Raw genomic sequence first — 144179 nt, forward strand, 5'->3', positions numbered from 1 at the left:
CGTTTTATCCCAAAACAGGCTTAAACCGAGAAAACATGCTAAAACCGAGAGAAAACATTGATTTGAAGCAGTAATCAGCTATGTTACTCTTTCTAAGTTCAAATATGTAACAATCCAATGCATTTGACTAATTACAAGAGTTCGGGTTGAATTTCGAGTGTTTAGCCACCACTTATACCCATTTTGTCCCGAAACAGGCTAAAACCGAGAAAACATTGATTCTAAGCAGTATACAGCTCTGTTACTGTTTCTAGGGTCAGAATGTGTGAAATTCCAATGCATTTGACTAATTGTAAGAGTTCGGATGAATTTGGAGTGTTTAGACAATACTTAAATCCGTTTTATCTTAAAACAGGCTTAAACCAAGAAAACAGGCTAAAACCGAGAGAAATCATTGATTTGAAGCAGTGAACAGCAGTGTTACTCTTTCTAGGGTCAAAATATGTAACAATCCAATGCATTTGAGTAATTACAAGAATTCGGGTTGAATTTGGAGTGTTTAGCCACCACTTATACCCATTTTGTCCCGAAACAGGCTAAAACCGAGAAAACATTGATTCAAAGCAGTAAACAGCTCTGTTACTATTTCTATGGTCATAATGGGTGATATTCCAATGCATTTGACTAATTGTAAGAGTTCGGGATGAATTTGGAGTGTTTAGACAACACTTAAACCCGTTTATCCCAAAACAGACTTAAACCGAGAAAACAGGCTAAAACAAGGAGAAAGCATTGATTTGAAGCAGTAAACAGCTGTGTTACTCTTTCTAGGTTCAAATATGTAATAATCCAATGCATTTGACTAATTACAAGAGTTCGGGTTGAATTTCGAGTGTTTAGCCACCACCTATACCCATTTTGTCCAGAAACAGGCTAAAACCGAGAAAACATTGATTCAAAGCAGTAAACAGCTCTGTTACTATTTCTATGGTCATAATGGGTGAAAGTCCAATGCATTTGACTAATTGTAAGAGTTCGGGATGAATTTGGAGCGTTTAGACAACACTTAAACCCGTTTTATCCCAAAACAGGCTTAAACTGAGAAAACATGCTAAAACCGAGAGAAAACATTGATTTGAAGCAGTAATCAGCTATGTTACTCTTTCAAGGTTCAAATATGTAATAATCCAATGCATTTGACTAATTACAAGAGTTCGGGTTGAATTTCGAGTGTTTAGCCACCACTTATACCCATTTTGTCCCGAAACAGGCTAAAACCGAGAAAACGTTGATTCTAAGCAGTAAACAGCGTTGTTACTGTTTCTAGGGTCAGAATGTGTGACATTCCAATGCATTTGACTAATTGTAAGAGTTCGGATGAATTTGGAGTGTTTAGACAATACTTAAATCCATTTTATCTTAAAACAGGCTTAAACCGAGAAAACAGGCTAAAACCGAGAGAAATCATTGATTTGAAGCAGTGAACAGCAGTGTTACTCTTTCTAGGGTCAAAATATGTAACAATCCAATGCATTTGAGTAATTACAAGAATTCGGGTTGAATTTGGAGTGTTTAGCCACCACTTATACCCATTTTGTCCCGAAAGAGGTTAAAACCGAGAAAACATTGATTCAAAGCAGTATACAGCTCTGTTACTATTTCTAGGGTCAGAATGTGTGACAGTCCAATGCATTTGACTAAATGTAAGAGTTCGGGATGAATTTGGAGTGTTTAAACAACACTTAAACCCGTTTTATCCCAAAACAGGCTTAAACCGAGAAAATATGCTAAAACCGAGAGAAAACATTGATTTGAAGCAGTAATCAGCTATGTTAATCTTTCTAGGTTCAAATATGTAACAATCCAATGCATTTGACTAATTACAAGAGTTCGGGTTGAATTTCGAGTGTTTAGCCATCACTTATACCCATTTTGTCCCGAAACAGGCTAAAACCGAGAAAACATTGATTCAAAGCAGTATACAGCTCTGTTACTATTTCTAGGGTCAGAATGTGTGACATTCCAATGCATTTGACTAATTATAAGAGTTCGGGATGAATTTGGAGTGTTTAGACAACACTTAAACCCGTTTTATCCCAAAACAGGCTTAAACCGAGAAAACATGCTAAAACCGAGAGAAAACATTGATTTGAAGCAGTAATCAGCTATGTTACTCTTTCTAAGTTCAAATATGTAACAATCCAATGCATTTGACTAATTACAAGAGTTCGGGTTGAATTTCGAGTGTTTAGCCACCACTTATACCCATTTTGTCCCGAAACAGGCTAAAACCGAGAAAACATTGATTCTAAGCAGTATACAGCTCTGTTACTGTTTCTAGGGTCAGAATGTGTGAAATTCCAATGCATTTGACTAATTGTAAGAGTTCGGATGAATTTGGAGTGTTTAGACAATACTTAAATCCGTTTTATCTTAAAACAGGCTTAAACCGAGAAAACAGGCTAAAACCGAGAGAAATCATTGATTTGAAGCAGTGAACAGCAGTGTTACTCTTTCTAGGGTCAAAATATGTAACAATCCAATGCATTTGAGTAATTACAAGAATTCGGGTTGAATTTGGAGTGTTTAGCCACCACTTATACCCATTTTGTCCCGAAACAGGCTAAAACCGAGAAAACATTGATTCAAAGCAGTAAACAGCTCTGTTACTATTTCTATGGTCATAATGGGTGATATTCCAATGCATTTGACTAATTGTAAGAGTTCGGGATGAATTTGGAGTGTTTAGACAACACTTAAACCTGTTTATCCCAAAACAGACTTAAACCGAGAAAACAGGCTAAAACAAGGAGAAAGCATTGATTTGAAGCAGTAAACAGCTGTGTTACTCTTTCTAGGTTCAAATATGTAATAATCCAATGCATTTGACTAATTACAAGAGTTCGGGTTGAATTTGGAGTGTTTAGCCACCACCTATACCCATTTTGTCCAGAAATAGGCTAAAACCGAGAAAACATTGATTCAAAGCAGTAAACAGCTCTGTTACTATTTCTATGGTCATAATGGGTGAAAGTCCAATGCATTTGACTAATTGTAAGAGTTCGGGATGAATTTGGAGCGTTTAGACAACACTTAAACCCGTTTTATCCCAAAACAGGCTTAAACTGAGAAAACATGCTAAAACCGAGAGAAAACATTGATTTGAAGCAGTAATCAGCTATGTTACTCTTTCAAGGTTCAAATATGTAACAATCCAATGCATTTGACTAATTACAAGAGTTCGGGTTGAATTTCGAGTGTTTAGCCACCACTTATACCCATTTTGTCCCGAAACAGGCTAAAACCGAGAAAACGTTGATTCTAAGCAGTAAACAGCATTGTTACTGTTTCTAGGGTCAGAATGTGTGACATTCCAATGCATTTGACTAATTGTAAGAGTTCGGATGAATTTGGAGTGTTACGACAACACTTACATCCGTTTTATCTTAAAACAGGCTTAAACCGAGAAAACAGGCTAAAACCGAGAGAAATCATTGATTTGAAGCAGTGAACAGCTGTGTTACTCTTTCTAGGGTCAAAATATGTAACAATCCAATGCATTTGAGTAATTACAAGAATTCGGGTTGAATTTGGAGTGTTTAGCCACCACATATACCCATTTTGTCCCGAAACAGGCTAAAACCGAGAAAACATTGATTCAAAGCAGTATACAGCTCTGTTACAATTTATAGGGTCAGAATGTGTAACATTCCAATGTATTTGACTAATTGTAAGAGTTCGGGATGAATTTGGAGTGTTTAGACAACACTTAAACCCGTTTTATCCCAAAACAGGCTTAAACCGAGAAAACATGCTAAAACAGAGAGAAAACATTGATTTGAAGCAGTAATCAGCTGTGTTACTCTTTCTAGATTCAAATATGTAACAATCCAATGCATTTGGCTAATTACAAGAGTTCGGGTTGAATTTCGAGTGTTTAGCCACCACTTATACCCATTTTGTCCCAAAACAGGCTAAAACCGAGAAAACGTTGATTCTAAGCAGTAAACAGCGTTGTTACTGTTTCTAGGTTCCGAATGTGTGACATTCCCATGCATTTGACTAATTGTAAGAGTTCCGATGAATTTAGAGTGTTTAGACAACACTTAAATCCGTTTTATCTTTAAACAGGCTTAAACTGAGAAAACAGGCTAAAACCGAGAGAAATCATTGATTTGAAGCAGTGAACAGCTGTGTTACTCTTTCTAGGGTCAAAATATGTAACAATCCAATGCATTTGAGTAATTACAAGAATTCGGGTTGAATTTGGAGTTTTTAGCCACCACTTATACCCATTTTGTCCCGAAACAGGCTAAAACCGAGAAAACATTGATTCAAAGCAGTATACAGCTCTGTTACTATTTCTAGGGTCAGAATGTGTGACAGTCTAATGCATTTGGCTAATTGTAAGAGTTCGGGATGAATTTGGAGTGTTTAGACAACACTTAAACCCGTTTTATCCCAAAACAGGCTTAAACAGAGAAAACAGGCTAAAACCGAGAGAAAACATTGATTTGAAGCTGTAATCAGCTGTGTTACTCTTTATAGGGTCAAAATATGTAACAATCCAATGCATTTGACTAATTTCAAGAGTTCGGGTTGAATTTGGAATGTTTAGCCACCACTTATACCCATTTTGTCCCGAAACAGGCTAAAACCGAGAAAACATTGATTCAAAGCAGTATACAGCTCTGTTACTATTTCTAGGGTCAGAATGTGTAACATTCCAATGCATTTGACTAATTGTAAGAGTTCGGGATGAATTTGGAGTGTTTAGACAACACTTAAAACCGTTTTATCCCAAAACAGGCTTAAACCGAGAAAACATGCTAAAACAGAGAGAAAACATTGATTTGAAGCAGTAATCAGCTATGTTACTCTTTCTAGGTTCAAATATGTAACAATCCAATGCATTTGACTAATTACAAGAGTTCGGGTTGAATTTCGAGTGTTTAGCCACCACTTATACCCATTTTGTCCCGAAACAGGCTAAAACCGAGAAAACATTGATTCTAAGCAGTATACAGCTCTGTTACTGTTTCTAGGGTCAGAATGTGTGAAATTCCAATGCATTTGACTAATTGTAAGAGTTCGGATGAATTTGGAGTGTTTAGACAATACTTAAATCCGTTTTATCTTAAAACATGCTTAAACCGAGAAAACAGGCTAAAACCGAGAGAAATCATTGATTTGAAGCAGTGAACAGCAGTGTTACTCTTTCTAGGGTCAAAATATGTAACAATCCAATGCATTTGAGTAATTACAAGAATTCGGGTTGAATTTGGAGTGTTTAGCCACCACTTATACCCATTTTGTCCCGAAACAGGCTAAAACCGAGAAAACATTAATTCTAAGCAGTAAACAGCGTTGTTACTGTTTCTAGGTTCAGAATGTGTGACATTCCCATGCATCTGACTAATTGTAAGAGTTCGGATGAATTTGGAGTGTTTAGACAATACTTAAATCCGTTTTATCTTAAAACAGGCTTAAACCGAGAAAACAGGCTAAAACAAGGAGAAATCATTGATTTGAAGCAGTAAACAGCTGTGTTACTCTTTCTAGGGTCAAAATATGTAACAATCCAATGCATTTGAGTAATTATAAGAATTCGGGTTGAATTTGGAGTGTTTAGCCACCACTTATACCCATTTTGTCCCGAAACAGGCTAAAACCGAGAAAACATTGATTCAAAGCAGTATACAGCTCTGTTACTATTTCTAGGGTCAGAATATGTGACAGTCTAATGCATTAGGCTAATTGTAAGAGTTCGGGATGAATTTGGAGTGTTTAGACAACACTTAAACCCGTTTTATCCCAAAACAGGCTTAAACAGAGAAAACAGGCTAAAACCGAGAGAAAACATTGATTTGAAGCTGTAATCAGCTGTGTTACTCTTTATAGGGTCAAAATATGTAACAATCCAATGCATTTGACTAATTTCAAGAGTTCGGGTTGAATTTGGAATGTTTAGCCACCACTTATACCCATTTTGTCCCGAAACAGGCTAAAACCGAGAAAACATTGATTCAAAGCAGTATACAGCTCTGTTACTATTTCTAGGGTCAGAATGTGTAACATTCTAATGCATTTGACTAATTGTAAGAGTTCGGGATGAATTTGGAGTGTTTAGACAACACTTAAACCCGTTTTATCCCAAAACAGGCTTAAACCGAGAAAACATGCTAAAACAGAGAGAAAACATTGATTTGAAGCAGTAATTGTAAGTTTGAGAGTAGAGTAATCAAGAGATTATGGAAGAGAGTGAAATCGTGTAAAGAGTGAGGAGAGTGAACGATTGAGAGAGAGAGTGTTGGAGAAAGAGAATAAACTCTTTTCTTGCTTTAAATTAGAACATACTTACAAACCATATATAGAGCTATACAAAGAGGATATTCTTTCCTAGGGTTCTATGTGCACATTAATGGGAGATAGCGACATCTCCTTATTCCTACATGTGACTAAACCTTTGACTTCCCACTTGCAAGTTGCCTAACGGCTATAATAGAAGGATCTCGATGAAGGGAGATCGTTGGAAGCTCTCCTTAGTGGATTGGGCTTATGAGATACGAGATGGCTTGGTCAGCCCATAGGTTGTCGATCGTACGGACGTCCGTACGGTTGTACGGACGGTGGTGGCCAAGGTGGTGTGCCAAACTCATACTCCCCCTCAAGCTTGACTTAGATGATCAGGCAAGCTTGACAGTCTAGGCACCCACCTCATTAAAAACCTTAGTATAGAAAACCTCATGGGAAAAACTATACATAAGGGAAAAAGAGTGTAGGTGCCTTGTGAAAGACTCATGGCCGAGTGAGGTCTATAAGGCCGAGCTTCGAGTGAATATATTCGCACACTTGGGGACTTGCAGCTTTGGTGAGGATGTCAGCGAGTTGTTCCTTGCTCTCGGTGTGACATGGTAGGACAACTCCAAGCTTGATTTGCTCTCGCACCTTATGACAGTCCACCTCAATATGTTTGGTCCTCTCATGAAACACTGAATTGGTTGCTATGTGAATGGCAGCTTCATTGTCACAATGCATGGTGATAGGACTTGTGATTTCCACTCCTAAATCCTTGAGGAGTGCTTTGAGCCACATTAGTTCAGTTGTGAGTTTGCGCATGGCCCTATACTCGGATTCGGCACTTGAAAGCGATACGACCTTTTGTTTCTTGCTCTTCCATGTGATCAGGTTGCCTCCAAGGAATGTGCAATAGCCAGTTGTGGAGCGACGGTCTCCACGGTCTCCAGCATAGTCAGCGTCGCAATATCCTACCAACTCGGTGTTCTTGTTGCGACCCATCCAAATGCCTTGTCCCGGTGAGCCCTTGATGTATTTAAGGATTCGGTCGACCATGTTCCAATGATGGACAGTTGGATTGTTCATGTGCTGGCTCACCTGGTTCACAGCAAAGCAAATATCAGGCCGTGTTATAGTTAAATAGATTAACTTACCTACTAGGCGCCGGTAGCGACCAACGTCCTTGTATGGTGCCTGCTCAAGCTCCCCCTGTCCTCCGGCCTTGTAGTTCTCTTCAAGAGGTGATGCCACTGCCTTTGAACCTAATTTTCCTGTCTCATTTAACAAGTCAAGAGCATATTTTCTTTGTGATAGAAATAAACCTTCCTTTGATCTACATATTTCTATCCCAAGAAAATATTTCAACTCTCCAAGGTCCTTAATATCAAAGACTGATTTCAAGAAGGTTTTAGTGTTTTGAATACCTACCGAGTCACTCCCAGTGATGATGATATCATCAACATACACTAGGATGACTACTATACCTTTGGTGCTTGGTGAGGTAAATAGTGTGTGATCAGCCTCGGATTTGCGAAAGCCTTTGTCAAGGAGGATTGTGCTCAGCTTGTGGTACCACGCCCTTGGCGACTGCTTTAGTCCATAGATGGCTTTGTTGAGCTTGAGAACCTTCCCCGGACCAATGGTGTCTTCTAGGCCCGGTGGTGGCCGCATATACACTTCATCTTCGAGCTCGCCTTGTAGGAAGGCGTTCTTCACATCCATTTGCCATAGCTCCCAATCAAGATTTGTGGCAAGAGAGAAAACCACTCGAACAGTGTGAAGTTTGGCCACCGGAGCAAACGTATCAAGATAGTCCTCCCCATACGTTTGCGTGAATCCCCGGGCTACAAGGCGTGCCTTATACCGTTCTATCTCCCCATTGCTCTTATATTTGATTGTGAAGATATACCGAGATGTGACAGCCTTCTTGCCCTTGGGTAAGTCAGCCTCGTCCCATGTGTGATTTTGCACCATGGCCGTATTCTCGGCGTCCACCGCATCTCTCCATACCTTGTGCTGCTTAGCCTCATCATAGGTCTTGGGGATCCAATGCTCATCAATATGGCCAAGAAACACTTGATGCTCTATCGGAAAATGAGCTAAGGTGCACACGGCCTGAATCGGATGAGCAACGGCCATGTTGTTGTAGTACACACGGGTGTTCTTCCAATGACTAGGAGGATACTTGATACGTTGGCTGCGCCTAAGAGGAACTACAGCCCCAGCTTCGGAGTTGGCCCGTCCCGGAGTTATGATTTCCTCAAGCTGTTCGGCCGACTCCTCGGTTGTTTCGGCCGTGATGTCCGCGGGTGACTCCTCATGCTGCTCAGTATGGTCATCGGCATGTATATCAGGATCAGGCTCAGTGAATGGCTCAGATTGTTCTGGTGATGTTGGTCTGGCTGACTCGGTAGAGATCCTATCATTTTCAAGACCTAGCCGCTCAAGAATTACTCGGAGGTTGCGCGTCCGATCAGATGGAGAGTCGGAGAGATTACGGAGCTCATCCCAATTCTTCTCGTCATAAAAACCGTGTGTCTCCATGAACTTGACATCACGAGATACTAGAATTCTCCTTGTTGTAGGTTCATAGCACTTATACCCCTTTTGTGTAGTAGAATAGCCAAGAAACATAGCCTTTGTACTCTTTGCATCAAGCTTGTCTCTTAGCTCACCTGGTCGCAAAACATAGCACACACAACCAAACACTCGTAAGTGATCAAATGTAGGTTTGTCATTAGTTAATACCTCAAATGGAGACACATCCTTTAGAATTTTTGTTGGTGTGCGGTTAATAAGATAACAAGCGGCTAGCACAGCATCTCCCCAAAACCTCTTTGGAACCCTTGTGTGAAACATCATAGACCTTGCTACCTCCATCAGATGCCTATTCTTCCTCTCAGCCACTCCATTTTGTTGTGGTGTGTAAGAACAACTAGTTTGGTGAAGAATTCCATGTTTGGCTAGATATTGCTTAAAGGCATGGCTTGTGTACTCTCCACCATTATCTGATCTCAAAATTTTAATCTTGGCATGAAAGTGGTTAGTGACATAATTTTGAAAATTAGTAAAGGCCTCAAGAACTCTATCCTTAGAGGGAAGCAAAGTTATCCAAGTATATTTTGATTTTTCATCAATAAAAGTCACAAAATATTTTTGATTATCTCTAGATAAGCAAGGAGATGTCCAAACATCAGAATGAATTAAATCAAAACATTTTTCATAAATAGTAATAGATTTAGGAAAAACAGCCTTGCAATGTTTACCAAGAATACAAGCCTCACACTCATCATTTTGAAAAGAAACATTAGGAAATATTAAAGATAAAGCTCTTGTGTGAGGGTGTCCTAGCCTAGCATGTAAAATAGAATCACTAGGTTTCATAATAACCGAATTAAAACAAGATACATTAGAAGATAAGTTCAAGTCCTCAAGCACATAGAGGTCATCCTTGGATCCTCCTTGACCAAGAACCTTACTTGTCTCAATATCCTGAAAATGAACATTGTTAGGACCAAATATAGCATAACAATTTAAATCAGTAGTGGCTCTCTTAACTGATAGCAAGTTAGAAGTAAAGTTTGGCATATAAAATGCCTTAGTCTCCTTATCAAATAGTTTCAAGTTTCCAATGCCTTTAACTGGTACTTTCTCACCATTTGCTATTATCACATTACCATTAGCAGGTTTAATATCACTAATTAGCCTAGAATCACTAATCATGTGATGGGATGCACCAGAATCAACTATGAGGGGTTTAATTTTGTTTGAGGCAAGAAACGCCTTACCGGTGGCCTCTTTGATGGCTTTGATGAGCGCATCAAGGTCGGACCGCCTTACCAGCTCGGACGATGCTGCAGCAAGAGCAGTTCCACTGGTCACTTGTTGAGGTTGCTCAGAGATTGATGACTCCCCCATGGCTACTGCTTGATGAGCTCTCGGTGGTCCTCCGCGGTTTGGTCGTCCACCTCGGATGGTACCCGGCGGTGGTGCTAGATGAGGGTGTAGAATCCAGCAGCGGCTCTTGAAGTGACCAAGCTTCTTACAATGCTCACAAAATGGCGGGTTGTTCTTGTCCTCCGGCTTGTAGTAGCCCTTGTTTGCTGATGCCGTCTCAGCTTTGTTAGCGGTCACAAGTTCTCCCTTGCCGCCAAACAATCCCATGGAGCCATGCTCCTTTTGAATTTGGTTACAGACATCATCAAGGCTAGGGAGCTTGTCCGACCGTAGAATATGCTTGATAAGGTCATTGTAGGAGGGGTTCAAGGTCAAGAGAAGGCCGAACACCTTATCTTGTTCACGCCTCTCATTCAGAATGGCCGGATCTATAGTCGCCGGCCGGAGCATCTCTAGTTCAGCCCAAAGGGACCTAAACTTCCCAAAGTGCTTGGTGAACTCCATGTCTTCTTGGTTGAGGTTGTTGATGGCCCTCTTAATCTCAAAAATTCGGTTTACATTTGTAACATTCCCAAAAACATTCTTGAGAGTGTCCCACAAGTCTTTTGCTGTCTCGCAATAAGAGTAAGCTTCAAGTATAGGTGCATCTAGGGAGTTTTGAATGATAGCTAGGACTCCCTGATCTTCTTGAAACCACTTGTTCTTCTCATCGACAAGATCCTTGCCGTCTTTGGTGGTCTCGCCACTAGGAGCTTCGCTCGTCTCAACATGGGACCAAAGTCCTCGGCCGCATAGGGCTGTCTTTGTGGTTCTAGCCCACAGTAAGTAATTCTCTCCCTTGAGAGTAACTGGAACAATGAGAGTTTTGGTAGTTTCCATGAAAAAAAGATGAAGAGACCGTTGGTTAAAGCTATTGTCCAACGGTTAAAGAAAGAAGATTCAAGAACAAGAAAGAGAATGCGGAAGGGAGTGATGGAGATTTGAGGCAAGAACAGAATCAAATCTGCTCTGATACCATGTAAGTTTGAGAGTAGAGTAATCAAGAGATTATGGAAGAGAGTGAAATCGTGTAAAGAGTGAGGAGAGTGAACGATTGAGAGAGAGAGTGTTGGAGAAAGAGAATAAACTCTTTTCTTGCTTTAAATTAGAACATACTTACAAACCATATATAGAGCTATACAAAGAGGATATTCTTTCCTAGGGTTCTATGTGCACATTAATGGGAGATAGCGACATCTCCTTATTCCTACATGTGACTAAACCTTTGAATTCCCACTTGCAAGTTGCCTAACGGCTATAATAGAAGGATCTCGATGAAGGGAGATCGTTGGAAGCTCTCCTTAGTGGATTGGGCTTATGAGATACGAGATGGCTTGGTCAGCCCATAGGTTGTCGATCGTACGGACGTCCGTACGGTTGTACGGACGGTGGTGGCCAAGGTGGTGTGCCAAACTCATAGTAATCAGCTATGTTACTCTTTCTAGGTTCAAATATGTAACAATCCAATGCATTTGACTAATTACAAGAGTTCGGGTTGAATTTCGAGTGTTTAGCCACCACTTATACCCATTTTGTCCCGAAACAGGCTAAAACCGAGAAAACATTGATTCTAAGCAGTATACAGCTCTGTTACTGTTTCTAGGGTCAGAATGTGTGAAATTCCAATGCATTTGACTAATTGTAAGAGTTCGGATGAATTTGGAGTGTTTAGACAATACTTAAATCCGTTTTATCTTAAAACAGGCTTAAACCGAGAAAACAGGCTAAAACCGAGAGAAATCATTGATTTGAAGCAGTGAACAGCAGTGTTACTCATTCTAGGGTCAAAATATGTAACAATCCAATGCATTTGAGTAATTACAAGAATTCGGGTTGAATTTGGAGTGTTTAGCCACCACTTATACCCATTTTGTCCCGAAACAGGCTAAAACCGAGAAAACATTGATTCAAAGCAGTAAACAGCTCTGTTACTATTTCTATGGTCATAATGGGTGATATTCCAATGCATTTGACTAATTGTAAGAGTTCGGGATGAATTTGGAGTGTTTAGACAACACTTAAACCCGTTTATCCCAAAACAGACTTAAACCGAGAAAACTGTTGGGATTTATGAGACAAAGCTCACAAGAGAGGGTAGACAAACACTTGGTGAATGAATCCCCCTTTACCCACAACAAACTAACTCATTCTCAAGGGGGAGGAGAGAACATCAACTTGTGATGAACTCCCCATAAACAAGCTAGATAGAACCCAAATACTAGAGAGTAAGCGGATCCTAACTAGAAGAAGCACTAGTTTGAGACTTATCCTCTTCTAGTATCACAACACTTAGAGTTTGTGTACTTAGGAGAAGGAGGATTAAGAATCAGTAATCTAGGCTATATGAAAGAGTAAATAAGAAGACTTTAGGTGAGATTTGGGAAGAGAATAGGCTGCCTTAAGGGCAGCCTCTAACCGATTCCCTAAACTATCTACATTGAAGCTAGAACAAGAACACAAGGTAAAAGAGGGGAAATCGGATTCTCTTATTGAATAATGTTGTGATTTGTTACATATGAGATAAATTACACCTTAATATAGAGAATACAATGCTTATGACCGTTAGAGAGAGGAAGAGAGTGTTGATAGGGACATTCTCTCGATTTGGTGAAGGTGATAGTGACATCCTTCCCTTCCTTGCACATGTGATTCTTTTCTTGTGACCGTTAGGTTCTTCCTCCTTGAAAGCGACTTCCTTCCTTCTTCCTTTGGCATCTTCTTGATCACATGGTGGGCCGAGTCTTCCTTCTTCTCATCACTCACACTCGGCCTCATTCCTTCCTTCTTTCCTTTGTGAGACTTCCTCTTGGGCTTCTTCTTCTTATAAGGCCTTTGCCCTTCTCATTGCACTTATGGCCTTCTCTTATTCTTCATTCAGCCCACATGGCCTTACTCATTGTATTCACGGCCTAACCGGCCGTTCTCATGCCATTCATGGCCTCACGGCCACTCTTCTTGGTGCACACGGCCTTACCGGCCGTTCTTCTTGTGTTGGCAGCCTCACCGGCCACTTCTCTTCTTTGTACGGACGGGCCTGTACGGACGGGCCTTCTCTTCATCGTGTTCACGGCCTAACTGGCCGCTCACCGGACATGGGTCCGTTCACGGACACGGTACATGGTACCGGACACGGTACATGGTCGCTCACGGACACGGACATGGCCTTACCGGCCTTTACATGGCCTTTCCGGCCTTTCTTCTCTTCTTCCAAGGCTCGGCCTTACCGGCCTCTCCTCTCTCCTCCTTGGTACATTCTAATACTCCCCCGCACGTTTGATCTGCAGGGCACCATGGGGACCAAAGATCAAGCGTGGACACGTGAGGACTACCTCATTAAAAACCTTAACAAAGAAAACCACTTGGGAGAAAACTTTGTTAAGTAAAAAGAGTGTAGTCTCCACGTTCCTTGATGTCGCAATGATCTTGGTTTGTCAAGAACCAGCTCTCTTCTCTTTAAGCCTTTGAACCGCTACACTTCCTTAGCCCTCCTTGCCTTTAGCACATTCCTTATGATCTCCATCCTTGTTCCTTTAGAATTCCTTTGAGGCTCTCATAGTCTCCTTTACTCTTAAACAAGTGATAAAGAAGAAAAGAATAAGTGTTTGCTATGAGGAATATCAAAGAAAAATTCTAAAAGTGTGACAATTTAAGAAGAATCATATTAAAGACTAAAGACTAGTAATGAAGCTAAGGTAATGAATTTATGAATTAAAATAGAGAAGGGTTTAGAGCACAGCCTTTATGGTGTTTTGATGGATAGGAAGGAGAGAGTTGATCACAGTTGCGGTTTGGAATTCCTCCTTGAGACCGCTCCTCTAACCATGGTTTTAAACCCGGTCAGTTTTATTTGTCAGACTGACATATGCCCACTGAATCGGGCATAACTTTCGAACGGCTGCTCGGATTGGTATGATTCCACTTCCACTGGCAAGATGACTCTGTGGTCTCGAGCTTTAATGAAGAACGCGGAAGCCGAATCGCAGTGGAAGGGTTTCGTCCGAGTCGATCTTTGAGACGCTTCGGCTGAGCTTTAAGTAAAGACTTTTGCTTGTGGCCGAGCAGAATCTGTGAGGTACGGTCTGAAGTCACTTGATCTCCCCCGTAACCTTTACTTGATGATGGGCTGAAACCTCATCACCTCAGTTGAAACCTTGTGCATCACCGTTCTTGTGCACATCCGATCAACAGTTGAAACCTTGTGCATCACCTTTCTTAAAGACCATTGTGCACATCCGATCAACAACTTGGCACTAACACACATGCTCTTGGACTGATTCATCACATTCCACCAGCTTAACAAAGACTTGGTGGCCCTTGGTTCTAACTCCAGGCATTGTGCTGCGCTCTTACATGGCTATCTTGTAGCCTTCAACCTCGCCACTTCTTCTCCTTGAGATAGTGAGCGAGCTCCACACAATCTTCAATGCTGAAACTGAAACCAAAAATCAATGGAACAGATTCTAAACAAGAGATTGTTAGAGATTAGAGTATAGAGAATATTACTGAAATTAAATAGAGAATTTAGAGAATTAATAAGAGTATATATGGAGAATAGAAAGTGAGAGTATAAGGGAGAGTATTGGCGGTAGTATAAGATGAATGGAGAGTAGAATAGAGAATCTGCTCAAGAGTTCTTATGGACAGAGTTATACTCTGTTTTCTTGAGTTTGCAGAAGCTTTGACAGCCAAGAGCATCCAACATTCAACAAGACTTTGGTGCTTTAATGGCTGAAACACATGGACCGTTTGGAAAATTAATTTCTCCAACGGTTTGGGACACTTCTCATGGTAGAATCACTTAAACAGGTGTTCTCCAAGAGTCTAATGCCTTCAAGGATCACGAAAGAGCATATAGAAGATGCTTTCCATGTTCAAAATTCAAATAAAAGAAGAAACACCTTTGGAACAACCTTTTGTCCATTGGTTAAAAGAATGCATCTTGGACCAACTTGAATCTATTTGACCAAGCGGGCCATACATGCTAAAAACAAGAACTCTCTCTTCCCCAAACTCGAATCTGGACACACCATATGGCCAGAAACAAAGCTTTCTCAACCAAGAGAAGAAGAAGAAGCGATTTAGCATCTAAAGCAAAATTAAACCTTTACAAGGAACTAAGCTTTAGCATCTAAAGCCAAATCCAAAGAGGATCCTGTGGCACATATAAGCACACAAGAACCGTGAATCCTCACCCTGAACAACATAATTTGTTCATCGGTTCATCACTTCCCCATTTAGACAAAACTATTACCAAATCGGTAAAGCATAAGGATGAGGCTTTTAAACTCGATTTCTCTTCACTCACTTGGTCTACAAATTCTAACAAGATAAGAGACCAAGCTTACTCAACATTGAGCTGTAAGAGAATCGTTTTTAACAACAAAAGCAAAGTTAAAGCTTTAAAGAACTAAGCTAAGCGAATTAACACCTAAGCTAAGTTTAAAACTTTAACTAAGCTAACTCCTAAGAAAACGACTTTGAGAATGAGTTTAAAACACCAAGAACAGAACCTGCTCTGATACCATGTTGGGATTTATGAGACAAAGCTCACAAGAGAGGGTAGACAAACACTTGGTGAATGAATCCCCCTTTACCCACAACAAACTAACTCATTCTCAAGGGGGAGGAGAGAACATCAACTTGTGATGAACTCCCCATAAACAAGCTAGATAGAACCCAAATACTAGAGAGTAAGCGGATCCTAACTAGAAGAAGCACTAGTTTGAGACTTATCCTCTTCTAGTATCACAACACTTAGAGTTTGTGTACTTAGGAGAAGGAGGATTAAGAATCAGTAATCTAGGCTATATGAAAGAGTAAATAAGAAGACTTTAGGTGAGATTTGGGAAGAGAATAGGCTGCCTTAAGGGCAGCCTCTAACCGATTCCCTAAACTATCTACATTGAAGCTAGAACAAGAACACAAGGTAAAAGAGGGGAAATCGGATTCTCTTATTGAATAATGTTGTGATTTGTTACATATGAGATAAATTACACCTTAATATAGAGAATACAATGCTTATGACCGTTAGAGAGAGGAAGAGAGTGTTGATAGGGACATTCTCTCGATTTGGTGAAGGTGATAGTGACATCCTTCCCTTCCTTGCACATGTGATTCTTTTCTTGTGACCGTTAGGTTCTTCCTCCTTGAAAGCGACTTCCTTCCTTCTTCCTTTGGCATCTTCTTGATCACATGGTGGGCCGAGTCTTCCTTCTTCTCATCACTCACACTCGGCCTCATTCCTTCCTTCTTTCCTTTGTGAGACTTCCTCTTGGGCTTCTTCTTCTTATAAGGCCTTTGCCCTTCTCATTGCACTTATGGCCTTCTCTTATTCTTCATTCAGCCCACATGGCCTTACTCATTGTATTCACGGCCTAACCGGCCGTTCTCATGCCATTCATGGCCTCACGGCCACTCTTCTTGGTGCACACGGCCTTACCGGCCGTTCTTCTTGTGTTGGCAGCCTCACCGGCCACTTCTCTTCTTTGTACGGACGGGCCTGTACGGACGGGCCTTCTCTTCATCGTGTTCACGGCCTAACTGGCCGCTCACCGGACATGGGTCCGTTCACGGACACGGTACATGGTACCGGACACGGTACATGGTCGCTCACGGACACGGACATGGCCTTACCGGCCTTTACATGGCCTTTCCGGCCTTTCTTCTCTTCTTCCAAGGCTCGGCCTTACCGGCCTCTCCTCTCTCCTCCTTGGTACATTCTAATAAAAACAGGCTAAAACAAGGAGAAAGCATTGATTTGAAGCAGTAAACAGCTGTGTTACTCTTTCTAGGTTCAAATATGTAATAATCCAATGCATTTGACTAATTACAAGAGTTCGGGTTGAATTTCGAGTGTTTAGCGACCACCTATACCCAATTTGTCCAGAAACAGGCTAAAACCGAGAAAACATTGATTCAAAGCAGTAAACAGCTCTGTTACTATTTCTATGGTCATAATGGGTGAAAGTCCAATGCATTTGATTAATTGTAAGAGTTCGGGATGAATTTGGAGCGTTTAGACAACACTTAAACCCGTTTTATCCCAAAACAGGCTTAAACTGAGAAAACATGCTAAAACCGAGAGAAAACATTGATTTGAAGCAGTAATCAGCTATGTTACTCTTTCTAGGTTCAAATATGTAACAATCCAATGCATTTGACTAATTACAAGAGTTCGGGTTGAATTTCGAGTGTTTAGCGACCACTTATACCCATTTTGTCCCGAAACAGGCTAAAACCGAGAAAACGTTGATTCTAAGCAGTAAACAACGTTGTTACTGTTTCTAGGGTCAGAATGTGTGACATTCCAATGCATTTGACTAATTGTAAGAGTTCGGATGAATTTGGAGTGTTTAGACAACACTTACATCCGTTTTATCTTAAAACAGGCTTAAACCGAGAAAACAGGCTAAAACCGAGAGAAATCATTGATTTGAAGCAGTGAACAGATGTGTTACTCTTTCTAGGGTCAAAATATGTAACAATCCAATGCATTTGAGTAATTACAAGAATTCGGGTTGAATTTGGAGTGTTTAGCCACCACTTATACCCATTTTGTCCCGAAACAGGCTAAAACCGAGAAAACATTGATTCAAAGCAGTATACAGCTCTGTTACTATTTCTAGGGTCAGAATGTGTAACATTCCAATGTATTTGACTAATTGTAAGAGTTCGGGATGAATTTGGAGTGTTTAGACAACACTTAAACCCGTTTTATCCCAAAACAGGCTTAAACCGAGAAAACATGCTAAGACAGAGAGAAAACATTGATTTGAAGCAGTAATCAGCTGTGTTACTCTTTCTAGGTTCAAATATGTAACAATCCAATGCATTTGACTAATTACAAGAGTTCGGGTTGAATTTCGAGTGTTTAGCCACCACTTATACCCATTTTGTCCCAAAACAGGCTAAAACCGAGAAAACGTTGATTCTAAGCAGTAAACAGCGTTGTTACTGTTTCTAGGTTCCGAATGTGTGACATTCCCATGCATTTGACTAATTGTAAGAGTTCGGATGAATTTAGAGTGTTTAGACAACACTTAAATCCGTTTTATCTTAAAACAGGCTTAAACTGAGAAAACAGGCTAAAACCGAGAGAAATCATTGATTTGAAGCAGTGAACAGCTGTGTTACTCTTTCTAGGGTCAAAATATGTAACAATCCAATGCATTTGAGTAATTACAAGAATTCGGGTTGAATTTGGAGTGTTTAGCCACCACTTATACCCATTTTGTCCCGAAACAGGCTAAAACCGAGAAAACATTGATTCAAAGCAGTATACAGCTCTGTTACTATATCTAGGGTCAGAATGTGTGACAGTCTAATACATTAGACTAATTGTAAGAGTTCGGGATGAATTTGGAGTGTTTAGACAACACTTAAACCCGTTTTATCCCAAAACAGGCTTAAACAGAGAAAACAGGCTAAAACCGAGAGAAAACATTGATTTGAAGCAGTAATTAGCTGTGTTACTCTTTCTAGGGTCAAAATATGTAACAATCCAATGCATTTGACTAATTTCAAGAGTTCGGGTTGAATTTGGAATGTTTAGCCACCACTTATACCCATTTTGTCCCGAAACAGGCTAAAACCGAGAAAACATTGATTCAAAGCAGTATACAGCTCTGTTACTATTTCTAGGGTCAGAATGTGTAACATTCCAATGCATTTGACTAATTGTAAGAGTTCGGGATGAATTTGGAGTGTTTAGACAACACTTAAACCCGTTTTATCCCAAAACAGGCTTAAACAAAGAAAACATGCTAAAACAGAGAGAAAACATTGATTTGAAGCAGTAAGCAGCTATGTTACTCTTTCTAGGTTCAAATATGTAACAATCCAATGCATTTGACTAATTACAAGAGTTCGGGTTGAATTTCGAGTGTTTAGCCACTACTTATACCCATTTTGTCCCGAAACAGGCTAAAACCGAGAAAACATTAATTCTAAGCAGTAAACAGCGTTGTTACTGTTTCTAGGTTCAGAATGTGTGACATTCCCATGCATCTGACTAATTGTAAGAGTTCGGATGAATTTAGAGTGTTTAGACAACACTTAAATCCGTTTTATCTTAAAACAGGCTTAAACTGAGAAAACAGGCTTAAACTGAGAAAACAGGCTAAAACCGAGAGAAATCATTGATTTGAAGCAGTGAACAGCTGTGTTACTCTTTCTAGGGTCAAAATATGTAACAATCCAATGCATTTGAGTAATTACAAGAATTCGGGTTGAATTTGGAGTGTTTAGCCACCACTTATACCCATTTTGTCCCGAAACAGGCTAAAACCGAGAAAACATTGATTCAAAGCAGTATACAGCTCTGTTACTATTTCTAGGGTCAGAATGTGTGACAGTCTAATGTATTTGACTAATTGTAAGAGTTCGGGATGAATTTGGAGTGTTTAGACAACACTTAAGCCCGTTTTATCCCAAAACAGGCTTAAACAAAGAAAACATGCTAAAACAGAGAGAAAACATTGATTTGAAGCAGTAATCAGCTATGTTACTCTTTCTAGGTTCAAATATGTAACAATCCAATGCATTTGACTAATTACAAGAGTTCGGGTTGAATTTCGAGTGTTTAGCCACCACTTATACCCATTTTGTCCCAAAACAGGCTAAAACCGAGAAAACATTAATTCTAAGCAGTAAACAGCGTTGTTACTGTTTCTAGGTTCAGAATGTGTGACATTCCCATGCATCTGACTAATTGTAAGAGTTCGGATGAATTTGGAGTGTTTAGACAATACTTAAATCCGTTTTATCTTAAAACATGCTTAAACCGAGAAAACAGGCTAAAACCGAGAGAAATCATTGATTTGAAGCAGTGAACAGCAGTGTTACTCTTTCTAGGGTCAAAATATGTAACAATCCAATGCATTTGAGTAATTACAAGAATTCGGGTTGAATTTGGAGTGTTTAGCCACCACTTATACCCATTTTGTCCCGAAACAGGCTAAAACCGAGAAAACATTGATTCAAAGCAGTATACAGCTCTGTTACTATTTCTAGGGTCAGAATGTGTGACAGTCTAATGCATTTGGCTAATTGTAAGAGTTCGGGATGAATTTAGAGTGTTTAGACAACACTTAAACCCGTTTTATCCCAAAACAGGCTTAAACAGAGAAAACAGGCTAAAACCGAGAGAAAACATTGATTTGAAGCTGTAATCAGCTGTGTTACTCTTTATAGGGTCAAAATATGTAACAATCCAATGCATTTGACTAATTTCAAGAGTTCGGGTTGAATTTGGAATGTTTAGCCACCACTTATACCCATTTTGTCCCGAAACAGGCTAAAACCGAGAAAACATTGATTCAAAGCAGTATACAGCTCTGTTACTATTTCTAGGGTCAGAATGTGTAACATTCCAATGCATTTGACTAATTGTAAGAGTTCGGGATGAATTTGGAGTGTTTAGACAACACTTAAACCCGTTTTATCCCAAAACAGGCTTAAACCGAGAAAACATGCTAAAACAGAGAGAAAACATTGATTTGAAGCAGTAATCAGCTATGTTACTCTTTCTAGGTTCAAATATGTAACAATTCAATGCATTTGACTAATTACAAGAGTTCGGGTTGAATTTCGAGTGTTTAGCCACCACTTATACCCATTTTGTCCCGAAACAGGCTAAAACCGAGAAAACATTGATTCTAAGCAGTATACAGCTCTGTTACTGTTTCTAGGGTCAGAATGTGTGAAATTCCAATGCATTTGACTAATTGTAAGAGTTCGGATGAATTTGGAGTGTTTAGACAATACTTAAATCCGTTTTATCTTAAAACAGGCTTAAACCGAGAAAGCAGGCTAAAACCGAGAGAAATCATTGATTTGAAGCAGTGAACAGCAGTGTTACTCTTTCTAGGGTCAAAATATGTAACAATCCAATGCATTTGAGTAATTACAAGAATTCGGGTTGAATTTGGAGTGTTTAGCCACCACTTATACCCATTTTGTCCCGAAACAGGCTAAAACCGAGAAAACATTGATTCAAAGCAGTAAACAGCTCTGTTACTATTTCTATGGTCATAATGGGTGATATTCCAATGCATTTGACTAATTGTAAGAGTTCGGGATGAATTTGGAGTGTTTAGACAACACTTAAACCCGTTTATCCCAAAACAGACTTAAACCGAGAAAACAGGCTAAAACAAGGAGAAAGCATTGATTTGAAGCAGTAAACAGCTGTGTTACTCTTTCTAGGTTCAAATATGTAATAATCCAATGCATTTGACTAATTACAAGAGTTCGGGTTGAATTTCGAGTGTTTAGCGACCACCTATACCCAATTTGTCCAGAAACAGGCTAAAACCGAGAAAACATTGATTCAAAGCAGTAAACAGCTCTGTTACTATTTCTATGGTCATAATGGGTGAAAGTCCAATGCATTTGATTAATTGTAAGAGTTCGGGATGAATTTGGAGCGTTTAGACAACACTTAAACCCGTTTTATCCCAAAACAGGCTTAAACTGAGAAAACATGCTAAAACCGAGAGAAAACATTGATTTGAAGCAGTAATCAGCTATGTTACTCTTTCTAGGTTCAAATATGTAACAATCCAATGCATTTGACTAATTACAAGAGTTCGGGTTGAATTTCGAGTGTTTAGCGACCACTTATACCCATTTTGTCCCGAAACAGGCTAAAACCGAGAAAACGTTGATTCTAAGCAGTAAACAGCGTTGTTACTGTTTCTAGGGTCAGAATGTGTGACATTCCAATGCATTTGACTAATTGTAAGAGTTCGGATGAATTTGGAGTGTTTAGACAACACTTACATCCGTTTTATCTTAAAACAGGCTTAAACCGAGAAAACAGGCTAAAACCGAGAGAAATCATTGATTTGAAGCAGTGAACAGATGTGCTACTCTTTCTAGGGTCAAAATATGTAACAATCCAATGCATTTGAGTAATTACAAGAATTCGGGTTGAATTTGGAGTGTTTAGCCACCACTTATACCCATTTTGTCCCGAAACAGGCTAAAACCGAGAAAACATTGATTCAAAGCAGTATACAGCTCTGTTACTATTTCTAGGGTCAGAATGTGTAACATTCCAATGTATTTGACTAATTGTAAGAGTTCGGGATGAATTTGGAGTGTTTAGACAACACTTAAACCCGTTTTATCCCAAAACAGGCTTAAACCGAGAAAACATGCTAAGACAGAGAGAAAACATTGATTTGAAGCAGTAATCAGCTGTGTTACTCTTTCTAGGTTCAAATATGTAACAATCCAATGCATTTGACTAATTACAAGAGTTCGGGTTGAATTTCGAGTGTTTAGCCACCACTTATACCCATTTTGTCCCAAAACAGGCTAAAACCGAGAAAACGTTGATTCTAAGCAGTAAACAGCGTTGTTACTGTTTCTAGGTTCCGAATGTGTGACATTCCCATGCATTTGACTAATTGTAAGAGTTCGGATGAATTTAGAGTGTTTAGACAACACTTAAATCCGTTTTATCTTTAAGCAGGCTTAAACTGAGAAAACAGGCTAAAACCGAAAGAAATCATTGATTTGAAGCAGTGAACAGCTGTGTTACTCTTTCTAGGGTCAAAATATGTAACAATCCAATGCATTTGAGTAATTACAAGAATTCGGGTTGAATTTGGAGTGTTTAGCCACCACTTATACCCATTTTGTCCCGAAACAGGCTAAAACCGAGAAAACATTGATTCAAAGCAGTATACAGCTCTGTTACTATTTCTAGGGTCAGAATGTGTGACAGTCTAATGCATTTGACTAATTGTAAGAGTTCGGGATGAATTTGGAGTGTTTAGACAACACTTAAACCCGTTTTATCCCAAAACAGGCTTAAACAGAGAAAACAGGCTAAAACCGAGAGAAAACATTGATTTGAAGCAGTAATCAGCTGTGTTACTCTTTATAGGGTCAAAATATGTAACAATCCAATGCATTTGACTAATTTCAAGAGTTCGGGTTGAATTTGGAATGTTTAGCCACCACTTATACCCATTTTGTCCCGAAACAGGCTAAAACCGAGAAAACATTGATTCAAAGCAGTATACAGCTCTGTTACTATTTCTAGGGTCAGAATGTGTAACATTCCAATGCATTTGACTAATTGTAAGAGTTCGGGATGAATTTGGAGTGTTTAGACAACACTTAAACCCGTTTTATCCCAAAACAGGCTTAAACCGAGAAAACATGCTAAAACAGAGAGAAAACATTGATTTGAAGCAGTAATCAGCTGTGTTACTCTTTCTAGGTTCAAATATGTAACAATCCAATGCATTTGACTAATTACAAGAGTTCGGGTTGAATTTCGAGTGTTTAGCCACCACTTATACCCATTTTGTCCCGAAACAGGCTAAAACCGAGAAAACATTGATTCTAAGCAGTAAACAGCGTTGTTACTGTTTCTAGGTTCAGAATGTGTGACATTCCCATGCATTTGACTAATTGTAAGAGTTCGGATGAATTTAGAGTGTTTAGACAACACTTAAATCCGTTTTATCTTAAAACAGGCTTAAACTGAGAAAACAGGCTAAAACCGAGAGAAATCATTGATTTGAAGCAGTGAACAGCAGTGTTACTCTTTCTAGGGTCAAAATATGTAACAATCCAATGCATTTGAGTAATTACAAGAATTCGGGTTGAATTTGGAGTGTTTAGCCACCACTTATACCCATTTTGTCCCGAAACAGGCTAAAACCGAGAAAACATTGATTCAAAGCAGTATACAGCTCTGTTACTATTTCTAGGGTCAGAATGTGTGACAGTCTAATACATTAGACTAATTGTAAGAGTTCGGGATGAATTTGGAGTGTTTAGACAACACTTAAACCCGTTTTATCCCAAAACAGGCTTAAACAGAGAAAACACGCTAAAACCGAGAGAAAACATTGATTTGAAGCAGTAATTAGCTGTGTTACTCTTTCTAGGGTCAAAATATGTAACAATCCAATGCATTTGACTAATTTCAAGAGTTCGGGTTGAATTTGGAATGTTTAGCCACCACTTATACCCATTTTGTCCCGAAACAGGCTAAAACCGAGAAAACATTGATTCAAAGCAGTATACAGCTCTGTTACTATTTCTAGGGTCAGAATGTGTAACATTCCAATGCATTTGACTAATTGTAAGAGTTCGGGATGAATTTGGAGTGTTTAGACAACACTTAAACCCGTTTTATCCCAAAACAGGCTTAAACAAAGAAAACATGCTAAAACAGAGAGAAAACATTGATTTGAAGCAGTAATCAGCTATGTTACTCTTTCTAGGTTCAAATATGTAACAATCCAATGCATTTGACTAATTACAAGAGTTCGGGTTGAATTTCGAGTGTTTAGCCACTACTTATACCCATTTTGTCCCGAAACAGGCTAAAACCGAGAAAACATTAATTCTAAGCAGTAAACAGCGTTGTTACTGTTTCTAGGTTCAGAATGTGTGACATTCCCATGCATCTGACTAATTGTAAGAGTTCGGATGAATTTAGAGTGTTTAGACAACACTTAAATCCGTTTTATCTTAAAACAGGCTTAAACTGAGAAAACAGGCTAAAACCGAGAGAAATCATTGATTTGAAGCAGTGAACAGCTGTGTTACTCTTTCTAGGGTCAAAATATGTAACAATCCAATGCATTTGAGTAATTACAAGAATTCGGGTTGAATTTGGAGTGTTTAGCCACCACTTATACCCATTTTGTCCCGAAACAGGCTAAAACCGAGAAAACATTGATTCAAAGCAGTATACAGCTCTGTTACTATTTCTAGGGTCAGAATGTGTGACAGTCTAATGTATTTGACTAATTGTAAGAGTTCGGGATGAATTTGGAGTGTTTAGACAACACTTAAACCCGTTTTATCCCAAAACAGGCTTAAACAAAGAAAACATGCTAAAACAGAGAGAAAACATTGATTTGAAGCAGTAATCAGCTATGTTACTCTTTCTAGGTTCAAATATGTAACAATCCAATGCATTTGACTAATTACAAGAGTTCGGGTTGAATTTCGAGTGTTTAGCCACCACTTATACCCATTTTGTCCCGAAACAGGCTAAAACCGAGAAAACATTAATTCTAAGCAGTAAACAGCGTTGTTACTGTTTCTAGGTTCAGAATGTGTGACATTCCCATGCATCTGACTAATTGTAAGAGTTCGGATGAATTTGGAGTGTTTAGACAATACTTAAATCCGTTTTATCTTAAAACATGCTTAAACCGAGAAAACAGGCTAAAACCGAGAGAAATCATTGATTTGAAGCAGTGAACAGCAGTGTTACTCTTTCTAGGGTCAAAATATGTAACAATCCAATGCATTTGAGTAATTACAAGAATTCGGGTTGAATTTGGAGTGTTTAGCCACCACTTATACCCATTTTGTCCCGAAACAGGCTAAAACCGAGAAAACATTGATTCAAAGCAGTATACAGCTCTGTTACTATTTCTAGGGTCAGAATGTGTGACAGTCTAATGCATTTGGCTAATTGTAAGAGTTCGGGATGAATTTAGAGTGTTTAGACAACACTTAAACCCGTTTTATCCCAAAACAGGCTTAAACAGAGAAAACAGGCTAAAACCGAGAGAAAACATTGATTTGAAGCTGTAATCAGCTGTGTTACTCTTTATAGGGTCAAAATATGTAACAATCCAATGCATTTGACTAATTTCAAGAGTTCGGGTTGAATTTGGAATGTTTAGCCACCACTTATATCCATTTTGTCCCGAAACAGGCTAAAACCGAGAAAACATTGATTCAAAGCAGTATACGGCTCTGTTACTATTTTTAGGGTCAGAATGTGTAACATTCCAATGCATTTGACTAATTGTAAGAGTTCGGGATGAATTTGGAGTGTTTAGACAACACTTAAACCCGTTTTATCCCAAAACAGGCTTAAACCGAGAAAACATGCTAAAACAGAGAGAAAACATTGATTTGAAGCAGTAATCAGCTATGTTACTCTTTCTAGGTTCAAATATGTAACAATCCAATGCATTTGACTAATTACAAGAGTTCGGGTTGAATTTCGAGTGTTTAGCCACCACTTATACCCATTTTGTCCCGAAACAGGCTAAAACCGAGAAAACGTTGATTCTAAGCTGTAAATAGCGTTGTTACTGTTTCTAGGGTCAGAATGTGTGACATTCCCATGCATTTGACTAATTGTAAGAGTTCGGATGAATTTAGAGTGTTTAGACAACACTTAAATCCTTTTTATCTTAAAACAGGCTTAAACTGAGAAAACAGGCTAAAACCGAGAGAAATCATTGATTTGAAGCAGTGAACAGCTGTGTTACTCTTTCTAGGGTCAAAATATGTAACAATCCAATGCATTTGAGTAATTACAAGAATTCGGGTTGAATATGGAGTGTTTAGCCACCACTTATACCCATTTTGTCCCGAAACAGGCTAAAACCGAGAAAACATTGATTCAAAGCAGTATACAGCTCTGTTACTATTTCTAGGGTCAGAATGTGTGACAGTCTAATACATTTGACTAATTGTAAGAGTTCGGGATGAATTTAGAGTGTTTAGACAACACTTATACCCATTTTGTCCCGAAACATGCTAAAACCGAGAAAACGTTGATTCTAAGCAGTAAACAGCGTTGTTACTGTTTCTAGGGTCAGAATGTGTGACATTCCAATGCGTTTGACTAATTTCAAGAGTTCGGGTTGAATTTGGAATGTTTAGCCACCACTTATACCCATTTTGTCCCGAAACAGGCTAAAACCGAGAAAACGTTGATTCTAAGCAGTAAACAGCTCTGTTACTATTTATAGGGTCAGAATGTGTGACAGTGCAATGAATTTGACTAATTTTAAGAGTTCGGGATGAATTTCGAGCGTTTAGACAACACTTAAACCCGTTTTATCCCAAAACAGGCTTAAAAAGAGAAAACCGGCTAAAACCGAGAGAAAACATTGATTTGAAGCAGTAAACAGTTGTGTTACTCTTTCTAGGGTCAAAATATGTAACAATCCAATGCATTTGAGTAATTACAAGAATTCGGGTTGAATTTGGAGTGTTTAGCCACCACATATACCCATTTTGTCCCGAAACAGGCTAAAACCGAGAAAACATTTATTCTAAGCAGTATACAGCTCTGTTACTGTTTCTAGGGTCAGAATGTGTGACATTCCAATGCATTTGACTAATTGTAAGAGTTCGGATGAATTTGGAGTGCTTAGACAACACTTAAATCCGTTTTATCTTAAAACAGGCTTAAACCGAGAAAACAGGCTAAAACCGAGAGAAATCATTGATTTGAAGCAGTGAACAGTTGTGTTACTCTTTGTAGGGTCAAAATATGTAACAATCCAATGCATTTGACTAATTTCAAGAGTTCGGGTTGAATTTGGAATGTTTAGCCACCACTTATACCCATTTTGTCCTGAAACAGGCTAAAACCGAGAAAACGTTGATTCGAAGCAGTAAACAGCTCTGTTACTCTTTCTAGGGTCAGAATGTGTGACATTCCAATGCATTTGACTAATTGTAAGAGTTTGGGATGAATTTAGAGTGTTTAGACAACACTTATACCCATTTTGTCCCGAAACATGCTAAAACCGAGAAAACATGCTAAAACAGAGAGAAAACATTGATTTGAAGCAGTAATCAGCTATGTTACTCTTTCTAGGTTCAAATATGTAACAATCCAATGCATTTGACTAATTACAAGAGTTCGGGTTGAATTTCGAGTGTTTAGCCACCACTTTTACCCATTTTGTCCCGAAACAGGCTAAAACCGAGAAAACGTTGATTCTAAGCAGTAAACAGCGTTGTTACTGTTTCTAGGGTCAGAATGTGTGACATTCCAATGCATTTGACTAATTGTAAGAGTTCGGATGAATTTAGAGTGTTTAGACAACACTTAAATCCGTTTTATCTTAAAATAGGCTTAACCTGAGAAAACAGGCTAAACCCGAGAGAAATCATTGATTTGAAGCAGTGAACAGCTGTGTTACTCTTTCTAGGGTCAAAATATGTAACAATCCAATGCATTTGAGTAATTACAAGAATTCGGGTTGAATTTGGAGTGTTTAGCCACCACATATACCCTTTTTGTCCCGAAACAGGCTAAAACCGAGAAAACATTGATTCAAAGCAGTATACAGCTCTGGTACTATTTCTAGGGTCAGAATGTGTGACAGTCCAATGCATTTGACTAATTGTAAGAGTTCGGGATGAATTTGAAGTGTTTAGACAACACTTAAACCCGTTTTATCCTAAAACAGGCTTAAACCAAGAAAACATGCTAAAACCGAGAGAAAACATTAATTTGAAGCAGTAATCAGCTATGTCACTCTTTCTAGGTTCAAATAGGTAACAATCCAATGCATTTGACTAATTACAAGAGTTCGGGTTGAATTTCGAGTGTTTAGCCACCACTTATACCCATTTTGTCCCGAAACAGGCTAAAACCGAGAAAACATTGATTCAAAGCAGTATAAAGCTCTGTTACTATTTCTAGGGTCAGAATGTGTGACATTCCAATGCATTTGACTAATTATAAGAGTTCGGGATGAATTTGGAGTGTTTAGACAACACTTAAACCCGTTTTATCCCAAAACAGGCTTAAACCGAGAAAACATGCTAAAACCGAGAGAAAACATTGATTTGAAGCAGTAATCAGCTATGTTACTCTTTCTAGGTTCAAATATGTAACAATCCAATGCATTTGACTAATTACAAGAGTTCGGGTTGAATTTCGAGTGTTTAGCCACCACTTATACCCATTTTGTCCCGAAACAGGCTAAAACCGAGAAAACATTGATTCTAAGCAGTATACAGCTCTGTTACTGTTTCTAGGGTCAGATTGTGTGACATTCCAATGCATTTGACTAATTGTAAGAGTTCGGATGAATTTGGAGTGCTTAGACAACACTTAAATCCGTTTTATCTTAAAACAGGCTTAAACCGAGAAAACAGGCTAAAACCGAGAGAAATCATTGATTTGAAGCAGTGCAAAGCTGTGTTACTCTTTCTAGGGTCAAAATATGTAACAATCCAATGCATTTGACTAATTTCAAGAGTTCAGGTTGAATTTGGAATGTTTAGCCACCACTTATACCCATTTTGTCCTGAAACAGGCTAAAACCGAGAAAACGTTGATTCGAAGCAGTAAACAGCTCTGTTACTATTTCTAGGGTCAGAATGTGTGACATTCCAATGCATTTGACTAATTGTAAGAGTTCGGGATGAATTTAGAGTGTTTAGACAACACTTATACCCATTTTGTCCCGAAACATGCTAAAACCGAGAAAACGTTGATTCTAAGCAGTAAACAGCGTTGTTACTGTTTCTAGGGTCAGAATGTGTGACATTCCAATGCGTTTGACTAATTTCAAGAGTTCGGGTTGAATTTGGAATGTTTAGCCACCACTTATACCCATTTTGTCCCGAAACAGGCTAAAACCGAGAAAACGTTGATTCTAAGCAGTAAACAGCTCTGTTACTATTTATAGGGTCAGAATGTGTGACAGTGCAATGAATTTCACTAATTTTAAGAGTTCGGGATGAAGTTGGAGCGTTTAGACAACACTTAAACCCGTTTTATCCCAAAACAGGCTTAAAAAGAGAAAACCGGCTAAAACCGAGAGAAAACATTGATATGAAGCAGTAAACAGTTGTGTTACTCTTTCTAGGGTCAAAATATGTAACAATCCAATGCATTTGAGTAATTACAAGAATTCGGGTTGAATTTGGAGTGTTTAGCCACCACTTATACCCATTTTGTCCCGAAACATGCTAAAACCGAGAAAACATGCTAAAACAGAGAGAAAACATTGATTTGAAGCAGTAATCAGCTATGTTACTCTTTCTAGGTTCAAATATGTAACAATCCAATGCATTTGACTAATTACAAGAGTTCGGGTTGAATTTCGAGTGTTTAGCCACCACTTATACCCATTTTGTCCCGAAACAGGCTAAAACCGAGAAAACGTTGATTCTAAGCAGTAAACAGCGTTGTTACTGTTTCTAGGGTCAGAATGTGTGACATTCCAATGCATTTGACTAATTGTAAGAGTTCTGATGAATTTAGAGTGTTTAGACAATACTTAAATCCGTTTTATCTTAAAATAGGCTTAACATGAGAAAACAGGCTAAACCCGAGAGAAATCATTGATTTGAAGCAGTGAACAGCTGTGTTACTCTTTCTAGGGTCAAAATATGTAACAATCCAATGCATTTGAGTAATTACAAGAATTCGGGTTGAATTTGGAGTGTTTAGCCACCACATATACCCTTTTTGTCCCGAAACAGGCTAAAACCGAGAAAACATTGATTCAAAGCAGTATACAGCTCTGGTACTATTTCTAGGGTCAGAATGTGTGACAGTCCAATGCATTTGACTAATTGTAAGAGTTCGGGATGAATTTGGAGTGTTTAGACAACACTTAAACCCGTTTTATCCCAAAACAGGCTTAAACCGAGAAAACATGCTAAAACCGAGAGAAAACATTAATTTGAAGCAGTAATCAGCTATGTTACTCTTTCTAGGTTCAAATAGGTAACAATCCAATGCATTTGACTAATTACAAGAGTTCGGGTTGAATTTCGAGTGTTTAGCCACCACTTATACCCATTTTGTCCCGAAACAGGCTAAAACCGAGAAAACATTGATTCTAAGCAGTATACAGCTCTGTTACTGTTTCTAGGGTCAGAATGTGTGACATTCCAATGCATTTGACTAATTGTAAGAGTTCGGATGAATTTGGAGTGCTTAGACAACACTTAAATCCGTTTTATCTTAAAACAGGCTTAAACCGAGAAAACAGGCTAAAACCGAGAGAAATCATTGATTTAAAGCAGTGAAAAGCTGTGTTACTCTTTCTAGGGTCAAAATATGTATCAATCCAATGCATTTGACTAATTTCAAGAGTTCAGGTTGAATTTGGAATATTTAGCCACCACTTATACCCATTTTGTCCTGAAACAGGCTAAAACCGAGAAAACGTTGATTCGAAGCAGTAAACAGCTCTGTTACTATTTCTAGGGTCAGAATGTGTGACATTCCAATGCATTTGACTAATTGTAAGAGTTCGGGATGAATTTAGAGTGTTTAGACAACACTTATACCCATTTTGTCCCGAAACATGCTAAAACCGAGAAAACGTTGATTCTAAGCAGTAAACAGCGTTGTTACTGTTTCTAGGGTCAGAATGTGTGACATTCCAATGCGTTTGACTAATTTCAAGAGTTCGGGTTGAATTTGGAATGTTTAGCCACCACTTATACCCATTTTGTCCCGAAACAGGCTAAAACCGAGAAAACGTTGATTCTAAGCAGTAAACAGCTCTGTTACTATTTATAGGGTCAGAATGTGTGACAGTGCAATGAATTTGACTAATTTTAAGAGTTCGGGATGAAGTTGGAGCGTTTAGACAACACTTAAACCCGTTTTATCCCAAAACAGGCTTAAAAAGAGAAAACCGGCTAAAACCGAGAGAAAACATTGATATGAAGCAGTAAACAGTTGTGTTACTCTTTCTAGGGTCAAAATATGTAACAATCCAATGCATTTGAGTAATTACAAGAATTCGGGTTGAATTTGGAGTGTTTAGCCACCACTTATACCCATTTTGTCCCGAAACAGGCTAAAACCGAGAAAACGTTGATTCTAAGCAGTAAACAGCGTTGTTACTGTTTCTAGGGTCAGAATGTGTGACATTCCAATGCATTTGACTAATTGTAAGAGTTCGGATGAATTTAGAGTGTTTAGACAACACTTAAATCCGTTTTATCTTAAAATAGGCTTAACCTGAGAAAACAGGCTAAAACCGAGAGAAATCATTGATTTGAAGCAGTGAACAGCTGTGTTACTCTTTCTAGGGTCAAAATATGTAACAATCCAATGCATTTGAGTAATTACAAGAATTCGGGTTGAATTTGGAGTGTTTAGCCACCACATATACCCTTTTTGTCCCGAAACAGGCTAAAACCAAGAAAACATTGATTCAAAGCAGTATACAGCTCTGGTACTATTTCTAGGGTCAGAATGTGTGACAGTCCAATGCATTTAACTAATTGTAAGAGTTCGGGATGAATTTGGAGTGTTTAGACAACACTTAAACCTGTTTTATCCCAAAACAGGCTTAAACCGAGAAAACATGCTAAAACCGAGAGAAAACATTGATTTCAAGCAGTAATCAGCTATGTTACTCTTTCTAGGTTCAAATAGGTAACAATCCAATGCATTTGACTAATTACAAGAGTTCGGGTTGAATTTCGAGTGTTTAGCCACCACTTATACCCATTTTGTCCCGAAACAGGCTAAAATCGAGAAAACATTGATTCAAAGCAGTATACAGCTCTGTTACTATTTCTAGGGTCAGAATATTTAACATTCCAATGCATTTGACTAATTGTAAGAGTTCGGGATGAATTTGGAGTGTTTAGACAACACTTAAACCCGTTTTATCCCAAAACAGGCTTAAACTGAGAAAACATGCTAAAACAGAGAGGAAACATTGATTTGAGGCAGTAATCAGCTATGTTACTCTTTCTAGGTTCAAATATGTAACAATCCAATGCATTTGACTAATTACAAGAGTTCGGGTTGAATTTCGAGTGTTTAGCCACCACTTATACCCATTTTGTCGAAACAGGCTAAAACCGAGAAAACGTTGATTCTAAGCTGTAAACAGTGTTGTTACTGTTTCTAGGGTCAGAATGTGTGACATTCCAATGCATTTGACTAATTGTAAGAGTTCGGATGAATTTAGAGTGTTTAGACAACACTTAAATCCGTTTTATCTTAAAATAGGCTTAACCTGAGAAAACAGGCTAAAACCGAGAGAAATCATTGATTTGAAGCAGTGAACAGCTGTGTTACTCTTTCTAGGGTCAAAATATGTAACAATCCAATGCATTTGAGTAATTACAAGAATTCGGGTTGAATTTGGAGTGTTTAGCCACCACATATACCCTTTTTGTCCCGAAACAGGCTAAAACCGAGAAAACATTGATTCAAAGCAGTATACAGCTCTGGTACGATTTCTAGGGTCAGAATGTGTGACAGTCCAATGCATTTGACTAATTGTAAGAGTTCGGGATGAATTTGGAGTGTTTAGACAACACTTAAACCCGTTTTATCCCAAAACAGGCTTAAACCGAGAAAACATGCTAAAACCGAGAGAAAACATTGATTTGAAGCAGTAATCAGCTATGTTACTCTTTCTAGGTTCAAATAGGTAACAATCCAATGCATTTGATTAATTACAAGAGTTTGGGTTGAATTTCGAGTGTTTAGCCACCACTTATACCCATTTTGTCCCGAAACAGGCTAAAACCGAGAAAACATTGATTCAAAGCAGTATACAGCTCTGTTACTATTTCTAGGGTCAGAATGTGTGACATTCCAATGCATTTGACTAATTATAAGAGTTCGGGATGAATTTGGAGTGTTTAGACAACACTTAAACCCGTTTTATCCCAAAACAGGCTTAAACCGAGAAAACATGCTAAAACCGAGAGAAAACATTGATATGAAGCAGTAATCAGCTATGTTACTCTTTCTAGGTTCAAATATGTAACAATCCAATGCATTTGACTAATTACAAGAGTTCGGGTTGAATTTCGAGTGTTTAGCCACCACTTATACCCATTTTGTCCCGAAACAGGCTAAAACCGAGAAAACATTTATTCTAAGCAGTATACAGCTCTGTTACTGTTTCTAGGGTCAGAATGTGTGACATTCCAATGCATTTGACTAATTGTAAGAGTTCGGATGAATTTGGAGTGCTTAGACAACACTTAAATCCGTTTTATCTTAAAACAGGCTTAAACCGAGAAAACAGGCTAAAACCGAGAGAAATCATTGATTTGAAGCAGTGAACAGCTGTGTTACTCTTTCTAGGGTCAAAATATGTAACAATCCAATGCATTTGACTAATTTCAAGAGTTCGGGTTGAATTTGGAATGTTTAGCCACCACTTATACCCATTTTGTCCTGAAACAGGCTAAAACCGAGAAAACGTTGATTCGAAGCAGTAAACAGCTCTGTTACTATTTCTAGGGTCAGAATGTGTGACATTCCAATGCATTTGACTAATTGTAAGAGTTCGGGATGAATTTAGAGTGTTTAGACAACACTTATACCCATTTTGTCCCGAAACATGCTAAAACCGAGAAAACGTTGATTCTAAGCAGTAAACAGCGTTGTTACTGTTTCTAGGGTCAGAATGTGTGACATTCCAATGCGTTTGACTAATTTCAAGAGTTCGGGTTGAATTTGGAATGTTCACCACTTATACCCATTTTGTCCCGAAACAGGCTAAAACCGAGAAAACGTTGATTCTAAGCAGTAAACAGCTCTGTTACTATTTATAGGGTCAGAATGTGTGACAGTGCAATGAATTTGACTAATTTTAAGAGTTCGGGATGAATTTGGAGCGTTTAGACAACACTTAAACCCGTTTTATCCCAAAACAGGCTTAAAAAGAGAAAACCGGCTAAAACCGAGAGAAAACATTGATTTGAAGCAGTAAACAGTTGTGTTACTCTTTCTAGGGTCAAAATATGTAACAATCCAATGCATTTGAGTAATTACAAGAATTCGGGTTGAATTTGGAGTGTTTAGCCACCACTTATACCCATTTTGTCCCGAAACAGGCTAAAACCGAGAAAACGTTGATTCTAAGCAGTAAACAGCGTTGTTACTGTTTCTAGGGTCAGAATGTGTGACATTCCAATGCATTTGACTAATTGTAAGAGTTCGGATGAATTTAGAGTGTTTAGACAACACTTAAATCCGTTTTATCTTAAAATAGGCTTAACCTGAGAAAACAGGCTAAAACCGAGAGAAATCATTGATTTGAAGCAGTGAACAGCTGTGTTGCTCTTTCTAGGGTCAAAATATGTAACAATCCAATGCATTTGAGTAATTACAAGAATTCGGGTTGAATTTGGAGTGTTTAGCCACCACATATACCCTTTTTGTCCCGAAACAGGCTAAAACCGAGAAAACATTGATTCAAAGCAGTATACAGCTCTGTTACTATTTCTAGGGTCAGAATGTGTGACAGTCTAATGCATTTGACTAATTGTAAGAGTTCGGGATGAATTTGGAGTGTTTAGACAACACTTAAACCCGTTTTATCCCAAAACAGGCTTAAACCGAGAAAACATGCTAAAACCGAGAGAAAACATTAATTTGAAGCAGTAATCAGCTATGTTACTCTTTCTAGGTTCAAATAGGTAACAATCCAATGCATTTGACTAATTACAAGAGTTCGGGTTGAATTTCGAGTGTTTAGCCACCACTTATACCCATTTTGTCCCGAAACAGGCTAAAACCGAGAAAACATTGATTCTAAGCAGTATACAGCTCTGTTACTGTTTCTAGGGTCAGAATGTGTGACATTCCAATGCATTTGACTAATTGTAAGAGTTCGGATGAATTTGGAGTGCTTAGACAACACTTAAATCCGTTTTATCTTAAAACAGGCTTAAACCGAGAAAACAGGCTAAAACCGAGAGAAATCATTGATTTAAAGCAGTGAAAAGCTGTGTTACTCTTTCTAGGGTCAAAATATGTATCAATCCAATGCATTTGACTAATTTCAAGAGTTCAGGTTGAATTTGGAATATTTAGCCACCACTTATACCCATTTTGTCCTGAAACAGGCTAAAACCGAGAAAACGTTGATTCGAAGCAGTAAACAGCTCTGTTACTATTTCTAGGGTCAGAATGTGTGACATTCCAATGCATTTGACTAATTGTAAGAGTTCGGGATGAATTTAGAGTGTTTAGACAACACTTATACCCATTTTGTCCCGAAACATGCTAAAACCGAGAAAACGTTGATTCTAAGCAGTAAACAGCGTTGTTACTGTTTCTAGGGTCAGAATGTGTGACATTCCAATGCGTTTGACTAATTTCAAGAGTTCGGGTTGAATTTGGAATGTTTAGCCACCACTTATACCCATTTTGTCCCGAAACAGGCTAAAACCGAGAAAACGTTGATTCTAAGCAGTAAACAGCTCTGTTACTATTTATAGGGTCAGAATGTGTGACAGTGCAATGAATTTGACTAATTTTAAGAGTTCGGGATGAAGTTGGAGCGTTTAGACAACACTTAAACCCGTTTTATCCCAAAACAGGCTTAAAAAGAGAAAACCGGCTAAAACCGAGAGAAAACATTGATATGAAGCAGTAAACAGTTGTGTTACTCTTTCTAGGGTCAAAATATGTAACAATCCAATGCATTTGAGTAATTACAAGAATTCGGGTTGAATTTGGAGTGTTTAGCCACCACTTATACCCATTTTGTCCCGAAACAGGCTAAAACCGAGAAAACGTTGATTCTAAGCAGTAAACAGCGTTGTTACTGTTTCTAGGGTCAGAATGTGTGACATTCCAATGCATTTGACTAATTGTAAGAGTTCGGATGAATTTAGAGTGTTTAGACAACACTTAAATCCGTTTTATCTTAAAATAGGCTTAACCTGAGAAAACAGGCTAAAACCGAGAGAAATCATTGATTTGAAGCAGTGAACAGCTGTGTTACTCTTTCTAGGGTCAAAATATGTAACAATCCAATGCATTTGAGTAATTACAAGAATTCGGGTTGAATTTGGAGTGTTTAGCCACCACATATACCCTTTTTGTCCCGAAACAGGCTAAAACCAAGAAAACATTGATTCAAAGCAGTATACAGCTCTGGTACTATTTCTAGGGTCAGAATGTGTGACAGTCCAATGCATTTAACTAATTGTAAGAGTTCGGGATGAATTTGGAGTGTTTAGACAACACTTAAACCTGTTTTATCCCAAAACAGGCTTAAACCGAGAAAACATGCTAAAACCGAGAGAAAACATTGATTTCAAGCAGTAATCAGCTATGTTACTCTTTCTAGGTTCAAATAGGTAACAATCCAATGCATTTGACTAATTACAAGAGTTCGGGTTGAATTTCGAGTGTTTAGCCACCACTTATACCCATTTTGTCCCGAAACAGGCTAAAATCGAGAAAACATTGATTCAAAGCAGTATACAGCTCTGTTACTATTTCTAGGGTCAGAATATTTAACATTCCAATGCATTTGACTAATTGTAAGAGTTCGGGATGAATTTGGAGTGTTTAGACAACACTTAAACCCGTTTTATCCCAAAACAGGCTTAAACTGAGAAAACATGCTAAAACAGAGAGGAAACATTGATTTGAGGCAGTAATCAGCTATGTTACTCTTTCTAGGTTCAAATATGTAACAATCCAATGCATTTGACTAATTACAAGAGTTCGGGTTGAATTTCGAGTGTTTAGCCACCACTTATACCCATTTTGTCGAAACAGGCTAAAACCGAGAAAACGTTGATTCTAAGCTGTAAACAGTGTTGTTACTGTTTCTAGGGTCAGAATGTGTGACATTCCAATGCATTTGACTAATTGTAAGAGTTCGGATGAATTTAGAGTGTTTAGACAACACTTAAATCCGTTTTATCTTAAAATAGGCTTAACCTGAGAAAACAGGCTAAAACCGAGAGAAATCATTGATTTGAAGCAGTGAACAGCTGTGTTACTCTTTCTAGGGTCAAAATATGTAACAATCCAATGCATTTGAGTAATTACAAGAATTCGGGTTGAATTTGGAGTGTTTAGCCACCACATATACCCTTTTTGTCCCGAAACAGGCTAAAACCGAGAAAACATTGATTCAAAGCAGTATACAGCTCTGGTACGATTTCTAGGGTCAGAATGTGTGACAGTCCAATGCATTTGACTAATTGTAAGAGTTCGGGATGAATTTGGAGTGTTTAGACAACACTTAAACCCGTTTTATCCCAAAACAGGCTTAAACCGAGAAAACATGCTAAAACCGAGAGAAAACATTGATTTGAAGCAGTAATCAGCTATGTTACTCTTTCTAGGTTCAAATAGGTAACAATCCAATGCATTTGATTAATTACAAGAGTTTGGGTTGAATTTCGAGTGTTTAGCCACCACTTATACCCATTTTGTCCCGAAACAGGCTAAAACCGAGAAAACATTGATTCAAAGCAGTATACAGCTCTGTTACTATTTCTAGGGTCAGAATGTGTGACATTCCAATGCATTTGACTAATTATAAGAGTTCGGGATGAATTTGGAGTGTTTAGACAACACTTAAACCCGTTTTATCCCAAAACAGGCTTAAACCGAGAAAACATGCTAAAACCGAGAGAAAACATTGATATGAAGCAGTAATCAGCTATGTTACTCTTTCTAGGTTCAAATATGTAACAATCCAATGCATTTGACTAATTACAAGAGTTCGGGTTGAATTTCGAGTGTTTAGCCACCACTTATACCCATTTTGTCCCGAAACAGGCTAAAACCGAGAAAACATTTATTCTAAGCAGTATACAGCTCTGTTACTGTTTCTAGGGTCAGAATGTGTGACATTCCAATGCATTTGACTAATTGTAAGAGTTCGGATGAATTTGGAGTGCTTAGACAACACTTAAATCCGTTTTATCTTAAAACAGGCTTAAACCGAGAAAACAGGCTAAAACCGAGAGAAATCATTGATTTGAAGCAGTGAACAGCTGTGTTACTCTTTCTAGGGTCAAAATATGTAACAATCCAATGCATTTGACTAATTTCAAGAGTTCGGGTTGAATTTGGAATGTTTAGCCACCACTTATACCCATTTTGTCCTGAAACAGGCTAAAACCGAGAAAACGTTGATTCGAAGCAGTAAACAGCTCTGTTACTATTTCTAGGGTCAGAATGTGTGACATTCCAATGCATTTGACTAATTGTAAGAGTTCGGGATGAATTTAGAGTGTTTAGACAACACTTATACCCATTTTGTCCCGAAACATGCTAAAACCGAGAAAACGTTGATTCTAAGCAGTAAACAGCGTTGTTACTGTTTCTAGGGTCAGAATGTGTGACATTCCAATGCGTTTGACTAATTTCAAGAGTTCGGGTTGAATTTGGAATGTTCACCACTTATACCCATTTTGTCCCGAAACAGGCTAAAACCGAGAAAACGTTGATTCTAAGCAGTAAACAGCTCTGTTACTATTTATAGGGTCAGAATGTGTGACAGTGCAATGAATTTGACTAATTTTAAGAGTTCGGGATGAATTTGGAGCGTTTAGACAACACTTAAACCCGTTTTATCCCAAAACAGGCTTAAAAAGAGAAAACCGGCTAAAACCGAGAGAAAACATTGATTTGAAGCAGTAAACAGTTGTGTTACTCTTTCTAGGGTCAAAATATGTAACAATCCAATGCATTTGAGTAATTACAAGAATTCGGGTTGAATTTGGAGTGTTTAGCCACCACTTATACCCATTTTGTCCCGAAACAGGCTAAAACCGAGAAAACGTTGATTCTAAGCAGTAAACAGCGTTGTTACTGTTTCTAGGGTCAGAATGTGTGACATTCCAATGCATTTGACTAATTGTAAGAGTTCGGATGAATTTAGAGTGTTTAGACAACACTTAAATCCGTTTTATCTTAAAATAGGCTTAACCTGAGAAAACAGGCTAAAACCGAGAGAAATCATTGATTTGAAGCAGTGAACAGCTGTGTTGCTCTTTCTAGGGTCAAAATATGTAACAATCCAATGCATTTGAGTAATTACAAGAATTCGGGTTGAATTTGGAGTGTTTAGCCACCACATATACCCTTTTTGTCCCGAAACAGGCTAAAACCGAGAAAACATTGATTCAAAGCAGTATACAGCTCTGTTACTATTTCTAGGGTCAGAATGTGTGACAGTCTAATGCATTTGACTAATTGTAAGAGTTCGGGATGAATTTGGAGTGTTTAGACAACACTTAAACCCGTTTTATCCCAAAACAGGCTTAAACCGAGAAAACATGCTAAAACCGAGAGAAAACATTGATTTGAAGCAGTAATCAGCTATGTTACTCTTTCTAGGTTCAAATAGGTAACAATCCAATGCATTTAACTAATTACAAGAGTTCGGGTTGAATTTCGAGTGTTTAGCCACCACTTATACCCATTTTGTCCCAAAACAGGCTAAAACCGAGAAAACGTTGATTCTAAGCAGTAAACAGCGTTGTTACTGTTTCTAGGGTCAGAATGTGTGACATTCCAATGCATTTGACTAATTGTAAGAGTTCGGATGAATTTAGAGTGTTTACACAACACTTAAATCCGTTTTATCTTAAAATAGGCTTAACCTGAGAAAACAGGCTAAAACCGAGAGAAATCATTGATTTGAAGCAGTGAACAGCTGTGTTGTTCTTTCTAGGGTCAAAATATGTAACAATCCAATGCATTAGAGTAATTACAAGAATTCGGGTTGAATTTGGAGTGTTTAGCCACCACATATACCCTTTTTGTCCCGAAACAGGCTAAAACCGAGAAAACATTGATTCAAAGGAGTATACAGCTCTGTTACTATTTCTAGGGTCAGAATGTGTGACAGTCTAATGCATTTGACTAATTGTAAGAGTTCGGGATGAATTTGGAGTGTTTAGACAACACTTAAACCCGTTTTATCCCAAAACAGGCTTAAACCGAGAAAACATGCTAAAACCGAGAGAAAACATTGATTTGAAGCAGTAATCAGCTATGTTACTCTTTCTAGGTTCAAATAGGTAACAATCCAATGCATTTGACTAATTACAAGAGTTCGGGTTGAATTTCGAGTGTTTAGCCACCACTTATACCCATTTTGTCCCGAAACAGGCTAAAACCGAGAAAACATTGATTCAAAGCAGTATACAGCTCTGTTACTATTTCTAGGGTCAGAATGTGTGACATTCCAATGCATTTGACTAATTATAAGAGTTCGGGATGAATTTGGAGTGTTTAGACAACACTTAAACCCGTTTTATCCCAAAACTGGCTTAAACCGAGAAAACATGCTAAAACCGAGAGAAAACATTGATTTGAAGCAGTAATCAGCTATGTTACTCTTTCTAGGTTCAAATATGTAACAATCCAATGCATTTGACTAATTACAAGAGTTCGGGTTGAATTTCGAGTGTTTAGCCACCACTTATACCCATTTTGTCCCGAAACAGGCTAAAACCGAGAAAACATTGATTCTAAGCAGTATACAGCTCTGTTACTGTTTCTAGGGTCAGAATGTGTGACATTCCAATGCATTTGACTAATTATAAGAGTTCGGGATGAATTTGGAGTGCTTAGACAACACTTAAATCCGTTTTATCTTAAAACAGGCTTAAACCGAGAAAACAGGCTAAAACCGAGAGAAATCATTGATTTGAAGCAGTGAACAGCTGTGTTACTCTTTCTAGGGTCAAAATATGTAACAATCCAATGCATTTGACTAATTTCAAGAGTTCGGGTTGAATTTGGAATGTTTAACCACCACTTATACCCATTTTGTCCTGAAACAGGCTAAAACCGAGAAAACATTGATTCAAAGCAGTATACAGCTCTGTTACTATTTCTAGGGTCAGAATGTGTGACATTCCAATGCATTTGACTAATTATAAGAGTTCGGGATGAATTTGGAGTGTTTAGACAACACTTAAACCCGTTTTATCCCAAAACAGGCTTAAACCGAGAAAACATGCTAAAACCGAGAGAAAACATTGATTTGAAGCAGTAATCAGCTATGTTACTCTTTCTAGGTTCAAATATGTAACAATCCAATGCATTTGACTAATTACAAGAGTTCGGGTTGAATTTCGAGTGTTTAGCCACCACTTATACCCATTTTGTCCCGAAACAGGCTAAAACCAAGAAAACATTTATTCTAAGCAGTATACAGCTCTGTTACTGTTTCTAGGGTCAGAATGTGTGACATTCCAATGCATTTGACTAATTGTAAGAGTTCGGATGAATTTGGAGTGCTTAGACAACACTTAAATCCGTTTTATCTTAAAACAGGCTTAAACCGAGAAAACAGGCTAAAACCGAGAGAAATCATTGATTTGAAGCAATGAACAGCTGTGTTACTCTTTCTAGGGTCAAAATATGTAACAATCCAATGCATTTGACTAATTTCAAGAGTTCGGGTTGAATTTGGAATGTTTAGCCACCACTTATACCCATTTTGTCCTGAAACAGGCTAAAACCGAGAAAACGTTGATTCGAAGCAGTAAACAGCTCTGTTACTATTTCTAGGGTCAGAATGTGTGACATTCCAATGCATTTGACTAATTGTAAGAGTTCGGGATGAATTTAGAGTGTTTAGACAACACTTATACCCATTTTGTCCCGAAACATGCTAAAACCGAGAAAACGTTGATTCTAAGCAGTAAACAGCGTTGTTACTGTTTCTAGGGTCAGAATGTGTGACATTCCAATGCGTTTGACTAATTTCAAGAGTTCGGGTTGAATTTGGAATGTTTAGCCACCACTTATACCCATTTTGTCCCGAAACAGGCTAAAACCGAGAAAACGTTGATTCTAAGCAGTAAACAGCTCTGTTACTATTTATAGGGTCAGAATGTGTGACAGTGCAATGAATTTGACTAATTTTAAGAGTTCGGGATGAATTTGGAGCGTTTAGACAACACTTAAACCCGTTTTATCCCAAAACAGGCTTAAAAAGAGAAAACCGGCTAAAACCGAGAGAAAACATTGATTTGAAGCAGTAAACAGTTGTGTTACTCTTTCTAGGGTCAAAATATGTAACAATCCAATGCATTTGAGTAATTACAAGAATTCGGGTTGAATTTGGAGTGTTTAGCCACCACTTATACCCATTTTGTCCCGAAACAGGCTAAAACCAAGAAAACGTTGATTCTAAGCAGTAAACAGCGTTGTTACTGTTTCTAGGGTCAGAATGTGTGACATTCCAATGCATTTGACTAATTGTAAGAGTTCGGATGAATTTAGAGTGTTTAGACAACACTTAAATCCGTTTTATCTTAAAATAGGCTTAACCTGAGAAAACAGGCTAAAACCGAGAGAAATCATTGATTTGAAGCAGTGAACAGCTGTGTTGCTCTTTCTAGGGTCAAAATATGTAACAATCCAATGCATTAGAGTAATTACAAGAATTCGGGTTGAATTTGGAGTGTTTAGCCACCACATATACCCTTTTTGTCCCGAAACAGGCTAAAACCGAGAAAACATTGATTCAAAGGAGTATACAGCTCTGTTACAATTTCTAGGGTCAGAATGTGTGACAGTCTAATGCATTTGACTAATTGTAAGAGTTCGGGATGAATTTAGAGTGTTTAGACAACACTTAAACCCGTTTTATCCCAAAACAGGCTTAAACCGAGAAAACATGCTAAAACCGAGAGAAAACATTGATTTGAAGCAGTAATCAGCTATGTTACTCTTTCTAGGTTCAAATAGGTAACAATCCAATGCATTTGACTAATTACAAGAGTTCGGGTTGAATTTCGAGTGTTTAGCCACCACTTATACCCATTTTGTCCCGAAACAGGCTAAAACCGAGAAAACATTGATTCAAAGCAGTATACAGCTCTGTTACTATTTCTAGGGTCAGAATGTGTGACATTCCAATTCATTTGACTAATTATAAGAGTTCGGGATGAATTTGGAGTGTTTAGACAACACTTAAACCCGATTTATCCCAAAACTGGCTTAAACCGAGAAAACATGCTAAAACCGAGAGAAAACATTGATTTGAAGCAGTAATCAGCTATGTTACTCTTTCTAGGTTCAAATAGGTAACAATCCAATGCATTTGACTAATTACAAGAGTTCGGGTTGAATTTCGAGTGTTTAGCCACCACTTATACCCATTTTGTCCCGAAACAGGCTAAAACCGAGAAAACATTGATTCAAAGCAGTATACAGCTCTGTTACTATTTCTAGGGTCAGAATGTGTGACATTCCAATTCATTTGACTAATTATAAGAGTTCGGGATGAATTTGGAGTGTTTAGACAACACTTAAACCCGTTTTATCCCAAAACAGGCTTAAACCGAGAAAACATGCTAAAACCGAGAGAAAACATTGATTTAAAGCAGTAATCAGCTATGTTACTCTTTCTAGGTTCAAATATGTAACAATCCAATGCATTTGACTAATTACAAGAGTTCGGGTTGAATTTCGAGTGTTTAGCCACCACTTATACCCATTTTGTCCCGAAACAGGCTAAAACCGAGAAAACATTTATTCTAAGCAGTATACAGCTCTGTTACTGTTTCTATGGTCAGAATGTGTGACATTCCAATGCATTTGACTAATTGTAAGAGTTCGGATGAATTTGGAGTGCTTAGACAACACTTAAATCCGTTTTATCTTAAAACAGGTTTAAACCGAGAAAACAGGCTAAAACCGAGAGAAATCATTGATTTGAAGCAGTGAACAGCTGTGTTACTCTTTCTAGGGTCAAAATATGTAACAATCCAATGCATTTGACTAATTTCAAGAGTTCGGGTTGAATTTGGAATGTTTAGCCACCACTTATACCCATTTTGTCCTGAAACAGGCTAAAACCGAGAAAACGTTGATTCGAAGCAGTAAACAGCTCTGTTACTATTTCTAGGGTCAGAATGTGTGACATTCCAATGCATTTGACTAATTGTAAGAGTTCGGGATGAATTTAGAGTGTTTAGACAACACTTATACCCATTTTGTCCCGAAACATGCTAAAACCGAGAAAACGTTGATTCTAAGCAGTAAACAGCGTTGTTACTGTTTCTAGGGTCAGAATGTGTGACATTCCAATGCATTTGACTAATTGTAAGAGTTCGGATGAATTTAGAGTGTTTAGACAACACTTAAATCCGTTTTATCTTAAAATAGGCTTAACCTGAGAAAACAGGCTAAAACCGAGAGAAATCATTGATTTGAAGCAGTGAACAGCTGTGTTACTCTTTCTAGGTTCAAAATATGTAACAATCCAATGCATTTGAGTAATTACAAGAATTCGGGTTGAATTTGGAGTGTTTAGCCACCACATATACCCTTTTTGTCCCGAAACAGGCTAAAACCGAGAAAACATTGATTCAAAGCAGTATACAGCTCTGTTACTATTTCTAGGGTCAGAATGTGTGACAGTCTAATGCATTTGACTAATTGTAAGAGTTCAGGATGAATTTGGAGTGTTTAGACAACACTTAAACCCGTTTTATCCCAAAACAGGCTTAAACCGAGAAAACATGCTAAAACCGAGAGAAAACATTGATTTGAAGCAGTAATCAGCTATGTTACTCTTTCTAGGTTCAAATAGGTAACAATCCAATGCATTTAACTAATTACAAGAGTTCGGGTTGAATTTCGAGTGTTTAGCCACCACTTATACCCATTTTGTCCCGAAACAGGCTAAAACCGAGAAAACGTTGATTCTAAGCAGTAAACAGCGTTGTTACTGTTTCTAGGGTCAGAATGTGTGACATTCCAATGCATTTGACTAATTGTAAGAGTTCGGATGAATTTAGAGTGTTTAGACAACACTTAAATCCGTTTTATCTTAAAATAGGCTTAACCTGAGAAAACAGGCTAAAACCGAGAGAAATCATTGATTTGAAGCAGTGAACAGCTGTGTTGCTCTTTCTAGGGTCAAAATATGTAACAATCCAATGCATTAGAGTAATTACAAGAATTCGGGTTGAATTTGGAGTGTTTAGCCACCACATATACCCTTTTTGTCCCGAAACAGGCTAAAACCGAGAAAACATTGATTCAAAGGAGTATACAGCTCTGTTACTATTTCTAGGGTCAGAATGTGTGACAGTCTAATGCATTTGACTAATTGTAAGAGTTCGGGATGAATTTGGAGTGTTTAGACAACACTTAAACCCGTTTTATCCCAAAACAGGCTTAAACCGAGAAAACATGCTAAAACCGAGAGAAAACATTGATTTGAAGCAGTAATCAGCTATGTTACTCTTTCTAGGTTCAAATAGGTAACAATCCAATGCATTTGACTAATTACAAGAGTTCGGGTTGAATTTCGAGTGTTTAGCCACCACTTATACCCATTTTGTCCCGAAACAGGCTAAAACCGAGAAAACATTGATTCAAAGCAGTATACAGCTCTGTTACTATTTCTAGGGTCAGAATGTGTGACATTCCAATTCATTTGACTAATTATAAGATTTCGGGATGAATTTGGAGTGTTTAGACAACACTTAAACCCGTTTTATCCCAAAACTGGCTTAAACCGAGAAAACATGCTAAAACCGAGAGAAAACATTGATTTGAAGCAGTAATCAGCTATGTTACTCTTTCTAGGTTCAAATATGTAACAATCCAATGCATTTGACTAATTACAAGAGTTCGGGTTGAATTTCGAGTGTTTAGCCACCACTTATACCCATTTTGTCCCGAAACAGGCTAAAACCGAGAAAACATTGATTCTAAGCAGTATACAGCTCTGTTACTGTTTCTAGGGTCAGAATGTGTGACATTCCAATGCATTTGACTAATTATAAGAGTTCGGGATGAATTTGGAGTGCTTAGACAACACTTAAATCCGTTTTATCTTAAAACAGGCTTAAACCGAGAAAATAGGCTAAAACCGAGAGAAATCATTGATTTGAAGCAGTGAACAGCTGTGTTACTCTTTCTAGGGTCAAAATATGTAACAATCCAATGCATTTGACTAATTTCAAGAGTTCGGGTTGAATTTGGAATGTTTAGCCACCACTTATACCCATTTTGTCCTGAAACAGGCTAAAACCGAGAAAACATTGATTCAAAGCAGTATACAGCTCTGTTACTATTTCTAGGGTCAGAATGTGTGACATTCCAATGCATTTGACTAATTATAAGAGTTCGGGATGAATTTGGAGTGTTTAGACAACACTTAAACCCGTTTTATCCCAAAACAGGCTTAAACCGAGAAAACATGCTAAAACCGAGAGAAAACATTGATTTGAAGCGGTAATCAGCTATGTTACTCTTTCTAGGTTCAAATATGTAACAATCCAATGCATTTGACTAATTACAAGAGTTCGGGTTGAATTTCGAGTGTTTAGCCACCACTTATACCCATTTTGTCCCGAAACAGGCTAAAACCGAGAAAACATTTATTCTAAGCAGTATACAGCTCTGTTACTGTTTCTAGGGTCAGAATGTGTGACATTCCAATGCATTTGACTAATTGTAAGAGTTCGGATGAATTTGGTGTGCTTAGACAACACTTAAATCCGTTTTATCTTAAAACAGGCTTAAACCGAGAAAACAGGCTAAAACCGAGAGAAATCATTGATTTGAAGCAGTGAACAGCTGTGTTACTCTTTCTAGGGTCAAAATATGTAACAATCCAATGCATTTGACTAATTTCAAGAGTTCGGGTTGAATTTGGAATGTTTAGCCACCACTTATACCCATTTTGTCCTGAAACAGGCTAAAACCGAGAAAACGTTGATTCGAAGCAGTAAACAGCTCTGTTACTATTTCTAGGTTCAGAATGTGTGACATTCCAATGCATTTGACTAATTGTAAGAGTTCGGGATGAATTTGGAGTGTTTAGACAACACTTATACCCATTTTGTCCCGAAACATGCTAAAACCGAGAAAACATGCTAAAACCGAGAGAAAACATTGATTTGAAGCAGTAATCAGCTATGTTACTCTTTCTAGGTTCAAATAGGTAACAATCCAATGCATTTGACTAATTACAAGAGTTCGGGTTGAATTTCGAGTGTTTAGCCACCACTTATACCCATTTTGTCCCGAAACAGGCTAAAACCAAGAAAACATTGATTCTAAGCAGTATACAGCTCTGTTACTGTTTCTAGGGTCAGAATGTGTGACATTCCAATGCATTTGACTAATTATAAGAGTTCGGGATGAATTTGGAGTGCTTAGACAACACTTAAATCCGTGTTATCTTAAAACAGGCTTAAACCGAGAAAACAGGCTAAAACCGAGAGAAAACATTGATTTGAAGCAGTAATCAGCTATGTTACTCTTTCTAGGTTCAAATATGTAACAATCCAATGCATTTGACTAATTACAAGAGTTCGGGTTGAATTTCGAGTGTTTAGCCACCACTTATACCCATTTTGTCCCGAAACAGGCTAAAACCGAGAAAACATTGATTCTAAGCAGTATACAGCTCTGTTACTGTTTCTAGGGTCAGAATGTGTGACATTCCAATGTATTTGACTAATTGTAAGAGTTCGGATGAATTTGGAGTGCTTAGACAACACTTAAATCCGTTTTATCTTAAAACAGGCTTAAACCGAGAAAACAGGCTAAAACTGAGAGAAATCATTGATTTGAAGCAGTGAACAGCTGTGTTACTCTTTCTAGGGTCAAAATATGTAACAATCCAATGCATTTGGCTAATTTCAAGAGTTCGGGTTGAATTTGGAATGTTTAGCCACCACTTATACCCATTTTGTCCTGAAACAGGCTAAAACCGAGAAAACGTTGATTCGAAGCAGTAAACAGCTCTGTTACTATTTCTAGGGTCAGAATGTGTGACATTCCAATGCATTTGACTAATTGTAAGAGTTCGGGATGAATTTAGAGTGTTTAGACAACACTTATACCCATTTTGTCCCGAAACATGCTAAAACCGAGAAAACGTTGATTCTAAGCAGTAAACAGCGTTGTTACTGTTTCTAGGGTCAGAATGTGTGACATTCCAATGCGTTTGACTAATTTCAAGAGTTCGGGTTGAATTTGGAATGTTTAGCCACCACTTATACCCATTTTGTCCCGAAACAGGCTAAAACCGAGAAAACGTTGATTCTAAGCAGTAAACAGCTCTGTTACTATTTATAGGGTCAGAATGTGTGACAGTGCAATGAATTTGACTAATTTTAAGAGTTCGGGATGAATTTGGAGCGTTTAGACAACACTTAAACCCGTTTTATCCCAAAACAGGCTTAAAAAGAGAAAACCGGCTAAAACCGAGAGAAAACATTGATTTGAAGCAGTAAACAGTTGTGTTACTCTTTCTAGGGTCAAAATATGTAACAATCCAATGCATTTGAGTAATTACAAGAATTCGGGTTGAATTTGGAGTGTTTAGCCACCACTTATACCCATTTTGTCCCGAAACAGGCTAAAACCGAGAAAACGTTGATTCTAAGCAGTAAACAGCGTTGTTACTGTTTCTAGGGTCAGAATGTGTGACATTCCAATGCATTTGACTAATTGTAAGAGTTCGGATGAATTTAGAGTGTTTAGACAACACTTAAATCCGTTTTATCTTAAAATAGGCTTAACCTGAGAAAACAGGCTAAAACCGAGAGAAATCATTGATTTGAAGCAGTGAACAGCTGTGTTACTCTTTCTAGGTTCAAAATATGTAACAATCCAATGCATTTGAGTAATTACAAGAATTCGGGTTGAATTTGGAGTGTTTAGCCACCACATTTACCCTTTTTGTCCCGAAACAGGCTAAAACCGAGAAAACATTGATTCAAAGCAGTATACAGCTCTGTTACTATTTCTAGGGTCAGAATGTGTGACAGTCTAATGCATTTGACTAATTGTAAGAGTTCAGGATGAATTTGGAGTGTTTAGACAACACTTAAACCCGTTTTATCCCAAAACAGGCTTAAACCGAGAAAACATGCTAAAACCGAGAGAAAACATTGATTTGAAGCAGTAATCAGCTATGTTACTCTTTCTAGGTTCAAATAGGTAACAATCCAATGCATTTAACTAATTACAAGAGTTCGGGTTGAATTTCGAGTGTTTAGCCACCACTTATACCCATTTTGTCCCGAAACAGGCTAAAACCGAGAAAACGTTGATTCTAAGCAGTAAACAGCGTTGTTACTGTTTCTAGGGTCAGAATGTGTGACATTACAATGCATTTGACTAATTGTAAGAGTTCGGATGAATTTAGAGTGTTTAGACAACACTTAAATCCGTTTTATCTTAAAATAGGCTTAACCTGAGAAAACAGGCTAAAACCGAGAGAAATCATTGATTTGAAGCAGTGAACAGCTGTGTTGCTCTTTCTAGGGTCAAAATATGTAACAATCCAATGCATTAGAGTAATTACAAGAATTCGGGTTGAATTTGGAGTGTTTCGCCACCACATATACCCTTTTTGTCCCGAAACAGGCTAAAACCGAGAAAACATTGATTCAAAGGAGTATACAGCTCTGTTACTATTTCTAGGGTCAGAATGTGTGACAGTCTAATGCATTTGACTAATTGTAAGAGTTCGGGATGAATTTGGAGTGTTTAGACAACACTTAAACCCGTTTTATCCCAAAACAGGCTTAAACCGAGAAAACATGCTAAAACCGAGAGAAAACATTGATTTGAAGCAGTAATCAGCTATGTTACTCTTTCTAGGTTCAAATAGGTAACAATCCAATGCATTTGACTAATTACAAGAGTTCGGGTTGAATTTCGAGTGTTTAGCCACCACTTATACCCATTTTGTCCCGAAACAGGCTAAAACCGAGAAAACATTGATTCAAAGCAGTATACAGCTCTGTTACTATTTCTAGGGTCAGAATGTGTGACATTCCAATTCATTTGACTAATTATAAGATTTCAGGATGAATTTGGAGTGTTTAGACAACACTTAAACCCGTTTTATCCCAAAACTGGCTTAAACCGAGAAAACATGCTAAAACCGAGAGAAAATATTGATTTGAAGCAGTAATCAGCTATGTTACTCTTTCTAGGTTCAAATATGTAACAATCCAATGCATTTGACTAATTACAAGAGTTCGGGTTGAATTTCGAGTGTTTAGCCACCACTTATACCCATTTTGTCCCGAAACAGGCTAAAACCGAGAAAACATTGATTCTAAGCAGTATACAGCTCTGTTACTGTTTCTAGGGTCAGAATGTGTGACATTCCAATGCATTTGACTAATTATAAGAGTTCGGGATGAATTTGGAGTGCTTAGACAACACTTAAATCCGTTTTATCTTAAAACAGGCTTAAACCGAGAAAATAGGCTAAAACCGAGAGAAATCATTGATTTGAAGCAGTGAACAGCTGTGTTACTCTTTCTAGGGTCAAAATATGTAACAATCCAATGCATTTGACTAATTTCAAGAGTTCGGGTTGAATTTGGAATGTTTAGCCACCACTTATACCCATTTTGTCCTAAAACAGGCTAAAACCGAGAAAACATTGATTCAAAGCAGTATACAGCTCTGTTACTATTTCTAGGGTCAGAATGTGTGACATTCCAATGCATTTGACTAATTATAAGAGTTCGGGATGAATTTGGAGTGTTTAGACAACACTTAAACCCGTTTTATCCCAAAACAGGCTTAAACCGAGAAAACATGCTAAAACCGAGAGAAAACATTGATTTGAAGCGGTAATCAGCTATGTTACTCTTTCTAGGTTCAAATATGTAACAATCCAATGCATTTGACTAATTACAAGAGTTCGGGTTGAATTTCGAGTGTTTAGCCACCACTTATACCCATTTTGTCCCGAAACAGGCTAAAACCGAGAAAACGTTGATTCTAAGCAGTAAACAGCGTTGTTACTGTTTCTAGGGTCAGAATGTGTGACATTCCAATGCATTTGACTAATTGTAAGAGTTCGGATGAATTTAGAGTGTTTAGACAACACTTAAATCCGTTTTATCTTAAAATAGGCTTAACCTGAGAAAACAGGCTAAAACCGAGAGAAATCATTGATTTGAAGCAGTGAACAGCTGTGTTGCTCTTTCTAGGGTCAAAATATGTAACAATCCAATGCATTAGAGTAATTACAAGAATTCGGGTTGAATTTGGAGTGTTTAGCCACCACATATACCCTTTTTGTCCCGAAACAGGCTAAAATCGAGAAAACATTGATTCAAAGGAGTATACAGCTCTGTTACTATTTCTAGGGTCAGAATGTGTGACAGTCTAATGCATTTGACTAATTGTAAGAGTTCGGGATGAATTTGGAGTGTTTAGACAACACTTAAACCCGTTTTATCCCAAAACAGGCTTAAACCGAGAAAACATGCTAAAACCGAGAGAAAACATTGATTTGAAGCAGTAATCAGCTATGTTACTCTTTCTAGGTTCAAATAGGTAACAATCCAATGCATTTGACTAATTACAAGAGTTCGGGTTGAATTTCGAGTGTTTAGCCACCACTTATACCCATTTTGTCCCGAAACAGGCTAAAACCGAGAAAACATTGATTCAAAGCAGTATACAGCTCTGTTACTATTTCTAGGGTCAGAATGTGTGACATTCCAATTCATTTGACTAATTATAAGATTTCAGGATGAATTTGGAGTGTTTAGACAACACTTAAACCCGTTTTATCCCAAAACTGGCTTAAACCGAGAAAACATGCTAAAACCGAGAGAAAACATTGATTTGAAGCAGTAATCAGCTATGTTACTCTTTCTAGGTTCAAATATGTAACAATCCAATGCATTTGACTAATTACAAGAGTTCGGGTTGAATTTCGAGTGTTTAGCCACCACTTATACCCATTTTGTCCCGAAACAGGCTAAAACCGAGAAAACATTGATTCTAAGCAGTATACAGCTCTGTTACTGTTTCTAGGGTCAGAATGTGTGACATTCCAATGCATTTGACTAATTATAAGAGTTCGGGATGAATTTGGAGTGCTTAGACAACACTTAAATCCGTTTTATCTTAAAACAGGCTTAAACCGAGAAAATAGGCTAAAACCGAGAGAAATCATTGATTTGAAGCAGTGAACAGCTGTGTTACTCTTTCTAGGGTCAAAATATGTAACAATCCAATGCATTTGACTAATTTCAAGAGTTCGGGTTGAATTTGGAATGTTTAGCCACCACTTATACCCATTTTGTCCTAAAACAGGCTAAAACCGAGAAAACATTGATTCAAAGCAGTATACAGCTCTGTTACTATTTCTAGGGTCAGAATGTGTGACATTCCAATGCATTTGACTAATTATAAGAGTTCGGGATGAATTTGGAGTGTTTAGACAACACTTAAACCCGTTTTATCCCAAAACAGGCTTAAACCGAGAAAACATGCTAAAACCGAGAGAAAACATTGATTTGAAGCGGTAATCAGCTATGTTACTCTTTCTAGGTTCAAATATGTAACAATCCAATGCATTTGACTAATTACAAGAGTTCGGGTTGAATTTCGAGTGTTTAGCCACCACTTATACCCATTTTGTCCCGAAACAGGCTAAAACCGAGAAAACATTTATTCTAAGCAGTATACAGCTCTGTTACTGTTTCTAGGGTCAGAATGTGTGACATTCCAATGCATTTGACTAATTGTAAGAGTTCGGATGAATTTGGTGTGCTTAGACAACACTTAAATCCGTTTTATCTTAAAACAGGCTTAAACCGAGAAAACAGGCTAAAACCGAGAGAAATCATTGATTTGAAGCAGTGAACAGCTGTGTTACTCTTTCTAGGGTCAAAATATGTAACAATCCAATGCATTTGACTAATTTCAAGAGTTCGGGTTGAATTTGGAATGTTTAGCCACCACTTATACCCATTTTGTCCTGAAACAGGCTAAAACCGAGAAAACGTTGATTCGAAGCAGTAAACAGCTCTGTTACTATTTCTAGGTTCAGAATGTGTGACATTCCAATGCATTTGACTAATTGTAAGAGTTCGGGATGAATTTGGAGTGTTTAGACAACACTTATACCCATTTTGTCCCGAAACATGCTAAAACCGAGAAAACATGCTAAAACCGAGAGAAAACATTGATTTGAAGCAGTAATCAGCTATGTTACTCTTTCTAGGTTCAAATAGGTAACAATCCAATGCATTTGACTAATTACAAGAGTTCGGGTTGAATTTCGAGTGTTTAGCCACCACTTATACCCATTTTGTCCCGAAACAGGCTAAAACCAAGAAAACATTGATTCTAAGCAGTATACAGCTCTGTTACTGTTTCTAGGGTCAGAATGTGTGACATTCCAATGCATTTGACTAATTATAAGAGTTCGGGATGAATTTGGAGTGCTTAGACAACACTTAAATCCGTGTTATCTTAAAACAGGCTTAAACCGAGAAAACAGGCTAAAACCGAGAGAAAACATTGATTTGAAGCAGTAATCAGCTATGTTACTCTTTCTAGGTTCAAATATGTAACAATCCAATGCATTTGACTAATTACAAGAGTTCGGGTTGAATTTCGAGTGTTTAGCCACCACTTATACCCATTTTGTCCCGAAACAGGCTAAAACCGAGAAAACATTGATTCTAAGCAGTATACAGCTCTGTTACTGTTTCTAGGGTCAGAATGTGTGACATTCCAATGTATTTGACTAATTGTAAGAGTTCGGATGAATTTGGAGTGCTTAGACAACACTTAAATCCGTTTTATCTTAAAACAGGCTTAAACCGAGAAAACAGGCTAAAACTGAGAGAAATCATTGATTTGAAGCAGTGAACAGCTGTGTTACTCTTTCTAGGGTCAAAATATGTAACAATCCAATGCATTTGGCTAATTTCAAGAGTTCGGGTTGAATTTGGAATGTTTAGCCACCACTTATACCCATTTTGTCCTGAAACAGGCTAAAACCGAGAAAACGTTGATTCGAAGCAGTAAACAGCTCTGTTACTATTTCTAGGGTCAGAATGTGTGACATTCCAATGCATTTGACTAATTGTAAGAGTTCGGGATGAATTTAGAGTGTTTAGACAACACTTATACCCATTTTGTCCCGAAACATGCTAAAACCGAGAAAACGTTGATTCTAAGCAGTAAACAGCGTTGTTACTGTTTCTAGGGTCAGAATGTGTGACATTCCAATGCGTTTGACTAATTTCAAGAGTTCGGGTTGAATTTGGAATGTTTAGCCACCACTTATACCCATTTTGTCCCGAAACAGGCTAAAACCGAAAAAACGTTGATTCTAAGCAGTAAACAGCTCTGTTACTATTTATAGGGTCAGAATGTGTGACAGTGCAATGAATTTGACTAATTTTAAGAGTTCGGGATGAATTTGGAGCGTTTAGACAACACTTAAACCCGTTTTATCCCAAAACAGGCTTAAAAAGAGAAAACCGGCTAAAACCGAGAGAAAACATTGATTTGAAGCAGTAAACAGTTGTGTTACTCTTTCTAGGGTCAAAATATGTAACAATCCAATGCATTTGAGTAATTACAAGAATTCGGGTTGAATTTGGAGTGTTTAGCCACCACTTATACCCATTTTGTCCCGAAACAGGCTAAAACCGAGAAAACGTTGATTCTAAGCAGCAAACAGCGTTGTTACTGTTTCTAGGGTCAGAATGTGTGACATTCCAATGCATTTTACTAATTGTAAGTGTTCGTATGAATTTAGAGTGTTTAGACAACACTTAAATCCGTTTTATCTTAAAATAGGCTTAACCTGAGAAAATAGGCTAAAACCGAGAGAAATCATTGATTTGAAGCAGTGAACAGCTGTGTTACTCTTTCTAGGGTCAAAATTTGTAACAATCCAATGCATTTGAGTAACTACAAGAATTCGGGTTGAATTTGGAGTGTTTAGCCACCACATATACCCTTTTTGTCCCGAAACAGGCTAAAACCGAGAAAACATTGATTCAAAGCAGTATACAGCTCTGGTACTATTTCTAGGGTCAGAATGTGTGACAGTCCAATGCATTTGACTAATTGTAAGAGTTCGGGATGAATTTAGAGTGTTTAGACAACACTTAAACCCGTTTTATCCCAAAACAGGCTTAAACCGAGAAAACATGCTAAAACCGAGAGAAAACATTGATTTGAAGCAGTAATCAGCTATGTTACTCTTTCTAGGTTCAAATAGGTAACAATCCAATGCATTTGACTAATTACAAGAGTTCGGGTTGAATTTCGAGTGTTTAGCCACCACTTATACCCATTTTGTCCCGAAACAGGCTAAAACCGAGAAAACATTGATTCAAAGCAGTATACAGCTCTGTTACTATTTCTAGGGTCAGAATGTGTGACATTCCAATGCATTTGACTAATTATAAGAGTTCGGGATGAATTTGGAGTGTTTAGACAACACTTAAACCCGTTTTATCCCAAAACAGGCTTAAACCGAGAAAACATGCTAAAACCGAGAGAAAACATTGATTTGAAGCAGTAATCAGCTATGTTACTCTTTCTAGGTTCAAATATGTAACAATCCAATGCATTTGACTAATTACAAGAGTTCGGGTTGAATTTCGAGTGTTTAGCCACCACTTATACATATTTTGTCCCGAAACAGGCTAAAACCGAGAAAACATTGATTCTAAGCAGTATACAGCTCTGTTACTGTTTCTAGGGTCAGAATGTGTGACATTCCAATGCATTTGACTAATTGTAAGAGTTCGGGATGAATTTAGAGTGTTTAGACAACACTTATACCCATTTTGTCCCGAAACATGCTAAAACCGAGAAAACATTGATTCGAAGCAGTAAACAGCTCTGGTACTATTTCTAGGGTCAGAATGTGTGACATTCCAATGCATTTGACTAATTGTAAGAGTTCGGGATGAATTTGGAGTGTTTAGACAACACTTAAACCCGTTTTATCCCAAAAGAGGCTTAAACCGAGAAAACGTTGATTCTAATCAGTAAACAGCGTTGTTACTGTTTCTAGGGTCAGAATGTGTGACATTCCAATGCGTTTGACTAATTTCAAGAGTTCGGGTTGAATTTGGAATGTTTAGCCACCACTTATACCCATTTTGTCCCGAAACAGGGTAAAACCGAGAAAACGTTGATTCTAAGCAGTAAACAGCTCTGTTACTATTTATAGGATCAGAATGTGTGACAGTGCAATGAATTTGACTAATTTTAAGAGTTCGGGATGAATTTGGTGCGTTTAGACAACACTTAAACCCGTTTTATCCCAAAACAGGCTTAAAAAGAGAAAACCGGCTAAAACCGAGAGAAAACATTGATTTGAAGCAGTAAACAGTTGTGTTACTCTTTCTAGGATCAAAATATGTAACAATCCAATGCGTATGACTAATTTCAAGAGTTTGGGTTGAATTTGGAATGTTTAGCCACCACTTATACCCATTTTGTCCCGAAACAGGCTAAAACCGAGAAAACGTTGATTCTAAGCAGTAAACAGCGTTGTTACTGTTTCTAGGGTCAGAATGTGTGACATTCCAATGCATTTGACTAATTGTAAGAGTTCGGATGAATTTAGAGTGTTTAGACAACACTTAAACCCGTTTTATCCGAAAATAGGCTTAAACCCAGAAAACATGCTAAAACCGAGAGAAAACATTGATTTGAAGCAGTAATCAGCTATGTTACTCTTTCTAGGTTCAAATATGTAACAATGCAATGCATTTGACTAATTACAAGAGTTCGGGTTGAATTTCGAGTTTTTAGCCACCACTTATACCCATTTTGTCCCGAAACAGGCTAAAACCGAGAAAACGTTGATTCTAAGCAGTAAACAGCGTTGTTACTGTTTCTAGGGTCAGAGTGTGTGACATTCCAATGCGTTTGAATAATTTCAAGAGTGCGGGTTGAATTTGGAATGTTTAGCCACCACTTATACCCATTTTGTCCCGAAACAGGCTAAAACCAAGAAAACGTTGATTCTAAGCAGTAAACAGCTCTGTTACAATTTATAGGGTCAGAATGTGTGACAGTGCAATGAATTTGACTAATTTTAAGAGTTCGGGATGAATTTGGAGCGTTTAGACAACACTTAAACCCATTTTATCCCAAAACAGGCTTAAAAAGAGAAAACCGGCTAAAACCGAGAGAAAACATTGATTTGAAGCAGTAAACAGTTGTGTTACTCTTTCTAGGGTCAAAATATGTAACAATCCAATGCATTTGAGTAATTACAAGAATTCGGGTTGAATTTGGAGTGTTTAGCCACCACTTATACCCATTTTGTCCCGAAACAGGCTAAAACCGAGAAAACGTTGATTCTAAGCAGTAAACAGCGTTGTTACTGTTTCTAGGGTCAGAATGTGTGACATTCCAATGCATTTTACTAATTGTAAGAGTTCGGATGAATTTAGAGTGTTTAGACAACACTTAAATCCGTTTTATCTTAAAATAGGCTTAACCTGAGAAAATAGGCTAAAACCGAGAGAAATCATTGATTTGAAGCAGTGAACAGCTGTGTTACTCTTTCTAGGGTCAAAATTTGTAACAATCCAATGCATTTGAGTAACTACAAGAATTCGGGTTGAATTTGGAGTGTTTAGCCACCACATATACCCTTTTTGTCCCGAAACAGGCTAAAACCGAGAAAACATTGATTCAAAGCAGTATACAGCTCTGGTACTATTTCTAGGGTCAGAATGTGTGACAGTCCAATGCATTTGACTAATTGTAAGAGTTCGGGATGAATTTAGAGTGTTTAGACAACACTTAAACCCGTTTTATCCCAAAACAGGCTTAAACCGAGAACACATGCTAAAACCGAGAGAAAACATTGATTTGAAGCAGTAATCAGCTATGTTACTCTTTCTAGGTTCAAATAGGTAACAATCCAATGCATTTGACTAATTACAAGAGTTCGGGTTGAATTTCGAGTGTTTAGCCACCACTTATACCCATTTTGTCCCGAAACAGGCTAAAACCGAGAAAACATTGATTCAAAGCAGTATACAGCTCTGTTACTATTTCTAGGGTCAGAATGTGTGACATTCCAATGCATTTGACTAATTATAAGAGTTCGGGATGAATTTGGAGTGTTTAGACAACACTTAAACCCGTTTTATCCCAAAACAGGCTTAAACCGAGAAAACATGCTAAAACCGAGAGAAAACATTGATTTGAAGCAGTAATCAGCTATGTTACTCTTTCTAGGTTCAAATATGTAACAATCCAATGCATTTGACTAATTACAAGAGTTCGGGTTGAATTTCGAGTGTTTAGCCACCACTTATACATATTTTGTCCCGAAACAGGCTAAAACCGAGAAAACATTGATTCTAAGCAGTATACAGCTCTGTTACTGTTTCTAGGGTCAGAATGTGTGACATTCCAATGCATTTGACTAATTGTAAGAGTTCGGGATGAATTTAGAGTGTTTAGACAACACTTATACCCATTTTGTCCCGAAACATGCTAAAACCGAGAAAACATTGATTCGAAGCAGTAAACAGCTCTGGTACTATTTCTAGGGTCAGAATGTGTGACATTCCAATGCATTTGACTAATTGTAAGAGTTCGGGATGAATTTGGAGTGTTTAGACAACACTTAAACCCGTTTTATCCCAAAAGAGGCTTAAACCGAGAAAACGTTGATTCTAAGCAGTAAACAGCGTTGTTACTGTTTCTAGGGTCAGAATGTGTGACATTCCAATGCGTTTGACTAATTTCAAGAGTTCGGGTTGAATTTGGAATGTTTAGCCACCACTTATACCCATTTTGTCCCGAAACAGGGTAAAACCGAGAAAACGTTGATTCTAAGCAGTAAACAGCTCTGTTACTATTTATAGGATCAGAATGTGTGACAGTGCAATGAATTTGACTAATTTTAAGAGCTCGGGATGAATTTGGTGCGTTTAGACAACACTTAAACCCGTTTTATCCCAAAACAGGCTTAAAAAGAGAAAACCGGCTAAAACCGAGAGAAAACATTGATTTGAAGCAGTAAACAGTTGTGTTACTCTTTCTAGGATCAAAATATGTAACAATCCAATGCGTATGACTAATTTCAAGAGTTTGGGTTGAATTTGGAATGTTTAGCCACCACTTATACCCATTTTGTCCCGAAACAGGCTAAAACCGAGAAAACGTTGATTCTAAGCAGTAAACAGCGTTGTTACTGTTTCTAGGGTCAGAATGTGTGACATTCCAATGCATTTGACTAATTGTAAGAGTTCGGATGAATTTAGAGTGTTTAGACAACACTTAAACCCGTTTTATCCGAAAATAGGCTTAAACCCAGAAAACATGCTAAAACCGAGAGAAAACATTGATTTGAAGCAGTAATCAGCTATGTTACTCTTTCTAGGTTCAAATATGTAACAATGCAATGCATTTGACTAATTACAAGAGTTCGGGTTGAATTTCGAGTTTTTAGCCACCACTTATACCCATTTTGTCCCGAAACAGGCTAAAACCGAGAAAACGTTGATTCTAAGCAGTAAACAGCGTTGTTACTGTTTCTAGGGTCAGAATGTGTGACATTCCAATGCATTTGACTAATTGTAAGAGTTCGGGATGAATTTGGAGTGTTTAGACAACACTTAAACCCGTTTTATCCCAAAACAGGCTTAAACCAAGAAAACATGCTAAACCGAGAGAAAACATTGATTTGAAGCAGTAATCAGCTATGTTACTCTTTCTTGGAACAAATATGTAACAATCCAATGCATTTGACTAATTACAAGAGTTCGGGTTGAATTTCGAGTGTTTAGCCACCACTTATACCCATTTTGTCCCAAAACAGGCTAAAACCGAGAAAACGTTGATTCAAAGCAGTATACAGCTCTGTTACAATTTCTAGGGTCAGAATGTGTGACATTCCAATGCATTTGACTAATTGTAAGAGTTCGGGATGAATTTGGAGCGTTTAGACAACACTTAACCCCGTTTTATCCCAAAACAGGCTTAAACCGAGAAAACATGCTAAAACCGAGAGAAAACATTGATTTGAAGCACTAATCAACTATGTTACTCTTTCTAGGTTCAAATATGTAACAATCCAATGCATTTGACTAATTTCAAGAGTTCAGGTTGAATTTGGAATGTTTAGCCACCACTTATACCCATTTTGTCCCGAAACAGGCTAAAACCAAGAAAACGTTGATTCTAAGCAGTAAACAGCTCTGTTACAATATCTACGGTCAGAATGTGTGACATTCCAATGCATTTGACTAATTTTAAGAGTTCGGGATGAATTTGGAGTGTTTAGACAACACTTAAACCCGTTTTATCCCAAAACAGGCTTAAACCGAGAAAACATGCTAAAACCGAGAGAAAACATTGATTTGAAGCAGTAATCAGCTATGTTACTCTTTCTTGGAACAAATATGTAACAATCCAATGCATTTGACTAATTACAAGAGTTTGGGTTGAATTTCGAGTGTTTAGCCACCACTTATACCCATTTTGTCCCGAAACAGGCTAAAACCGAGAAAACATTGATTCAAAGCAGTATACAGCTCTGTTACTATTTCTAGGGTCAGAATATGTGACATTCCAATGCATTTGACTAATTATCAGAGTTCGGGATGAATTTGGAGTGTTTAGACAACACTTAAACCCGTTTTATCCCAAAACAGGCTTAAACCGAGAAAACATGCTAAAACAGAGAGAAAACATTTATTTGAAGCAGTAATCAGCTGTGTTACTCTTTCTAGGTTCAAATATGTAACAATCCAATGCATTTGGCTAATTACAAGAGTTCGGGTTGAATTTCGAGTGTTTAGCCACCACTTATACCCATTTTGTCCCGAAACAGGCTAAAACCGAGAAAACATTGATTCTAAGCAGTATACAGGTCTGTTACTATTTCTAGGGTCAGAATGTGTGACATTCCAATGCATTTGACTAATTGTAAGAGTTCGGATGAATTTGGAGTGTTTAGACAACACTTATACCCATTTTGCCCCGAAACATGCTAAAACCGAGAAAACGTTGATTCTAAGCAGTAAACAGCGTTGTTACTGTTTCTAGGGTCAGAATGTGTGACATTCCAATGCGTTTGACTAATTTCAAGAGTTCGGGTTGAATTTGGAATTTTTAGCCACCACTTATACCCATTTTGTCCCGAAACAGGGTAAAACCGAGAAAACGTTGATTCTAAGCAGTAAACAGCTCTGTTACTATTTATAGGATCAGAATGTGTGACAGTGCAATGAATTTGACTAATTTTAAGAGTTCGGGATGAATTTGGTGCGTTTAGACAACACTTAAACCCGTTTTATCCCAAAACAGGCTTAAAAAGAGAAAACCGGCTAAAACCGAGAGAAAACATTGATTTGAAGCAGTACACAGTTGTGTTACTCTTTCTAGGATCAAAATATGTAACAATCCAATGCGTATGACTAATTTCAAGAGTTTGGGTTGAATTTGGAATGTTTAGCCACCACTTATACCCATTTTGTCCCGAAACAGGCTAAAACCGAGAAAACGTTGATTCTAAGCAGTAAACAGCGTTGTTACTGTTTCTAGGGTCAGAATGTGTGACATTCCAATGCATTTGACTAATTGTAAGAGTTCGGATGAATTTAGAGTGTTTAGACAACACTTAAACCCGTTTTATCCGAAAATAGGCTTAAACCCAGAAAACATGCTAAAACCGAGAGAAAACATTGATTTGAAGCAGTAATCAGCTATGTTACTCTTTCTAGGTTCAAATATGTAACAATGCAATGCATTTGACTAATTACAAGAGTTCGGGTTGAATTTCGAGTTTTTAGCCACCACTTATACCCATTTTGTCCCGAAACAGGCTAAAACCGAGAAAACGTTGATTCTAAGCAGTAAACAGCGTTGTTACTGTTTCTAGGGTCAGAATGTGTGACATTCCAATGCATTTGACTAATTGTAAGAGTTCGGGATGAATTTGGAGTGTTTAGACAACACTTAAACCCGTTTTATCCCAAAACAGGCTTAAACCAAGAAAACATGCTAAACCGAGAGAAAACATTGATTTGAAGCAGTAATCAGCTATGTTACTCTTTCTTGGAACAAATATGTAACAATCCAATGCATTTGACTAATTACAAGAGTTCGGGTTGAATTTCGAGTGTTTAGCCACCACTTATACCCATTTTGTCCCAAAACAGGCTAAAACCGAGAAAACGTTGATTCAAAGCAGTATACAGCTCTGTTACAATTTCTAGGGTCAGAATGTGTGACATTCCAATGCATTTGACTAATTGTAAGAGTTCGGGATGAATTTGGAGCGTTTAGACAACACTTAACCCCGTTTTATCCCAAAACAGGCTTAAACCGAGAAAACATGCTAAAACCGAGAGAAAACATTGATTTGAAGCAGTAATCAACTATGTTACTCTTTCTAGGTTCAAATATGTAACAATCCAATGCATTTGACTAATTTCAAGAGTTCAGGTTGAATTTGGAATGTTTAGCCACCACTTATACCCATTTTGTCCCGAAACAGGCTAAAACCAAGAAAACGTTGATTCTAAGCAGTAAACAGCTCTGTTACAATATCTACGGTCAGAATGTGTGACATTCCAATGCATTTGACTAATTTTAAGAGTTCGGGATGAATTTGGAGTGTTTAGACAACACTTAAACCCGTTTTATCCCAAAACAGGCTTAAACCGAGAAAACATGCTAAAACCGAGAGAAAACATTGATTTGAAGCAGTAATCAGCTATGTTACTCTTTCTTGGAACAAATATGTAACAATCCAATGCATTTGACTAATTACAAGAGTTCGGGTTGAATTTCGAGTGTTTAGCCACCACTTATACCCATTTTGTCCCGAAACAGGCTAAAACCGAGAAAACATTGATTCAAAGCAGTATACAGCTCTGTTACTATTTCTAGGGTCAGAATGTGTGACATTCCAATGCATTTGACTAATTATCAGAGTTCGGGATGAATTTGGAGTGTTTAGACAACACTTAAACCCGTTTTATCCCAAAACAGGCTTAAACCGAGAAAACATGCTAAAACAGAGAGAAAACATTTATTTGAAGCAGTAATCAGCTGTGTTACTCTTTCTAGGTTCAAATATGTAACAATCCAATGCATTTGGCTAATTACAAGAGTTCGGGTTGAATTTCGAGTGTTTAGCCACCACTTATACCCATTTTGTCCCGAAACAGGCTAAAACCGAGAAAACATTGATTCTAAGCAGTATACAGGTCTGTTACTATTTCTAGGGTCAGAATGTGTGACATTCCAATGCATTTGACTAATTGTAAGAGTTCGGATGAATTTGGAGTGTTTAGACAACACTTATACCCATTTTGCCCCGAAACATGCTAAAACCGAGAAAACGTTGATTATAAGCAGTAAACAGCGTTGTTACTGTTTCTAGGGTCAGAATGTGTGACATTCCAATGCGTTTGACTAATTTCAAGAGTTCGGGTTGAACTTGGAATGTTTAGCCACCACTTATACCCATTTTGTCCCGAAACAGGCTAAAACCGTGAAAACGTTGATTCTAAGCCGTAAACAGCTCTGTTACTATTTATAGGGTCAGAATGTGTGACAGTGCAATGCATTTGACTAATTTTAAGAGTTCGGGATGAATTTGGAGCGTTTAGACAACACTTAAACCCGTTTTATCCCAAAACAGGCTTAAAAAGAGAAAACCGGCTAAAACCGAGAGAAAACATTGATTTGAAGCAGTAAACAGTTGTGTTACTCTTTCTAGGGTCAAAATATGTAACAATCCAATGCGTATGACTAATTTCAAGAGTTTGGGTTGAATTTGGAATGTTTAGCCACCACTTATACCCATTTTGTCCCGAAACAGGCTAAAACCGAGAAAACGTTGATTCTAAGCAGTAAACAGCGTTGTTACTGTTTCTAGGGTCCGAATGTGTGACATTCCAATGCATTTGACTAATTGTAAGAGTTCTGATGAATTTAGAGTGTTTAGACAACACTTAAATCCGTTTTATCTTAAAATAGGCTTAACGTGAGAAAACAGGCTAAAACCGAGAGAAATCATTGATTTGAAGCAGTGACCAGCTGTGTTACTCTTTCTAGGGTCACAATATGTAACAATCCAATGCATTTGAGTAATTACAAGAATTCGGGTTGAACTTGGAGTGTTTAGCCACCACTTATACCCATTTTGTCCCGAAACAGGCTAAAACCGAGAAAACATTGCTTCAAAGCAGTATACAGCTCTGGTACTATTTCTAGGGTCAGAATGTGTGACAGTCCAATGCATTTGACTAATTGTAAGAGTTCGGGATAAATTTGGAGTGTTTAGACAACACTTAAACCCGTTTTATCCCAAAACAGGCTTAAACCGAGAAAACATGCTAAAACCGAGAGAAAACATTGATTTGAAGCAGTAATCAGCTATGTTACTCTTTCTAGGTTCAAATAGGTAACAATCCAATGCATTTGACTAATTACAAGAGTTCGGGTTGAATTTCGAGTGTTTAGCCACCACTTATACCCATTTTGTCCCGAAACCGGCTAAAACCGAGAAAACATTGATTCAAAGCAGTATACAGCTCTGCTACTATTTCTAGGGTCAGAATGTGTGACATTCTAATGCATTTGACTAATTATAAGAGTTCGGGATGAATTTGGAGTGTTTAGACAACACTTAAACCCGTTTTATCCCAAAACAGGCTTAAACCGAGAAAACATGCTAAAACTGGGAGAAAACATTGATTTGAAGCAGTAACCAGCTATGTTACTCTTTCTAGGTTCAAATATGTAACAATCCAATGCATTTGACTAATTACAAGAGTTCGGGTTGAATTTCGAGTGTTTAGCCACCACTTATACCCATTTTGTCCCGAAACAGGCTAAAACCGAGAAAACATTGATTCTAAACAGTATACAGCTCTGTTACTGTTTCTAGGGTCAGAATGTGTGACATTCCAATGCATTTGACTAATTGTAAGAGTTCGGATGAATTTGGAGTGTTTAGACAACACTTAAATCCGTTTTATCTTAAAACTGGCTTAAACCGAGAAAACAGGCTAAAACCGAGAGAAATCATTGATTTGAAGCAGTGAACAGCTGTGTTACTCTTTCTAGGGTCAAAATATGTAACAATCCAATGCATTTGACTAATTTCAAGAGTTCGGGTTGAATTTGGAATGTTTAGCCACCACTTATACCCATTTTGTCCTGAAACAGGCTAAAACCGAGAAAACGTTGATTCGAAGCAGTAAACAGCTCTGTTACTATTTCTAGGGTCAGAATGTGTGATATTCCAATGCATTTGACTAATTGTAAGAGTTCGGGATGAATTTGGAGTGTTTAGACAACACTTATACCCATTTTGTCCCGAAACATGCTAAAAGTGAGAAAACGTTGATTCTAAGCAGTAAACAGCGTTGTTACTGTTTCTAGGGTCAGAGTGTGTGACATTCCAATGCATTTGAATAATTTCAAGAGTGCGGGTTGAATTTGGAATGTTTAGCCACCACTTATACCCATTTTGTCCCGAAACAGGCTAAAACCAAGAAAACGTTGATTCTAAGCAGTAAACAGCTCTGTTACAATTTATAGGGTCAGAATGTGTGACAGTGCAATGAATTTGACTAATTTTAAGAGTTCGGGATGAATTTGGAGCGTTTAGACAACACTTAAACCCGTTTTATCCCAAAACAGGCTTAAAAAGAGAAAACCGGCTAAAACCGAGAGAAAACATTGATTTGAAGCAGTAAACAGTTGTGTTACTCTTTCTAGGGTCAAAATATGTAACAATCCAATGCATTTGAGTAATTACAAGAATTCGGGTTGAATTTGGAGTGTTTAGCCACCACTTATACCCATTTTGTCCCGAAACAGGCTAAAACCGAGAAAACATTGATTCAAAGCAGTATACAGCTCTGTTACTATTTCTAGGGTCAGAATGTGTAACATTCCAATGCATTTGACTAATTGTAAGAGTTCGGGATGAATTTGGAGTGTTTAGACAACACTTAAACCCGTTTTATCCCAAAACAGGCTTAAACCGAGAAAACATGCTAAAACAGAGAGAAAACATTGATTTGAAGTAGTAATCAGCTGTGTTACTCTCTCTAGGTTCAAATATGTAACAATCCAATGCATTTGACTAATTACAAGAGTTCGGGTTGAATTTCGAGTGTTTAGCCACCACTTATACCCATTTTGTCCCGAAACAGGCTAAAACCGAGAAAACGTTGATTCTAAGCAGTAAACAGCGTTGTTACTGTTTCTAGGTTCAGAATGTGTGACATTCCCATGCATTTGACTAATTGTAAGAGTTTGGATGAATTTAGAGTGTTTAGACAACACTTAAATCCGTTTTATCTTAAAACAGGCTTAAACTGAGAAAACAGGCTAAAACCGAGAGAAATCATTGATTTGAAGCAGTGAACAGCTGTGTTACTCTTTCTAGGGTCAAAATATGTAACAATCCAATGCATTTGAGTAATTACAAGAATTCGGATTGAATTTGGAGTGTTTAGCCATCACTTATACCCATTTTGTCCCGAAACAGGCTAAAACCGAGAAAACATTGATTCTAAGCAGTATACAGATCTGTTACTATTTCTAGGGTCAGAATGTGTGACAGTCTAATGCATTTGACTAATTGTAAGAGTTCGGGATGAATTTGGAGCGTTTAGACAACACTTAAACCCGTTTTATCCCAAAACAGGCTTAAACAGAGAAAACAGGCTAAAACCGAGAGAAAACATTGATTTGAAGCAGTAATCAACTATGTTACTCTTTCTAGGTTCAAATATGTAACAATCCAATGCATTTGACTAATTTCAAGAGTTCGGGTTGAATTTGGAATGTTTAGCCACCACTTATACCCATTTTGTCTCGAAACAGGCTAAAACCGAGAAAACATTGATTCAAAGCAGTATACAGCTCTGTTACTATTTCTAGGGACAGAATGTGTAACATTCCAATGCATTTGACTAATTGTAAGAGTTCGGGATGAATTTGGAGTGTTTAGACAACACTTAAACCCGTTTTATCCCAAAACAGGCTTAAACCGAGAAAACATGCTAAAACAGAGAGAAAACATTGATTTGAAGCAGTAATCAGCTATGTTACTCTTTCTAGGTTCAAATATGTAACAATCCAATGCATTTGACTAATTACAAGAGTTCGGGTTGAATTTCGAGTGTTTAGCCACCACTTATACCCATTTTGTCCCGAAACAGGCTAAAACCGAGAAAACATTGATTCTAAACAGTATACAGCTCTGTTACTGTTTCTAGGGTCAGAATGTGTGACATTCCAATGCATTTGACTAATTGTAAGAGTTCGGATGAATTTGGAGTGTTTAGACAACACTTAAATCCGTTTTATCTTAAAACTGGCTTAAACCGAGAAAACAGGCTAAAACCGAGAGAAATCATTGATTTGAAGCAGTGAACAGCTGTGTTACTCTTTCTAGGGTCAAAATATGTAACAATCCAATGCATTTGAGTAATTACAAGAATTCGGGTTGAATTTGGAGTGTTTAGCCACCACTTATACCCATTTTGTCCCGAAACAGGCTAAAACCGAGAAAACATTGATTCAAAGCAGTATACAGCTCTGTTACTATTTCTAGGGTCAGAATGTGTAACATTCCAATGCATTTGACTAATTGTAAGAGTTCGGGATGAATTTGGAGTGTTTAGACAACACTTAAACCCGTTTTATCCCAAAACAGGCTTAAACCGAGAAAACATGCTAAAACAGAGAGAAAACATTGATTTGAAGTAGTAATCAGCTGTGTTACTCTCTCTAGGTTCAAATATGTAACAATCCAATGCATTTGACTAATTACAAGAGTTCGGGTTGAATTTCGAGTGTTTAGCCACCACTTATACCCATTTTGTCCCGAAACAGGCTAAAACCGAGAAAACGTTGATTCTAAGCAGTAAACAGCGTTGTTACTGTTTCTAGGTTCAGAATGTGTGACATTCCCATGCATTTGACTAATTGTAAGAGTTTGGATGAATTTAGAGTGTTTAGACAACACTTAAATCCGTTTTATCTTAAAACAGGCTTAAACTGAGAAAACAGGCTAAAACCGAGAGAAATCATTGATTTGAAGCAGTGAACAGCTGTGTTACTCTTTCTAGGGTCAAATTATGTAACAATCCAATGCATTTGAGTAATTACAAGAATTCGGATTGAATTTGGAGTGTTTAGCCATCACTTATACCCATTTTGTCCCGAAACAGGCTAAAACCGAGAAAACATTGATTCAAAGCAGTATACAGATCTGTTACTATTTCTAGGGTCAGAATGTGTGACAGTCTAATGCATTTGACTAATTGTAAGAGTTCGGGATGAATTTGGAGCGTTTAGACAACACTTAAACCCGTTTTATCCCAAAACAGGCTTAAACAGAGAAAACAGGCTAAAACCGAGAGAAAACATTGATTTGAAGCAGTAATCAACTATGTTACTCTTTCTAGGTTCAAATATGTAACAATCCAATGCATTTGACTAATTTCAAGAGTTCGGGTTGAATTTGGAATGTTTAGCCACCACTTATACCCATTTTGTCTCGAAACAGGCTAAAACCGAGAAAACATTGATTCAAAGCAGTATACAGCTCTGTTACTATTTCTAGGGACAGAATGTGTAACATTCCAATGCATTTGACTAATTGTAAGAGTTCGGGATGAATTTGGAGTGTTTAGACAACACTTAAACCCGTTTTATCCCAAAACAGGCTTAAACCGAGAAAACATGCTAAAACAGAGAGAAAACATTGATTTGAAGCAGTAATCAGCTATGTTACTCTTTCTAGGTTCAAATATGTAACAATCCAATGCATTTGACTAATTACAAGAGTTCGGGTTGAATTTCGAGTGTTTAGCCACCACTTATACCCATTTTGTCCCGAAACAGGCTAAAACCGAGAAAACATTGATTCTAAACAGTATACAGCTCTGTTACTGTTTCTAGGGTCAGAATGTGTGACATTCCAATGCATTTGACTAATTGTAAGAGTTCGGATGAATTTGGAGTGTTTAGACAACACTTAAATCCGTTTTATCTTAAAACTGGCTTAAACCGAGAAAACAGGCTAAAACCGAGAGAAATCATTGATTTGAAGCAGTGAACAGCTGTGTTACTCTTTCTAGGGTCAAAATATGTAACAATCCAATGCATTTGACTAATTTCAAGAGTTCGGGTTGAATTTGGAATGTTTAGCCACCACTTATACCCATTTTGTCCTGAAACAGGCTAAAACCGAGAAAACGTTGATTCGAAGCAGTAAACAGCTCTGTTACTATTTCTAGGGTCAGAATGTGTGACATTCCAATGCATTTGACTAATTGTAAGAGTTCGGGATGAATTTGGAGTGTTTAGACAACACTTATACCCATTTTGTCCCGAAACATGCTAAAACCGAGAAAACGTTGATTCTAAGCAGTAAACAGCGTTGTTACTGTTTCTAGGGTCAGAATGTGTGACATTCCAATGCGTTTGACTAATTTCAAGAGTTCGGGTTGAATTTGGAATGTTTAGCCACCACTTATACCCATTTTGTCCCGAAACAGGCTAAAACCAAGAAAACGTTGATTCTAAGCAGTAAACAGCTCTGTTACAATTTATAGGGTCAGAATGTGTGACAGTGCAATGAATTTGACTAATTTTAAGAGTTCGGGATGAATTTGGAGCGTTTAGACAACACTTAAACCCGTTTTATCCCAAAACACGCTTAAAAAGAGAAAACCGGCTAAAACCGAGAGAAAACATTGATTTGAAGCAGTAAACAGTTGTGTTACTCTTTCTAGGGTCAAAATATGTAACAATCCAATGCATTTGAGTAATTACAAGAATTCGGGTTGAATTTGGAGTGTTTAGCCACCACTTATACCCATTTTGTCCCGAAACAGGCTAAAACCGAGAAAACATTGATTCAAAGCAGTATACAGCTCTGTTACTATTTCTAGGGTCAGAATGTGTAACATTCCAATGCATTTGACTAATTGTAAGAGTTCGGGATGAATTTGGAGTGTTTAGACAACACTTAAACCCGTTTTATCCCAAAACAGGCTTAAACCGAGAAAACATGCTAAAACAGAGAGAAAACATTGATTTGAAGTAGTAATCAGCTGTGTTACTCTCTCTAGGTTCAAATATGTAACAATCCAATGCATTTGACTAATTACAAGAGTTCGGGTTGAATTTCGAGTGTTTAGCCACCACTTATACCCATTTTGTCCCGAAACAGGCTAAAACCGAGAAAACGTTGATTCTAAGCAGTAAACAGCGTTGTTACTGTTTCTAGGTTCAGAATGTGTGACATTCCCATGCATTTGACTAATTGTAAGAGTTCAGATGAATTTAGAGTGTTTAGACAACACTTAAATCCGTTTTATCTTAAAACAGGCTTAAACTGAGAAAACAGGCTAAAACCGAGAGAAATCATTGATTTGAAGCAGTGAACAGCTGTGTTACTCTTTCTAGGGTCAAAATATGTAACAATCCAATGCATTTGAGTAATTACAAGAATTCGGATTGAATTTGGAGTGTTTAGCCACCACTTATACCCATTTTGTCCCGAAACAGGCTAAAACCGAGAAAACATTGATTCAAAGCAGTATACAGCTCTGTTACTATTTCTAGGGTCAGAATGTGTGACAGTCTAATGCATTTGACTAATTGTAAGAGTTCGGGATGAATTTGGAGCGTTTAGACAACACTTAAACCCGTTTTATCCCAAAACAGGCTTAAACAGAGAAAACAGGCTAAAACCGAGAGAAAACATTGATTTGAAGCAGTAATCAACTATGTTACTCTTTCTAGGTTCAAATATGTAACAATCCAATGCATTTGACTAATTTCAAGAGTTCGGGTTGAATTTGGAATGTTTAGCCACCACTTATACCCATTTTGTCCCGAAACAGGCTAAAACCGAGAAAACATTGATTCAAAGCAGTATACAGCTCTGTTACTATTTCTAGGGACAGAATGTGTAACATTCCAATGCATTTGACTAATTGTAAGAGTTTGGGATGAATTTGGAGTGTTTAGACAACACTTAAACCCGTTTTATCCCAAAACAGGCTTAAACCGAGAAAACATGCTAAAACAGAGAGATAACATTGATTTGAAGCAGTAATCAGCTATGTTACTCTTTCTAGGTTCAAATATGTAACAATCCAATGCATTTGACTAATTACAAGAGTTCGGGTTGAATTTCTAGTGTTTAGCCACCACTTATACCCATTTTGTCCCGAAACAGGCTAAAACTGAGAAAACGTTGATTCTAAGCAGTAAACAGCGTTGTTACTGTTTCTAGGGTCAGAATGTGTGACATTACAATGCATTTGACTAATTGTAAGAGTTCGGATGAATTTAGAGTGTTTAGACAACACTTAAATCCGTTTTGTCCCGAAACATGCTAAAACCGAGAAAACGTTGATTCTAAGCAGTAAACAGCGTTGTTACTGTTTCTAGGGTCAGAATGTGTGACATTCCAATGCGTTTGACTAATTTCAAGAGTTCGGGTTGAATTTGGAATGTTTAGCCACCACTTATACCCATTTTGTCCCGAAACAGGCTAAAACCAAGAAAACGTTGATTCTAAGCAGTAAACAGCTCTGTTACAATTTATAGGGTCAGAATGTGTGACAGTGCAATGAATTTGACTAATTTTAAGAGTTCGGGATGAATTTGGAGCGTTTAGACAACACTTAAACCCGTTTTATCCCAAAACAGGCTTAAAAAGAGAAAACCGGCTAAAACCGAGAGAAAACATTGATTTGAAGCGGTAAACAGTTGTGTTACTCTTTCTAGGGTCAAAATATGTAACAATCCAATGCATTTGAGTAATTACAAGAATTCGGGTTGAATTTGGAGTGTTTAGCCACCACTTATACCCATTTTGTCCCGAAACAGGCTAAAACCGAGAAAACATTGATTCAAAGCAGTATACAGCTCTGTTACTATTTCTAGGGTCAGAATGTGTAACATTCCAATGCATTTGACTAATTGTAAGAGTTCGGGATGAATTTGGAGTGTTTAGACAACACTTAAACCCGTTTTATCCCAAAACAGGCTTAAACCGAGAAAACATGCTAAAACAGAGAGAAAACATTGATTTGAAGTAGTAATCAGCTGTGTTACTCTCTCTAGGTTCAAATATGTAACAATCCAATGCATTTGACTAATTACAAGAGTTCGGGTTGAATTTCGAGTGTTTAGCCACCACTTATACCCATTTTGTCCCGAAACAGACTAAAACCGAGAAAACGTTGATTCTAAGCAGTAAACAGCGTTGTTACTGTTTCTAGGTTCAGAATGTGTGACATTCCCATGCATTTGACTAATTGTAAGAGTTTGGATGAATTTAGAGTGTTTAGACAACACTTAAATCCGTTTTATCTTAAAACAGGCTTAAACTGAGAAAACAGGCTAAAACCGAGAGAAATCATTGATTTGAAGCAGTGAACAGCTGTGTTACTTTTTCTAGGGTCAAAATATGTAACAATCCAATGCATTTGAGTAATTACAAGAATTCGGATTGAATTTGGAGTGTTTAGCCACCACTTATACCCATTTTGTCCCGAAACAGGCTAAAACCGAGAAAACATTGATTCAAAGCAGTATACAGCTCTGTTACTATTTCTAGGGTCAGAATGTGTGACAGTCTAATGCATTTGACTAATTGTAAGAGTTCGGGATGAATTTGGAGCGTTTAGACAACACTTAAACCCGTTTTATCCCAAAACAGGCTTAAACAGAGAAAACAGGCTAAAACCGAGAGAAAACATTGATTTGAAGCAGTAATCAACTATGTTACTCTTTCTAGGTTCAAATATGTAACAATCCAATGCATTTGACTAATTTCAAGAGTTCGGGTTGAATTTGGAATGTTTAGCCACCACTTATACCCATTTTGTCCCGAAACAGGCTAAAACCGAGAAAACATTGATTTAAAGCAGTATACAGCTCTGTTACTATTTCTAGGGACAGAATGTGTAACATTCCAATGCATTTGACTAATTGTAAGAGTTCGGGATGAATTTGGAGTGTTTAGACAACACTTAAACCCGTTTTATCCCAAAACAGGCTTAAACCGAGAAAACATGCTAAAACAGAGAGAAAACATTGATTTGAAGCAGTAATCAGCTATGTTACTCTTTCTAGGTTCAAATATGTAACAATCCAATGCATTTGACTAATTACAAGAGTTCGGGTTGAATTTCTAGTGTTTAGCCACCACTTATACCCATTTTGTCCCGAAACAGGCTAAAACTGAGAAAACGTTGATTCTAAGCAGTAAACAGCGTTGTTACTGTTTCTAGGGTCAGAATGTGTGACATTACAATGCATTTGACTAATTGTAAGAGTTCGGATGAATTTAGAGTGTTTAGACAACACTTAAATCCGTTTTGTCCCGAAACATGCTAAAACCGAGAAAACGTTGATTCTAAGCAGTAAACAGCGTTGTTACTGTTTCTAGGGTCAGAATGTGTGACATTCCAATGCGTTTGACTAATTTCAAGAGTTCGGGTTGAATTTGGAGTGTTTAGCCACCACTTATACCCATTTTGTCCCGAAACAGGCTAAAACCGAGAAAACGTTGATTCTAAGCAGTAAACAGCGTTGTTACTGTTTCTAGGGTCAGAATGTGTGACATTCCAATGCATTTGACTAATTGTAAGAGTTCAGGATGAATTTGGAGTGTTTAGACAACACTTAAACCCGTTTTATCCCAAAACTGGCTTAAACCAAGAAAACATGCTAAAACCGAGAGAAAACATTGATTTGAAGCAGTAATCAGCTATGTTACTCTTTCTTGGAACAAATATGTAACAATCCAATGCATTTGACTAATTACAAGAGTTCGGGTTGAATTTCGAGTGTTTAGCCACCACTTATACCCATTTTGTCCCAAAACAGGCTAAAACCGAGAAAACATTGATTCAAAGCAGTATACAGCTCTGTTACAATTTCTAGGGTCAGAATGTGTGACATTCCAATGCATTTGACTAATTTTAAGAGTTCGGGATGAATTTAGAGTATTTAGACAACACTTAAACCCGTTTTATCCGAAAACAGGCTTAAACCCAGAAAACATGCTAAAACCGAGAGAAAACATTGATTTGAAGCAGTAATCAGCTATGTTACTCTTTCTTGGTTCAAATATGTAACAATGCAATGCATTTGACTAATTACAAGAGTTCGGGTTGAATTTGGAGTGTTTAGCCACCACTTATACCCATTTTGTCCCGAAACAGGCTAAAACCGAGAAAACGTTGATTCTAAGCAGTAAACAGCGTTGTTACTGTTTCTAGGGTCAGAATGTGTGACATTCCAATGCATTTGACTAACTGTAAGAGTTCAGGATGAATTTGGAGTGTTTAGACAACACTTAAACCCGTTTTATCCCAAAACTGGCTTAAACCAAGAAAACATGCTAAAACCGAGAGAAAACATTGATTTGAAGCAGTAATCAGCTATGTTACTCTTTCTTGGAACAAATATGTAACAATCCAATGCATTTGACTAATTACAAGAGTTCGGGTTGAATTTCGAGTGTTTAGCCACCACTTATACCCATTTTGTCCCAAAACAGGCTAAAACCGAGAAAACATTGATTCAAAGCAGTATACAGCTCTGTTACAATTTCTAGGGTCAGAATGTGTGACATTCCGATGTATTTGACTAATTGTAAGAGTTCGGGATGAATTTGGAGCGTTTAGACAACACTTAAACCCGTTTTATCCCAAAACAGGCTTAAACCGAGAAAACATGCTAAAACCGAGAGAAAACATTGATTTGAAGCAGTAATAAACTTTGTTACTCTTTCTAGGTTCAAATATGTAACAATCCAATGCATTTGACTAATTTCTAGAGTTCGGGTTGAATTTGGAATGTTTAGCCACCACTTATACCCATTTTGTCCCGAAACAGGCTAAAACCGAGAAAACATTGATTCTAAGCAGTATACAGCTCTGTTACTGTTTCTAGGGTCAGAATGTGTGACATTCCAATGCATTTGACTAATTTTAAGAGTTCGGGATGAATTTGGAGTGTTTAGACAACACTTAAATCCGTTTTATCTTAAAACAGGCTTAAACCAAGAAAACAGGCTAAAACCAAGAGAAATCATTGATTTGAAGCAGTGAACAGCTGTGTTACTCTTTCTAGGGTCAAAATATGTAACAATCCAATGCATTTGACTAATTTCAAGAGTTCGGGTTGAATTTGGAATGTTTAGCCACCACTTATACCCATTTTGTCCCGAAACAGGCTAAAACCGAGAAAACATTGATTCAAAGCAGTATACAGCTCTGTTACTATTTCTAGGGTCAGAATGTGTAACATTCCAATGCATTTGACTAATTGTAAGAGTTCGGGATGAATTTGGAGTGTTTAGACAACACTTAAACCCGTTTTATCCCAAAACAGGCTTAAACCGAGAAAACATGCTAAAACAGAGAGAAAACATTGATTTGAAGCAGTAATCAGCTGTGTTACTCTTTCTAGGTTCAAATATGTAACAATCCAATGCATTTGACTAATTACAAGAGTTCGGGTTGAATTTCGAGTGTTTAGCCACCACTTATACCCATTTTGTCCCGAAACAGGCTAAAACCGAGAAAACTTTGATTCTAAGCAGTAAACAGCGTTGTTACTGTTTCTAGGGTCAGAATGTGTGACATTCCAATGTGTTTGACTAATTTCAAGAGTTCGGGTTAAATTTGGAATGTTTAGCCACCACTTATACCCATTTTGTCCCGAAACAGGCTAAAACCGAGAAAACGTTGATTCTAAGCAGTAAACAGCTCTGTTACTATTTATAGGGTCAGAATGTGTGACAGTGCAATGAATTTAACTAATTTTAAGAGTTCGGGATGAATTTGGAGCGTTTAGACAACACTTAAACCCGTTTTATCCCAAAACAGGCTTAAACAGAGAAAACAGGCTAAAACCGAGAGAAAACATTGATTTGAAGCAGTAATCAACTATGTTACTCTTTCTAGGTTCAAATATGTAACAATCCAATGCATTTGACTAATTTCAAGAGTTCGGGTTGAATTTGGAATGTTTAGCCACCACTTATACCCATTTTGTCCCGAAACAGGCTAAAACCGAGAAAACATTGATTCAAAGCAGTATACAGCTCTGTTACTATTTCTAGGGTCAGAATGTGTAACATTCCAATGCATTTGACTAATTGTAAGAGTTCGGGATGAATTTGGAGTGTTTAGACAACACTTAAACCCGTTTTATCCCAAAACAGGCTTAAACCGAGAAAACATGCTAAAACAGAGAGAAAACATTGATTTGAAGCAGTAATCAGCTGTGTTACTCTTTCTAGGTTCAAATATGTAACAATCCAATGCATTTGACTAATTACAAGAGTTCGGGTTGAATTTCGAGTGTTTAGCCACCACTTATACCCATTTTGTCCCGAAACAGGCTAAAACCGAGAAAACTTTGATTCTAAGCAGTAAACAGCGTTGTTACTGTTTCTAGGTTCAGAATGTGTGACATTCCCATGCATTTGACTAATTGTAAGAGTTCGGATGAATTTAGAGTGTTTAGACAACACTTAAATCCGTTTTATCTTAAAACAAGCTTAAACTGAGAAAACAGGCTAAAACCGAGAGAAATCATTGATTTGAAGCAGTGAACAGCTGTGTTACTCTTTCTAGGGTCAAAATATGTAACAATCCAATGCATTTGAGTAATTACAAGAATTCGGGTTGAATTTGGAGTGTTTAGACAACACTTAAACCCGTTTTATCCCAAAACAGGCTTAAACCGAGAAAACATGCTAAAACCGAGAGAAAACATTGATTTGAAGCAGTAATCAGCTATGTTACTCTTTCTTGGAACAAATATGTAACAATCCAATGCATTTGACTAATTACAAGAGTTTGGGTTGAATTTCGAGTGTTTAGCCACCACTTATACCCATTTTGTCCCGAAACAGGCTAAAACCGAGAAAACATTGATTCAAGGCAGTATACAGCTCTGTTACTATTTCTAGGGTCAGAATGTGTGACATTCCAATGCATTTGACTAATTTTAAGAGTTCGGGATGAATTTAGAGTGTTTAGACAACACTTAAACCCGTTTTATCCGAAAACAGGCTTAAACCCAGAAAACATGCTAAAACCGAGAGAAAACATTGATTTGAAGCAGTAATCAGCTATGTTACTCTTTCTAGGTTCAAATATGTAACAATGCAATGCATTTGACTAATTACAAGAGTTCGGGTTGAATTTGGAGTGTTTAGCCACCACTTATACCCATTTTGTCCCGAAACAGGCTAAAACCGAGAAAACGTTGATTCTAAGCAGTAAACCGCTCTGTTACTATTTATAGGGTCAGAATGTGTGACATTCCAATGCATTTGACTAATTGTAAGAGTTCGGGATGAATTTGGAGCGTTTAGACAACACTTAAACCCGTTTTATCCCAAAACAGGCTTAAAAAGAGAAAACATGCTAAAACCGAGAGAAAACATTGATTTGAAGCAGTAATCAGCTATGTTACTCTTTCTTGGAACAAATATGTAACAATCCAATGCATTTGACTAATTAAAAGAGTTCGGGTTGAATTTCGAGTGTTTAGCCACCACTTATACCCATTTTGTCCCAAAAGAGGCTAAAACCGAGAAAACATTGATTCAAAGCAGTATACAGCTCTGTTACAATTTCTAGGGTCAGAATGTGTGACATTCCGATGCATTTGACTAATTGTAAGAGTTCGGGATGAATTTGGAGCGTTTAGACAACACTTAAACCCGTTTTATCCCAAAACAGGCTTAAACCGAGAAAACATGCTAAAACCGAGAGAAAACATTGATTTGAAGCAGTAATCAACTATGTTACTCTTTCTAGGTTCAAATATGTAACAATCCAATGCATTTGACTAATTTCAAGAGTTCGGGTTGAATTTGGAATGTTTAGCCACCACTTATACCCATTTTGTCCCGAAACAGGCTAAAACCAAGAAAACGTTGATTCTAAGCAGTAAACAGCTCTGTTACAATATCTATGGTCAGAATGTGTGACATTCCAATGCATTTGACTAATTTTAAGAGTTCGGGATGAATTTGGAGTGTTTAGACAACACTTAAACCCGTTTTATCCCAAAACAGGCTTAAACCGAGAAAACATGCTAAAACCGAGAGAAAACATTGATTTGAAGCAGTAATCAGCTATGTTACTCTTTCTTGGAACAAATATGTAACAATCCAATGCATTTGACTAATTACAAGAGTTCGGGTTGAATTTCGAGTGTTTAGCCACCACTTATACCCATTTTGTCCCGAAACAGGCTAAAACCGAGAAAACATTGATTCAAAGCAGTATACAGCTCTGTTACTATTTCTAGGGTCAGAATGTGTGACATTCCAATGCATTTGACTAATTATAAGAGTTCGGGATGAATTTGGAGTGTTTAGACAACACTTAAACCCGTTTTATCCCAAAACAGGCTTAAACCGAGAAAACATGCTAAAACCGAGAGAAAACATTGATTTGAAGCAGTAATCAGCTATGTTACTCTTTCTAGGTTCAAATATGTAACAATCCAATGCATTTGACTAATTGTAAGAGTTCGGATGAATTTGGAGTGTTTAGACAACACTTATACCCATTTTGTCCCGAAACATGCTAAAACCGAGAAAACGTTGATTCTAAGCAGTAAACAGCATTGTTACTGTTTCTAGGGTCAGAATGTGTGACATTCCAATGCGTTTGAATAATTTCAAGAGTTCGGGTTGAATTTGGAATGTTTAGCCACCACTTATACCTATTTTGTCCCGAAACAGGCTAAAACCGAGAAAACGTTGATTCTAAGCAGTAAACCGCTCTGTTACTATTTATAGGGTCAGAATGTGTGACAGTGCAATGCATTTGACTAATTTTAAGAGTTCAGGATGAATTTGAAGCGTTTAGACAACACTTAAACCCGTTTTATCCCAAAACAGGCTTAAAAAGAGAAAACCGGCTAAAACCGAGAGAAAACATTGATTTGAAGCAGTAAACAGTTGTGTTACTCTTTCTAGGGTCAAAATATGTAACAATCCAATGCGGATGACTAATTTCAAGAGTTTGGGTTGAATTTGGAATGTTTAGCCACCACTTATACCCATTTTGTCCCGAAACAGGCTAAAACCAAGAAAACGTTGATTCTAAGCAGTAAACAGCTCTGTTACAATTTCTAGGGTCAGAATGTGTGACATTCCAATGCATTTGACTAATTTTAAGAGTTCGGGATGAATTTGGAGTGTTTAGACAACACTTAAACCCGTTTTATCCCAAAACAGGCTTAAACCGAGAAAACATGCTAAAACCGAGAGAAAACATTGATTTGAAGCAGTAATCAACTATGTTACTCTTTCTAGGTTCAAATATGTAACAATGCAATGCATTTGACTAATTACAAGAGTTCGGGTTGAATTTGGAGTGTTTAGCCACCACTTATACCCATTTTGTCCCGAAACAGGCTAAAACCGAGAAAACATTGATTCTAAGCTGTAAACAGCGTGGTTACTGTTTCTAGGGTCAGAATGTGTGACAGTCCAATGCATTTGACTAATTGTAAGAGTTCGGGATGAATTTGGACTGTTTAGACAACACTTAAACCCGTTTATCCCAAAACAGGCTTAAACCGAGAAAACAGGCTAAAACCGAGAGAAAACATTGATTTGAAGCAGTAAACAGTTGTGTTACTCTTTCTAGGGTCAAACTATGTAACAATCCAATGCATTTGAGTAATTACAAGAATTCGGGTTGAATTTGGAGTGTTTAGCCACCACTTATACCCATTTTGTCCCGAAACAGGCTAAGACCGAGAAAACGTTGATTCTAAGCAGTAAACAGCGTTGTTACTGTTTCTAGGGTCAGAATGTGTGACATTCCAATGCATTTGACTAATTGTAAGAGTTCAAGATGAATTTGGAGTGTTTAGACAATACTTAAATCCGTTTTATCCCAAAACTGGCTTAAACCAAGAAAACATGCTAAAACCGAGAGAAAACATTGATTTGAAGCAGTAATCAGCTATGTTACTCTTTCTTGGAACAAATATGTAACAATCCAATGCATTTGACTAATTACAAGAGTTCGGGTTGAATTTCGAGTGTTTAGCCACCACTTATACTCATTTTGTCCCGAAACAGGCTAAAACCGAGAAAACATTGATTCAAAGCAGTATACAGCTCTGTTACAATTTCGAGGGTCAGAATGTGTGACATTCAAATGCATTTGACTAAATGTAAGAGTTCGGGATGAATTTGGAGCGTTTAGACAACACTTAAACCCGTTTTATCCCAAAACAGGCTTAAACCGAGAAAACATGCTAAAACCGAGAGAAAACATTGATTTGAGGCAGTAATTAACTATGTTACTCTTTCTAGGTTCAAATATGTAACAATCCAATGCATTTGACTAATTTCAAGAGTTCGGGTTGAATTTGGAATGTTTAGCCACCACTTATACCCATTTTGTCCCGAAACAGGCTAAAACCAAGAAAACGTTGATTCTAAGCAGTAAACAGCTCTGTTACAATATCTATGGTCAGAATGTGTGAAATTCCAATGCATTTGACTAATTTTAAGAGTTCGGGATGAATTTGGAGTGTTTAGACAACACTTAAACCCGTTTTATCCCAAAACAGGCTTAAACCGAGAAAACATGCTAAAACCGAGAGAAAACATTGATTTGAAGCAGTAATCAGCAATGTTACTCTTTCTTGGAACAAATATGTAACAATCCAATGCATTTGACTAATTACAAGAGTTCGGGTTGAATTTCGAGTGTTTAGCCACCACTTATACCCATTTTGTCCCGAAACAGGCTAAAACCGAGAAAACATTAATTCAAAGCAGTATACAGCTCTGTTACTATTTCTAGGGTCAGAATGTGTGACATTCCAATGCATTTGACTAATTATAAGAGTTCGGGATGAATTTGGAGTGTTTAGACAACACTTAAACCCGTTTTATCCCAAAACAGGCTTAAACCGAGAAAACATGCTAAAACCGAGAGAAAACATTGATTTGAAGCAGTAATCAGCTATGTTACTCTTTCTAGGTTCAAATATGTAACAATCCAATGCATTTGGCTAATTACAAGAGTTCGGGTTGAATTTCGAGTGTTTAGCCACCACTTATACCCATTTTGTCCCGAAACAGGCTAAAACCGAGAAAACATTGATTCTAAGCAGTATACAGCTCTGTTACTGTTTCTAGGGTCAGAATGTGTGACATTCCAATGCATTTGACTAATTGTAAGAGTTCGGATGAATTTGGAGTGTTTAGACAACACTTATACCCATTTTGTCCCGAAACATGCTAAAACCGAGAAAACGTTGATTCTAAGCAGTAAACAGCGTTGTTACTGTTTCTAGGGTCAGAATGTGTGACATTCCAATGCGTTTGAATAATTTCAAGAGTTCGGGTTGAATTTGGAATGTTTAGCCACCACTTATACCCATTTTGTCCCGAAACAGGCTAAAACCGAGAAAACGTTGATTCTAAGCAGTAAACCGCTCTGTTACTATTTATAGGGTCAGAATGTGTGACAGTGCAATGCATTTGACTAATTTTAAGAGTTCGGGATGAATTTGGAGCGTTTAGACAACACTTAAACCCGTTTTATCCCAAAACAGGCTTAAAAAGAGAAAACCGGCTAAAACCGAGAGAAAACATTGATTTGAAGCAGTAAACAGTTGTGTTACTCTTTCTAGGGTCAAAATACGTAACAATCCAATGCGGATGACTAATTTCAAGAGTTTGGGTTGAATTTGGAATGTTTAGCCACCACTTATACCCATTTTGTCCCGAAACAGGCTAAAACCAAGAAAACGTTGATTCTAAGCAGTAAACAGCTCTGTTACAATTTCTAGGGTCAGAATGTGTGACATTCCAATGCATTTGACTAATTTTAAGAGTTCGGGATGAATTTGGAGTGTTTAGACAACACTTAAACCCGTTTTATCCCAAAACAGGCTTAAACCGAGAAAACATGCTAAAACCGAGAGAAAACATTGATTTGAAGCAGTAATCAACTATGTTACTCTTTCTAGGTTCAAATATGTAACAATGCAATGCATTTGACTAATTACAAGAGTTCGGGTTGAATTTGGAGTGTTTAGCCACCACTTATACCCATTTTGTCCCGAAACAGGCTAAAACCGAGAAAACGTTGATTCTAAGCAGTAAACAGCGTTGTTACTGTTTCTAGTGTTGGGATTTCAAGAGAGATGGCTCTTGACAAAGGAGAGACAACTCCCAAGGATTGAATCTCCTTATACCCACAACAAACTAGCTCATTCTCAAGGGGGAAGGAGAGGACATCAACTTGTGATGAACTCCCCACAAACAACCTCAATAGACCCCAAATACTAGATATAAATCGGATCTATGAGGAACAAACAGCCTAGTTTGAGACTTATCCTCTTCTAGTATCACAACACTCAAGTTTGTGTACTTAGGAGAAAGAGGATTAAGAATCAGTAATCTAGGCTATAGAAAACAGTAAATAAGGAAGATTTTAGGTGGATTTGAGAAGAGAATAGGCTGCCTTAAGGGCAGCCCCTAAATCGTTTACCCTAATCTCTCTACATTGGTGACATGAACAAGAACACAAGGTAGAGAGAGGAAAAATCGTTTCTCTTCTTTTATTCAATATTATTGTTGTGTTATTACATATGAGAGTGTATACAATGTAATATATGAGTACAAAATGTTATATGACCGTTAGAGAGAGAAGAAGGGAGATAGGGACATAAAGTGGTCTTCTCTTGGGCAAGACAATGGTGAAAGGGACAGCTCCTTCCTTCACCAACCAAAGGCCACGTGATTCTTCCTTCCCTTCCTTCCTTGTGCGCTTTTCCCTTCTTCTTCTTCCCATTGGCCTCTCTTTTCTTCTCTTCTTCCCATGGGCCTCTCTCTCTTGTAAGGCCTTGTTTTCCTTCTCTCAAACTCGGCCTTTCTCTTGTGAGGCCCCTTGGACCAAGCGCAGGCCGTACGGACGTAACAGGCCGAGACCGTACGGACGGGCCTGTACGGACGGGCCTGTACGGACGGGCCTGTACGGACGGACCTGTACGGACGGGCATCTTCATGGGCCTTCTCTTCCTGGTGTTCACGGCCTACCTGGCCGCTCACCGGACATGGGTCCGTTCACGGACACGGTACATGGTACCGGACACGGTACATGGCCTTACCGGCCTTTACATGGCCTTTCCGGCCTTTCTTCTCTTCTTCCAAGGTTCGGCCTTACCGGCCTCTCCTCTCTCCTCCTTGGTACATTCTAATACTCCCCCGCACGCTTGATCGGTGGGACACCATGGGGACCAAAGATCAAGGGTGGACTAGTGTCATCTACCTCATTAAAAACCTCAACAAAGAAAACCTCTTGGGATAAAACTTTGTTAAGGGAAAAAGAGTATAGACTCCACTATCCATGATGTCCCTTGACCTTGGTTTGCAAAGAACTAGCTCCCTTCTCTTCATGATTTGAACCGCTCCTACTCCTTAGCCCACCTTGCCTTTAGCACATTCCTTATGATCTCCATCCTTGCGCCTTTAGAATTTCTTTGAGGCTCTCATAGTCTCCTTTACCCCTTAAACAAGTGATAAAGAAGAAAAGAATAAGGGTTTGCTATGAGGAATATCAAAGAAAATTTCTAAAAGTGTGACCATTTAAGAGAACATATTAAAGACTAAAGACTAGTAATGAAACTAAGGTAATGAATTTATGAATTAAAATAGAGAAGAGTTTAGAGCACAGCCTTTATGGTGTTTTGATGGATAGGAGGGAGAGAGTTGATCACTGTTGCGGTTTGGAATTCCTCCTTGAGACCGCTCCTACTCTAACCATGGTTTTTAAACCTGGTCAGTTTTATTTGTCAGACTGACACATGCCCACTGAATCGGACATAACTTTCGAACGGCTGCTCGGATTGGTATGATTCCACTTCCACTGGCAAGATGACTCTGTGGTCTCGAACTTTAATGAAGAACGCGGAAGCCGAATCGCAGTGGAAGGGTTTCGTCCGAGTCGATCTTTGAGACGCTTCGGCTGAGCTTTAAGTAAAGACTTTTGCTTGTGGCCGAGCAGAATCTGTGAGGTACGGTCTGAAGTCACTTGATCTCCCCCGTAACCTTTACTTGATGATGGGCTGAAACCTCATCACCTCAGTTGAAGCCTTGTGCATCACCGTTCTTGTGCACATCCAATCAACAGTTGAAACCTTGTGCATCACCTTTCCTAAAGACCATTGTGCACATCCGATCAACAACTTGGCACTAATACACATGTCCTTGGGCTGATTCATCACCTTCCACCAGCTCTCTCCACTAGAACTTCCTCCATAGCTTTATCTCTCTCGGTCAGCCTTAAATAGACCACCTCGCTCAAAAGAGTCTTCTGCTCTCCTCGGATGAGTCTAACCGCCGGAGTTTAATACCCAAAGCTTTATCTCTCTCGGTCAGCTTAATAGGTTACCTCGCTCAAAAGAGTCTTCTGCTCTCCTCGGGTAAACCTGACCGCCGGAGTTTATTACTATGGTGGTGAAACGTGTGGTCTAAGAAGCTTGATGGCCATTGGTTCTAACTCCAAGCATTGTGCTGCGCCTTCTCATGGCTTCTTTGTAGCCTTCAACCTCGCCACTTCTTCTTGAGATAGCAAGTGAGCTCCACACAATCTTCAAGTTTGAAACTGAAACCAAAATTTAATGGGACAGATTCTAAACAAGAGATTGTTAGGGGTTAGAGTATAGAGTGTAGAGTAGAGTATAGAGTGTAAATGGAGAATAAGTAACCAAAGAGAGTATAATAGAGTATATATATAAGAGAATGGGGGGTAGTATAAGATGGATGGAGTGTAGAATTGGACTCAAGAGTTCCAATGGACAGAGTTATACTCTGTTTTCTTGAGTTTGAGACAACTTTGACAGCCAAGAACAACCAACAAGACAATCTCTTTTGGTGCTTTAGTGGCTGAAACACATGGACCGATTGGAAAATTAATCTCTCCAACGGTTTAGACAAATTTCATGGTAGAATCACTTAAACAAAGTGTTCTCCAAGATCTTAAGGCTTTAGATCCACGAAAATAACATAAAGAAGATGCTTTTCGTGGTCACAAGCAAACAAGAAACAAAAGAGCCTTTGGAACACCCTATTGTCCATCGGTTAAAACAAAGCATTCTTGGACCAGCTTTAATCTCTTTGACCAAGCAGACCATATATGCGAAAAACAAGGTCTCTCTCTTCCTCAAGCGTGAATCCTAACCATGAACACAACCGATTTGCTCATTAGTTCATCACTACCTCATTTTGTACCCAACTTTCACCAAATCGGTAAAGCTTAAGAATGAGGCTTTTAAAGCTTAAGGATGGGGCTGTAAAATCGATTTCTCTTTACACACTTGGTCTACAAGTTCTAACAAGACAAGAGACCAAGCTTACTCAACATTGAGCTGTTAGAGAATCGTTTTTAACAACAAAAGCAAAGTTAAAGCTTTAAAGAACAAGGCTAAGCGAATTAACACTTAAGCAAAGTTTAAAACTTTCACTAAGCTATCTCCTAAGAGATTTAAACCTTGAGAACGAGTTTGAATCACCAAGAACAGAACCTGGCTCTGATACCATGTTGGGATTTCAAGAGAGATGGCTCTTGACAAAGGAGAGACAACTCCCAAGGATTGAATCTCCTTATACCCACAACAAACTAGCTCATTCTCAAGGGGGAAGGAGAGGACATCAACTTGTGATGAACTCCCCACAAACAACCTCAATAGACCCCAAATACTAGATATAAATCGGATCTATGAGGAACAAACAGCCTAGTTTGAGACTTATCCTCTTCTAGTATCACAACACTCAAGTTTGTGTACTTAGGAGAAAGAGGATTAAGAATCAGTAATCTAGGCTATAGAAAACAGTAAATAAGGAAGATTTTAGGTGGATTTGAGAAGAGAATAGGCTGCCTTAAGGGCAGCCCCTAAATCGTTTACCCTAATCTCTCTACATTGGTGACATGAACAAGAACACAAGGTAGAGAGAGGAAAAATCGTTTCTCTTCTTTTATTCAATATTATTGTTGTGTTATTACATATGAGAGTGTATACAATGTAATATATGAGTACAAAATGTTATATGACCGTTAGAGAGAGAAGAAGGGAGATAGGGACATAAAGTGGTCTTCTCTTGGGCAAGACAATGGTGAAAGGGACAGCTCCTTCCTTCACCAACCAAAGGCCACGTGATTCTTCCTTCCCTTCCTTCCTTGTGCGCTTTTCCCTTCTTCTTCTTCCCATTGGCCTCTCTTTTCTTCTCTTCTTCCCATGGGCCTCTCTCTCTTGTAAGGCCTTGTTTTCCTTCTCTCAAACTCGGCCTTTCTCTTGTGAGGCCCCTTGGACCAAGCGCAGGCCGTACGGACGTAACAGGCCGAGACCGTACGGACGGGCCTGTACGGACGGGCCTGTACGGACGGGCCTGTACGGACGGACCTGTACGGACGGGCATCTTCATGGGCCTTCTCTTCCTGGTGTTCACGGCCTACCTGGCCGCTCACCGGACATGGGTCCGTTCACGGACACGGTACATGGTACCGGACACGGTACATGGCCTTACCGGCCTTTACATGGCCTTTCCGGCCTTTCTTCTCTTCTTCCAAGGTTCGGCCTTACCGGCCTCTCCTCTCTCCTCCTTGGTACATTCTAATATCTAGGGTCAGAATGTGTGACATTCCAATGCATTTGACTAATTGTAAGAGTTCAGGATGAATTTGGAGTGTTTAGACAATACTTAAATCCGTTTTATCCCAAAACTGGCTTAAACCAAGAAAACATGCTAAAACCGAGAGAAAACATTGATTTGAAGCAGTAATCAGCTATGTTACTCTTTCTTGGAACAAATATGTAACAATCCAATGCATTTGACTAATTACAAGAGTTCGGGTTGAATTTCGAGTGTTTAGCCACCACTTATACCCATTTTGTCCCGAAACAGGCTAAAACCGAGAAAACATTGATTCAAAGCAGTATACAGCTCTGTTACAATTTCTAGGGTCAGAATGTGTGACATTCAAATGCATTTGACTAAATGTAAGAGTTCGGGATGAATTTGGAGCGTTTAGACAACACTTAAACCCGTTTTATCCCAAAACAGGCTTAAACCGAGAAAACATGGTAAAACCGAGAGAAAACATTGATTTGAAGTAGTAATCAACTATGTTACTCTTTCTAGGTTCAAATATGTAACAATCCAATGTATTTGACTAATTTCAAGAGTTCGGGTTGAATTTGGAATGTTTAGCCACCACTTATACCCATTTTGTCCCGAAACAGGCTAAAACCAAGAAAACGTTGATTCTAAGCAGTAAACAGCTCTGTTACAATTTCTACGGTCAGAATGTGTGACATTCCAATGCATTTGACTAATTGTAAGAGTTCGGATGAATTTGGAGTGTTTAGACAACACTTAAATCCGTTTTATCTTAAAACAGGCTTAAACCGAGAAAACAGGCTAAAACCGAGAGAAATCATTGATTTGAAGCAGTGAACAGCTGTGTTACTCTTTCTAGGGTCAAAATATGTAACAATCCAATGCATTTGACTAATTTCAAGAGTTCGGGTTGAATTTGGAATGTTTAGCCACCACTTATACCCATTTTGTCCTGAAACAGGCTAAAACCGAGAAAACGTTGATTCGAAGCAGTAAACAGCTCTGTTACTATTTCTAGGGTCAGAATGTGTGACATTCCAATGCATTTGACTAACTGTAAGAGTTCGGGATGAATTTGGAGTGTTTAGACAACACTTACACCCATTTTGTCCCGAAACATGCTAAAACCGAGAAAACGTTGATTCTAAGCAGTAAACAGCGTTGTTACTGTTTCTAGGGTCAGAATGTGTGCCATTCCAATGCGTTTGACTAATTTCAAGAGTTCGGGTTGAATTTGGAATGTTTCGCCACCACTTATACCCATTTTGTCCCGAAACAGGCTAAAACCGAGAAAACGTTGATTCTAAGCAGTAAACAGCTCTGTTACTATTTATAGGGTCAGAATGTGTGACAGTGCAATGCATTTGACTAATTTTAAGAGTTCGGGATGAATTTGGAGCGTTTAGACAACACTTAAACCCGTTTTATCCCGAAACAGGCTTAAAAAGAGAAAACCGGCTAAAACCGAGAGAAAACATTGATTTGAAGCAGTAAACAGTTGTGTTACTCTTTCTAGGGTCAAAATATGTAACAATCCAATGCATATGACTAATTTCAAGAGTTTGGGTTGAATTTGAAATGTTTAGCCACCACTTATACCCATTTTGTCCCGAAACAGGCTAAAACCAAGAAAACGTTGATTCTAAGCAGTAAACAGCTCTGTTACAATTTCTAGGGTCAGAATGTGTGACATTCCAATGCATTTGACTAATTGTAAGAGTTCAGGATGAATTTGGAGTGTTTAGACAATACTTAAATCCGTTTTATCCGAAAACAGGCTTAAACCAAGAAAACATGCTAAAACCGAGAGAAAACATTGATTTGAAGCAGTAATCAGCTATGTTACTCTTTCTTGGAACAATGTAACAATCCAATGCATTTGACTAATTACAAGAGTTCGGGTTGAATTTCGAGTGTTTAGCCACCACTTATACCCATTTTGTCCCGAAACAGGCTAAAACCAAGAAAACGTTGATTCTAAGCAGTAAACAGCGTTGTTACTGTTTCTAGGGTCAGAATGTGTGACATTCCAATGCATTTGACTAATTGTAAGAGTTCAGGATGAATTTGGAGCGTTTAGACAACACTTAAACCCGTTTTATCCCAAAACAGGCTTAAACCGAGAAAACATGCTAAAACCGAGAGAACCATTGATTTGAAGCAGTAATCAACTATGTTACTCTTTCTAGGTTCAAATATGTAACAATCCAATGCATTTGACTAATTTCAAGAGTTCGGGTTGAATTTGGAATGTTTAGCCACCACTTATACCCATTTTGTCCCGAAACAGGCTAAAACCAAGAAAACGTTGATTCTAAGTAGTAAACAGCTCTGTTACAATTTCTACGGTCAGAATGTGTGTTATTCCAATGCATTTGACTAGTTTTAAGAGTTCGGGATGAATTTGGAGTGTTTAGACAACACTTAAACCCGTTTTATCCCAAAACAGGCTTAAACCGAGAAAACATGCTAAAACCGAGAGAAAAAATTGATTTGAAGCAGTAATCAGCTATGTTACTCTTTCTAGGTTCAAATATGTAACAATCCAATGCATTTGACTAATTACAAGAGTTCGGGTTGAATTTCGAGTGTTTAGCCACCACTTATACCCATTTTGTCCCGAAACAGGCTAAAACCGAGAAAACATTGATTCAAAGCAGTATACAGCTCTGTTACTATTTCTAGGGTCAGAATGTGTGACATTCCAATGCATTTGACTAATTGTAAGAGTTCGGGATGAATTTGGAGCGTTTAGACAACACTTAAACCCGTTTTATCCCAAAACTGGCTTAAACCGAGAAAACATGCTAAAACAGAGAGAAAACATTGATTTGAAGCAGTAATCAGCTATGTTATTCTTTCTAGGTTCAAATATGTAACAATCCAATGCCTTTGACTAATTACAAGAGTTCGGGTTGAATTTCGAGTGTTTAGCCACCACTTATACCCATTTTGTCCCGAAACAGGCTAAAGCCGAGAAAACGTTGATTCTAAGCAGTAAACAGCGTTGTTACTGTTTCTAGGGTCAGAATGTGTGACATTCCAATGCATTTGACTAATTGTAAGAGTTCGGATGAATTTGGAGTGTTTAGACAACACTTAAATCCGTTTTATCTTAAAACAGGCTTAAACCGAGAAAACAGGCTAAAACCGAGAGAAATCATTGATTTGAAGCAGTGAACAGCTGTGTTACTCTTTCTAGGGTTAAAATATGTAACAATCCAATGCATTTGAGTAATTACAAGAATTCGGGTTGAATTTCGAGTGTTTAGCCACCACTTATACCCATTTTGTCCCGAAACAGGCTAAAACCGAGAAAACGTTGATTCTAAGCAGTAAACAGCTCTGTTACTATTTCTAGGGTTAGAATGTGTGACAGTCCTATGCATTTGACTAATTGTAAGAGGTCGGGATGAAGTTGGAGTGTTCAGACAACACTTAAACCCGTTTTATCTCAAAACAGGCTTAAACCGAGAAAACATGCTAAAACCGAGAGAAAACATTGATTTGAAGCAGTAATCAGCTATGTTACTCTTTCTAGGTTCAAATATGTAACAATCCAATGCATTTGACTAATTACAAGAGTTCGGGTTGAATTTCGAGTGTTTAGCCACCACTTATACCTATTTTGTCCCGAAAAAGGCTAAAGCCGAGAAAACGTTGATTCTAAGCAGTAAACAGCGTTGTTACTGTTTCTAGGGTCAGAATGTGTGACATTCCAATGCATTTGACTAATTGTAAGAGTTCGGATGAATTTGGAGTGTTTAGACAACACTTAAATCCGTTTTATCTTAAAACAGGCTTAAACCAAGAAAACAGGCTAAAACCGAGAGAAATCATTGATTTGAAGCAGTGAACAGCTGTGTTACTCTTTCTAGGGTCAAAATATGTAACAATCCAATGCATTTGAGTAATTACAAGAATTCGGGTTGAATTTCGAGTGTTTAGCCACCACTTATACCCATTTTGTCCCGAAACAGGCTAAAACCAAGAAAACGTTGATTCTAAGCAGTAAACAGCGTTGTTACTGTTTCTAGGGTCAGAATGTGTGACGTTCCAATGCATTTGACTAATTGTAAGAGTTCGGATGAATTTAGAGTGTTTAGACAACACTTAAATCCGTTTTATCTTAAAACAGGCTTAACCTGAGAAAACAGGCTAAAACCGAGAGAAATCATTGATTTGAAGCAGTGAACAGCTGTGTTACTCTTTCTAGGGTCAAAATATGTAACAATCCAATGCATTTGAGTAATTACAAGAATTCGGGTTGAATTTGGAGTGTTTAGCTACCACTTATACCCATTTTGTCCCGAAACAGGCTAAAACCTAGAAAACATTGATTCAAAGCAGTATACAGCTCTGTTACTATTTCTAGGGTCAGAATGTGTGACAGTCCAATGCATTTGACTAATTGTAAGAGTTCGGGATGAATTTGGAGTGTTTAGACAACACTTAAACCCGTTTTATCCCAAAACTGGCTTAAACCAAGAAAACATGCTAAAACCGAGAGAAAACATTGATTTGAAGCAGTAATCAGCTATGTTACTCTTTCTTGGAACAAATATGTAACAATCCAATGCATTTGACTAATATAAGTGTTCGGGTTGAATTTCGAGTGTTTAGCCACCACTTATACCCATTTTGTCCCGAAACAGGCTAAAACCAAGAAAACGTTGATTCTAAGCAGTAAACAGCGTTGTTACTGTTTCTAGGGTCAGAATGTGTGACGTTCCAATGCATTTGACTAATTGTAAGAGTTCGGGATGAATTTGGAGCGTTTAGACAACACTTAAACCCGTTTTATCCCAAAACAGGCTTAAACCGAGAAAACATGCTAAAACCGAGAGAAAACATTGATTTGAAGCAGTAATCAGCTATGTTACTCTTTCTAGGTTCAAATATGTAACAATCCAAAGCATTTGACTAATTACAAGAGTTCGGGTTGAATTTCGAGTGTTTAGCCACCACTTATACCCATTTTGTCCCGAAACAGGCTAAAACCGAGAACACATTGATTCAAAGCAGTATACAGCTCTGTTACTATTTCTAGGGTCAGAATGTGTGACAGTCCAATGCATTTGACTAATTGTAAGAGTTCGGGATGAATTTGGAGTGTTTAGACAACACTTAAACCCGTTTTATCCCAAAACTGGCTTAAACCAAGAAAACATGCTAAAACAGAGAGAAAACATTGATTTGAAGCAGTAATCAGCTATGTTACTCTTTCTTGGAACAAATATGTAACAATCCAATGCATTTGACTAATTACAAGAGTTCGGGTTGAATTTCGAGTGTTTAGCCACCACTTATACCCATTTTGTCCCGAAACAGGCTAAAACCGAGAAAACATTGATTCAAAGCAGTATACAGCTCTGTTACAATTTCTAGGGTCAGAATGTGTGACATTCCAATGCATTTGACTAATTGTAAGAGTTCGGGATGAATTTGGAGCGTTTAGACAACACTTAAACCCGTTTTATCCCAAAACAGGCTTAAACCGGGAAAACATGCTAAAACCGAGAGAAAACATTGATTTGAAGCAGTAATCAGCTATGTTACTCTTTCTAGGTTCAAATATGTAACAATCCAATGCATTTGACTAATTACAAGAGTTCGGGTTGAATTTCGAGTGTTTAGCCACCACTTATACCCATTTTGTCCCGAAACAGGCTAAAACCGAGAAAACATTGATTCAAAGCAGTATACAGCTCTGTTACAATTTCTAGGGTCAGAATGTGTGACATTCCAATGCATTTGACTAATTGTAAGAGTTCGGGATGAATTTGGAGCGTTTAGACAACACTTAAACCCGTTTTATCCCAAAACAGGCTTAAACCGAGAAAACATGCTAAAACCGAGAGAAAACATTGATTTGAAGCAGTAATCAGCTATGTTACTCTTTCTAGGTTCAAATATGTAACAATCCAAAGCATTTGACTAATTACAAGAGTTCGGGTTGAATTTCGAGTGTTTAGCCACCACTTATACCCATTTTGTCCCGAAACAGGCTAAAACCGAGAAAACATTGATTCAAAGCAGTATACAGCTCTGTTACTATTTCTAGGGTCAGAATGTGTGACAGTCCAATGCATTTGACTAATTGTAAGAGTTCGGGATGAATTTGGAGTGTTTAGACAACACTTAAACCCGTTTTATCCCAAAACTGGCTTAAACCAAGAAAACATGCTAAAACCGAGAGAAAACATTGATTTGAAGCAGTAATCAGCTATGTTACTCTTTCTTGGAACAAATATGTAACAATCCAATGCATTTGACTAATTACAAGAGTTCGGGTTGAATTTCGAGTGTTTAGCCACCACTTATACCCATTTTGTCCCGAAACAGGCTAAAACCGAGAAAACATTGATTCAAAGCAGTATACAGCTCTGTTACAATTTCTAGGGTCAGAATGTGTGACATTCCAATGCATTTGACTAATTGTAAGAGTTCGGGATGAATTTGGAGCGTTTAGACAACACTTAAACCCGTTTTATCCCAAAACAGGCTTAAACCGGGAAAACATGCTAAAACCGAGAGAAAACATTGATTTGAAGCAGTAATCAGCTATGTTACTCTTTCTAGGTTCAAATATGTAACAATCCAATGCATTTGACTAATTACAAGAGTTCGGGTTGAATTTCGAGTGTTTAGCCACCACTTATACCCATTTTGTCCCGAAACAGGCTAAAACCGAGAAAACATTGATTCAAAGCAGTATACAGCTCTGTTACAATTTCTAGGGTCAGAATGTGTGACATTCCAATGCATTTGACTAATTGTAAGAGTTCGGGATGAATTTGGAGCGTTTAGACAACACTTAAACCCGTTTTATCCCAAAACAGGCTTAAACCGAGAAAACATGCTAAAACCGAGAGAAAACATTGATTTGAAGCAGTAATCAGCTATGTTACTCTTTCTAGGTTCAAATATGTAACAATCCAAAGCATTTGACTAATTACAAGAGTTCGGGTTGAATTTCGAGTGTTTAGCCACCACTTATACCCATTTTGTCCCGAAACAGGCTAAAACCGAGAAAACATTGATTCAAAGCAGTATACAGCTCTGTTACTATTTCTAGGGTCAGAATGTGTGACAGTCCAATGCATTTGACTAATTGTAAGAGTTCGGGATGAATTTGGAGTGTTTAGACAACACTTAAACCCGTTTTATCCCAAAACTGGCTTAAACCAAGAAAACATGCTAAAACCGAGAGAAAACATTGATTTGAAGCAGTAATCAGCTATGTTACTCTTTCTTGGAACAAATATGTAACAATCCAATGCATTTGACTAATTACAAGAGTTCGGGTTGAATTTCGAGTGTTTAGCCACCACTTATACCCATTTTGTCCCGAAACAGGCTAAAACCGAGAAAACATTGATTCAAAGCAGTATACAGCTCTGTTACAATTTCTAGGGTCAGAATGTGTGACATTCCAATGCATTTGACTAATTGTAAGAGTTCGGGATGAATTTGGAGCGTTTAGACAACACTTAAACCCGTTTTATCCCAAAACAGGCTTAAACCGGGAAAACATGCTAAAACCGAGAGAAAACATTGATTTGAAGCAGTAATCAGCTATGTTACTCTTTCTAGGTTCAAATATGTAACAATCCAATGCATTTGACTAATTACAAGAGTTCGGGTTGAATTTCGAGTGTTTAGCCACCACTTATACCCATTTTTTCCCGAAACAGGCTAAAACCGAGAAAACATTGATTCAAAGCAGTATACAGCTCTGTTACTATTTCTAGGGTCAGAATGTGTGACAGTCCAATGCATTTGACTAATTGTAAGAGGTCGGGATGAATTTGGAGTGTTTAGACAACACTTAAACCCGTTTTATCCCAAAACTGGCTTAAACCAAGAAAACATGCTAAAACCGAGAGAAAACATTGATTTGAAGCAGTAATCAGCTATGTTACTCTTTCTTGGAACAAATATGTAACAATCCAATGCATTTGACTAATTACAAGAGTTCGGGTTGAATTTCGAGTGTTTAGCCACCACTTATACCCATTTTGTCCCGAAACAGGCTAAAACCGAGAAAACATTGATTCAAAGCAGTATACAGCTCTGTTACTATTTATAGGGTCAGAATGTGTGACATTCCAATGCATTTGACTAATTGTAAGAGTTCGGGATGAATTTGGAGCGTTTAGACAACACTTAAACCCGTTTTATCCCAAAACAGGCTTAAACCGAGAAAACATGCTAAAACCGAGAGAAAACATTGATTTGAAGCAGTAATCAGCTATGTTACTCTTTCTAGGTTCAAATATGTAACAATCCAATGCATTTGACTAATTACAAGAGTTCGGGTTGAATTTCGAGTGTTTAGCCACCACCTATACCTATTTTGTCCCGAAACAGGCTAAAACCGAGAAAACATTGATTCAAAGCAGTAAACAGCTCTGTTACTATTTCTATGGTCATAATGGGTGACAGTCCAATGCATCTGACTAATTGTAAGAGTTCGGGATGAATTTGGAGTGTTCAGACAACACTTAAACCCGTTTATCCCAAAACAGACTTAAACCGAGAAAACAGGCTAAAACAAGGAGAAAGCATTGATTTGAAGCAGTAAACAGCTGTGTTACTCTTTCTAGGGTCAAAATATGTAACAATCCAATGCATTTGAGTAATTACAAGAATTCGGGTTGAATTTGGAGTGTTTAGCCACCACGTCTACCCATTTTGTCCCGAAACAGGCTAAAACCGAGAAAACATTGATTCAAAGCAGTATACAGCTCTGTTACTATTTCTAGGGTCAGAATGTGTGATAGTCCAATGCATTTGACTAATTGTAAGAGTTCGGGATGAATTTGGAGTGTTTAGACAACACTTAAACCCATTTATCCCAAAACATGCTTAAACCGAGAAAACAGGCTAAAACCGAGAGAAAACATTGATTTGAAGCAGTAAACAGTTGTGTTACTCTTTCTAGGGTCAAAATATGTAACAATCCAATGCATTTGACTAATTTCAAGAGTTCGGGTTGAATTTGGAATGTTTAGCCACCACTTATACCCATTTTGTCCTGAAACAGGCTAAAACCGAGAAAACGTTGATTCTAAGCAGTAAACAGCTCTATTACTATTTCTAGGGTCAGAATGTGTGACATTCCAATGCATTTGACTAATTGTAAGAGTTCGGGATGAATTTGGAGTGTTTAGACAACACTTAAACCCGTTTTATCCCAAAACAGGCTTAAACCGAGAAAACATGCTAGCACCGAGAGAAAGCATTGATTTGAAGGAGTAATCAGCTATGTTACTCTTTCTAGGTTCAAATATGTAACAATCCAATGCATTTGACTAATTACAAGAGTTCGGGTTGAATTTCGAGTGTTTAGCCACCACCTATACCTATTTTGTCCCGAAACAGGCTAAAACCGAGAAAACATTGATTCAAAGCAGTAAACAGCTCTGTTACTATTTCTATGGTCATAATGGGTGACAGTCCAATGCATCTGACTAATTGTAAGAGTTCGGGATGAATTTGGAGTGTTTAGACAACACTTAAACCCGTTTATCCCAAAACAGACTTAAACCGAGAAAACAGGCTAAAACAAGGAGAAAGCATTGATTTGAAGCAGTAAACAGCTGTGTTACTCTTTCTAGGGTCAAAATATGTAACAATCCAATGCATTTGAGTAATTACAAGAATTCGAGTTGAATTTGGAGTGTTTAGCCACCACCTCTACCCATTTTGTCCCGAAACAAGCTAAAACCGAGAAAACATTGATTCAAAGCAGTATACAGCTCTGTTACTATTTCTAGGGTCAGAATGTGTGACAGTCCAATGCATTTGACTAATTGTAAGAGTTCGGGATGAATTTGGAGTGTTTAGACAACACTTAAACCCATTTATCCCAAAACATGCTTAAACCGAGAAAACAGGCTAAAACCGAGAGAAAACATTGATTTGAAGCAGTAAACAGTTGTGTTACTCTTTCTAGGGTCAATATATGTAATAATCCAATGCATTTGACTAATTTCAAGAGTTCGGGTTGAATTTGGAATGTTTAGCCACCACTTATACCCATTTTGTCCTTAAACAGGCTAAAACCGAGAAAACATTGATTCTAAGCAGTAAACAGCTCTGTTACTATTTCAAGGGTCAGAATGTGTGACATTCCAATGCATTTGACTAATTGTAAGAGTTCGGGATGAATTTGGAGTGTTTAGACAACACTTAAACCCCGTTTTATCCCAAAACAGGCTTAAACCGAGAAAACAGGCTAAAACCGAGAGAAAACATTGATTTAAAGCAGTAATCAGCTGTGTTACTCTTTCTAGGGTCAAAATATGTAACAATCCAATGCATTTGACTAATTTCAAGAGTTCGGGTTGAATTTGGAATGTTTAGCCACCACTTATACCCATTTTGTCCTAAAACAGGCTAAAACCGAGAAAACGTTGATTCTAAGCAGTAAACAGCTCTATTACTATTTCTGGGGTCAGAATGTGTGACATTCCAATGCATTTGACTAATTGTAAGAGTTCGGGATGAATTTGGAGTGTTTAGACAACACTTAAACCCGTTTTATCCCAAAACAGGCTTAAACCGAGAAAACAGGCTAAAACCGAGAGAAAACATTGATTTGAAGCAGTAATCAGCTGTGTTACTCTTTCTAGGGTCAAAATATGTAACAATCCAATGCATTTGACTAATTTCAAGAGTTCGGGTTGAATTTGGAATGTTTAGCCACCACTTATACCCATTTTGTCCTGAAACAGGCTAAAACCAAGAAACGTTGATTCTAAGCAGTAAACAGCTCTGTTACAATTTCTACAGTCAGAATGTGTGACATTCCAATGCATTTGACTAATTGTAAGAGTTCGGGATGAATTTGGAGTGTTTAGACAACACTTAAACCCGTTTTATCCCAAAACAGGCTTAAACCGAGAAAACATGCTAAAACCGAGAGAAAAAATTGATTTGAAGCAGTAATCAGCTATGTTACTCTTTCTAGGTTCAAATATGTAACAATCCAATGCATTTGACTAATTACAAGAGTTTGGGTTGAATTTCGAGTGTTTAGCCACCACTTATACCCATTTTGTCCCAAAACAGGCTAAAACCGAGAAAACATTGATTCAAAACAGTATACAGCTCTGTTACTATTTCTAGGGTCAGAATGTGTGACAGTCCAATGCATTTGACTAACTGTAAGAGTTCGGGACGAATTTGGAGTGTTTAGACAACACTTAAACCCATTTATCCCAAAACATGCTTAAACCGAGAAAACAGGCTAAAACCGAGAGAAAACATTGATTTGAAGCAGTAAACAGTTGTGTTACTCTTTCTAGGGTCAAAATATGTAATAATCCAATGCATTTGACTAATTTCAAGAGTTCGGGTTGAATTTGGAATGTTTAGCCACCATTTATACCCATTTTGTCCTGAAACAGGCTAAAACCGAGAAAACGTTGATTCTAAGCAGTAAACAGCTCTATTACTATTTCTAGGGTCAGAATGTGTGACATTCCAATGCATTTGACTAATTGTAAGAGTTCGGGATGAATTTGGAGTGTTTAGACAACACTTAAACCCGTTTTATCCCAAAAGAGGCTTAAACCGAGAAAACAGGCTAAAACCGAGAGAAAACATTGATTTGAAGCAGTAATCAGCTGTGTTACTCTTTCTAGGTTCAAATATGTAACAATCCAATGCATTTGACTAATTACAAGAGTTTGGGTTGAATTTCGAGTGTTTAGCCACCACCTATACCTATTTTGTCCCGAAACAGGCTAAAACCGAGAAAACATTGATTCAAAGCAGTAAACAGCTCTGTTACTATTTCTATGGTCATAATGGGTGACAGTCCAATGCATCTGACTAATTGTAAGAGTTCGGGATGAATTTGGAGTGTTTAGACAACACTTAAACCCGTTTATCCCAAAACAGACTTAAACCAAGAAAACAGGCTAAAACAAGGAGAAAGCATTGATTTGAAGCAGTCAGCAGCTGTGTTACTCTTTCTAGGGTCAAAATATGTAACAATCCAATGCATTTGAGTAATTACAAGAATTCGGGTTGAATTTGGAGTGTTTAGCCACCACTTCTACCCATTTTGTCCCGAAACAGGCTAAAACCGAGAAAACATTGATTCAAAGCAGTATACAGCTCTGTTAGTATTTCTAGGGTCAGAATGTGTGATAGTCCAATGCATTTGACTAATTGTAAGAGTTCGGGATGAATTTGGAGTGTTTAGACAACACTTAAACCCATTTATCCCAAAACATGCTTAAACCGAGAAAACAAGCTAAAACCGAGAGAAAACATTGATTTGAAGCAGTAAACAGTTGTGTTACTCTTTCTAGGGTCAAAATATGTAACAATCCAATGCATTTGACTAATTTCAAGAGTTCGGGTTGAATTTGGAATGTTTAGCCACCACTTATACCCATTTTGTCCTGAAACAGGCTAAAACCGAGAAAACGTTGATTCTAAGCAGTAAACAGCTCTATTACTATTTCTAGGGTCAGAATGTGTGACATTCCAATGCATTTGACTAATTGTAAGAGTTCGGGATGAATTTGGAGTGTTTAGACAACACTTAAACCCGTTTTATCCCAAAACAGGCTTAAACCGAGAAAACAGGCTAACACCGAGAGAAAACATTGATTTGAAGGAGTAATCAGCTATGTTACTCTTTCTAGGTTCAAATATGTAACAATCCAATGCATTTGACTAATTACAAGAGTTCGGGTTGAATTTCGAGTGTTTAGCCACCACCTATACCTATTTTGTCCCGAAACAGGCTAAAACCGAGAAAACATTGATTCAAAGCAGTAAACAGCTCTGTTACTATTTCTATGGTCATAATGGTTGACAATCCAATGCATCTGACTAATTGTAAGAGTTCGGAATGAATTTGGAGTGTTTAGACAACACTTAAACCCGTTTATCCCAAAACAGACTTAAACCGAGAAAACAGGCTAAAACAAGGAGAAAGCATTGATTTGAAGCAGTAAACAGCTGTGTTACTCTTTCTAGGGTCAAAATATGTAACAATCCAATGCATTTGAGTAATTACAAGAATTCGAGTTGAATTTGGAGTGTTTAGCCACCACTTCTACCCATTTTGTCCCGAAACAAGCTAAAACCGAGAAAACATTGATTCAAAGCAGTATACAGCTCTGTTACTATTTCTAGGGTCAGAATGTGTGACAGTCCAATGCATTTGACTAATTGTAATAGTTCGGGATGAATTTGGAGTGTTTAGACAACACTTAAACCCATTTATCCCAAAACATGCTTAAACCGAGAAAACAGGCTAAAATCGAGAGAAAACATTGATTTGAAGCAGTAAACAGTTGTGTTACTCTTTCTAGGGTCAAAATATGTAACAATCCAATGCATTTGACTAATTTCAAGAGTTCGGGTTGAATTTGGAATGTTTAGCCACCACTTATACCCATTTTGTCCTGAAACAGGCTAAAACCGAGAAAACGTTGATTCTAAGCAGTAAACAGCTCTGTTACTATTTCTAGGGTCAGAATGTGTGACATTCCAATGCATTTGACTAATTGTAAGAGTTCGGGATGAATTTGGAGTGTTTAGACAACACTTAAACCCGTTTTATCCCAAAACAGGCTTAAACCGAGAAAACAGGCTAAAACCGAGAGAAAACATTGATTTGAAGCAGTAATCAGCTGTGTTACTCTTTCTAGGGTCAAAATATGTAACAATCCAATGCATTTGACTAATTTCAAGAGTTCGGGTTGAATTTGGAATGTTTAGCCACCACTTATACCCATTTTGTCCTGAAACAGGCTAAAACCGAGAAAACGTTGATTCTAAGCAGTAAACAGCTCTATTACTATTTCTAGGGTCAGAATGTGTGACATTCCAATGCATTTGACTAATTGTAAGAGTTCGGGATGAATTTGGAGTGTTTAGACAACACTTAAACCCGTTTTATCCCAAAACAGGCTTAAACCGAGAAAACAGGCTAAAACCGAGAGAAAACATTGATTTGAAGCAGTAATCAGCTGTGTTACTCTTTCTAGGGTCAAAATATGTAACAATCCAATGCATTTGACTAATTTCAAGAGTTCGGGTTGAATTTGGAATGTTTAGCCACCACTTATACCCATTTTGTCCCGAAACAGGCTAAAACCAAGAAACGTTGATTCTAAGCAGTAAACAGCTCTGTTACAATTTCTACGGTCAGAATGTGTGACATTCCAATGCATTTGACTAATTTTAAGAGTTCGGGATGAATTTGGAGTGTTTAGACAACACTTAAACCCGTTTTATCCCAAAACAGGCTTAAACCGAGAAAACATGCTAAAACCGAGAGAAAAAATTGATTTGAAGCAGTAATCAGCTATGTTACTCTTTCTAGGTTCAAATATGTAACAATCCAATGCATTTGACTAATTACAAGAGTTTGGGTTGAATTTCGAGTGTTTAGCCACCACTTATACCCATTTTGTCCCAAAACAGGCTAAAACCGAGAAAACATTGATTCCAAGCAGTATACAGCTCTGTTACTATTTCTAGGGTCAGAATGTCTGACAGTCCAATGCATTTGACTAATTGTAAGAGTTCGGGATGAATTTGGAGTGTTTAGACAACTCTTAAACCCATTTATCCCAAAACATGCTTAAACCGAGAAAACAGGCTAAAACCGAGAGAAAACATTGATTTGAAGCAGTAAACAGTTGTGTTACTCTTTCTAGGGTCAAAATATGTAATAATCCAATGCATTTGACTAATTTCAAGAGTTCGGGTTGAATTTGGAATGTTTAGCCACCACTTATACCCATTTTGTCCTGAAACAGGCTAAAACCGAGAAAACGTTGATTCTAAGCAGTAAACAGCTCTATTACTATTTCTACGGTCAGAATGTGTGACAGTCCAATGCATTTGACTAATTGTAAGAGTTCGGGATGAATTTGGAGTGTTTAGACAACACTTAAACCCATTTATCCCAAAACATGCTTAAACCGAGAAAACAGGCTAAAATCGAGAGAAAACATTGATTTGAAGCAGTAAACAGTTGTGTTACTCTTTCTAGGGTCAAAATATGTAACAATCCAATGCATTTGACTAATTTCAAGAGTTCGGGTTGAATTTGGAATGTTTAGCCACCACTTATACCCATTTTGTCCTGAAACAGGCTAAAACCGAGAAAACGTTGATTCTAAGCAGTAAACAGCTCTGTTACTATTTCTAGGGTCAGAATGTGTGACATTCCAATGCATTTGACTAATTGTAAGAGTTCGGGATGAATTTGGAGTGTTTAGACAACACTTAAACCCGTTTTATCCCAAAACAGGCTTAAACCGAGAAAACAGGCTAAAACCGAGAGAAAACATTGATTTGAAGCAGTAATCAGCTGTGTTACTCTTTCTAGGGTCAAAATATGTAACAATCCAATGCATTTGACTAATTTCAAGAGTTCGGGTTGAATTTGGAATGTTTAGCCACCACTTATACCCATTTTGTCCTGAAACAGGCTAAAACCGAGAAAACGTTGATTCTAAGCAGTAAACAGCTCTATTACTATTTCTAGGGTCAGAATGTGTGACATTCCAATGCATTTGACTAATTGTAAGAGTTCGGGATGAATTTGGAGTGTTTAGACAACACTTAAACCCGTTTTATCCCAAAACAGGCTTAAACCGAGAAAACAGGCTAAAACCGAGAGAAAACATTGATTTGAAGCAGTAATCAGCTGTGTTACTCTTTCTAGGGTCAAAATATGTAACAATCCAATGCATTTGACTAATTTCAAGAGTTCGGGTTGAATTTGGAATGTTTAGCCACCACTTATACCCATTTTGTCCCGAAACAGGCTAAAACCAAGAAACGTTGATTCTAAGCAGTAAACAGCTCTGTTACAATTTCTACGGTCAGAATGTGTGACATTCCAATGCATTTGACTAATTTTAAGAGTTCGGGATGAATTTGGAGTGTTTAGACAACACTTAAACCCGTTTTATCCCAAAACAGGCTTAAACCGAGAAAACATGCTAAAACCGAGAGAAAAAATTGATTTGAAGCAGTAATCAGCTATGTTACTCTTTCTAGGTTCAAATATGTAACAATCCAATGCATTTGACTAATTACAAGAGTTTGGGTTGAATTTCGAGTGTTTAGCCACCACTTATACCCATTTTGTCCCAAAACAGGCTAAAACCGAGAAAACATTGATTCCAAGCAGTATACAGCTCTGTTACTATTTCTAGGGTCAGAATGTCTGACAGTCCAATGCATTTGACTAATTGTAAGAGTTCGGGATGAATTTGGAGTGTTTAGACAACTCTTAAACCCATTTATCCCAAAACATGCTTAAACCGAGAAAACAGGCTAAAACCGAGAGAAAACATTGATTTGAAGCAGTAAACAGTTGTGTTACTCTGTCTAGGGTCAAAATATGTAATAATCCAATGCATTTGACTAATTTCAAGAGTTCGGGTTGAATTTGGAATGTTTAGCCACCACTTATACCCATTTTGTCCTGAAACAGGCTAAAACCGAGAAAACGTTGATTCTAAGCAATAAACAGCTCTGTTACTATTTCTAGGGTCAGAATGTGTGACATTCCAATGCATTTGACTAATTGTAAGATTTCGGGATGAATTTGGAGTGTTTAGACAACACTTAAACCCGTTTTATCCCAAAACAGGCTTAAACCGAGAAAACAGGCTAAAACCGAGAGAAAACATTGATTTGAAGCAGTAATCAGCTGTGTTACTCTTTCTAGGGTCAAAATATGTAACAATCCAATGCATTTGACTAATTTCAAGAGTTCGGGTTGAATTTGGAATGTTTAGCCACCACTTATACCCATTTTGTCCTGAAACAGGCTAAAACCGAGAAAACGTTGATTCTAAGCAGTAAACAGCTCTATTACTATTTCTAGGGTCAGAATGTGTGACATTCCAATGCATTTGACTAATTGTAAGAGTTCGGGATGAATTTGGAGTGTTTAGACAACACTTAAACCCGTTTTATCCCAAAACAGGCTTAAACCGAGAAAACAGGCTAAAACCGAGAGAAAACATTGATTTGAAGCAATAATCAGCTATGTTACTCTTTCTAGGTTCAAATATGTAAGAATCCAATGCATTTGACTAATTACAAGAGTTCGGGTTGAATTTCGAGTGTTTAGCCACCACCTATACCTATTTTGTCCCGAAACAGGCTAAAACCGAGAAAACATTGATTCAAAGCAGTAAACAGCTCTGTTACTATTTCTATGGTCATAATGGGTGACAGTCCAATGCATCTGACTAATTGTAAGAGTTCGGGATGAATTTGGAGTGTTTAGACAACTCTTAAACCCATTTATCCCAAAACATGCTTAAACCGAGAAAACAGGCTAAAACCGAGAGAAAACATTGATTTGAAGCAGTAAACAGTTGTGTTACTCTTTCTAGGGTCAAAATATGTAATAATCCAATGCATTTGACTAATTTCAAGAGTTCGGGTTGAATTTGGAATGTTTAGCCACCACTTATACCCATTTTGTCCTGAAACAGGCTAAAACCGAGAAAACGTTGATTCTAAGCAATAAACAGCTCTGTTACTATTTCTAGGGTCAGAATGTGTGACATTCCAATGCATTTGACTAATTGTAAGATTTCGGGATGAATTTGGAGTGTTTAGACAACACTTAAACCCGTTTTATCCCAAAACAGGCTTAAACCGAGAAAACAGGCTAAAACCGAGAGAATACATTGATTTGAAGCAGTAATCAGCTATGTTACTCTTTCTAGGTTCAAATATGTAACAATCCAATGCATTTGACTAATTACAAGAGTTTGAGTTGAATTTCGAGTGTTTAGCCACCACTTATACCCATTTTGTCCCAAAACAGGCTAAAACCGAGAAAAACATTGATTCCAAGCAGTATACAGCTCTGTTACTATTTCTAGGGTCAGAATGTCTGACAGTCCAATGCATTTGACTAATTGTAAGAGTTCGGGATGAATTTGGAGTGTATAGACAACTCTTAAACCCATTTATCCCAAAACATGCTTAAACCGAGAAAACAGGCTAAAACCGAGAGAAAACATTGATTTGAAGCAGTAAACAGTTGTGTTACTCTTTCTAGGGTCAAAATATGTAATAATCCAATGCATTTGACTAATTTCAAGAGTTCGGGTTGAATTTGGAATGTTTAGCCACCACTTATACCCATTTTGTCCTGAAACAGGCTAAAACCGAGAAAACGTTGATTCTAAGCAATAAACAGCTCTGTTACTATTTCTAGGGTCAGAATGTGTGACATTCCAATGCATTTGACTAATTGTAAGATTTCGGGATGAATTTGGAATGTTTAGACAACACTTAAACCCGTTTTATCCCAAAACAGGCTTAAACCGAGAAAACAGGCTAAAACCGAGAGAAAACATTGATTTGAAGCAGTAATCAGCTGTGTTACTCTTTCTAGGGTCAAAGTATGTAACAATCCAATGCATTTGACTAATTTCAAGAGTTCGGGTTGAATTTGGAATGTTTAGCCACCACTTATACCCATTTTGTCCTGAAACAGGCTAAAACCGAGAAAACGTTGATTCTAAGCAGTAAACAGCTCTATTACTATTTCTAGGGTCAGAATGTGTGACATTCCAATGCATTTGACTAATTGTAAGAGTTCGGGATGAATTTGGAGTGTTTAGACAACACTTAAACCTGTTTTATCCCAAAACAGGCTTAAACCGAGAAAACAGGCTAAAACCGAGAGAAAACATTGATTTGAAGCAATAATCAGCTATGTTACTCTTTCTAGGTTCAAATATGTAAGAATCCAATGCATTTGACTAATTACAAGAGTTCGGGTTGAATTTCGAGTGTTTAGCCACCACCTATACCTATTTTGTCCCGAAACAGGCTAAAACCGAGAAAACATTGATTTAAAGCAGTAAACAGCTCTGTTACTATTTCTATGGTCATAATGGGTGACAGTCCAATGCATCTGACTAATTGTAAGAGTTCGGGATGAATTTGGAGTGTTTAGACAACTCTTAAACCCATTTATCCCAAAACATGCTTAAACCGAGAAAACAGGCTAAAACCGAGAGAAAACATTGATTTGAAGCAGTAAACAGTTGTGTTACTCTTTCTAGGGTCAAAATATGTAATAATCCAATGCATTTGACTAATTTCAAGAGTTCGGGTTGAATTTGGAATGTTTAGCCACCACTTATACCCATTTTGTCCTGAAACAGGCTAAAACCGAGAAAACGTTGATTCTAAGCAATAAACAGCTCTGTTACTATTTCTAGGGTCAGAATGTGTGACATTCCAATGCATTTGACTAATTGTAAGATTTCGGGATGAATTTGGAGTGTTTAGACAACACTTAAACCCGTTTTATCCCAAAACAGGCTTAAACCGAGAAAACAGGCTAAAACCGAGAGAAAACATTGATTTGAAGCAGTAATCAGCTGTGTTACTCTTTCTAGGGTCAAAATATGTAACAATCCAATGCATTTGACTAATTTCAAGAGTTCGGGTTGAATTTGGAATGTTTAGCCACCACTTATACCCATTTTGTCCTGAAACAGGCTAAAACCGAGAAAACGTTGATTCTAAGCAGTAAACAGCTCTATTACTAATTCTAGGGTCAGAATGTGTGACATTCCAATGCATTTGACAAATTGTAAGAGTTCGGGATGAATTTGGAGTGTTTAGACAACACTTAAACCCGTTTTATCCCAAAACAGGCTTAAACCGAGAAAACAGGCTAAAACGAGAGAAAACATTGATTTGAAGCAATAATCAGCTATGTTACTCTTTCTAGGTTCAAATATGTAAGAATCCAATGCATTTGACTAATTACAAGAGTTCGGGTTGAATTTCGAGTGTTTAGCCACCACCTATACCTATTTTGTCCCGAAACAGGCTAAAACCGAGAAAACATTGATTCAAAGCAGTAAACAGCTCTGTTACTATTTCTATGGTCATAATGGGTGACAGTCCAATGCATCTGACTAATTGTAAGAGTTCGGGATGAATTTGGAGTGTTTAGACAACACTTAAATCCGTTTTATCTTAAAACAGGCTTAAACTGAGAAAACAGGCTAAAACCGAGAGAAATCATTGATTTGAAGCAGTGAACAGCTGTGTTACTCTTTCTAGGGTCAAAATATGTAACAATCCAATGCATTTGACTAATTTCAAGAGTTCGGGTTGAATTTGGAATGTTTAGCCACCACTTATACCCATTTTGTCCTGAAACAGGCTAAAACCGAGAAAACGTTGATTCTAAGCAGTAAACAGTTCTGTTACTATTTCTAGGGTCAGAATGTGTGACATTCCAATGCATTTGACTAATTTTAAGAGTTCGGGATGAATTTGGAGTGTTTAGACAACACTTAAACCCGTTTTATCCCAAAACAGGCTTAAACCGAGAAAACATGCTAAAACCGAGAGAAAACATTGATTTGAAGCAGTAATCAGCTATGTTACTCTTTCTAGGTTCAAATATGTAACAATCCAATGCATTTGACTAATTACAAGAGTTCGGGTTGAATTTCGAGTGTTTAGCCACCACTTATACCCATTTTGTCCCGAAACAGGCTAAAACCGAGAAAACGTTGATTCTAAGCAGTAAACAGCGTTGTTACGGTTTCTAGGGTCAGAATGTGTGACATTGCAATGCATTTGACTAATTGTAAGAGTTCGGATGAATTTGGAGTGTTTAGACAACACTTAAATCCGTTTTACCTTAAAACAGGCTAAAACCGAGAGAAATCATTGATTCGAAGCAGTGAACAGCTGTGTTACTCTTTCTAGGGTCAAAATATGTAACAATCCAATGCATTTGAGTAATTACAAGAATTTGGGTTGAATTTGGAGTGTTTAGCCACCACTTATACCCATTCCCGAAACAGGCTAAAACCGAGAAAACATTGATTCAAAGCAGTAAACAGCTCTGTTACTATTTCTATGGTCATAATGGGTGACAGTCCAATGCATCTGACTAATTGTAAGAGTTCGGGATGAATTTGGAGTGTTTAGACAACACTTAAACCCGTTTATCCCAAAACAGACTTAAACCGAGAAAACAGGCTAAAACAAGGAGAAAGCATTGATTTGAAGTAGTAAACAGCTGTGTTACTCTTCTAGGGTCAATATATGTAACAATCCAATGCATTTGAGTAATTACAAGAATTCGGGTTGAATTTGGAGTGTTTAGCCACCACTTCTACCCATTTTGTCCCAAAACAGGCTAAAACAGAGAAAACATTGATTCAAAGCAGTATACAGCTCTGTTACTATTTCTAGGGTCAGAATGTGTGACAGTCCAATGCATTTGACTAATTGTAAGAGTTCGGGATGAATTTGGAGTGTTTAGACAACTCTTAAACCCATTTATCCCAAAACATGCTTAAACCGAGAAAACAGGCTAAAACCGAGAGAAAACATTGATTTGAAGCAGTAAACAGTTGTGTTACTCTTTCTAGGGTCAAAATATGTAACAATCCAATGCATTTGACTAATTTCAAGAGTTCGGGTTGAATTTGGAATGTTTAGCGACCACTTATACCCATTTTGTCCTGAAACAGGCTAAAACCGAGAAAACGTTGATTCTAAGTAGTAAACAGCTCTATTACTATTTCTAGGGTCAGAATGTGTGACATTCCAATGCATTTGACTAATTGTAAGAGTTCGGGATGAATTTGGAGTGTTTAGACAACACTTAAACCCGTTTTATCCCAAAACAGGCTTAAACCGAGAAAACAGGCTAAAACCGAGAGAAAACATTGATTTGAAGCAATAATCAGCTATGTTACTCTTTCTAGGTTCAAATATGTAAGAATCCAATGCATTTGACTAATTACAAGAGTTCGGGTTGAATTTCGAGTGTTTAGCCACCACCTATACCTATTTTGTCCCGAAACAGGCTAAAACCGAGAAAACATTGATTCAAAGCAGTAAACAGCTCTGTTACTATTTCTATGGTCATAATGGGTGACAGTCCAATGCATCTGACTAATTGTAAGAGTTCGGGATGAATTTGGAGTGTTTAGACAACACTTAAATCCGTTTTATCTTAAAACAAGCTTAAACTGAGAAAACAGGCTAAAACCGAGAGAAATCATTGATTTGAAGCAGTGAACAGCTGTGTTACTCTTTCTAGGGTCAAAATATGTAACAATCCAATGCATTTGACTAATTTCAAGAGTTCGGGTTGAATTTGGAATGTTTAGCCACCACTTATACCCATTTTGTCCTGAAACAGGCTAAAACCGAGAAAACGTTGATTCTAAGCAGTAAACAGTTCTGTTACTATTTCTAGGGTCAGAATGTGTGACATTCCAATGTATTTGACTAATTTTAAGAGTTCGGGATGAGTTTGGAGTGTTTAGACAACACTTAAACCCGTTTTATCCCAAAACATGCTTAAACCGAGAAAACATGCTAAAACCGAGAGAAAAAATTGATTTGAAGCAGTAATCAGCTATGTTACTCTTTCTAGGTTCAAATATGTAACAATCCAATGCATTTGACTAATTACAAGAGTTCGGGTTGAATTTCGAGTGTTTAGCCACCACTTATACCCATTTTGTCCCGAAACAGGCTAAAACCGAGAAAACATTGATTCAAACGAGTATACAGCTCTGTTACAATTTCTAGGGTCATAATGTGTGACATTCCAATGCATTTGACTAATTGTAAGAGTTCGGGATGAATTTGGAGCGTTTAGACAACACTTAAACCCGTTTTATCCCAAAACAGGCTTAAACCGAGAAAACATGCTAAAACCGAGAGAAAACATTGATTTGAAGCAGTAATCAGCTATGTTACTCTTTCTAGGTTCAAATATGTAACAATCCAATGCATTTGACTAATTACAAGAGTTCGGGTTGAATTTCGAGTGTTTAGCCACCACTTATACCCATTTTGTCCCGAAACAGGCTAAAACCGAGAAAACATTGATTCAAACGAGTATACAGCTCTGTTACAATTTCTAGGGTCATAATGTGTGACATTCCAATGCATTTGATTAATTGTAAGAGTTCGCATGAATTTGGAGTGTTTAGACAACACTTAAATCCGTTTTATCCCAAAACAGGCTAAACCCGAGAGAAATCATTGATTTGAAGCAGTGAACAGCTGTGTTACTCTTTCTAGGGTCAAAATATGTAACAATCCAATGTATTTGAGTAATTACAAGAATTCGGGTTGAATTTGGAGTGTTTAGCCACCACTTATACCCATTTTGTCCCGAAACAGGCTAAAACCGAGAAAACATTGATTCAAAGCAGTAAACAGCTTTGTTACTATTTCTATGGTCATAATGGGTGACAGTCCAATGCATCTGACTAATTGTAAGAGTTCGGGATGAATTTGGAGTGTTTAGACAACACTTAAACCCGTTTATCCCAAAACAGACTTAAACCGAGAAAACAGGCTAAAACAAGGGGAAAGCATTGATTTGAAGTAGTAAACAGCTGTGTTACTCTTTATAGGGTCAAAATATGTAACAATCCAATGCATTTGAGTAATTACAAGAATTCGGGTTGCATTTGGAGTGTTTAGCCACCACTTCTACCCATTTTGTCCCGAAACAGGCTAAAACCGAGAAAACATTGATTCAAAGCAGTATACAGCTCTGTTACTATTTCTAGGGTCAGAATGTGTGACAGTCCAATGCATTTGACTAATTTTAAGAGTTCGGGATGAATTTGGAGTGTTTAGACAACACTTAAACCCGTTTTATCCCAAAACAGGCTTAAACCGAGAAAACATGCTAAAACCGAGAGAAAACATTGATTTGAAGCAGTAATCAGCTATGTTACTCGTTCTAGGTTCAAATATGTAACAATCCAATGCATTTGACTAATTACAAGAGTTCGGGTTGAATTTCGAGTGTTTAGCCACCACTTATACCTATTTTGTCCCGAAACAGGCTAAAACCGAGAAAACGTTGATTCTAAGCAGTAAACAGCGTTGTTACTGTTTCTAGGGTCAGAATGTGTGACATTCCAATGCATTTGAATAATTGTAAGAGTTCGGATGAATTTGGAGTGTTTAGACAACACTTAAATCCGTTTTATCTTAAAACAGGCTAAAACCGAGAGAAATCATTGATTTGAAGCAGTGAACAGCTGTGTTACTCTTTCTAGGGTCAAAATATGTAACAATCCAATGCATTTGAGTAATTACAAGAATTCGGGTTGAATTTGGAGTGTTTAGCCACCACTTATACCCATTTTGTCCCGAAACAGGCTAAAACCGAGAAAACATTGATTCAAAGCAGTAAACAGCTCTGTTACTATTTCTATGGTCATAATGGGTGACAGTCCAATGCATCTGACTAATTGTAAGAGTTCGGGATGAATTTGGAGTGTTTAGACAACACTTAAACCCGTTTATCCCAAAACAAACTTAAACCGAGAAAACAGGCTAAAACAAGGAGAAAGCATTGATTTGAAGTAGTAAACAGCTGTGTTACTCTTTCTAGGGTCAAAATATGTAACAATCCAATGCATTTGAGTAATTACAAGAATGCGGGTTGAATTTGGAGTGTTTAGCCACCAATTCTACCCATTTTGTCCCGAAACAGGCTAAAACCGAGAAAACATTGATTCAAAGCAGTATACAGCTCTGTTACTATTTCTAGGGTCAGAATGTGTGACAGTCCAATGCATTTGACTAATTTTAAGAGTTCGGAATGAATTTGGAGTGTTTAGACAACACTTAAACCCGTTTTATCCCAAAACAGGCTTAAACCGAGAAAACATGCTAAAACCGAGAGAAAACATTGATTTGAAGCAGTAATCAGCTATGTTACTCTTTCTAGGTTCAAATATGTAACAATCCAATGCATTTGACTAATTACAAGAGTTCGGGTTGAATTTCGAGTGTTTAGCCACCACTTATACCTATTTTGTCCCGAAACAGGCTAAAACCGAGAAAACGTTGATTCTAAGCAGTAAACGGCGTTGTTACTGTTTCTAGGGTCAGAATGTGTGACATTCCAATGCATTTGAATAATTGTAAGAGTTCGGATGAATTTGGAGTGTTTAGACAACACTTAAATCCGTTTTATCTTAAAACAGGCTAAAACCGAGAGAAATCATTGATTTGAAGCAGTAATCAGCTATGTTACTCGTTCTAGGTTCAAATATGTAACAATCCAATGCATTTGACTAATTACAAGAGTTCGGGTTGAATTTCGAGTGTTTAGCCACCACTTATACCTATTTTGTCCCGAAACAGGCTAAAACCGAGAAAACGTTGATTCTAAGCAGTAAACAGCGTTGTTACTGTTTCTAGGGTCAGAATGTGTGACATTCCAATGCATTTGAATAATTGTAAGAGTTCGGATGAATTTGGAGTGTTTAGACAACACTTAAATCCGTTTTATCTTAAAACAGGCTAAAACCGAGAGAAATCATTGATTTGAAGCAGTGAACAGCTGTGTTACTCTTTCTAGGGTCAAAATATGTAACAATCCAATGCATTTGAGTAATTACAAGAATTCGGGTTGAATTTGGAGTGTTTAGCCACCACTTATACCCATTTTGTCCCGAAACAGGCTAAAACCGAGAAAACATTGATTCAAAGCAGTAAACAGCTCTGTTACTATTTCTATGGTCATAATGGGTGACAGTCCAATGCATCTGACTAATTGTAAGAGTTCGGGATGAATTTGGAGTGTTTAGACAACACTTAAACCCGTTTATCCCAAAACAAACTTAAACCGAGAAAACAGGCTAAAACAAGGAGAAAGCATTGATTTGAAGTAGTAAACAGCTGTGTTACTCTTTCTAGGGTCAAAATATGTAACAATCCAATGCATTTGAGTAATTACAAGAATGCGGGTTGAATTTGGAGTGTTTAGCCACCAATTCTACCCATTTTGTCCCGAAACAGGCTAAAACCGAGAAAACATTGATTCAAAGCAGTATACAGCTCTGTTACTATTTCTAGGGTCAGAATGTGTGACAGTCCAATGCATTTGACTAATTTTAAGAGTTCGGAATGAATTTGGAGTGTTTAGACAACACTTAAACCCGTTTTATCCCAAAACAGGCTTAAACCGAGAAAACATGCTAAAACCGAGAGAAAACATTGATTTGAAGCAGTAATCAGCTATGTTACTCTTTCTAGGTTCAAATATGTAACAATCCAATGCATTTGACTAATTACAAGAGTTCGGGTTGAATTTCGAGTGTTTAGCCACCACTTATACCTATTTTGTCCCGAAACAGGCTAAAACCGAGAAAACGTTGATTCTAAGCAGTAAACGGCGTTGTTACTGTTTCTAGGGTCAGAATGTGTGACATTCCAATGCATTTGAATAATTGTAAGAGTTCGGATGAATTTGGAGTGTTTAGACAACACTTAAATCCGTTTTATCTTAAAACAGGCTAAAACCGAGAGAAATCATTGATTTGAAGCAGTGAACAGCTGTGTTACTCTTTCTAGGGTCAAAATATGTAACAATCCAATGCATTTGAGTAATTACAAGAATTCGGGTTGAATTTGGAGTGTTTAGCCACCACTTATACCCATTTTGTCCCGAAACAGGCTAAAACCGAGAAAACATTGATTCAAAGGAGTAAACAGCTCTGTTACTATTTCTATGGTCATAATGGGTGACAGTCCAATGCATCTGACTAATTGTAAGAGTTCGGGATGAATTTGGAGTGTTTAGACAACACTTAAACCCGTTTATCCCAAAACAGACTTAAACCGAGAAAACAGGCTAAAACAAGGAGAAAGCATTGATTTGAAGTAGTAAACAGCTGTGTTACTCTTTCTAGGGTCAAAATATGTAACAATCCAATGCATTTGAGTAATTACAAGAATTCGGGTTGAATTTGGAGTGTTTAGCCACCACTTCTACCCATTTTGTCCCGAAACAGGCTAAAACCGAGAAAACATTGATTCAAAGCAGTATACAGCTCTGTTACTATTTCTAGGGTCAGAATGTGTGACAGTCCAATGCATTTGACTAATTGTAAGAGTTCGGGATGAATTTGGAGTGTTTAGACAACACTTAAACCCATTTATCCCAAAACATGCTTAAACCGAGAAAAAGGGTAAAACAGAGAGAAATCATTGATTTGAAGCAGTAAACAGTTGTGTTACTCTTTCTAGGGTCAAAATATGTAACAATCCAATGCATTTGACTAATTTCAAGAGTTCGGGTTGAATTTGGAATGTTTAGCCACCACTTATACCCATTTTGTCCTGAAACAGGCTAAAACCGAGAAAACGTTAATTCTAAGCAGTAAACAGCTCTATTACTATTTCTAGGGTCAGAATGTGTGACATTCCAATGCATTTGACTAATTGTAAGAGTTCGGGATGAATTTGGAGTGTTTAGACAACACTTAAACCCGTTTTATCCCAAAACAAGCTTAAACCGAGAAAACAGGCTAAAACCTAGAGAAAACATTGATTTGAAGCAATAATCAGCTATGTTACTCTTTCTAGGTTCAAATATGTAAGAATCCAATGCATTTGACTAATTACAAGAGTTCGGGTTGAATTTCGAGTGTTTAGCCACCACCTATACCTATTTTGTCCCGAAACAGGCTAAAACCGAGAAAACATTGATTCAAAGCAGTAAACAGCTCTGTTACTATTTCTATGGTCATAATGGGTGACAGTCCAATGCATCTGACTAATTGTAAGAGTTCGGGATGAATTTGGAGTGTTTAGACAACACTTAAATCCGTTTTATCTTAAAACAGGCTTAAACTGAGAAAACAGGCTAAAACCGAGAGAAATCATTGATTTGAAGCAGTGAACAGCTGTGTTACTCTTTCTAGGGTCAAAATATGTAACAATCCAATGCATTTGACTAATTTCAAGAGTTCGGGTTGAATTTGGAATGTTTAGCCACCACTTATACCCATTTTGTCCTGAAACAGGCTAAAACCGAGAAAACGTTGATTCTAAGCAGTAAACAGTTCTGTTACTATTTCTAGGGTCAGAATGTGTGACATTCCAATGCATTTGACTAATTTTAAGAGTTCGGGATGAATTTGGAGTGTTTAGACAACACTTAAACCCGTTTTATCCCAAAACATGCTTAAACCGAGAGAAAAAATTGATTTGAAGCAGTAATCAGCTATGTTACTCTTTCTAGGTTCAAATATGTAACAATCCAATGCATTTGACTAATTACAAGAGTTCGGGTTGAATTTCGAGTGTTTAGCCACCACTTATACCCATTTTGTCCCGAAACAGGCTAAAACCGAGAAAACATTGATTCAAACGAGTATACAGCTCTGTTACAATTTCTAGGGTCATAATGTGTGACATTCCAATGCATTTGACTAATTGTAAGAGTTCGGGATGAATTTGGAGCGGTTAGACAACACTTAAACCCGTTTTATCCCAAAACAGGCTTAAACCGAGAAAACATGCTAAAACCGAGAGAAAACATTGATTTGAAGCAGTAATCAGCTATGTTACTCTTTCTAGGTTCAAATATGTAACAATCCAATGCATTTGACTAATTAAAAGAGTTCGGGTTGAATTTCGAGTGTTTAGCCACCACTTATACCCATTTTGTCCCGAAACAGGCTAAAACCGAGAAAACGTTGATTCTAAGCAGTAAACAGCGTTGTTACTATTTCTAGGGTCAGAATGTGTGACATTCCAATGCATTTGATTAATTGTAAGAGTTCGGATGAATTTGGAGTGTTTAGACAACACTTAAATCCGTTTTATCTTAAAACAGGCTAAAACCGAGAGAAATCATTGATTTGAAGCAGTGAACAGCTGTGTTACTCTTTCTAGGGTCAAAATATGTAACAATCCAATGCATTTGAGTAATTACAAGAATTCGGGTTGAATTTGGAGTGTTTAGCCACCACTTATACCCATTTTGTCCCGAAACAGGCTAAAACCGAGAAAACATTGATTCAAAGCAGTAAACAGCTCTGTTACTATTTCTATGGTCATAATGGGTGACAGTCCAATGCATCTGACTAATTGTAAGAGTTCGGGATGAATTTGGAGTGTTTAGACAACACTTAAACCCGTTTATCCCAAAACAGACTTAAACCGAGAAAACAGGCTAAAACAAGGAGAAAGCATTGATTTGAAGTAGTAAACAGCTGTGTTACTCTTTCTAGGGTCAAAATATGTAACAATCCAATGCATTTGAGTAATTACAAGAATTCGGGTTGAATTTGGAGTGTTTAGCCACCACTTCTACCCATTTTGTCCCGAAACAGGCTAAAACTGAGAAAACATTGATTCAAAGCAGTATACAGCTCTGTTACTATTTCTAGGGTCAGAATGTGTGACAGTCCAATGCATTTGACTAATTGTAAGAGTTCGGGATGAATTTGGAGTGTTTAGACAACACTTAAACCCATTTATCCCCCAAAACATGCTTAAACCGAGAAAAGGCTAAAACAGAGAGAAATCATTGATTTGAAGCAGTAAACAGTTGTGTTACTCTTTCTAGGGTCAAAATATGTAACAATCCAATGCATTTGACTAATTTCAAGAGTTCGGGTTGAATTTGGAATGTTTAGCCACCACTTATACCCATTTTGTCCTGAAACAGGCTAAAACCGAGAAAACGTTGATTTTAAGCAGTAAACAGCTCTATTACTATTTCTAGGGTCAGAATGTGTGACATTCCAGTGCATTTGACTAATTGTAAGAGTTCGGGATGAATTTGGAGTGTTTAGACAACACTTAAACCCGTTTTATCCCAAAACAGGCTTAAACCGAGAAAACAGGCTAAAACCGAGAGAAAACATTGATTTGAAGCAGTAATCAGCTATGTTACTCTTTCTAGGTTCAAATATGTAACAATCCAATGCATTTGACTAATTACAAGAGTTCGGGTTGAATTTCGAGTGTTTAGCCACCACCTATACCTATTTTGTCCCGAAACAGGCTAAAACCGAGAAAACATTGATTCAAAGCAGTAAACAGCTCTGTTACTATTTCTATGGTCATAATGGGTGACAGTCCAATGCATCTGACTAATTGTAAGAGTTCGGGATGAATTTGGAGTGTTTAGACAACACTTAAACCCGTTTATCCCAAAACAGACTTAAACCGAGAAAACAGGCTAAAACAAGGAGAAAGCATTGATTTGAAGCAGTAAACAGCTGTGTTACTCTTTCTAGGGTCAAAATATGTAACAATCCAATGCATTTGAGTAATTACAAGAATTCGGGTTGAATTTGGAGTGTTTAGCCACCACTTCTACCCATTTTGTCCCGAAACAGGCTAAAACCGAGAAAACATTGATTCAAAGCAGTATACAGCTCTGTTACTATTTCTAGGGTCAGAATGTGTGACAGTCCAATGCATTTGACTAATTGTAAGAGTTCGGGATGAATTTGGAGTGTTTAGACAACACTTAAACCCATTTATCCCAAAACATGCTTAAACCGAGAAAACAGGCTAAAACCGAGAGAAAACATTGATTTGAAGCAGTAAACAGTTGTGTTACTCTTTCTAGGGTCAAAATATGTAACAATCCAATGCATTTGACTAATTTCAAGAGTTCGGGTTGAATTTGGAATGTTTAGCCACCATTTATACCCATTTTGTCCTGAAACAGGCTAAAACCGAGAAAAAGTTGATTCAAAGCAGTAAACAGCTCTGTTACTATTTCTAGGGTCAGAATGTGTGACATTCCAATGCATTTGACTAATTGTAAGATTTCGGGATGAATTTGGAGTGTTTAGACAACACTTAAACCCGTTTTATCCCAAAACAGGCTTAAACCGAGAAAACAGGCTAAAACCGAGAGAAAATATTGATTTGAAGCAGTAATCAGCTGTGTTACTCTTTCTAGGGTCAAAATATGTAACAATCCAATGCATTTGACTAATTTCAAGAGTTCAGGTTGAATTTGGAATGTTTAGCCACCACTTATACCCATTTTGTCCCGAAACAGGCTAAAACCAAGAAACGTTGATTCTAAGCAGTAAACAGCTCTGTTACTATTTCTACGGTCAGAATGTGTGACATTCCAATGCATTTGACTAATTTTAAGAATTCGGAATGAATTTGGAGTGTTTAGACAACACTTAAACCCGTTTTATCCCAAAACAGGCTTAAACCGAGAAAACATGCTAAAACCGAGAGAAAAAATTGATTTGAAGCAGTAATCAACTATGTTACTCTTTCTAGGTTCAAATATGTAACAATCCAATGCATTTGACTAATTACAAGAGTTCGGGTTGAATTTCGAGTGTTTAGCCACCACTTATACCCATTTTGTCCTGAAACAGGCTAAAACCGAGAAAACGTTGATTCTAAGCAGTAAACAGCTCTATTACTATTTCTAGGGTCAGAATGTGTGACATTCCAATGCATTTGACTAATTGTAAGAGTTCGGGATGAATTTGGAGTGTTTAGACAACACTTAAACCCGTTTTATCCCAAAAGATGCTTAAACCGAGAAATCAGGCTAAAGCCGAGAGAAAACATTGATTTGAAGCAGTAATCAGCTGTGTTACGCTTTCTAGGTTCAAATATGTAACAATCCAATGCATTTGACTAATTACAAGAGTTCGGGTTGAATTTCGAGTGTTTAGCCACCACCTATACCTATTTTGTCCCGAAACAGGCTAAAACCGAGAAAACATTGATTCAAAGCAGTAAACAGCTCTGTTACTATTTCTATGGTCATAATGGGTGACAGTCCAATGCATCTGACTAATTGTAAGAGTTCGGGATGAATTTGGAGTGTTTAGACAACACTTAAACCCGTTTATCCCAAAACAGACTTAAACCGAGAAAACAAGCTAAAACAAGGAGAAAGCATTGATTTGAAGCAGTAAACAGCTGTGTTACTCTTTCGAGGGTCAAAATATGTAACAATCCAATGCATTTGAGTAATTACAAGAATTCGGGTTGAATTTGGAGTGTTTAGCCACCACTTCTACCCATTTTGTCCCGAAACAGGCTAAAACCGAGAAAACATTGATTCAAAGCAGTATACAGCTCTGTTACTATTTCTAGGGTCAGAATGTGTGATAGTCCAATGCATTTGACTAATTGTAAGAGTTCGGGATGAATTTGGAGTGTTTAGACAACACTTAAACCCATTTATCCCAAAACATGCTTAAAGCGAGAAAACAGGCTAAAACCGAGAGAAAACATTGATTTGAAGCAGTAAACAGTTGTGTTACTCTTTCTAGGGTCAAAATATGTAACAATCCAATGCATTTGACTAATTTCAAGAGTTCGGGTTGAATTTGGAATGTTTAGCCACCACTTATACCCATTTTGTCCTGAAACAGGCTAAAACCGAGAAAACGTTGATTCTAAGCAGTAAACAGCTCTATTACTACTTCTAGGGTCAGAATGTGTGACATTCCAATGCATTTGACTAATTGTAAGAGTTCAGGATGAATTTGGAGTGTTTAGACAACACTTAAACCCGTTTTATCCCAAAACAGGCTTAAACCGAGAAAACAGGCTAAAACCGAGAGAAAACATTGATTTGAAGGAGTAATCAGCTATGTTACTCTTTCTAGGCTCAAATATGTAACAATCCAATGCATTTGAGTAATTACAAGAATTCGGGTTGAATTTGGAGTGTTTAGCCACCACTTCTACCCATTTTGTTCCGAAACAGGCTAAAACCGAGAAAACATTGATTCAAAGCAGTATACAGCTCTGTTACTATTTCTAGGGTCAGAATGTGTGATAGTCCAATGCATTTGACTAATTGTAAGAGTTCGGGATGAATTTGGAGTGTTTAGACAACACTTAAACCCATTTATCCCAAAACATGCTTAAACCGAGAAAACAGGCTAAAACCGAGAGAAAACATTGATTTGAAGCAGTAAACAGTTGTGTTACTCTTTCTAGGGTCAAAATATGTAACAATCCAATGCATTCGACTAATTTCAAGAGTTCGGGTTGAATTTGGAATGTTTAGCCACCACTTATACCCATTTTGTCCTGAAACAGGCTAAAACCGAGAAAACGTTGATTCTAAGCAGTAAACAGCTCTATTACTATTTCTAGGGTCAGAATGTGTGACATTCCAATGCATTTGACTAATTGTAAGATTTCGGGATGAATTTGGAGTGTTTAGACAACACTTAAACCCGTTTTATCCCAAAACAGGCTTAAACCGAGAAAACAGGCTAAAACCGAGAGAAAACAGTGATTTGAAGCAGTAATCAGCTATGTTACTCTTTCTAGGTTCAAATATGTAACAATCCAATGCATTTGACTAATTACAAGAGTTCGGGTTAAATTTCGAGTGTTTAGCCACCACCTATACATATTTTATCCCGAAACAGGCTAAAACCGAGAAAACATTGATTCAAAGCAGTAAACAGCTCTATTACTATTTCTAGGGTCAGAATGTGTGACATTCCAATGCATTTGACTAATTGTAAGAGTTCGGGATGAATTTGGAGTGTTTAGACAACACTTAAACCCGTTTTATCCCAAAACAGGCTTAAACCGAGAAAACATGCTAAAACAGAGAGAAAACATTGATTTGAAGCAGTAATCAGCTATGTTACTCTTTCTAGGTTCAAATATGTAACAATCCAATGCATTTGACTAATTACAAGAGTTCGGGTTGAATTTCGAGTGTTTAGCCACCACTTATACCCATTTTGTCCCGAAACAGGCTAAAACCGAGAAAACATTGATTCTAAGCAATAAACAGCGTTGTTACTGTTTCTAGGGTCAGAATGTGTGACAGTCCAATGCATTTGACTAATTGTAAGAGTTCGGGATGAATTTGGAGTGTTTAGACAACACTTAAACCCGTTTATCCCAAAACAGACTTAAACCGAGAAAACAGGCTAAAACCGAGAGAAAGCATTGATTTGAAGCAGTAACCAGTTGTGTTACTCTTTTAGGGTCAAAATATGTAACAATCCAATGCATTTGACTAATTTCAAGAGTTCGGGTTGAATTTGGAATGTTTAGCCACCACTTATACCCATTTTGTCCTGAAACAGGCTAAAACCGAGAAAACGTTGATTCTAAGCAGTAAACAGCTCTGTTACTATTTCTAGGGTCAGAATGTGTGACATTCCAATGCATTTGACTAATTGTAAGATTTCGGGATGAATTTGGAGTGTTTAGACAACACTTAAACCCGTTTTATCCCAAAACAGGCTTAAACCGAGAAAACAGGCTAAAACCGAGAGAAATCATTGATTTGAAGCAGTAATCAGCTGTGTTACTCTTTCTAGGGTCAAAATATGTAACAATCCAATGCATTTGACTAATTTCAAGAGTTCGGGTTGAATTTGGAATGTTTAGCCACCACTTATACCCATTTTGTCCCGAAACAGGCTAAAACCAAGAAACGTTATTTCTAAGCAGTAAACAGCTCTGTTACAATTTCTACGGTCAGAATGTGTGACATTCCAATGCATTTGACTAATTTGAAGAGTTCGGGATGAATTTGGAGTGTTTAGACAACACTTAAACCCGTTTTATCCCAAAACAGGCTTAAACCGAGAAAACATGCTAAAACCGAGAGAAAAAGTTGATTTGAAGCAGTAATCAGCTATGTTACTCTTTCTAGGTTCAAATATGTAACAATCCAATGCATTTGACTAATTACAAGAGTTCGGGTTGAATTTCGAGTGTTTAGCCACCACCTATACCTATTTTGTCCCGAAACAGGCTAAAACCGAGAAAACATTGATTCAAAGCAGTATACAGCTCTGTTACTATTTCTAGGGTCAGAATGTGTGACAGTCCAATGCATTTGACTAATTGTAAGAGTTCGGGATGAATTTGGAGTGTTTAGACAACACTTAAACCCGTTTTATCCAAAAACATGCTTAAACCGAGAAAACATGCTAAAACAGAGAGAAAACATTGATTTGAAGCAGTAAACAGTTGTGTTACTCTTTCTAGGGTCAAAATATGTAACAATCCAATGCATTTGACTAATTTTAAGAGTTCGGGTTGAATTTGGAATGTTTAGCCACCACTTATACCCATTTTGTCCTGAAACAGGCTAAAACCGAGAAAACGTTGATTCTAAGCAGTAAACAGCTCTGCTACTATTTCTAGGGTCAGAATGTGTGACATTCCAATGCATTTGACTAATTGTAAGATTTCGGGATGAATTTGGAGTGTTTAGACAACACTTAAACCCGTTTTATCCCAAAACAGGCTTAAACCGAGAAAACATGCTAAAACAGAGAGAAAACATTGATTTGAAGCAGTAATCAGCTATGTTACTCTTTCTAGGTTCAAATATGTAACAATCCAATGCATTTGACTAATTACAAGAGTTCGGGTTGAATTTCGAGTGTTTAGCCACCACTTATACCCATTTTGTCCCGAAACAGGCTAAAACCGAGAAAACATTGATTCTAAGCAATAAACAGCGTTGTTACTGTTTCTAGGGTCAGAATGTGTGACAGTCCAATGCATTTGACTAATTGTAAGAGTTCGGGATGAATTTGGAGTGTTTAGACAACACTTAAACCCGTTTATCCCAAAACAGACTTAAACCGAGAAAACAGGCTAAAACCGAGAGAAAGCATTGATTTGAAGCAGTAACCAGTTGTGTTACTCTTTTAGGGTCAAAATATGTAACAATCCAATGCATTTGACTAATTTCAAGAGTTCGGGTTGAATTTGGAATGTTTAGCCACCACTTATACCCATTTTGTCCTGAAACAGGCTAAAACCGAGAAAACGTTGATTCTAAGCAGTAAACAGCTCTGTTACTATTTCTAGGGTCAGAATGTGTGATATTCCAATGCATTTGACTAATTGTAAGATTTCGGGATGAATTTGGAGTGTTTAGACAACACTTAAACCCGTTTTATCCCAAAACAGGCTTAAACCGAGAAAACAGGCTAAAACCGAGAGAAATCATTGATTTGAAGCAGTAATCAGCTGTGTTACTCTTTCTAGGGTCAAAATATGTAACAATCCAATGCATTTGACTAATTTCAAGAGTTCGGGTTGAATTTGGAATGTTTAGCCACCACTTATACCCATTTTGTCCCGAAACAGGCTAAAACCAAGAAACGTTATTTCTAAGCAGTAAACAGCTCTGTTACAATTTCTACGGTCAGAATGTGTGACATTCCAATGCATTTGACTAATTTTAAGAGTTCGGGATGAATTTGGAGTGTTTAGACAACACTTAAACCCGTTTTATCCCAAAACAGGCTTAAACCGAGAAAACATGCTAAAACCGAGAGAAAAAGTTGATTAGAAGCAGTAATCAGCTATGTTACTCTTTCTAGGTTCAAATATGTAACAATCCAATGCATTTGACTAATTACAAGAGTTCGGGTTGAATTTCGAGTGTTTAGCCACCACCTATACCTATTTTGTCCCGAAACAGGCTAAAACCGAGAAAACATTGATTCAAAGCAGTATACAGCTCTGTTACTATTTCTAGGGTCAGAATGTGTGACAGTCCAATGCATTTGACTAATTGTAAGAGTTCGGGATGAATTTGGAGTGTTTAGACAACACTTAAACCCGTTTTATCCAAAAACATGCTTAAACCGAGAAAACATGCTAAAACAGTGAGAAAACATTGATTTGAAGCAGTAAACAGTTGTGTTACTCTTTCTAGGGTCAAAAAATGTAACAATCCAATGCATTTGACTAATTTTAAGAGTTCGGGTTGAATTTGGAATGTTTAGCCACCACTTATACCCATTTTGTCCTGAAACAGGCTAAAACCGAGAAAACGTTGATTCTAAGCAGTAAACAGCTCTGTTACTATTTCTAGGGTCAGAATGTGTGACATTCCAATGCATTTGACTAATTGTAAGATTTCGGGATGAATTTGGAGTGTTTAGACAACACTTAAACCCGTTTTATCCCAAAAACAGGCTTAAACCGAGAAAACAGGCTAAAACCGAGAGAAAACATTGATTTGAAGCAGTAAACAGTTGTGTTACTCTTTCTAGGGTCAAAATATGTAACAATCCAATGCATTTGACTAATTTCAGAGTTCGGGTTGAATTTGGAATGTTTAGCCACCACTTATACCCATTTTGTCCTGAAACAGGCTAAAACCGAGAAAACGTTGATTCTAAGCAGTAAACAGCTCTGTTACTATTTCTAGGGTCAGAATGTGTGACATTCCAATGCATTTGACTAATTGTAAGATTTCGGGATGAATTTGGAGTGTTTAGATAACACTTAAACCCGTTTTATCCCAAAACAGGCTTAAACCGAGAAAACAGGCTAAAACCGAGAGAAAACATTGATTTGAAGCAGTAATCAGCTGTGTTACTCTTTCTAGGTTCAAAATATGTAACAATCCAATGCATATGACTAATTTCAAGAGTTCGGGTTGAATTTGGAATGTTTAGCCACCACTTATACCCATTTTGTCCCGAAACAGGCTTAAAACCAAGAAACGTTGATTCTAAGCAGTAAACAGCTCTGTTACAATTTCTACGGTCAGAATGTGTGACATTCCAATGCATTTGACTAATTTTAAGAGTTCGGGATGAATTTGGAGTGTTTAGACAACACTTAAACCCGTTTTATCCCAAAACAGGCTTAAACCGAGAAAACATGCTAAAACCGAGAGAAAACATTGATTTGAAGCAGTAATCAGCTGTGTAACTCTTTCTAGGTTCAAATATGTAACAATCCAATGCATTTAACTAATTTCAAGAGTTCGGGTTGAATTTGGAATGTTTAGCCACCACTTATACCCATTTTGTCCCGAAACAGGCTAAAACCAAGAAACGTTGATTCTAAGCAGTAAACAGCTCTGTTACAATTTCTACGGTCAGAATGTGTGACATTCCAATGCATTTGACTAATTTTAAGAGTTCGGGATGAATTTGGAGTGTTTAGACAACACTTAAACCCGTTTTATCCCAAAACAGGCTTAAACCGAGAAAACATGCTAAAACAGAGAGAAAACATTGATTTGAAGCAGTAATCAGCTATGTTACTCTTTCTAGGTTCAAATATGTAACAATCCAATGCATTTGACTAATTACAAGAGTTCGGGTTGAATTTCGAGTGTTTAGCCACCACTTATACCCATTTTGTCCCGAAACAGGCTAAAACCGAGAAAACATTGATTCTAAGCAATAAACAGCGTTGTTACTGTTTCTAGGGTCAGAATGTGTGACATTCCAATGCATTTGAATAATTGTAAGAGTTTGGATGAATTTAGAGTGTTTAGACAACACTTAAATCCGTTTTATCTTAAAACAGGCTTAAACTGAGAAAACAGGCTAAAACCGAGAGAAATCATTGATTTGAAGCAGTGAACAGCTGTGTTACTCTTTCTAGGGTCAAAATATGTAACAATCCAATGCATTTGAGTAATTACAAGAATTCGGGTTGAATTTGGAGTGTTTAGCCACCACTTATACCCATTTTGTCCCGAAACAGGCTAAAACCGAGAAAACATTGATTCAAAGCAGTATACAGCTCTGTTACTATTTCTAGGGTCAGAATGTGTGACAGTCCAATGCATTTGACTAATTGTAAGAGTTCGGGATGAATTTGGAGTGTTTAGACAACACTTAAACCCGTTTTATCCCAAAACAGGCTTAAACCGAGAAAACATGCTAAAACCGAGAGAAAACATTGATTTGAAGCAGTAATCAGCTATGTTACTCTTTCTAGGTTCAAATATGTAACAATCCAATGCATTTGACTAATTACAAGAGTTCGGGTTGAATTTCGAGTGTTTAGCCACATCCTATACCCATTTTGTCCCGAAACAGGCTAAAACCGAGAAAACATTGATTGAAAGCAGTATACAGCCCTGTTACTATTTCTAGGGTCAGAATGTGTGACATTCCAATGCATTTGACTAATTATAAGAGTTCGGGATGAATTTGGAGTGTTTAGACAACACTTAAACCCGTTTTATCCCAAAACAGGCTTAAACCGAGAAAACATGCTAAAACGGAGAGAAAACATTGATTTGAAGCAGTAATCAGCTATGTTACTCTTTCTAGGTTCAAATATGTAACAATCCAATGCATTTGACTAATTACAAGAGTCCAGGTTGAATTTCGAGTGTTTAGCCACCACTTATACCCATTTTGTCCCGAAACAGGCTAAAACCGAGAAAACATTGATTCTAAGCAGTATACAGCTCTGTTACTGTTTCTAGGGTCAGAATGTGTGACATTCCAATGCATTTGACTAATTGCAAGAGTTCGGATGAATTTAGAGTGTTTAGACAACACTTAAATCCGTTTTATCTTAAAACAGGCTAAAACCGAGAGAAATCATTGGTTTGAAGCAGTGAACAGCTGTGTTACTCTTTCTAGGGTCAAAATATGTAACAATCCAATGCATTTGATTAACTACAAGAATTCGGGTTGAATTTGGAGTGTTTAGCCACCACTTATACCCATTTTGTCCCGAAACAGGCTAAAACCGAGAAAACATTGATTCAAAGCAGTATACAGCTCTGTTACTATTTCTAGGGTCAGAATGTGTAACATTCCAATGCATTTGACTAATTGTAAGAGTTCGGGATGAATTTGGAGTGTTTAGACAACACTTAAACCCGTTTTATCCCAAAACAGGCTTAAACCGAGAAAACATGCTAAAACAGAGAGAAAACATTGATTTGAAGCAGTAATCAGCTATGTTACTCTTTCTAGGTTCAAATATGTAACAATCCAATGCATTGACTAATTACAAGAGTTCGGGTTGAATTTTGAGTGTTTAGCCACCACTTATACCCATTTTGTCCCGAAACAGGCTAAAACCGAGAAAACATTGATTCTAAGCAATAAACAGCGTTGTTACTGTTTCTAGGGTCAGAATGTGTGACATTCCAATGCATTTGACTAATTGTAAGAGTTTGGATGAATTTAGAGTGTTTAGACAACACTTAAATCCGTTTTATCTTAAAACAGGCTTAAACTGAGAAAACAGGCTAAAACCGAGAGAAATCATTGATTTGAAGCAGTGAACAGCTGTGTTACTCTTTCTAGGGTCAAAATATGTAACAATCCAATGCATTTGAGTAATTACAAGAATTCGGGTTGAATTTGGAGTGTTTAGCCACCACTTATACCCATTTTGTCCCGAAACAGGCTAAAACCGAGAAAACATTGATTCAAAGCAGTATACAGCTCTGTTACTATTTCTAGGGTCAGAATGTGTGACAGTCCAATGCATTTGACTAATTGTAAGAGTTCGGGATGAATTTGGAGTGTTTAGACAACACTTAAACCCGTTTTATCCAAAACAGGCTTAAACCGAGAAAAACATGCTAAAACCGAGAGAAAACATTGATTTGTAGCAGTAATCAGCTATGTTACTCTTTCTAGGTTCAAATATGTAACAATCCAATGCATTTGACTAATTACAAGAGTTCGGGTTGAATTTCGAGTGTTTAGCCACCACCTATACCCATTTTGTCCCGAAACAGGCTAAAACCGAGAAAACATTGATTGAAAGCAGTATACAGCCCTGTTACTATTTCTAGGGTCAGAATGTGTGACATTCCAATGCATTTGACTAATTATAAGAGTTCGGGGTTAAATTTGGAGTGTTTAGACAACACTTAAACCCGTTTTATCCCAAAACAGGCTTAAACCGAGAAAACATGCTAAAACGGAGAGAAAACATTGATTTGAAGCAGTAATCAGCTATGTTACTCTTTCTAGGTTCAAATATGTAACAATCCAATGCATTTGACTAATTACAAGAGTCCGGGTTGAATTTCGAGTGTTTAGCCACCACTTATACCCATTTTGTCCCGAAACAGGCTAAAACCGAGAAAACATTGATTCTAAGCAGTATACAGCTCTGTTACTGTTTCTAGGGTCAGAATGTGTGACATTCCAATGCATTTGACTAATTGTAAGAGTTCGGATGAATTTAGAGTGTTTAGACAACACTTAAATCCGTTTTATCTTAAAACAGGCTAAAACCGAGAGAAATCATTGGTTTGAAGCAGTGAACAGCTGTGTTACTCTTTCTAGGGTCAAAATATGTAACAATCCAATGCATTTGAGTAACTACAAGAATTCGGGTTGAATTTGGAGTGTTTAGCCACCACTTATACCCATTTTGTCCCGAAACAGGTTATAACCGAGAAAACAATGATTCAAAGCAGTATACAGCTCTGTTACTATTTCTAGGGTCAGAATGTGTGACAGTCCAATGCATATGACTAATTGTAAGAGTTCGGGATGAATTTGGAGTGTTTAGACAACACTTAAAACCCGTTTTATCCCAAAACAGGCTTTAACCGAGAAAACATGCTAAAACCGAGAGAAAACATTGATTTGAAGCAGTAATCAGCTATGTTACTCTTTCTAGGTTCAAATATGTAACAATCCAATGCATTTGACTAATTACAAGAGTTCGGGGTTAATTTCGAGTGTTTAGCCACCACCTATACCCATTTTGTCCCGAAACAGGCTAAAACCGAGAAAACATTGATGAAAGCAGTATACAGCTCTGTTACTATTTCTAGGGTCAGAATGTGTGACATTCCAATGCATTTGACTAATTATAAGAGTTCGGGATGAATTTGGAGTGTTTAGACAACACTTAAACCCGTTTTATCCCAAAACAGGCTTAAACCGAGAAAACATGCTAAAACCGAGAGAAAACATTGATTTGAAGCAGTAATCAGCTATGTTACTCTTTCTAGGTTCAAATATGTAACAATCCAATGCATTTGACTAATTACAAGAGTCCGGGTTGAATTTCGAGTGTTTAGCCACCACTTATACCCATTTTGTCCCGAAACAGGCTAAAACCGAGAAAACATTGATTCTAAGCAGTATACAGCTCTGTTACTGTTTCTAGGGTTAGAATGTGTGACATTCCAATGCATTTGACTAATCGTAAGAGTTCGGATGAATTTAGAGTGTTTAGACAACACTTAAATCCGTTTTATCTTAAAACAGGCTTAAACTGAGAAAACAGGCTAAAACCGAGAGAAATCATTGATTTGAAGCAGTGAACAGCTGTGTTACTCTTTCTAGGGTCAAAATATGTAACAATCCAATGCATTTGAGTAATTACAAGAATTCGGGTTGAATTTGGAGTGTTTAGCCACCACTTATACCCTTTTGTCCCGAAACAGGCTATAACCGAGAAAACATTGATTCAAAGCAGTATACAGCTCTGTTACTATTTCTAGGGTCAGAATGTGTGACAGTCCAATGCATTGACTAATTGTAAGAGTTCGGGATGAATTTGGAGTGTTTAGACAACACTTAAACCCGTTTTATCCCAAAACAGGCTTTAACCGAGAAACATGCTAAAACCGAGAGAAAACATTGATTTGAAGCAGTAATCAGCTATGTTACTCTTTCTAGGTTCAAATATGTAAAAATCCAATGCATTTGACTAATTACAAGAGTTCGGGTTGAATTTCGAGTGTTTAGCCACCACTTATACCCATTTTGTCCCGAAACAGGCTAAAACAGAGAAAACATTGATTCAAAGCAGTATACAGCTCTGTTACTATTTCTAGGGTCAGAATGTGTGACAGTCTCATGCATTTGACTAATTGTAAGAGTTCGGGATGAATTTGGAGTGTTTAGACAACACTTAAACCCGTTTTATCCCAAAACAGGCTTAAACAGAGAAAACAGGCTAAAACCGAGAGAAACATTGATTTGAAGCAGTAATCAGCTGTGTTACTCTTTCTAGGGTCAAAATATGTAACAATCCAATGCATTTGACTAATTTCAAGAGTTCGGGTTGAATTTGGAATGTTTAGCCACCAATTATACCCATTTTGTCCCGAAACAGGCTAAAACCAAGAAAACGTTGATTCAAAGCAGTAAACAGCTCTGTTACAATTTCTACGGTCAGAATGTGTGACATTCCAATGCATTTGACTAATTTTAAGAGTTCGGGATGAATTTGGAGTGTTTAGACAACACTTAAACCCGTTTTATCCCAAAACAGGCTTAAACCGAGAAAACATGCTAAAACCGAGAGAAAAAATTGATTTGAAGCAGTAATCAGCTATGTTACTCTTTCTAGGTTCAAATATGTAACAATCCAATGCATTTGACTAATTACAAGAGTTCGGGTTGAATTTCGAGTGTTTAGCCACCACTTATACCCATTTTGTCCCGAAACAGGCTAAAACCGAGAAAACATTGATTCAAAGCAGTATACATCTCTGTTACTATTTCTAGGGTCAGAATGTGTGACAGTCCAATGCATTTGACTGACTGTAAGAGTTCGGGATGAATTTGGAGTGTTTAGACAACACTTAAACCCGTTTTATCCCAAAACAGGCTAAAACCGAGAAAACGTTGATTCTAAGCAGTAAACAGCGTTGTTACTGTTTCTAGGGTCAGAATATGTGACATTCCAATGCATTTGACTAATTGTAAGAGTTCGGATGAAATTAGAGTGTTTAGACAACACTTAAATCCGTTTTATCTTAAAACAGGCTTAACCTGAGAAAACAGGCTAAAACCGAGAGAAATCATTGATTTGAAGCAGTGAACAGCTGTGTTACTCTTTCTAGGGTCAAAATATGTAACAATCCAATGCATTTGACTAATTACAAGAGTTCGGGTTGAATTTCGAGTGTTTAGCCACCACTTATACCCATTTTGTCCAGAAACAGGCTAAAACCGAGAAAACATTGATTCAAAGCAGTAAACAGCTCTGTTACTATTTCTATGGTCATAATGGGTGACAGTCCAATGCATTTGACTAATTGTAAGAGTTCGGGATGAATTTGGAGCGTTTAGACAACACTTAAACCCGTTTTATCCCAAAACAGGCTTAAACTGAGAAAACTATTGATTAGGATATCATCGAGTGTGATCGGTCGTGTCCGTACGGTCATATATTGGGACGTGTCCGTATGGTCATTTGTTGGGCAGTTCGTACGTGTAAGAAGGCCAAGCACCAACGATGGGAATAAAGGGCTGGTTTGGCTTTACAAAGGCCCAATAGAAGAGAAGGATCGAGAAGACATCAAGTGGGAAGCTTGTAGCCGTTAGGAGTCACATGTTTCCTTAAGGGAAACCTCGAGATGTCACTATCACCATAGGGACTCACCCTCTCTCTCTCTTTGTGTCGTTATCAAGCTTGTAAAGGAAGTTACCCTAGTCTTACATTCTATTTAAGGCACCTAGCCGACATTGTAGATGAACTATTCTAATAGAATATCATTTTTGCTTCTTTTATTCTCTTTGTTCATCACTTTATCTTCTCTTCTTACCACACTCAACACTTAAACTACTCACATTCCGCTTAAACTAACATGGTATCAGAGCAAGTTCTTCGATTCACCACTCTCTATACTCACTCTTTCTACTTACTTACCAATCTCTACTTCTAGTTACTCTCTTTAAACCCTTCTCACCATGGAAACTGTAAAACCGGTCGTTACTCCGGTGGTTCTCAAGGGTGCAAACTATTTATTGTGGAAAAGAACCACAAAGACCGCTCTTAGTGGCCGGGGACTCTGGATCCATGTTGAAACCGACCAACTCCCCAAGAAAGCCAACAAAGGAGACGGTAAAGAAGAAACAGAAGAAGACAAGGAGGCTGAGCTCGAAAAGGAAGCCAAATGGTTCCAGGAAGATCAGACCGTGCTTGCCATTCTTCAAAACTCGCTTGACGCGCCCATCTTAGAAGCCTACTCCTACTGTGAGACGGCCAAGGAGCTATGGGACACGCTGGTGAATGTGTACGAGAACATAACCAATTTAATCCGTGTGTTTGAAGTCAAGAAGGCCATTAACTGCTTGCACCAAGAGGACTTGGAGTTTACCAAGCACTTTGGGAAGTTTAGGTCCCTATGGGCCGAACTTGAGATGCTCCGGCCAAGCACTATAGATCCGGCTATTCTGAATGAGAGGAAGGAGCAAGACAAAGTCTTCGGCCTGCTGCTAACCCTGAATCCTGCCTTCAATAACCCATTAAGCACATACTTCGCGGTGACAAGCTGCCTACCCTTGATGATGTGTGTGCCCAAGTTCAAAAGGAACAAGGCTCGCTTGGTCTCTTCAGTGGTAAAGACGGAACTCGTCATGGCCAACAAAGGGATATACAAGCACGAAGAAAGGAAGACGGCCGTATGTGACCACTGCAAGAAGAAAGGCCATGTGAAGGATAAGTGTTGGATCCTCCACCCTCATCTCAAACCAGCCAAGTTTAAGGCTAACATGTCGCGGGAAGGTACAAGCGGCCAAGGAGCCGAAGCAGCAAACCAAGGAGGGGCAGCGGCCATGATAGCCTCCTATGGAGACTTGGTGAGGAAGTCTGACTTGGAGGCCCTTATCAAGTCCATTGCTGCACTCAAAGAATCCGGTACCACCTTCTTTGCTTCTAAACCTAGTAAAATGCTTGTTGTTGATTCAGGGGCGTCTCATCATATGATTAGTAACCCAAGTCTACTAGACAATATAGAACCAGCACTAGGTGATGTGGTCATTGCTAATGGGGATCGAGTTCCGGTTAAGGGTATTGGTAACTTGAAATTGTTTAAACAGGACTCTAAAGCGTTTTACATGCCCACATTTACTTCAAATCTCTTATCAGTGAAGAAAGTAACCCATGATTTGAATTGTTATACTGTCTTTGGCCCTAATAGTGTCCATTTTCAGGATTAAGACCGGACAGATACTTGGGGAAGGAGATGGAACCGGAGATCTTTATCTCTTAGAGAAAACATCACAAAGTTCCTCTAACCCGATTTCGTTTACTTCTTGTCTCCCATCTAATAATGCTAATGCACTGTGGCATGCTAGGCTAGGCCACCCCCATTCTCGCGCTCTTGAGTTATTATTACCTAATGTCTCCTTTAGTAGTTCTAGCTGTGAGTCATGTATCCTTGGAAAACATTGTAGAACTGTTTTTCCAAAATCTTCTACCATTTATGAAAATTGCTTTGATTTGGTTCATTCAGATGTGTGGACATCACCATGCTTATCTAGAGACAATAACAACTATTTTGTGACATTTATTGATGAAAAATCAAAATATACTTGGATAACACTTTTACCTTCTAAAGACCGGGTGTATGATGCTTTTATAAACTTTCAAAACTATGTCACTAATCACTTTAATGCCAAGATCAAAGTGCTTAGGTCTGATAATGGAGGGGAATACACTAGTCACAAACTCAAAGAACACCTATCTAGGCATGGCATAATTCAACAAACCAGTTGTCCTTACACTCCTCAACAAAACGGTGTGGCGGAAAGGAAGAACCGACATCTTATGGAGGTGGCCAGATCGATGATGTTTCACATGAATGTTCCTAAGAGATTTTGGGGGGATGCAGTCATGACAGCCTGCTATCTTATCAACCGGACGCCAACAAAAATCCTAAGCGATCTAACTCCTTTTGAAGTACTTACTAAGAATAAACCATCACTAGATCACTTACGAGTATTCGGCTGTGTGTGTTTTGTTTTCATACCAGGGAAACAAAGAAGTAAGCTCGATGCAAAGAGTACCAAAAGTATATTCATTGGATACTCAACAACACAAAAGGGCTACAAATGTTATGAACCGGTCCATGGTCGCATGTATGTGTCTCGGGACGTCAAGTTCATGGAGGGTCAAGGATACTATGAGACGAAGGATTGGAACAGCCTCAAAGATCTCTCACACTCAACCACAGACCGGGCCACCAACCTCCGCTTCCTTCTCGACCACTTAGGCGTCACCAAGCAACCACACACAGAGGCGCCCAACACTGCTCAAACCTTAAATGAGTCTACGGACCCACCAGTGTCTCATGAACACCGATCAGAGGACAATGGTGTTGAGCTACCCGGAGGAGACTTGACACTACCGGATGACACCGATGGGGTGGAGGTAGACCCTACAGCCCCATCCTCTTCAGAACCAGTGTCCTCTCCACAACCACTCCGGAGGAGTGCCCGTCTCAAGTTTCATCCGTCTACCTGGAAGAACAAGCGTGTGTACTATAATAATCAAGCAGTGGCTCACCCAATTCAGGCCGTATGTTCACTTGCCCTGTTGCCTCCCGACCATGCCGCATTTCTTGGGGCCATTGATGCACACTATATTCCCTAAACATACGATGAGGCCAAAGATCACAAAGTATGGCTCGATGCAGTGGCGGATGAGACCGGTGCTATGGTTCGGAACAACACTTGGGACGAGGCCGACTTACCTGTAGGGAAGAAAGCGGTCAGCTCCAAGTGGGTCTTCACCATTAAGTACCTGAGCACTAGCGCGATCGAACGGTATAAAGCCCGTCTTGTGGCCCGTGGCTTCACCCAAACCTATGGCACCGATTACACAGACACTTTCGCTCCGGTGGCCAAGCTCCACACCGTTCGGGTCGTTCTCTCCGTGGCCACTAACTTATCATGGGATCTATGGCAAATGGACGTCAAGAATGCTTTCCTACAGGGGGAGCTTGAGGAAGAGGTGTACATGCATCCTCCACCGAGGTTAGAGACCATGGTTGCACCGGGCAAGGTGCTCCGACTTCGCAAGGCCATTTATGGCCTCAAGCAGTCCCCTCGGGCCTGGTACCATAAACTGAGTTCTACTCTCAAACTTCAAGGATTCAAACGTTCTGAAGCCGATCACACCTTGTTTACTCGTAGCTCCAGCGCTGGCCTTGTGGTGGTCTTGATCTATGTTGATGACCTCATTATCTCTGGTGATGACAAGGAGGGCGTCCAGGCCACCAAGGCCTCTCTCCACTCAGCTTTTGACATTAAGGACCTGGGTGCCCTTCGCTACTTCCTTGGCATTGAGATCTGTCGCTCGTCCGAAGGTCTCTTCCTTTCTCAACGGAAGTACACCCTTGATCTCTTAGCCGAGACTGGTCGGATTGGTGCCAAACCGGCTCTAACCCCATTGGATGAGGGCTACCAGGCCAAGCGAAAGGGGGAGAGTCTTAGGGCCAAGGAGGGATTACCAAGAGAGCCTATAGATGAGCCATATGAGGACGTCACGAGATACCGTAGGCTTGTAGGAAAATTAATATACCTTACCATCACAAGACCCGACATATGCTATGCAGTGAACCAGGTTAGCCAATACATGAAATCCCCAACCAAGTATCACTGGAGTATGGTGGAGAGGATCCTAAGTTATCTCAAGGGAAGCCCAGGGCAGGGCATTTGGATGGGCAAGAATTCAAACACCGAATTGGTAGGTTACTGCGATGCTGATTATGCTGGGGACACTTTGGATAGGAGATCAACGACTGGATACTGCACATTCGTTGGGGGAAACTTGGTCACATGGAAGTCCAAGAAACAGAAAGTGGTCTCATGTTCTAGTGCCGAAGCTGAGTATAGAGCAATGAGGAAGCTGACGAATGAACTAACTTGGTTGAAGGCCCTTCTCAAGGATCTTGGTGTGGATACAAAGAAACCAATCACCGTCCATTGTGATAATGAAGCTGCAATCCATATTGCTACTAATTCAGTTTTTCATGAGAGAACCAAACACATTGAGGTTGATTGTCACAAGGTTAGAGAAAAGATAGAAGAAGGGGTCATCTTACCATGTCACACTCGAAGTCAAGACCAACTGGCAGATATATTCACTAAAGCTGCATGTTCCAAGGTTTGTGAACACATTCATAGCAAACTTGGGCTTGTAGACATCACACACCCTTGATCATCTCCTCTAATCCATGGACATCACACTCTTTTTCCCTTGACATAGTTTTCTCCCATGAGGTTTTCTATGACAAGGTTTTTAATGAGGTGATGCTTCATGGGTTCCAAGCTCAGTCATTTCATGTGACTAAGCTTGAGGGGGAGTATTGATTAGGATATCATCGAGTGTGATCGGTCGTGTCCGTACGGTCATATATTGGGATGTGTCCGTACGGTCATGTGTTGGGCAGTCCGTACGTGTAAGAAGGCCGAGCACCAACGATGGGAATAAAGGGCTGGTTTGGCTTTACAAAGGCCCAAATAGAAGAGAAGGATCGAGAAGACATCAAGTGGGAAGCTTGTAGCCGTTAGGAGTCACATGTTTCATTAAGGGAAACCTCGAGATGTCACTATCACCATAGGGACTCACCCTCTCTCTCTCTTAGTGTCGTTATCAAGCTTGTAAAGGAAGTTGCCCTAGTCTTACATTCTATTTAAGGCACCTAGCCGACATTGTAGATGAACTATTCTAATAGAATATCATTTTTGCTTCCTTTATTCTCTTTGTTCATCACTTTATCTTCTCTTCTTACCACACTCAACACTTAAACTACTCACATTCCGCTTAAACTAACAAAAACATGCTAAAACCGAGAGAAAACATTGATTTGAAGCAGTAATCAGCTATGTTACTCTTTCTAGGTTCAAATATGTAACAATCCAATGCATTTGACTAATTACAAGAGTTCGGGTTGAATTTCGAGTGTTTAGCCACCACTTATACCCATTTTGTTCCGAAACAGGCTAAAACCGAGAAAACGTTGATTCTAAGCAGTAAACAGCGTTGTTACTGTTTCTAGGGTCAGAATGTGTGACATTCCAATGCATTTGACTAATTGTAAGAGTTCGGATGAATTTGGAGTGTTTAGACAACACTTAAATTCGTTTTATCTTAAAACAGGCTAAAACCGAGAAAACAGGCTAAAACCGAGAGAAATCATTGATTTGAAGCAGTGAACAGCTGTGTTACTCTTTCTAGGGTCAAAATATGTAACAATCCAATGCATTTGAGTAATAACAAGAATTCGGGTTGAATTTGGAGTGTTTAGCCACCACTTATACCCATTTTGTCCCGAAACAGGCTAAAACCGAGAAAACATTGATTCAAAGCAGTAAACAGCTCTGTTACTATTTCTACGGTCATAATGGGTGACAGTCCAATGCATTTGACTAATTGTAAGAGTTCGGGATGAATTTGGAGTGTTTAGACAACACTTAAACCCGTTTATCCCAAAACAGACTTAAACCGAGAAAACAGGCTAAAACAAGGAGAAAGCATTGATTTGAAGCAGTAAACAGCTATGTTACTCTTTCTAGGGTCAAAATATGTAACAATCCAATGCATTTGAGTAATTACAAGAATTCGGGTTGAATTTCGAGTGTTTAGCCACCACTTATACCCATTTTGTCCAGAAACAGGCTAAAACCGAGAAAACATTGATTCAAAGCAGTAAACAGCTATGTTACTATTTCTATGGTCATAATGGGTGACAGTCCAATGCATTTGACTAATTTTAAGAGTTCGGGATGAATTTGGAGCGTTTAGACAACACTTAAACCCGTTTTATCCGAAAACAGGCTTAAACCAAGAAAACATGCTAAAACAGAGAGAAAACATTGATTTGAAGCAGTAATCAGCTATGTTACTCTTTCTAGGTTCAAATATGTAACAATCCAATGCATTTGACTAATTACAAGAGTTCGGGTTGAATTTCGAGTGTTTAGCCACCACTTATACCCATTTTTCCCGAAACAGGCTAAAACCGAGAAAACATTGATTCTAAGCAGTATACAGCTCTGTAACTGTTTCTAGGGTCAGAATGTGTGACATTCCAATGCATTTGACTAATTTTAAGAGTTCGGGATGAATTTGGAGTGTTTAGACAACACTTAAACCCGTTTTATCCCAAAACAGGCTTAAACCGAGAAAACATGCTAAAACCGAGAGAAAAAATTGATTTGAAGCAGTAATCAGCTATGTTACTCTTTCTAGGTTCAAATATGTAACAATCAAATGCATTTGACTAATTACAAGAGTTCTGGTTGAATTTCGAGTGTTTAGCCACCACTTACACCCATTTTGTCCCGAAACAGGCTAAAACCGAGAAAACATTGATTCAAAGCAGTATACAGCTCTGTTACTATTTCTAGGGTCAGAATGTATAACATTCCAATGCATTTGACTAATTGTAAGAGTTCGGGATGAATTTGGAGTGTTTAGACAACACTTAAACCCGTTTTATCCCAAAACAGGCTTAAACCGAGAAAACATGCTAAAACCGAGAGAAAACATTGATTTGAAGCAGTAATCAGCTATGTTACTCTTTCTAGGTTCAATTATGTAACAATCCAATGCATTTGACTAATTACAGGAGTTCGAGTTGAATTTCGAGTGTTTAGCCACCACTTATACCCATTTTGTCCCGAAACAGGCTCAAACCGAGAAAACGTTGATTCTAAGCAGTAAACAGCGTTGTTACTGTTTCTAGGGTCAGAATGTGTGACATTCCAATGCATTTGACTAATTGTAAGAGTTTGGATGAATTTAGAGTGTTTAGACAACACTTAAATCCGTTTTATCTTAAAACAGGCTTAAACTGAGAAAACAGGCTAAAACCGAGAGAAATCATTGATTTGAAGCAGTGAACAGCTGTGTTACTCTTTCTAGGGTCAAAATATGTAACAATCCAATGCATTTGAGTAATTACAAGAATTCGGGTTGAATTTGGAGTGTTTAGCCAGCACTTATACCCATTTTGTCCCGAAACAGGCTAAAACCGAGAAAACATTGATTCAAAGCAGTATACAGCTCTGTTACTATTTCTAGGGTCAGAATGTGTGACAGTCCAATGCATTTGACTAATTGTAAGAGTTCGGGATGAATTTGGAGTGTTTAGACAACACTTAAACCCGTTTTATCCCAAAACAGGCTTAAACCGAGAAAACATGCTAAAACCGAGAGAAAACATTGATTTGAAGCAGTAATCAGCTATGTTACTCTTTCTAGGTTCAAATATGTAACAATCCAATGTATTTGACTAATTACAAGAGTTCGGGTTGAATTTCGAGTGTTTAGCCACCACTTATACCCATTTTGTCCCGAAACAGGCTAAAACCGAGAAAACATTGATTCAAAGCAGTATACTGTAAGAATTGAAGAGGAATGTGTTAGAATTGTAGCCAAGCGAGTTTGAAATCGTGTGGAGTGTGGAGTGTGGAGTGTGTAAGTGATTGAGAGAGAGAGAGTTGGAGAAAGAGATATTTTCTCTTCTTACTAAAACAGAAACCTAGTTACAATCTAATTATAGACAACTTTACACTAGAATATTCTCCTAAGATACTCTACACATTTACAAAGAGAGATAGTGACATCTCCTAAGCTGCACATGTGACTTCTCCCACTTGTGCAACTCGCCCAACGGCTCCAAGGAGGAAGGATCTCGTAGACTTGAGGCCATGTGACCGTTGGAGGCTTCCCTTGGATGGACCGGGCTTGATATTCCAATTGGTTGTACGGACGGCCCGCTTGGTTGATGGTACGGACGTCCGTACGGCCGTACGGACGGTGGTGTGCTACTTCATACTCCCCCTCAAGCTTGACTAAGATTATCGGTCAAGCTTGACAACATAGGCACCCACCTCATTAAAAACCTTAGTATAGAAAACCACTTGGGAAAAACTATACATAAGGGAAAAAGAGTGTAGGTGCCAAGTGAGGAGCCTATGGCCGAGTGAGATCCATAAGGCCAAGTTTTGGGTGAATGTATTCACACACTTGAGGGCTTGCTGCTTTGGTGAGGATGTCAGCAAGCTGTTCTTTGCTCTCGGTATGGCACGGTAAGACCACTCTAAGCTTGATTTGCTCGCGAACCTTATGGCAATCTACTTCAATATGTTTGGTCCTCTCGTGAATTACTGAATTGGTTGCTATATGGATGGCAGCTTCGTTATCACAGTGCATTGTGATCGGCTTTGTTGACTCAATTCCAAGATCTTTGAGGAGAGTCTTGAGCCACATTAGTTCTGTCGTAAGCTTTCTCATGGCTCTATATTCGGATTCGGCACTTGAAAGTGATACAACCTTTTGCTTCTTGCTCTTCCACATGACTAGGTTACCACCAAGGAACGTGCAGTAGCCTGTTGTCGAGCGTCGGTCTTCACGATCTCCGGCATAGTCGGCGTCACAATAGCCTACTAGTTGGGTGTTCTTGTTGCGCCCCATCCAAATGCCTTGTCCCGGTGAACCTTTGATGTACTTGAGGATCCGGGTCAGCATGTTCCAGTGGTACACGGTAGGATTCTTCATATGCTGGCTTACCTGATTCACAGCAAAACAAATGTCAGGCCGTGTGATGGTTAAGTAGATAAGCTTACCTACTAGCCGCCGGTAGAGGCTAACATCCTTGAATGGGGCATTGTCAAGCTCCCCCTGTCCTCCGGCCTTATAGTTCTCTTCAAGGGGTGTTGACACTGCCCTAGATCCTAATTTTCCTGTTTCACTCAATAAGTCAAGTGCATATTTCCTTTGAGACAAAAATAATCCTTCACTTGATCTATAAACTTCTATCCCAAGAAAATATTTCAACTTTCCAAGATCTTTAATGTCAAATACTGATTTCAAGAAGGTTTTAGTGTCCTGAATACCTACCGAGTCACTTCCAGTGATGATGATATCATCAACATACACTAGAATGACTACTATACCTTTGGCACTTGGTAAGGTGAAGAGGGTGTGGTCGGCCTCGGACTTACGAAAACCTTTGTCAAGGAGAGTGGTGCTTAGCTTATGGTACCACGCCCTTGGAGACTGTTTCAAGCCATAGATCGCCTTGTTGAGTTTTAAGACCTTTCCCGGACCAATGATGCCTTCTAAACCCGGTGGTGGCCGCATATACACTTCATCTTCAAGTTCTCCTTGCAAGAAGGCGTTCTTCACGTCCATTTGCCACAATTCCCAATCGAGGTTGGTGGCGAGTGAGAGCACAACTCGGACACTGTGAAGTTTAGCCACCGGAGCAAACGTATCAAGGTAGTCCTCCCCATACGTTTGCGTGAAAGCTCGAGCAACAAGGCGTGCTTTATAGTGTTCAATCTCCCCATTGCTCTTATATTTGATAGTGAAGATATATCGAGAGGTTACAGCCTGCTTGCCCTTGGGTAAGTCGGATTCGTCCCATGTGTGGTTTTGAACCATGGCCGTGTTCTCGGCATCAACCGCTTCTCTCCACACCTTGTGATGCTTAGCCTCATCATAGGTCCTAGGAATCCAATTTTCATCAATGTGACCAAGGAACACTTGATGATCCATAGGAAAGTGGGCAAGAGAGCAAACGGCTTGAATTGGATGGGCAACGACCATGTTGTTGTAGTAGACACGAGTGTTCTTCCAATTGGTGGGAGGGTACTTGATGCGTTGGCTACGCCTAAGAGGAACTATGGCTCCAGCCTCAGGGGCAGCACTGTCTTGTGTGACTGGTACCTCGGTTAGAACTTCATCGGTAGGCGACGACTCGACATTGTCTTCCGTAGGTGATTCCTCAGGTGGAGGTGCATCATGAGCAGGTTCCATAGGAGGCTCAGGGTGTGCTGGTGATGTTGGCCCGGCAGGTTCGTGATTGGCCTGATCGTTTTCGATACCTAGCCGCTCAAGAATCACTCGGAGGTTGCGTGTCCGATCGGATGGTGAGGTCGAGAGGTTACGAAGCTCATCCCAGTTCTTCTCATCATAAAACCCTCGTGTCTCCACAAACTTGATATCACGAGATACAAGAACCTTCCTGGTCTCCGGTTCATAGCACTTATACCCTTTTTGTGTTGTAGAGTAGCCGATAAACATACTTTTAGTGCTATTAGCATCAAGCTTGTCTCGTAGTTCACCTGGTCGCAACACATAGCACACACAACCAAATACTCTTAAGTGATCAAAGGTAGGCGTTGCATTATTCAATACCTCAACTGGAGATATGTCATTAAGGATCTTTGTTGGCGTGCGGTTGATAAGGTAGCAGGCGGCAAGTACAGCATCTCCCCAAAAACGTTTTGGCACCCTTGTATGGAACATCATAGACCTTGCTACCTCCATGAGATGCCTATTCTTTCTCTCAGCCACTCCATTCTGTTGTGGTGTGTATGGACAACTAGTTTGGTGAAGAATTCCATGTTTGGCTAGGTATTGTTTAAACACATGGCTTGTGTACTCTCCACCATTATCTGATCTTAAAATTTTAATCTTGGCATGGTAATGGTTAGTGACATAATTTTGAAAATTTGTAAAGGCCTCAAGAACTCTATCCTTAGAGGGAAGCAAGGTTAACCAAGTATATTTTGATTTTTCATCAATAAAAATCACAAAATACTTTTGATTTTCTCTAGATAGGCAAGGAGATGTCCAAACATCAGAATGAATTAAATCAAAACATTTTTCATAAATAGTAATAGATTTAGGGAAAACAGTCTTGCAATGTTTACCAAGAATACAAGCCTCACACTCATCATTTTTAAATGAAATTTTAGGAAACATTAATGTTAATGCTCTAGTGTGAGGATGTCCTAGCCTAGCATGTAAGATAGAGTCATTAGGCTTAACAATAACTGAATTAAGACAAGATGTAGAAGAAGTAGATAAATTTAAGTCCTCAAGCACATAGAGATCATCCTTAGAACCTCCTTGTCCAAGAACCTTACTTGTCTCAATATCCTGAAAATGAACCTTGTTAGGACCAAATATTGCATAACAATTTAAATCAGTGGTGGCTCTCTTAACTGATAGCAAGTTAGATGTGAAAGTTGGCATATAAAAGGCTTTGGTTTCCTTATCAAACAATTTCAAATTCCCTATGCCTTTAACTGGTACCTTCTCACCATTAACTATCACAACATTACCATTAGCAGGTTTAATATCACTAATCAACCTAGGATCACTTATCATGTGATGTGATGCACCAGAATCAACAATAAGAGGCTTAGTTTTGTTTAAGGCAAGAAAGGTTTTACCGGAGGCCTCCTTGAGGGCTTTGATGAGCGCATCAAGGTCGGATCGCCTCACCAGCTCGGAGGAGGCAGCGAGTGCAGTTCCATTTCCTCCTCCAGCTTGTTGGTTTGGTTCGGAAGTTGGTGTTTCCCCCGCACCAGCTGCTTGATGGGCTCTTGGTGGTCCTCCGCGGCTTGGTCCTCCCCGGTTAATGCGAAGGTGTGGATGAAGAATCCAGCAGCGGCTCTTGAAGTGGCCAACCTTCTTACAATGCTCACATACTGGTGGGTTCTTGTCATCCGGTTTGTAGTAGCCTCGGTTTGAGGACGCCATCTCGACTTTGTTGGCGGTCACTAGCTCTCCTTTGCTGCCAAATAGACCCATGGAGCCATGCTCCTTTTGGATTTGGTTGCAAACTTCGTCAAGGCTCGGAAGCTTATCTGACCGCAAGATGTGCTTGATGAGGTCGTTGTAGGAGGGGTTTAAGGTCAAGAGTAGACCAAACACCTTGTCTTGTTCACGCCTCTCGTTCAGTATGGCTGGATCTATTGTCGCCGGCCTAAGCATCTCTAGTTCAGCCCACAAGGACCTAAACTTCCCAAAATGTTTGGTGAACTCCATATCTTCTTGGTTGAGATTGTTAATAGCCCTCTTAATCTCAAAGATACGGTTGATATTTGTAATATTTCCAAATACGTTCTTGAGAGTGTCCCATAAGTCCTTTGCGGTTTCGCAATAGGAGTAGGCTTCAAGGATAGGGCCATCAAGTGAGTTTTGGATGATAGCTAGGACTCCTTGATCTTCTTGGAACCATTTGTTCCTTTCATCTCCGGCAAGATCCTTGCCTTCTTTGGTGGTCTCGCCACTTGGAGCTTCGCTCGTTTCAACATGGGACCAAAGTCCTCGGCCGCATAGGGCTGTCTTTGTGGTTCTAGCCCACAGTAAGTAGTTCTCTCCCTTGAGAGTAACTGGAACAATCATAGTTTTGGTGGTTTCCATGGTAAACTCGTTGGTTTAAGTGTTTGTCCAACGGTTAAAAAGAGAAAGAGATAGAGAACAAAGAACACAGAGCAAAGAGAGATGATGAGGAAGATTGTGATGGAGATGGAGTCAAGAGACAGGAACAATCTGCTCTGATACCATGTAAGAATTGAAGAGGAATGTGTTAGAATTGTAGCCAAGCGAGTTTGAAATCGTGTGGAGTGTGGAGTGTGGAGTGTGTAAGTGATTGAGAGAGAGAGAGTTGGAGAAAGAGATATTTTCTCTTCTTACTAAAACAGAAACCTAGTTACAATCTAATTATAGACAACTTTACACTAGAATATTCTCCTAAGATACTCTACACATTTACAAAGAGAGATAGTGACATCTCCTAAGCTGCACATGTGACTTCTCCCACTTGTGCAACTCGCTCAACGGCTCCAAGCAGGAAGGATCTCGAAGACTTGAGGCCATGTGACCGTTGGAGGCTTCCCTTGGATGGACCACTTATACCCATTTTGTCCCGAAACAGGCTAAAAC

At 38.2% G+C, this 144179-nt stretch overlaps 1 protein-coding gene across 1 annotated transcript; it reads right to left on the reverse strand.

The window, feature by feature from the left end:
- Nucleotides 1-139668: 139668 nt before the first annotated feature.
- Nucleotides 139669-143657, reverse strand: LOC147929704 (uncharacterized). The gene is made up of 4 exons (XM_087480697.1): nt 142682-143657; nt 140840-141493; nt 139945-140006; nt 139669-139734 (listed from the first exon to the last, which is right to left on the reverse strand). The coding sequence occupies exons 1-4, from the start codon at nt 143655-143657 to the stop codon at nt 139669-139671; spliced, it is 1758 nt and encodes a 585-aa protein (XP_087336823.1).
- Between the last annotated feature and the right edge of the window lie 522 nt (nt 143658-144179).

Source organism: Camelina sativa, chromosome 13 (assembly GCF_030686135.1).
Source record: "Camelina sativa cultivar CO46 ecotype springtype chromosome 13, ASM3068613v1".
NCBI lineage: Eukaryota > Viridiplantae > Streptophyta > Magnoliopsida > Brassicales > Brassicaceae > Camelina > Camelina sativa.

Excerpts from the sequence above, each read along its gene's own strand:
- LOC147929704 (XM_087480697.1), bottom strand. The coding sequence starts at position 143,657 with ATGGAAACCACCAAAACTATGATTGTTCCAGTTACTCTCAAGGGAGAG. Across the intron at positions 141,494-142,681 it reads AGCCCTCAAGGAGGCCTCCG|GGTATAAGTGCTATGAACCG; the intron begins GTAAAACCTTTC and ends CAACACAAAAAG. Across the intron at positions 140,007-140,839 it reads CGAATCCGACTTACCCAAGG|GTAAGCCAGCATATGAAGAA; the intron begins GCAAGCAGGCTG and ends GCTGTGAATCAG.